At 40.7% G+C, this 140,555-nt stretch overlaps 15 protein-coding genes, 1 long non-coding RNA gene and 1 pseudogene across 36 annotated transcripts in view; 11 read left to right on the forward strand and 6 right to left on the reverse strand.

Annotated features, from left to right (window-relative positions):
• Positions 1–12,799: 12,799 nt before the first annotated feature.
• Positions 12,800–17,621, forward strand: LOC112455736 (mesotocin receptor-like). 2 transcript variants are annotated; one of them, XM_025017871.1, is made up of 6 exons: positions 12,800–14,298; positions 15,675–15,882; positions 16,206–16,300; positions 16,415–16,710; positions 17,070–17,255; positions 17,340–17,431. In XM_025017871.1, the coding sequence occupies exons 1-5, from the start codon at positions 14,015–14,017 to the stop codon at positions 17,231–17,233; spliced, it is 1,047 nt and encodes a 348-aa protein (XP_024873639.1). In that variant the 5' UTR covers positions 12,800–14,014; the 3' UTR covers positions 17,234–17,255; positions 17,340–17,431. The 2 variants fall into 2 exon arrangements, with proteins under 2 accessions (XP_024873639.1, XP_024873638.1); XM_025017870.1 differs by having other exon boundaries at positions 12,801–14,298; positions 17,070–17,210; positions 17,340–17,621.
• LOC112455738 lies at positions 16,186–18,287 on the reverse strand. The gene is made up of 3 exons (XR_003040890.1): positions 17,637–18,287; positions 16,467–16,593; positions 16,186–16,268 (listed from the first exon to the last, which is right to left on the reverse strand). It is a non-coding gene; the product is annotated as an uncharacterized LOC112455738 (long non-coding RNA).
• Positions 18,288–18,402: 115 nt separating this feature from the next.
• LOC112455737 lies at positions 18,403–24,586 on the forward strand. 2 transcript variants are annotated; one of them, XM_025017872.1, is made up of 4 exons: positions 18,403–18,795; positions 19,355–19,490; positions 19,687–19,914; positions 23,898–24,586. In XM_025017872.1, exons 1-4 carry the CDS (start codon positions 18,691–18,693, stop codon positions 24,317–24,319), a joined length of 891 nt encoding a protein of 296 aa, XP_024873640.1. In that variant the 5' UTR covers positions 18,403–18,690; the 3' UTR covers positions 24,320–24,586. The 2 variants fall into 2 exon arrangements, with proteins under 2 accessions (XP_024873640.1, XP_024873641.1); XM_025017873.1 differs by having other exon boundaries at positions 19,687–19,884.
• Positions 24,587–25,134: 548 nt separating this feature from the next.
• On the reverse strand, positions 25,135–27,251 carry LOC112455704 (RAB6A-GEF complex partner protein 2). Of its 2 annotated transcripts, none has more exons than XM_025017806.1 (6): positions 26,864–27,251; positions 26,674–26,795; positions 26,483–26,590; positions 26,210–26,359; positions 26,013–26,125; positions 25,135–25,915 (listed from the first exon to the last, which is right to left on the reverse strand). In XM_025017806.1, exons 1-6 carry the CDS (start codon positions 26,983–26,985, stop codon positions 25,370–25,372), a joined length of 1,161 nt encoding a protein of 386 aa, XP_024873574.1. In that variant the 5' UTR covers positions 26,986–27,251; the 3' UTR covers positions 25,135–25,369. The 2 variants fall into 2 exon arrangements, with proteins under 2 accessions (XP_024873574.1, XP_024873575.1); XM_025017807.1 differs by having other exon boundaries at positions 25,135–25,900; positions 26,864–27,249.
• Positions 27,252–27,712: 461 nt separating this feature from the next.
• Positions 27,713–29,374, forward strand: LOC112455706 (ER membrane protein complex subunit 7). The gene is made up of 4 exons (XM_025017808.1): positions 27,713–27,912; positions 28,010–28,268; positions 28,365–28,439; positions 28,641–29,374. Exons 1-4 carry the CDS (start codon positions 27,713–27,715, stop codon positions 28,767–28,769), a joined length of 663 nt encoding a protein of 220 aa, XP_024873576.1. The 3' UTR covers positions 28,770–29,374.
• A 222-nt stretch (positions 29,375–29,596) lies between these two features.
• LOC112455710 (DNA-binding protein D-ETS-6-like) lies at positions 29,597–37,716 on the forward strand. Its single transcript, XM_025017812.1, has 4 exons — positions 29,597–31,503; positions 31,576–31,836; positions 36,255–36,519; positions 36,723–37,716. Exons 1-4 carry the CDS (start codon positions 31,143–31,145, stop codon positions 37,033–37,035), a joined length of 1,200 nt encoding a protein of 399 aa, XP_024873580.1. The 5' UTR covers positions 29,597–31,142; the 3' UTR covers positions 37,036–37,716.
• A 486-nt stretch (positions 37,717–38,202) lies between these two features.
• Positions 38,203–39,694, forward strand: LOC112455708 (40S ribosomal protein S12). The gene is made up of 5 exons (XM_025017811.1): positions 38,203–38,272; positions 38,406–38,441; positions 38,799–38,933; positions 39,134–39,338; positions 39,587–39,694. The coding sequence occupies exons 2-5, from the start codon at positions 38,425–38,427 to the stop codon at positions 39,653–39,655; spliced, it is 426 nt and encodes a 141-aa protein (XP_024873579.1). The 5' UTR covers positions 38,203–38,272; positions 38,406–38,424; the 3' UTR covers positions 39,656–39,694.
• A 102-nt stretch (positions 39,695–39,796) lies between these two features.
• Positions 39,797–42,733, reverse strand: LOC112455703 (zinc finger MYND domain-containing protein 10). The gene is made up of 8 exons (XM_025017805.1): positions 42,001–42,733; positions 41,812–41,920; positions 41,250–41,542; positions 40,892–41,097; positions 40,639–40,808; positions 40,405–40,548; positions 40,097–40,329; positions 39,797–40,007 (listed from the first exon to the last, which is right to left on the reverse strand). The coding sequence occupies exons 1-8, from the start codon at positions 42,096–42,098 to the stop codon at positions 39,938–39,940; spliced, it is 1,323 nt and encodes a 440-aa protein (XP_024873573.1). The 5' UTR covers positions 42,099–42,733; the 3' UTR covers positions 39,797–39,937.
• LOC112455707 lies at positions 42,728–44,196 on the reverse strand. 2 transcript variants are annotated; one of them, XM_025017810.1, is made up of 3 exons: positions 44,120–44,196; positions 43,875–44,031; positions 42,728–43,768 (listed from the first exon to the last, which is right to left on the reverse strand). In XM_025017810.1, exons 2-3 carry the CDS (start codon positions 43,970–43,972, stop codon positions 43,444–43,446), a joined length of 423 nt encoding a protein of 140 aa, XP_024873578.1. In that variant the 5' UTR covers positions 43,973–44,031; positions 44,120–44,196; the 3' UTR covers positions 42,728–43,443. The 2 variants fall into 2 exon arrangements, with proteins under 2 accessions (XP_024873578.1, XP_024873577.1); XM_025017809.1 differs by lacking the exon at positions 44,120–44,196 and having other exon boundaries at positions 43,875–44,098.
• A 229-nt stretch (positions 44,197–44,425) lies between these two features.
• LOC112455702 (DET1 homolog) lies at positions 44,426–47,317 on the forward strand. The gene is made up of 8 exons (XM_025017804.1): positions 44,426–44,852; positions 45,020–45,157; positions 45,242–45,386; positions 45,590–45,698; positions 45,785–45,977; positions 46,072–46,355; positions 46,444–46,650; positions 46,744–47,317. Exons 1-8 carry the CDS (start codon positions 44,445–44,447, stop codon positions 46,925–46,927), a joined length of 1,668 nt encoding a protein of 555 aa, XP_024873572.1. The 5' UTR covers positions 44,426–44,444; the 3' UTR covers positions 46,928–47,317.
• Positions 47,318–48,782: 1,465 nt separating this feature from the next.
• LOC112455723 (transcriptional regulator ATRX-like) lies at positions 48,783–61,287 on the forward strand. Its single transcript, XM_025017850.1, has 11 exons — positions 48,783–48,866; positions 49,232–50,265; positions 50,477–52,459; positions 54,340–54,492; positions 54,812–54,895; positions 56,348–57,455; positions 57,598–58,094; positions 58,211–58,470; positions 58,610–58,996; positions 59,252–59,632; positions 59,914–61,287. The coding sequence occupies exons 2-11, from the start codon at positions 49,414–49,416 to the stop codon at positions 60,323–60,325; spliced, it is 6,117 nt and encodes a 2,038-aa protein (XP_024873618.1). The 5' UTR covers positions 48,783–48,866; positions 49,232–49,413; the 3' UTR covers positions 60,326–61,287.
• Positions 61,288–61,924: 637 nt separating this feature from the next.
• Positions 61,925–64,279, reverse strand: LOC112455776 (FIT family protein CG10671). Of its 2 annotated transcripts, none has more exons than XM_025017945.1 (2): positions 64,058–64,279; positions 61,925–63,900 (listed from the first exon to the last, which is right to left on the reverse strand). In XM_025017945.1, the coding sequence occupies exon 2, from the start codon at positions 63,565–63,567 to the stop codon at positions 62,353–62,355; it is 1,215 nt and encodes a 404-aa protein (XP_024873713.1). In that variant the 5' UTR covers positions 63,568–63,900; positions 64,058–64,279; the 3' UTR covers positions 61,925–62,352. The 2 variants fall into 2 exon arrangements, with proteins under 2 accessions (XP_024873713.1, XP_024873714.1); XM_025017946.1 differs by lacking the exon at positions 64,058–64,279 and having other exon boundaries at positions 61,925–62,434; positions 62,533–64,039.
• A 191-nt stretch (positions 64,280–64,470) lies between these two features.
• Positions 64,471–72,098, forward strand: LOC112455777 (CKLF-like MARVEL transmembrane domain-containing protein 4). Its single transcript, XM_025017948.1, has 5 exons — positions 64,471–64,767; positions 68,736–68,890; positions 69,406–69,579; positions 70,098–70,196; positions 70,464–72,098. The coding sequence occupies exons 2-5, from the start codon at positions 68,756–68,758 to the stop codon at positions 70,596–70,598; spliced, it is 543 nt and encodes a 180-aa protein (XP_024873716.1). The 5' UTR covers positions 64,471–64,767; positions 68,736–68,755; the 3' UTR covers positions 70,599–72,098.
• Positions 72,099–72,624: 526 nt separating this feature from the next.
• LOC112455775 lies at positions 72,625–79,316 on the reverse strand (annotated as a pseudogene).
• Positions 79,317–90,412: 11,096 nt separating this feature from the next.
• LOC112455774 (glycosylated lysosomal membrane protein A-like) lies at positions 90,413–95,374 on the forward strand. Its single transcript, XM_025017944.1, has 6 exons — positions 90,413–90,665; positions 92,280–92,537; positions 93,620–93,823; positions 94,043–94,273; positions 94,372–94,664; positions 94,765–95,374. Exons 1-6 carry the CDS (start codon positions 90,591–90,593, stop codon positions 94,934–94,936), a joined length of 1,233 nt encoding a protein of 410 aa, XP_024873712.1. The 5' UTR covers positions 90,413–90,590; the 3' UTR covers positions 94,937–95,374.
• A 17,663-nt stretch (positions 95,375–113,037) lies between these two features.
• On the forward strand, positions 113,038–113,562 carry LOC112455751 (uncharacterized serine-rich protein C1E8.05-like). The gene has a single exon (XM_025017889.1). The coding sequence runs from the start codon at positions 113,038–113,040 to the stop codon at positions 113,560–113,562; it is 525 nt and encodes a 174-aa protein (XP_024873657.1).
• The window catches only part of LOC112455771 (sodium channel protein para), a 42,301-nt gene continuing 15,227 nt past the window's right edge, over positions 113,482–140,555 (forward strand). Inside the window, exons 1-24 of one of the 16 annotated variants that reach the window (XM_025017927.1) lie at positions 113,482–113,574; positions 113,904–114,081; positions 116,618–116,650; positions 121,078–121,233; positions 121,808–122,013; positions 123,920–124,048; positions 125,650–125,741; positions 126,483–126,695; positions 127,040–127,100; positions 127,269–127,578; positions 127,756–128,055; positions 129,653–129,709; positions 130,577–131,029; positions 131,391–131,484; positions 131,569–131,637; positions 133,803–134,074; positions 134,177–134,350; positions 134,440–134,790; positions 134,958–135,192; positions 136,610–136,741; positions 137,121–137,253; positions 137,337–137,464; positions 137,553–137,821; positions 137,905–138,078. In XM_025017927.1, the coding sequence (XP_024873695.1) occupies positions 113,935–114,081; positions 116,618–116,650; positions 121,078–121,233; positions 121,808–122,013; positions 123,920–124,048; positions 125,650–125,741; positions 126,483–126,695; positions 127,040–127,100; positions 127,269–127,578; positions 127,756–128,055; positions 129,653–129,709; positions 130,577–131,029; positions 131,391–131,484; positions 131,569–131,637; positions 133,803–134,074; positions 134,177–134,350; positions 134,440–134,790; positions 134,958–135,192; positions 136,610–136,741; positions 137,121–137,253; positions 137,337–137,464; positions 137,553–137,821; positions 137,905–138,078 (4,188 nt within the window). In that variant the 5' untranslated portion in view covers positions 113,482–113,574; positions 113,904–113,934. Of the gene's footprint in view, positions 113,575–113,903; positions 114,082–116,617; positions 116,651–121,077; positions 121,234–121,807; positions 122,014–123,919; positions 124,049–125,649; positions 125,742–126,482; positions 126,696–127,039; positions 127,101–127,268; positions 127,579–127,755; positions 128,056–129,652; positions 129,710–130,576; positions 131,030–131,390; positions 131,485–131,568; positions 131,638–133,802; positions 134,075–134,176; positions 134,351–134,439; positions 134,791–134,957; positions 135,193–136,609; positions 136,742–137,120; positions 137,254–137,336; positions 137,465–137,552; positions 137,822–137,904; positions 138,079–138,809; positions 138,933–140,555 lie in introns of all 16 variants that reach the window. The other 15 variants (XM_025017929.1, XM_025017928.1, XM_025017930.1 and 12 more) reach the window with 15 other exon arrangements.

The following is a 140,555-nucleotide window of genomic DNA, read 5'->3' on the forward strand; positions in this document are numbered from 1 at the left end:
TGATTGCTCCGCCATTTCCACGAATATATTGCGGTCAAATTTACAAGCGCGCTTCTGCCCGTGTCGCTCGTTGCGGTGGCGAACGAGCGTGTAACGCACCCCCTCTTGTCGTTCATAATACCAGTGTATACGATTCCCGGTGATTCATTCACTACAATCCGTTGGAGCATCGCCTGAACGTTAATCGTGCTCAATTTAACCCCTTCGCGATACCGAGTCCTCGTGTCTCCCTTGTCGACGTATGCATGTACGTGTCAAATTTTAGTTAGGTATAAGCCATAGTTAATTTTTCTTTTTTGGTAGTCAATTATATTAGATCTACCATTTTGACTTCAGATTTTCAATCAGCGATTCTAAAAAATCTCACACTAAAGATCCAGCAAAATATATGTTTTTAAAAAATGTGTGCAATGAAGGGTTAAGCGGGATTTGATATTTGTATATGTTTAGTCGGATGTAAAAATAAGCTACATTCGGTTTAAATTAAAAATTAATCGGCCCGTAAAAATTAATACCGCAACTTTGTTTTATAATGGTTTGCAGAATGTTTGTGACACAGCTACATTTAAGCTTACAAAGTCTACCGTCTGTTGGCGAATTGAGAAAGTTGTTGGCGTCGAAAAAAGGGATTATTATTTTAGCCGGTTGAGAGATAATATTAACTTCTAGAACTTCTCTAGATGCGCAAACTTCTAGACATTGTTTCTAAAATTTCTTCTTTGTTTCACATATTATCCTCAATGTACAATTTCGCATGCCGTTACATTCGACATTTTTTTCACAATATATTAAAACCGAATTGCTCTAAGTACATTAAAGATCTATTTCAAAAACGATCTATTAAAATTAAAGTTTTTTTTTCTCGCGCGATTGCGATATTGCCGAGTCTTTGTCGCTATCGATTTCAGGTGCACCCGACAAGGCGATTAAAACTTTTTCAACGTCAGGGAGAAAATATTGACTCAATTACTGGGAAAGAGTTTCGCGCATGAAAATTTCCTTTGGGGGATAGCTATCGAGCAATTTCAACTACGTTACCGCGGATGCGCTCGCGGGTATTTATACAACGCAAAAATCTCAATAAGTTCCATAAAAAAAACCCGGAAATAAAGAGGTGAAAAATAATCATTGTTCGTAGTGACATTCGTTAGCTTCGCGATATCAAATTCTCATATATTTATACGACATAACAACCATCTCTAAAACGTATCAATCTCTAAAAATAATTACTTGAAAAATTACTGTTCTATGAAATTCTTGAAATTTTTTCCTTTATAATAAAATTTTTAACGTCAACTTTTTAAAAAGCCATAAGGGGAATGCGAGTCAAGCCTCTGCTATCGTTCGAAAATGCGAGGAAATTTTCACCCTCCGACAGAATCATGACGCGAAAGGCCGAGAAGGGTAATGGATGTATCTCGGGACGATCGGCAAGCATTGACACGCCGTTCACGTATAAGTAAACGACAGTTTCATTGGATTGCATCATCGTGGTTCTCGCGACTCTCGTGCGAAGACTCGAAAGCGCGGGCACACGGGGCTCTCATTAATCGTTCCATTCTTCCGGAGCTTCCGGCTTCCGTCGACGACGGTCGACGGCACGAATTTTCGAAACACGAGCGTAATTTATCGAGCACGTTGCGCGGCTCTCGCGCCTTTTTCGCGGCGCTTGTTAAGGACTTCGGGAAAGCTGAGATGTGGCTCTATTCCATTTTTCCTTACAGACGCTTAAGCGTACTTAGCGGGCGCCGCGGCAACTTAATTTTTCCGTCTCCCTCCCTCCCTCCCTCTCTTTCTTTCTCTTTGCCGGTACTTAAAAAATCTTACATAATGGAAGCTCTTAGGCGTTCTTAAGACCCGTAATGAGAGCGCCACACCTACTCGAAGTTCACAAGAGATTCATTCAAAGTCGGCCGCGGCCGCGTAATTAAATTTTAAAGAACGCCCGGCTTACACCGTAATGTGAGCTGCCACCGCGTTGGATAATGTAAATGGCGGGACAACGACGTAAAGTCGTCGTCTCGTGTGTAAACATGTATTAGACCCCTTACCACGTAGCCGGAACTTCAGTGAACAAACACGGCCATTGGACGGCCGAGTAAGTTCTTAATGAAGCTTAGGCTTGGGTGTTGGGCTCATTCTGCCCGCCGTACTGGCTTCTTAGTGCATTTACGCCACAACGAGCTGCAGACTCGCGTAATGGTCGCAGTCTCTATCTTGCTACTCGTGACCCAAAAATGTGTATACGGAATTGTTAATAGGCAACCACCACTATTACACGAGGGAACTTTCCGTCCGCAACTCTGCGGATGCTGCATATAAGTAGCAATAATGCAGTGCCGTTCAAAATACTGCGAGATTACCGACCGAAAGTTTCTCAAAAGAGCTTTAATCTTACAATAAAGTTATAGCGGACGATAATATATATACATTAAATTCAGATATATGTTTATGAGCAGAATAATTTGAATTTTTATTCCATTTTTCTTCTGTAAATTAATGCTCAAGTTTCAAGATTAGGCTCAAATCTTCAAGATTCTAAATTTGCTTGGCTACTACCTTTCATGATTCGTTTTTTGATTTAAAAAAAATACATTTATCTATGTTAAGTTCTACACGACAGCTATAAACTAGACTGCACTGATCGATTCGTGAAAAAGCTCACGATTCCTTGAAAAAATCTGAAATTATCTATGACGCAATTCATTTCCCATTCCGATGTGGAAAAGGCAAAGTGTACGCATTCCGTATGTGTTTTCCACCGAAGGTTTGTTCGACTGGCGGTTAGCAGGAAATTAAACGCTGACAACATTTTGTACGATAAAATTCCGCGGTCGGCCGCCGAGCGCTCGCATGCCGCTATATAATTAGCGATGTATCGCGTTCAGTAGTTCGAAATTACAAGTGGACGGACGGCCGGCCGGCCAGCCGTTCGGTTCTCGCCATTTCCATTTTCTAGCGGGCGAGTTATGTCGTCGCTCGCTAACCGCGTTTGTCGTTGTCTATACCGAGACCCGCCAGCTGTTTGTGTCGCCTCCGCGCAACGCCGCTACATCCATTAGTAACTTTATACTTAAATGCAACGAGGCGGCCGCGCCGCGACTACCATTGAGAGACGGTTCATCCCTTATTTGCGCCGGCCCTTATGTCACCTCCGCTACTACTTGCGGAACCCAGCCGCCTTTTCTTCATCTGCCTCTCGCGGGGTTAGCTCCCTTTTAGCGCGACTAAACTCGCGTGAACTTCAATTAACCCGGCGACTTCCGCGAGTTTTCTTGCATCTCGTAGAAATCTCGAATACACACGAAAAAAAAGATTTTTTTGAACGTGCCGTTTTCTCGTTGTGCGCTCTACTGATATGCGTTATAAAGACATAAAAAATTTTTCATTTTATAACAATGTATAAAAGTGTAGAAATCAATAAAATAGTTTTTTTTAAGTACTTTGTGATCAACTTTTGCTTATAGTAAGAGTGAATAATCGAGCAAAATGTTTAGCAAAACATTGTATCTAATAATAAAAGAAGAATAAGAAGAAATTTAAAACTTGTATTAAACTTTCCAAAACTTTCAAAAAATGTAGTCCTTTGTGACAAAAAATTATGTAATATAATTCGTATATTGTATTAATGTTATAAAATAAAGTACGTATAAAAATAGATTGTCCTTATTTAATATGATATTATAAATAGTGAGAGCCAATAATTTAGAATTCCATGAACCTAAATAGCTCAAATAGATTTTGAGTTATTTCTGAGTAGATAAAATATTACATCAGATATTTACATAATATTAAAGTCTGATATGAGTTTGGTATATAATCATAGACATATAGTGTCGAAGTGGTATAACTATTTCAAGGGTATTATAATTTCAATTGTCACACTTTTTATTAGTACAATGAATAATCTGGAGCTAATAACTCGCAGAATATCAGGGATAATTTAAAATTAATAATTTGATTAAGTGGCATAATTTTCACATGAAAATATCTATCAAAAATATTGACTAAAAGTATCGTTCTGGACGTAGCACGTCTCTAAAAATCTATAGATATAGATCTTGAAATTAAAATTATGTTTAAATTGAAGAAGAGTTTAATTAAATACACAATTAAATTAGCTAAATAAGTTTAAGCAATTGTAAAATTAATTCACTTTTACGATTATAAGTGATTCAAACTTCGACTAGTAAAATTTTTCTTAAATTAAGTAACGGATATTAGGATTAAATAAAATGCTATTATTCTTTCAATTAAAAAAACAGCACATTAAAAATAATAAGAATTATATAAAAAATATCAAAAGTTTAAAAATATTTTTATGTTATTGCCGACATTGTAGCATGTGACATCAATTTGTGAGTATAATAAATGCTTTCCATTTATCGTAAGCTATTGACGTGAGCTAATTCAAATAGACACAAGTGTCGCTAAAAGTCATTTAAATGAGAAGAGCATCCATTACGTTATAAAATTCTCATAAGTACATCTCTGTCAAAGCTGCGCGGATTTTTTCGGTTACGTAATAGTTTTCGACGGCGATGTAACGAGACAAAGGCGCAAAGGGAGTCCACGGTACAGAGAGAGATTATTAATCCCAATTGCAACAGAGCGCTTTCAGCAAATGGGATATCAAGTCACAATAAAGAGCTTAGTCATGCGTATTTTACATTTAGAGAAGCCGGGCGTGCAGCAAGCTTGAGGAAGAAGCTGGAGGAGGGTACACAAAAGAGCTAAATTATTTAACAAGATTTCAAGCCACGGTCGGAAGTTCCCTAGAAGTTCCCGTGTGTTTTGTTGCCCCATGCGGACTAAGCGTCCCGGGCTGCCTATTGCACGCTTAACAAGAGCAAGCCGTGCGCGCACACATATTTTTGTCTAGCTCGGGTAGAGAGTTTAATATAGTGATGTGTCTCTCTGGCTCCTGACTCGCGCGAGAAACGTTCGCGACAACGCGAGTTGTCGTTTTAAAGCATACACGTACAACACGTTGTCATCTTTGCGTTGCTCGCCTCGGCGTTGCGTAAACATTTGGAAAACTCGAGCTCAAGAAACTCCGGGAAATACCCTGACAAAGTATCTTGATTAACATTATTTCGCGTATATTTAGAATTCTCTTTCTCTCTCTTTCTCTCTCCCTCTCTCTCTCTCTGCGCTTTTTTATTAAGATCACGAATTAAACTACAAACAATTATACTGCTCTACGAGTAACTATATATTCAGAAGATTTAACCATCTTTAACGGCGCCTCGGTCATAATTATCTTCTTTATCAATGTAGCAAGATCTCATTAATAATATAAGTAATATAACTTGAGTAATAATTAATTCTATTGTTCTAATTAATGTTGATCTCATCCGTTTAATTTCTCCGAGAGAGAGAGAGAGAGAGAGTACTCCCGCTCGTGATAAACGCGAAAGAAATCGTAGCGCGATTTACAATTAATTTTCTTCGTTATCTGATTAAGACAGGCGCGAGAGAGAGAACTATTAGACCTTCGAAGACAGACAATTAAACCTCGGTTACTAAACCGGTTTTTGCCGAGTCCGACGCCGAGTCGTGCGAGTACGTCGTGGTCTGTCTAGAGAGCTTACCAAGCGCGAAATTACAGCGCTACGTTTTCTTCGTCCGCTTCTTGCGTGCTTCGCTCCCCGGCACACAGTCGCATCCTCTTTAATTTTCCTTCCGAGCTGCTTTACACCGGGGCGTGAAATTCACAGTAACTTTGGCCAATTTAGTTGCCTCGCGTGTGAGCACGAGATCCGTCATCAACCGGAACGCGAATGCGCGCCGCGCGCTATAAGCGTGCTTATTATTGAGCGGCGGTCTCTCTATTGAATCTCGGTTGAAATTATTAAAATACGTGAAGTTTAGCGGAGTTATCTAATTAGCCACGCTTCCGCCCCGTAGCTCCGTGCTCCGTGAAATCACGATAACGGTATTCGAGTTTATATTCGGCCGACGCATATGTCACGCTTCTGCTTCGTTATGCGCGAACAATACTTTCGTTAATCGCGAGAAATACTTTTAGCTCTTTCGCGATCAATTACCGCACAGATTTCATTGATGCCATAACGACGCAAAATAAAAACTTTTCCCTCTGTTTCTCTATGTGTATATATTCTGTTAACCGTAGTCCTATTAACTTAAGTTAAGTAAGAGTCTGAAATTAGAGCCCATGGGACAGGTAGGCGGGGAGCATCTTGCGGAAAAACTTCGTAACGGCGCAATGTTTACGCTTGATCATGGAACGTAAACGGGAAATGTGATTGCAAAAAAATATGATTGAAAACTGCCCGACAGATCTTTATAAAAAAGAAGGAAGAAAATTAAATAACTTTACTAAAATTTTTAATGACTAACTAATAATTTGTGACTAATATCAGAAGTAAGGTAAATTAAACACACATTATATACTCAAGATCGTGAGACATCTCTATAGATGGACAAAAATCGCTAATATAATTATGCCATTCAGGTTGTTAGTCAATCATCCAGTTTATGGACGCAATAATCCTAGCGCGTAATATATTCCCGTAGAAATATGTGCATTCAAAAGCCAGCCATGTAGCTATTCTGGCGATCAATAATCGAGACGGCGACACGAGAATACGCCTGCTTTATTATAATCTAACGATCATTTTATACGTAGCTGTCGTCACGGCGCGAAATTAATTCCAGTCTTCGTAATTAAAAGTTTTACGGGGGAAATCGCGTATTGAGTACGCGCGCACCAGGTTCAATGGGGAGAATACAGTCGAGAACGCGCCGGTAGATTCCGGGGGATTGCGGAGGAAAGTCTAGCCTTAATATTAAACTGCACACACAGCCACGTCGCGAGCCCTCCCTGGTCCGGTCTCTTCTTTTATCTGTCAATATTTGCCATCGTCCTTAGTTCCTCCACCGCCGTCACCTTTACTACGTTCGCGTACCTTTCTCGTATTTGCGATTAATTATGTCTTATAAAACGCCCGAGTCTCGAGCCACCTCGCACCACATGCACACACCACATGCACGCGAGAGGTAAAACGTTAAGAACGGGATAATCCGAGGACACGCGTGACTTTTACGCGGCGTAAGAAAATCCATGCGAGCAATTCGCTTCGCGATGAAACAAAAAAAAGGTCACAAGCATTGATCTTATAGATGAACGTGACAAGATGTCGAACTTGGTTTATTGGTTTCTAATTTAACGTCATTATGACGAGTCAAACGGCGCGAAACGAAAGACAGCACGATAACATCGTTATTTCGAGACATGTACCTATTGGATGTCAAACTTTGTTACATCGGACAGTGCTATAGATAATTCGGCGAGATCATTTAAGCGAGACAAACGCGACGTTTGATTTAACTTCCATCGTCAATAATATACTTCCAAACACGCTTGTCGATACGGACATCCGGCTGCTAATGATATTTACGTACAACAGACAGAAACTCCTTATAAATATGAAACTTTGCGTTTATCATGATTCACTTTCTGCAGCGTTTATACAGAAACTAATAAAACTTAAGCTTTTCAAAGCTACTGTCGTGGAATAACGCTCATTCAGAAAGACCGAAATATATATATATAGAGATATTTATTTTAATGTAAAAAGTTGCATAAAGGATAAGAAAAAACGAGAAATACTTAAATACCTTGCTTGCACCGGACTATTGTTCGCGAGCGAGTAATCGGTGTGATATGATGATTTTAAAAACAAACGCTTCTAATTTTAATTTACCGTACAATTTTGACACTGTCTTTACATAAAATTATTTACGCCGAGTTAAATAAATACGCGATGCAATACGAGCAATTCTGTATTATTACAAGAAATATCGAATATATATATATATAAATAGCGTTTTTTTTTATTGATCAATCAACGATCGTGACTGTATAAAAATACGAATAAATATCCTCCCGGTCACTTTAAATTGTTCAAATCTAAAAAATACAGTCAAACAATTCAAACTGTTTGTTTAAATAAGACAAAAAGAAACAGGCAAAAGCCATTTATTTTTTCATATTTTTATATATTATCTTTACTTAAACTTTTTTTTAATATCCCAACAATTAAATCGCTCAGTTTTCTATTCAATCGAACAGACGGACTGTCAGCTCCGTTCGAACTTGAAACTCGAAACGTTTCTGCTTCGAGTTCGACCAACACGGTTTATTCTCAAATCTTTTGTTTGCATCTTAATAGCAACGAGACAGACTATAAATTGCTCGAATTTACCCACGGTAAAGGAGATGTCTCGCATACAGCCGTCGCAAATCCTCGGCGAGAGAATAAAGCCGTGAGCGTCTCGCAAAATTCCGGCGTCCTTACGCGAGAAAAATTCCAATGAAGCCCGACGTCGAATTTATCAGACGCTTAACGTTGTAATCTATACGAGTTACTCCGCTTAGTTTTGGCCCCCTTACCTTCGGGTCCACCCTCTTTATCGGTGAGAGCGTACAGCCGAGCCGGGGGGAGGGGGGGAAGGGAGATACACCGGCCGGAGGAAGCATCGTGATTTTCAAGCATCTCTCGGGCGGCTACGTCGGGAATGAAATGAAAGGGGAAAGAGAAAGGTAAAATCCACGTCGACCTTTCTTGGCGGAGATCTTTCTTGATACGTCCCTCCTTAATCCTCATAAGATGTACGTGCGGCACATAGTAATTTACTTTATGAAGCTTTTCCAGCGCGCGGCGCTCGAGCTCATCACTTTCTCCCTTTATATCGACCGGCGGCGTGTGCGCGCCTCCCACCGACGCTCATAACCCGTAATAACCGTGAACGACGCCGAGGCGACGAGCGGCGTCGACAATAATAAACGTCTTTACTTGCTGCGCCGGCGAAAAGACGGGGCACCGATTCGCCCGGCCGTAGGCACGAGGGAAACGTAAAGATATCGCGCGAGCCTTCCCTCTTATACAGTCGATCGAGAGGCAGGGTAATGCGTCGACGATATAGTGGAGTAAGTTATATGAGAGTCAAACGGGCATCGATTACCTCCCGGAGTCAATTTTGCGCGACACCGGTCGAAAGCAGTGATGAGAATGAGGCCTCGGATTCTCGGCAACATGAGTGGCGAGATGGAGAGGGAGTAGGCTGACCCAGGCACGTGTGTGTGCTCAGTTTTATTCACATCAATTATAATAATATTTTCTAGGCAATGGATTTGTCAAAATTATATTTTTTACGTAAAGAAAGTGTATGTATGAGAAATGAGATATTATTATTAAAATTTATGAACAGTCTTTTTCTAACAATTATTAAACGCTATATCAGAATTTGTATTTAAAATGATAATTAATGTAGCTGTAAAGTGTTCTGTATTACTTAATCTCATGAAATATCTGAATATATTATTTATTCCTGCAGTTATTACAGAAAACAATTAAAACATTAAAGACTGAGAAATATATAAATATATCACAAATAAAATAATTATATTATAATCTATTGCCTCGAAATAGATAGGAGCCTAACTCTTTTATATCTCATTTCTCATACATACACTTTCTTTACGTAATATAATTTTTACAAATCTATTGCCTCGTTGAAATAAAATTAAAAAAAAATCACTCACCGGCCGATGCGCAACAGCGGAGTTGTAAGTTGTAAACTCTGCGTTGATCTGTAACATAAAAATATATTTACATTAAAGCAGCGTTCAAGAGTCAATAGTAAATAATTATCGCTCGTGAAAATTACGACCGTGCGAATAAGGGCCGTTCTACAATACGTCGCAAACGCACCGCGCAGAGCATTCGCGACGTATTGTAGAATGGCCTTAAGACAGAAGCGACGTTCGCGACATATATCTTTCGTCGCATATGCGGAAATCGAACTCCGATCAAAATTGCGCCGGAGTTAAACCGCGAAAGTGGCGGAATCCGCCACAGGACTGACGGGACAGCAAAATAAAACGAATACCATAATTATACTCACCCCACGGTCGCTCCGCCGTCGCCCGATGCCTCCCAGGCCCCCTCCTCCTCTCCACCGGTCCTTCTCCGATGTCACGTCTCCGTCGACGCACTCGCTCACTCGTTCCCTTGACTCGTTCACACACGAAAATATCGTCATTTACGATCGCGCGACACTTTCGACACTATGCACGGCACTCTCGGTATTAATCTCGCGACGCGGAGCGTACTTAATCACACGGCGACGGAAGAATTACGTCGGAGAAGCTACGAGAACCTTTCTATACGATCCGCTCGACGCCCGTCGACTCGCGATGTCCCGCAGGTAGACGCTAAGATGGCGGAGAGAATTTCGTAAATCGCGCGGCCAACTTCACTCGCCAGAAGCAACGCCAACGTCGCGGCGCAGCGTCGCTACGCTTGCTGCTTGTCGGGCGATTTTGGTTAACTGCAATCAAATCGTCGATTTATGAACAATATGAACACTGGGTCTGTTACCCACGATTGCCAAATATCGAGACACGATGAAATACGAATTAGTTAAACGTACGGCGTTAATAGAGACTGCGATCGTTAATTAATACGTCGTGGCGTCACGCGACTTACGGTCCGCTCCTTTATCCGTGCTCCCCGAAAGTCCGTGTACCGTGTGACGTCATTCCGAAGCGCGCGACACGACGCGAGTCAAGTTGGCGGTTGAGATTCGAAAAGCGTCTCGCTACGAGACCAATCATCCGAAAGTGACCGAAAGAATGTAATGGAGAGTATTATCGAATGCGATATACCTGCCGAGGTATATTATACGGATATACGATGTATATATATAATACGGATGCCGATCCGTATTAATTCCATGAAGCAAATTAAATAATTCGATGTATCACAATTCTTCGTAATCTAAACCGTCGTCGATTCGTGCACTACTCTGCGTTGCGATCCGAGGAGCAAGTGGTGCTGGGATGATTGCCGGGCCCCAGGGGCGCGTTCCGAAACATCACCCGAATGAAAATCCTGCACAGCATATGTTATGTGCACTAAAGATTTTTAGCACTTTGGGTGATGTTACTGAACGCAGCCTGCTCTGACATCATTATTGATTGGTCGAAAGAGATGCGCTGTGACGCATCGTAAGCAACGATGTTGAATCGTAGCGCCGCATCTCTCCGAGAGAGATCACATATAAAATATGGAAAAATATAGCGAAACACGGAAAATTTCTTTTAAAAAAAATTGATTACATTATTTCTTCTCTTTTTCTTTAATTAAAAGCGATTAAGGCGAAGATATGGAGTTAAATACAAGAAATTGAGGAGAAATACTAAACTGCCGATGTAAAAATACTGACTTACTTGATATCTACTTATATTTATCGCGAAATACGCTTCCGCGAAAATCTTGTAATAATGATCAAATTAAAGAGAAAAAACGAGTTAATATCTGAGCTTCAAACGCGTTATTGTTTGTAATTAACGTGTCAAGATCTTTCAGCTCACTCGTCTTTCGCGACCCGCCGGGGTCATATACGCCTATTTAAGTGGGCTGTTTAACCATTCAATGCCATACGGCGCATAATAAACTCGCGAGCCGAGTACACACCTTGATCAAACAAACGTCCGAAGCTGTCGCGATCACGCCCAGCTCGCTCGACATTGTCGCTCGATCATTAACCGACGCACATGAACGCATTTACATCGAGATTGCGTTTCACTAATTAATTATACAGCTACACAGCTATCCGGCCGCGAGTCAATCATCGAGTCATGCTCGCGCGGTTGTCTCTCACCGGACGGATTAAAAAGCGCTAACAAAAAGATGTTGTGTTTCTACGGCTGAAAGCAAAGCGTAACATTAATACCGATTTTTTCTTCTCGCGCAAAAAGTGTAAATTACTTTGACAAAAAAGACAAGCACATACATGCATATTTAAGTATGCGAACATGATACTCGATAATACCTAAAATTACCTTTTTTTTTTTAAGAATAGCATTGCGTATTATGTTTCTCTTAACTTGTGACATAACGATACAGTTTTTTTGGTGTTTCTTTAACTACAATCAATAGATTTTACTTAACAAGTTGAGTTGCGTTGCTCTTTTTCATTTCTCGTCAATATTTATAGCGTCGATTGACTCATAATATTCGTGCCTTCTAGCTTGGAATGAAATGCATGAATTTATAAATAATCTCAATTCGTAATCAGTCGATATAGAGATCCGCTTATTTTTGCCGCGAGTCAAAACGAATTACCAAGATTGTGCTTGTCGCTTCACGCGCCGAAGAATGACGCTTTTTGCGGGACGTTTCAGCGAAACCTTGGCGAAAGAATGCGATAAATAACTCGTCGTAAAAAAGTGCATCGTGCACTTTAATGTAGTTCGATACCGTCGTAAACAATGGCAGAGCGTCTTCGACGATACGGTGAGATTGCACCACGCACTTGACGGAGTATCGATGCCTCGTGGCTTCCGTACGATAATTATAATTAATCGATAGGAGAATCGTTAGCGGCAAATTTCTATGAACTGGACAGACAGGACAACATCATATTATCGTATAATTATCATAAGAACGTTTGCTTCAATTGAAATATATAATTATAACTCGACTTCCACGCGTCATGCAAGAAATAGATACATTCGAAGCGTATAAATCATCAAATGTTTACGTACTTCTGCAAGAGATACGATTATTTTTTAAAGAAAATTTACTTTCGAGTTGAACATAATTATGAACGATTATGAACATGAAAATATTTTTGTTCTACTGAATTGTATAAAGTAGAGTTACGCGCACATGTTTTGTGGTTTAAATTTCATTTAAAAAACAATAAAATGTCATATAGATGCGAAGATTGTCGATGAAATATTTCATCGAAAAATTTTGTTATTTATCAATCTTACATGCAAAAATTAATAAGAAGTTGCTAAATTCTCCAGAATATCTTCTATTTGTATAATTAGCACGGGATTCATGGTCTTCTTTGTAATGCTATTCCCTGTGATTAGTCTACAGAAATTATCATAATTAATGGAAAATAAAGCTGATCGTCTATGTCATATTATAATCACATTCCTGTAATCCATTTCACCCTCTGGCAAAGAATTCCATTTAAAGATCAGTCATGTTGACATAACCGATACGTTTAAGTGCGATATAGAAATAGAAGTAATGGACAATTATATTACAATCATCTTCATAATTATTAAGATCGTTTAGCATAACATCATGTTGACACAGTGATTTTAGGTAAAGTACCAATATACAACATCGAAGATTCTCATTTATTCAAATAACAGTTTGATGATAATCTCTCGCATTGCCTGAAATTATCGTGCTTATTTCGAAATGGAACGTCAATTTGGGTTGTCTCGCAGTATAATAATACGGTCAACGGTTGAGACGCTTTTTTTAGACCATCGGAATTGCGTTGAATATCCAACGAGGAACTTTCCATTGGTTGCCGGGCGATCAATTCAGCGAGTCGAAAAGAAAAGAAGCTCAATCATGTACACGCACGTGTAATCTACGTACGATTTTATATACCCTCATCACGTAACGCTGTTTTTCCTCGGATCCTTCCAGTCGGACTCGATCCTTCCACCGCGCCTTGGCCGATACGAGGCAAAGCGCGACGCGGTCGGGCCGAGAACGCAGTGTCGACGTTGCGCGAAACTCGCGTAGTTCGCGGGTATCAACGAGACTTATTTGCGCAGTTTTTGCGTAGAAACCGCGTCAATTACGAATTACGTCGGTGCCTCCCCGCGAATTTCGCTCCAACCGCGTTTTTTTCCTCCACGTGATTCCGATCGGTGCGTTTCGCGATGACACCTCCCAGAAGAGGCATTCCGCGTCGTCGCGTCGGAGAACGAGCGTTGTCACGCTACCGTTAATACCGGAAATACCGTATAAATATTCAATCGCACGAGTTTCACGTCGCGCGCTCGTAGCAGGCGTGGATTCGCACGGACGATCTCCGGAGTTTCTCTTTTCTTTTTCTTCCTCTCTTCTTTTTTTATTTTTTCTCTCCCTCGTCGGGCGAGTATCGGCTGAATGACGAGGCGGTGGGTCGGGAGAATCGCGCACGAGAGGAGTGCTTCGGAGATATGTCGCAGGATTTTAATTTCTCGTCGTTGACGTCGTCTTCGGAGTCGGCGGACGACGCGAGGGACGAGTACCTCGCCAGGTGGGAAATCGCGGTTCTGACCAGCATATTCCTCATCACCCTCCTCGGCAATGCCCTGGTCCTGCTGGCCCTTTACATCCGGCGGCGTTATCAGCGACGAAAGTTCACCAGGATGTACTTCTTCATCTTGCACCTGAGCGTGGCCGACCTGTTGACGGGTCTGCTCGACGTTCTGCCGCAGCTCGCCTGGGACATAACGTTCAGGTAAGCTGCATTGTCATTCCGGCTAACCTTGTGATTCTTTAATGAGCTTTCGTTTACCAATGCGTAAATTCGTGTCGAAGGCGATATGCAGGAAGTACACCGAGCGCGTTTGATTATCTGCAACAACATACGATGTCAACTATGATAGTACACTGGTACCACTTCTTTTATTCATCAGTTACTTTATATTTAGAAAAAACGCATTTAAAAAGATGGTACGGAAACTGTAAATATTAAAATAATATCTAGCTATGCAAAACAATGGTTATTTGATTACTCGAATCCAAGTGTTTGAATTATCTATATCACCTAAATCTGGACATTTAAAAAGTTGCTACGAGAAATTGGGCAGAAAACTAATCGCAGAATGTAATAAAATTTATCGAAATTATATAACTTTCACATATCTATTGTATGTACATTACATGGTAAAAATATTATAAATATAATACATATTAGAAATCTTTAGAAACAAGAAAATTAATTAAATACTTTTCGACTTTTTGAGAGAGAGAAAGGAATATTAATTGATTTATATACTTGAACGGTGAAGAGTTTCTTTTAACTGTAATGATATTTTTCGTTGTGGAGAACCACATATTTTAGAGCCAGTGTGAAAAAAACAAAAGTGGCAAAATAAATTTTAAAGTTGATATTTATAGCTCTTGATGAAAGAATACGTGATGTATACATGTATAATACATATAATGACTGAAATAAATCAGAAATCTTTTTTGAGTCAAGCTTAATCAATGATTGACGGCGTCGCGATTACCCATCGGCGAATAACCATCTTAAAGTTCTAAAATCAGAACGGACCTTAAAAAAAGCACCTTGTATTTTTCCCAGCATAATCGTGTATATTGACACTTTGATTGATGTTAGAAAATTATATTTATCCATCGAGATATGATGTATGATAGGATTAATCCAGACAGGAGTCTCTCTAACGTTTAGCTTTCACTGCCCAATATCATCTGCCATTTTAATCAAAATCTTACCGTAAATACTTTATTGTTTTCACACAAATATAAACTTGGCACGATTCCAATAATATTGAGAAGCAAATAACAGAGGTAAATCGATGTAATATACTATAAATATATGAGACAGTTTTTAGTTATCGAATAGGTATTTCCAACCCGATATTGGCCTGTTAATATTAGTTCTAAATATTGTAAAAAATATCATCTCAATCAAAGATCAAACCTAAACTTCTCTATCTACGCTTTATATTCGCATTTTTATCCATTTGACCTTTTTTATACACAACTTCGACGTATCTCTGACGTACAAATTTGTGTAAAGTTCTATCGCAGAAATCTGCTCTCATCTAGAGCGGCGCGATTAAACAAATTTGATGGTACGACCCTCAGATTTCAGGGTGGAGCGGTGCTCTGTAAACTGATCAAATTCGGACAGCCGTTCGGCCTGTATCTCAGTTCCTATATCCTGACGGTGATCGCGATGGACAGGTATTATGCCATCTGCCACCCCTTCAGTTACTGCCGCATCACATCTCGAAGATCGAAAATGATGGTGTACGGGGCGTGGGCGCTTGCCGCTACACTGTGCGTACCGCAGGTTCGTTGAAAATTTAATTCGTACCTCCGTGAGATGTATTCCGTTCACACGATCCACCTTGCCTCGCGCCCGAGAGTAAATCGGTTTACTTGAGATATTAATTTTTATCCTATGTAGACAGCGGGCGCAAATTCAATAGCGTCGACACGCTAATTTATGAGAATGCTTGTATGGAACTTGTCGTTTATAAATGCGTTATGCGCTTCACGAATTTCTTGACGTTTTTGATAAATGTATCTCGGGCCGGCGGCTGTCGGACAGTTGTAAATGTCGTTATCCTTGTTGCGGAAAATTATAGATTTCTTTTCGTTCAATAATTTTAGATTGTTATATTCTCGTACACGGAAATATCGCCCGGCGTTTGGGAGTGTTGGGCCACCTTTTACCTGAAATATGGCGAGAGAGCTTATATTACTTGGTAATATCCACTCATCCATATGGTTTACATTATATTTTAAAATATATATATTTTTTCGTAGCGTTTAATAATATCGATAGACTTAAGCGATGTGATGTCTGGATTTAATTATAGGTACAGTGTTACGCAGTTCCTATTACCCTTCATAGTGCTCGTATATACTTACACGAGAATATGCGTATCGATATGGACGAGCAGTAAAATGTCGGGTGTCGTTGATCTCAACAAAAGTAACAAGGCCAGTTTTTTTCAACGAAATCGAGATCCCCTTATCTCCAAGGCGATGATCAATACTGTAAAACAAATGATCATTGTAGTTAGTTTATACATCATCACCAATACCCCTTTTATCGGGTGTGAGCTATGGGCAACGTGGGACCCTAAAGCTTCCACTTCGTCATTTGTCACTGGTAAATATCTTATCAAATGCAGTAACAAATTGTAATAGTATAATTTAAAAATACTATTAATTAGAAAGTGATATTGGTCATTATATAATATTCAGCGATTCGAAAATTCCAATTAATATCTTTTTAATGAAATTACAATTAATTGATTGCACAATTCATAACGCTTATAACAATATTAATTTATTATTATATATTATTGGCTTAATTTATAAATTTATATTGTTATAGGCAAATGTGTAAATATATATATGCGAGAGTAGAAAACGAAATTTCCCAGTATTTATTTTTCGAATCTCTAGGGCATTAAATTATTTATTAATTCTTATCTCATTGTACTTTGTACGTGTTATAATTTGCAGGAGCTGCCTTCACTATTCTAAGTCTCTTAAACAGTCTCACGAGTTGCGTTAATCCTTGGATTTACTTTGCATTTAACAAGGAATTACGCTCGGCGTTGACAAGTTTTTTATACAGAAAGAAAGATTATTCGTTGACTTACGGTAATCATAATCTGTCAGTTTGAATCGCTCTACCACGAGTACCACGTGTGTATTTGTGTTACGACCGTCAAACATTTTCGCGTCGCGAGAAAGTATAAACGTTATATTTATATTGCCATTTTCTTTCAGATATAGATGCACGTCGGAACGCGTCGGATGTACCCTCTTCAACATCGTCGTTTATTTCTAGAATCTCGCGACTTGCGAGTTCAAAGATATTCGGGTAAAGTGGAAATAAAACAAAGTTTGCATTTTGAAAAGGACTGTTTTGAATATAAAGAATACACCGCGAATATAGTTGATGCATATATACATTCGCAGGCGTGTAAATGCGTTCAGTACGAACAATGTCGGAGCACATGCAATTTCTTTCTATATGACGACTTTTTAATAAAAATTATTTATGGACAACCTATTGAAAAATACCTGCGAACAAAGAACCTCGCTGTTTTACAGAAATATTTCCAGGGGATACAGCCAGCGATGTAGATATCCACGAAATGTAGATATCCACAGAAAGATTGTCACTACAAGAGTTTCGATCACTTGAAATTGAAAATATATACACATACAATATCTGACTTCGCGAATCCGTTTTACAAACCGAACGAAAGCACAGTGCAATTTCAAAATTTTTTTTCTCCTCGCATTCGTAATTCCCGTCGCATCTCTCCACCCACGTGTGCGTCATTCTTCACGATCTGTTATACTTGCACCGTTCCACCTCATTAGTATTTCCATCGACCGGGCGTCTATTATGTTCTGATGTTTGTACTCCCATTTTTATCCCGATCATCCCAGAGACTCTCATACGCATGCTAATATTATACACCAGGTGCGGACACCCATATCTAACGCCATTGCTACCTATTTAATTCCTTTTGGAGGTAGAAACATTTTTTTTATATATTTTTTTTATGCGAGCATTAATAAGTATGGTACGATTAACGAGTTCTCCAATTTCGATCGTTGCTCCAAAGTAACCAAATTCTATACAATAACGTATAATATAAATAATTTCATGCAAGAGCTACAGATAAACATTATTATGATATATACTCCAAAACTTCAAAAAATAAAGATTATTTGCTATATTTACAGAAAATTCAATTTTCGCGAATGTCCATGTTTTCTTGTATTGTCATATTAATAATGACTTTCTAGCTTTCCGTTTTACTTATATGACAATCAAGTACTTTATTAAAAATAGTATAATCGCGATACTTTGGGCAGGGCCCATATGAACTCCGATACATTCCTCTCTTTACCTGATTGCGACAAATTGAGAACCCCCGGCGCGGAACACCTGAATACTTAATAAACGGATAAAATTAACATTAATAACGACTGTCTGTGGCTGATCCACATCTTATCCGAGGACAAACCCAGCCGACTAGACCTTCTTGATAAACGCTTTCCGATACTTGGTCGGGAAGGACCAAGTCGTCAGTTTTTCACGACGTTTCTCTTCGGCACGTCGATGGGTGACATCAGGGTTAACGAAGACGTGCTATTTGTGCTCGATCGGGTGTCCGGGATGGAGCAGAATTCGGAAGAATATCGTGCCGAGCCGGCGAAGAACGAGGTAAAGGCAATCGAAGTGCGATGCGACACTATCGCGAAAAATGTAACTCCGCAATATCGCCCAATAATGCAACTGATAGCCCCGTCATCTTCTTATTTACTTATTTACTTTGCGCACGAATCCGGGCTCAAATACCGATGTAAACTTTTGTGACGGAAAATATTCTTTCGTACTGCGTATTTTGAATCAAAATTTTCTACATTTATGTATCTTGCATTTTGAGAAACGTGTCTTTTCTCGCAAAATAATATATATATTTTGCGAGAATCGCTTATATATGTTTCTTTATTTTTTCAGTCTTTTATAGCTTGTATTTTAATTTAAAATACACTGTTAAAACAACTTAACCAACAGTAATTTGTAATACCTATTAAACGATTATTTTACAACGCTGTATTCCTGAAAAACATTTTAGTGTCGCATTTATCTCGTGTCGCGATTACATCGATTTGTTTCGTACAATATACGAAGAGAAGGTCAGCGCATTAAGAAACTTAAAGTCTCAGCACAAAAATATAGGAGAAAAAGAATGAGAGAAAAAGGCGAATTTACATTCCAGTCCGAAAACGAGAGCAACGATGAAGATTACGCGCGTTCGCCGGTGTTACTGGATTTAGACGAGAACTCAAAGCAACAGCAACAAAAGGCAAGCTCGCCGAGTTCCGCATCAACGGTGAATCAAAGATTGGCGGCAGGTACGCATACGAGGTACTTGAGCTTGTACTTCAAAATACGAAGGAAGTTACTCATTCTTATTACGTATCAGCTAAACATATCCCCAAATATTATCAATGACATAATTGCTCGATTAGTTTCTGACACGTAAATAGTATAATTAATGGTAAGTGTGAAATCGTGTTATTAACTGTGCGTATATCACATTCCCATTAGACGAAACAACACGACCGCAGGCCATGAGAGACAGATGGCAAGAGACGAGCTTCGAGACGCGCGGCCAGCAGAATCCCGAGGGAGTGCTCGTGATTAGAGTACCGGAACCGGAAATAATTGGCAGCCATCCGCATCTCGAGATGCTCCACGAGACCAACATTAAGTCGGTGCACCGGGAGCCGTCGCAGACTGAGAAAGGTGCGGCAATGTCGAATTGCTCGTTGCCTGGTGAGATCACATCCACGATTGAACTAATCTACGTGCCTTAGGAATGCCGCGCGAATAGATTGGCGATCATATATATCTATCATAGATGATACCCTTAATACGTTCACGTTACCACATGCTAGAGTTCAAAATTTTCTCGCCACAGGCCATCCCCAATTAGTAAACTTTATTTGTTTTAGACACATGAAATTACAAAATTCTGGCTGTCATATATGTAGCGTTGAACGTTGAAGTAAATCGTAAAGCGAACGTGTTAAGACGCATTTGTGAGAAGATCGAGCTAAATGATCCATGAAAGTAAATCTCTTTCCAAGTACCAGTTTTATTATACAGTGAGAGAATTAACAGAGGGGGCTGCTTAATTGCCGGACGTTAACACCGCCGTTCCCAGTTAGACGCGCGTCCCTCCTGGCAGCTTTAGGCAAACGTGTGCACAGCTCCCGCTCCAGCAGCATGACCCGTAGATTTTTGTCACGTGTCCGCTGTATCTGTCGCACGAGAATCGAGGGATGATGCTGCTGCTGCTGCTGCTGATGCTGCTGCTTCTCGCGCGGCTTATTTTCCGTCACGGCGTCGTGCCGGCTTCCCTCGTCCCTGCGCGAGTACGACATGGTGCATGAATATCAATTCGGCCGGAACGTACGCACGTATTTCAAAAAAAAGGACAAGATATTTTCGCGTCACGGCTGCATTCGATTTTAGGCATCGCTGGCACATTTTTATATACCAATGCGTCGCGTAACGCGTTTGAAATTATTTGCAGACGTGCGTGCGTATCGCGTTACGTCGGACAATTTTACATAATGTAAAAAACGCGTGTACAAATCAGTCAGAAAAATAATGACTCTCGCACTTTTGTAATCAATTCTAAAGCTTGCAAATCGGGCGGAAGTCTCAAATGCATGCCGTGTATATAGCACTTCATTTTTGCATGAACTTGTAATAATGAATCATGCTCGATATCGAGCTTCAAATTAATTTTTCTTTGATCTTTTTCTTTCAACTGACAATTTTTCTCTACCTAATTTCTCTCCTCTAAATGTTTGAAGTTCAACACTTATATTTTGATTAATCAACCACCTTCGATGCTACTTCCCAGCTAGTAGAAGCTTATAAAATACGTCTACGCTCTTCAAAAAACACTTAAAAAATGCCTGAAAAATTATGTCGTCTTTTGATGTCTTTAAGACGTCTTTTAGAAACTTTCTACTAGCTGGGTTAACTTACAGTTGATATTTTAAAACTACAGAATTTCACTTTAGCTAAAATTTTGTTTTAAATTCTGACATTTCTAGAATTTTTAAACAACAAGTATACTCGCCAAACCGTCATATACCTATATACGTGATTCGCAATGTAGCCGTTGTCGACTCGCTTCAGCCGTATACCCCTATCGACGTCTCTTCTGCATCCGTTATGGCCTTTGCCGCCCCTTGAGACACGCTTGACACGCTTGCCAGGCTGCTTGCCGGTAGGTAAGACGTAGCCCGCCGGTCCCCTGGCGCCTATTCCGCCGCGTTTCCCCAGGATCTTGGCGAAAAACTGCAGAATTGTTTGGCCGCCGTCCCTCCACCAGCTACTACCGCACTTCTCTTCTTCTTCCTCCTCGATCTCGACGACGCGATCGCCGCAGCTCCGTTTCCGGTCGACGCTCTTGCAGCCGCGCTCCACCTGCCTTCGCAATTCTTGCGAATTGCACACGACCTTCTGCACGGTTTCCCGACGATCATCCTCGGCATGCGGAAATTCCGCAAATTTCTCAGAATCGTCCTGAACGATCGATGGAACATCTTCCTGCCGCGTTAGAGATGATGGATCGTTGAGAAGCCCGATAGTTTCGGTTTCTACGCAAATGTCCTGACGGCTCTCCTTATCTTCGGAATAGGGACATGTTATACATTTTATCAACTGTATAATTTATCTTGTACATCAGCTTATAAAATTAATATACAATGTCAATTCATAAATTTATGCTCATTTTTGAGTAAGTTTGAAAGGCAAGTAGATAAGATAAATTTTATTATTAATTTTCGAAACAAGTTTTTGTTTATAAAATTAATGATAAAAGTTTTTTCATTTATTGTAACCTATAGACAGCTTTTTTATTCACTAAATTAATAAAATATCGTAATAGCATATACTTGATTTGATCGATTTGATAATTATTCTTCTATTTGATGTTCGGATTTATTGAATGATCGCGAGAGAGATGCTTTATACCTTCTTACTTCTTACTTTGATCAACGCCTTCGAAGCCGCTGCACGTCACAAGCGCTATTTCGACCGAGCTCTGCTTCGATTCCAATGTCTTGCCGTGATATCGGATCTTTGTTCCAAGTCCAGTATTCGAGCTCATAGTCGAATCCTGAACCACGTGAAAATAATTCGTGTCCGCGCCTTGAGGCATCACACGTATCACCATCATCCTCTTACGCGTGTGCGGCAAAGGCAATCGAAAATACTGCGCGTCGTTCAGTCGCATTCCTTTCAGTAAAGAGCATTATTTTACAGCTGTTTTACATGCACTCTACATATCTTTTTACACGTTTTATCTTACATTTTTATTTTATTATTAGTCTGTGTATTTTACGCGAATCACGCAACATCTCTTGGACGTTAAAATACATAGAATAAATAAAATAAAATATAATTAGATTACTCTGTACTATTACACAGACTTTTTACGCGGAATTGTACATGTAGCTGCGGCTACGTAATATGCGCATATAATCCAAATGGAACGTCATGCTAACATTGATTTCCGCGAAATAAATTAATTCAGCACATCTCGATTAACGCTGTTTGAACATCTGACAATGAGAGATGAATAATACAATTCATTTTGCGTCAATTGTAATAAAACCGGTAATATCTATAAACAGTTATCTTGAGATAGATCGTGATCTTAATTACTTCCACATGATCTTAATTATTGCTTGATTTTTTTCGCAACGCACGCTGTAGGAGGATAAGCTTAGGTATAAATTACAAATAAATAAACAAGACTATACGAAATTAATAGATATACAAGCCACGAGAAGTTATAAGTTCATGTTACGAAAAAATATTTGCACAAAGATTCCTTTTATTTTTATATATATTTAATATATATAAATTATATTATAATTAACATATATTAAATTAGATATATATAATTTTAACTCTAACCTTTGCGACTAGCTTTGATGTTCGTCATTCTTAAATATTTCTCCCGACCCCGTTTCAAAATTTGCTTTTATTTAAAAGAGATTACTGGTAAAAATTTTTCTCAATTTTATTTTACAATTTGTTTCTTCTTTTGACATTTTTATAAGATAAATATCTAAATATTATATTCATTTTTATTAGACATATTGGCCCTTTTTTTGTTTTTGCAACAGGAATGTCTCGCGAATTACAAGATAGATGATTCCGTAAATAACTTCTCATACAATTTTATACAAAATGTTACAGTATTGTTTTATGTCTTAGTAATTCAGCACAAAACAAATAAACAAAAATTATTTTGTAGGAAAAAGATTATTCTCTTTTATATACCATACACAAATTAGGAAAAGAATGTGCCTTATTCGCAAAAAATATATAAATATCACAGCTAGCAGAAGCTTCTAAAAAATCGTCTTAAAAACGCTTAAAAGACATCTGAAAAATTATGTCTTTTAAATATCTTTGTGATGTCTTTAAGACGTTTTTTAAAACTTTCTGCTAGCTAGGATGACTAAAATCATCAAATTCCTTCGAAAGTCAAATTCCTTCGCCTTAAATGCGAAATTTTTACATGTAATATATCAGCATCTCTACATAAAGCTAAAGTGCTTTTCTAAAAAGTTCGATTTTAGCTTGTCCGTCCTGGAAAAACACCCGAACCGATTCGTTCCATCATTCGGGCAGGTCGTTGTCGCGCGACAATACACCGACAACGACGACGACGAGTGCGCGCGAGCAAGAACAGTCGTTAACCCCGACGTAATTAACGATTTCAGACTACAAGAAGTCTGCCTGCGATCGCGAACGGACCCGAATGCGCGACATGAACCGCGCATTTGAGCTGTTGCGGTCGAAGCTGCCGATATGCAAGCCGCCCGGCAAGAAGCTCTCCAAGATCGAGTCGCTGCGCCACGCCATCACGTACATCAGGCATCTGCAGAGCCTGCTGGAGCCGCAGTACAGCTATGTACCAAGCATGCCCGATCGTGCCAGCGGCTATTACGCGGCCCCATCGGGTCCGCCGACGTCTTTCGAGGTGCAACATCCGGCTGCAGCCCGATGGGAGTCCCTTTACTACCGATACGATTACCACGCGCCCTTCGCCACCCCATCGCCGCCGACTTTGATACCGCCTCTGCAGCCGAGATTGCCGGTTGATCAAGAGGACCGACAGTTCTCTTACAAAGCACGTCACTAGCTCATCGCTTCGAGAACGAGCCCTCGTAAAAAATTAATGAATTAAAAAAGTTGATAAAATTTATTTTGTAATATTATGGATTTCTAAGAACAAGACGTTAATTGTCTTTTAGAAGGCATAAACATTCATGGTCCAAAATACTTTTAGAAGGAATAAACATTCATGGTCCAAAATACAAAATGTTTACCTTCAACAAAGGAATTAGAATTGTTATTCTAAACTTAACAATTTTTGCCTCAGATTTGAATTGACTTCAAGAACATTATAACTATTTTTGAACTTTTATCAATCTTTTTTTAATTTATCAATTGTTTGCGGGGTTTATTTTTATTAACTGCGACTTTTTACGAACGAAGGAATTAGAATAGTTATTCTAAACTTGGCAATTTTTTTCTCAGATTTAAATCTATTGACTTCGAAAACATTTAGATATTAAGAATCATATAAATAACAAGCAGTAAACACTTAAATTTTCGAGAGAAAAATAGCAAAGATAAGATCGCAGGAAAATGTAAAAAAAGTACAGTTAAAAAGAATATTCTCATGAATCATGAAAAAGAAAAATTTATAGAGAATGTACATTATTTATAGAGATTAAGGTAGCCTGTTTATTTTTCTTCGTCGCTGTGTAATATATCATTTCTGCAAAGTCATTAGTCTCCGAAGAAACCATCATTCCGAATAGAAATAAATGCTATAAAGTCAAAGATGCTATTATAAAATTTATATATCATAGATACAAAAGTGCTCAAATTATTATAACATTTTTCTCCTTTATTACATATAATTATTTTTTATTTATATATACATAATTATATGAAAATATATCTTCCTCATATATAATAAATTATCATACAGAATACAAATTTTCTAAACCATCATGGAATAACAATAATCGCATACCTACCACATAAAAATCATGAAACGTAGAATATGTGACTGTAAGTTTAAGTTATTTTCTGTTGATTCCACCTGCACCAAAAGTACCGATACATCGCTTCTTTTATGTGCACTGATTAAATAACATGCATATATGCTACGTTATGATGCTTATATGACGGTGTTGTATTTCGTCTGTTGCGCCATGTTCGGCGGAGTAGTGGTTGGATGGATATGCAGTGGAAGATCCCAAATCATCGTTTCGACATCCAGAGTCGAAGGTCCGTGCCAGCTTATGGTGTTCTCACCGGGCATGTCCATCAATTTCGGCGTTGTGACAAACTCAAAATGTAATCGCCACTTGAGCGTTACCAAATCGGTAGTAAAATCCGGTGTGACATGCAAGGGTATCGGTAGCACCAGATGCGAATATTTGAGACCGAGACACATCTCGTGATGCTTGTTGTAGCTGATCAGGGTCGGCGTAGCGGTCTTCCCTCGCTTGTACTCCTCGGACACGTGTTCCTCTGACTGTAAAGACACAGACACCTGAACGCAGGATACAGTCGCGTTCGAAAAATCGAAGGTTCCGACAATGTCCTCGCCGAGTTTGTAGGAATTCTTGAAGAGGCAGAACCGCACCACGCGCCCACGGCCGTTCGTCACGTTGTAAAAGTTCGGACTGCGTCTGGCTGTTAAATTCTGAAACGTTGTAGACTACACAGTTATGTTAGCACTATATAAAATTTTTAAATCAACTTTAAGTACAAGTACTTCTTAAGATTACAGGATTACACAAAGAATAGCGTATAACCTGCAGCGTTTGTAGAGCGATATCTAGTGGAGTTTCCCTGTTCTGTGTTTCCATAAACGGATTGTTCGGACTCAGATCTACGCTATCGTTACATGCTGTTATTTCTGGCAATTCTGTAAAGCAATATATAAATTATACAGACTTTATGTACACAAAGGTATTATCATTTTTCTATCAAAAATCCTTTAAAATATTACCGCTTAAAGAAAGCACCCTGAACGGTACTCGCAGCAGTTTTATAACTGTATTCACTCTTTGTGTTCCAATTGTAATCTTATAAGAATATTTCACAGCCTGCCCTCTGTACGAAGGTGGAGCGTCACTTGGTATTGCCTCACGATAAATATCTGTTAACAAAAGAATTTAGTAAACTTAAAAGAACACAAAATATACAAGAAAAATTATTAAATAGAAATATTTAAAACACAATTCCAAATATTAAAATTTAATTAGAATAATAAAAAACTTACAGGTCTTACTTTCTCCAGGTGACAGTCTTAAGTCGCAACACAAGATCTTTGGCTTTGTATTCAGTACTACGTGTCCATTGTCTTGCTGCCATGGCGCAAAGGTAGTATCTGTAACAAAGTCGTAATAAATGTAGACACAATTAGTAAAAATAAAGCAGAAAGGATTAAAGGTGTTTCTTCTAAATTCGTACTTGCGTTAATTGCCACTGAACGAGCTGCAGTATTTATTTTCTCTGAAAGGACCATTTTGCTGTTGATTGTACACTGGCAATGGACCTGTGCACTCGCCCATGCGAGACTCTCGAATAAATCACTGTGGAAAAGCAATTGATGTTACGAACAATAAGTTCATTGCCTACAGCTAGCATTATCATTCTTTACCTGTGGCTTTGTGATATTTGATGATTTGGGTTCGGGGGATTGGTGAACGTGACCAAACATTCTATAATCTCCCCGGAAAAATATACAGGACCTCGAACGAGTTTTGCCGTGATTTCTATCATATTGGCTCTCTTTTAAATAGAGACATACGTACTTTTCCCAATCATGAGATGACAATCTTGTCATTGAGATTCAATCTTCTCGTAATCCATCACATTCATTCAATGGTCTGAGTATCTACATATTTAAATTAAATCGATATATGTCGTACCACTTTGTCAATTTATTCACAACTCGCTCCAATTTCATTTCTAAATTTATGGAGAAAATGTTTATAGATATTTCAATGATAACCTAACCCTACTGACTTCACTGGCGTCTCTTGGTACAGAACGTAGACGTTGAACTACGTAGCCATGTCCACGAATATTTCCAACGGGTAACACGCTATATCCTATCCACAGTCGGTTCGTATAGAAGTTTGCGTGACTATTAAAATTTAGGTAGCTCCGTAATATAATACTAATCTTATGATTTATTATTATTCTATTGTTTTATAAACATGTATGTACGCATAGGCCTGATAATATTTCAATTTAAAATGTAATTTTATTATCATTTGGGTTTGATTATCCATCAAGTGATAACTGTTATCATTGCAGAGAAAAACCTTTCTCTGATATATAAAGCACACTGGTGTTTTCTAGGATATACAGGTGTCATATGCATCGCAGTGTCCAGGTGGCTAGGTGCGCAAGGATTGATAAAGCGCATGACAATTCGGTCGCAGGTGGATAATGGTGGATAACACAGGCAAGAGAGGTTAATGATTGTTCGCTCGTATTCGTCATGAGGGGAATTCTGTGTTTGCTCGTCGTTCTCGCGAACCTATGCGAGCGATACGTAATAGCGGAGCATGAGGAAGACGCGTCCACGGATTTGTTTGTGATCGAGGGGAAGGTGTTCCCCTGGGACAACGCTGCTTCCACTGGGTGGCAGCTCATGACGCATGTGATGGCAAACGGAGGTGAACACTACGGCTTTCTGAGGTAATGTAGCTATGCGCATTCGGTGCGGTACGAACTTGGAACGAAATTCACGCGCACGGACGCGCTATATATGTTAAACGAGCATGTTTGATTTCAGGGAAGATGGCACGTTTATAATCTCGAACGTCCCGTCTGGGTCGTACATGGTCGAAGTGGTGAATCCGAATTACGTTTATGAGCCAGTCAGGGTCGAGATCAATTCTAAAGGGAAATTCCGAGCTCGAAAGGTCAATTTGATACAGACGTCGCAAGTGATTCAAGTACCTTACCCGTTGAAAATGAGGCCTCTAGCACCGTTCCGATATTTCCAAGTTAGAGAGCAGTGGCGGTTAACAGACTTCCTGTTCAATCCCATGGTAATAGAGCTTTGGACGAAGCGTTGACAATGCATGTGCTTTGATTTGCTCCCTTCCTTTGCTAAAGTCGTAATATTTCTTTTCCATTCTCCTCAGGTTTTAATGATGGTTCTGCCACTTATACTGATCATGATTCTGCCAAAAATTATGAATGATCCTGAAACTAGGAAGGTAAGAAGACCTAAAGACCGGCCAAAAATTATGAGTGATCCTAAAGACTAGGAGGGTTTTTTTTTTCTAATATCTATAAATAAATGAAAGATAATACTGTAAGATACACTCACATCGTCTAACATAAATTAGTATACGATTTACCACGTAGTTTATATATTCTAGTCCTTGACAAAGTCATAAACTAAATGCATTTTGTAGGAAATGGAGCAATTAAATAATCTCACTATCTATAATATGCCAGAAATGTCTGAAGTAATAACGTCTTTTCTTTCTGGAGGAGAAAAACAAAAATCAAAGGCTGTAAAAGCTGCTAAGAAAAGACAATAATGTATTAGTTTAGTTTTATTATCTGTAGATGATTATATGTATGTTTACTCTAGTCGTTAAAAATATATTAAGATACGACGACGAGAGGCGAGAAAAACGTTCCAATTCCTTGCATCGAGTATCGCGTAAGATTGCGATTGTTAATACGTTAAGCCTTTAAACTATGACTACTTGAAAGTGCTTGATATATTCCTACAGTTTCATAATTCACAAAAATAATTCGCATTTCTTATATATACATCAAATAAAGAAACGATAACAACGCCAGCAACTTTCTAACTTTTTATTCGTCTTTGCTTTATGTGGTCACTTTATACACAATTTCATAAATCAGTAGAGAATATGAATATAAGTAAAAAAAAAATCTGACCTAATATATGATGTAATGACACACATAATATGTAATAATGTGTACAATTTAATTGTACTTCGTGTCACAAAGACATTATTTTGTTACACTTTCTTGTGTCGGTCACTCTCTGTGATGTCTAGATTAATCCTGTCTTATGTAAGGTGTCCAGGCACAAGATACAATTTTCTAAATCGTAAAAAGGCATGTATCTATAATACCACAAATAAACAACAATTATGTATAAAATCTTGAACTATGGGCTTCCAAAGCGAATTATATCATCCATCTTATACTCCTTCACTCCCAATCCTCAAATTTTTCTCAATCAACTTCAATTAAAACCGACGCAAATATATAGGATGAGTGTCTGGATCAAACCGTCGACTATACAAATCCTAATGATATATATATATATATATATATATATATATATATATATATATATATATAAAATTTAATTTTATAATGTCCTATTCTTTTGTGATTGTCTGTTATTAATCGATTTTAATAATTATTTCGTACTCATCCTACAAAAAAATATCTAAAACGATGTAAGAAACTAGTAGACTTAAGATATTTCCAATTTAGCATTACGTTAAGAAATTGTAACAAATGATAACGATGGCTGCTCATAAAATGTTTAATAAAGCATCACCAATCAAAGATCCTTGTTCTTCTGAGAAAAGTTTCTACATATAGTTTAAAGAATCTCAAACATTGTATAAAATTTCTTTTAAAATTTTTATCTAACGTTCTCGAAAATATCGCTTTGTCCAATATCGACGGATGATTATAATGGTGTGCTTTCTTATCTATATACAAAATTATACAAGTGAGAAATTTTATAATTTTCCGTTTAAAATATCTTCCACAAGAACATTACGTGTAAAAAAATAAAATTATGTTTATATATCGTTTTAATATGTCACGTTAAAGTGACCAATGGATCTATTGTAAAACTCGGATTGTATATTGCATCATAGATAAGGAAGGACATAAAAATGTTCTCGGAAATGTTCAAGTCATAGCATGACAAAAAACCGGCTGGCACAGGATGCGACATTAAATATATATTTTCAAGTATGATTAACACGCAGATCTAGGTCTCATTCAGGTCGACAAAAAAATCTACGCACATCTGTAACTCGCACTGAAAGCAAAAAGCAAACGTGCGGAAATTCTACAGAGTTCTTTCCTAACAGAGGTAGAACAGGAAAACGGGGGATCTATAATTTATAACAATTTATAACAAAAAAGATCTTCGCGCAAACGTACAATAGACCTTAAAGCTTATTGCTTTAAGGAATATTTTCAGATATCGCGAGATAAACTCTGCATCCTCTCTGTAACGCAACAATTTGATAAATTAAAAAAAATAAAGAAAGTTAAATAATTCATACTTGATTAACGCCAGGAAGCGGGATCGCACCGTCCGTGGGAATTGACAAAAACGAAAAAAGGGACATGAGTAAAGATGAGCAATCACAGCATTCACAGCGGTGAAGCGTGATTCAGCGGTCGACGATGCACGGAGCCCGCTCGGAGCAACTTGGCCGAGCGAGAGCGGCTGAGTGTACCGCTCTTCTGGGAATCCATATTTCGCCAATCGAGTCTCTGGTTCGGCCGTAGTTCGCCTCCTCCCGCCCGACCGATTTCGTTTCATTCAGGTCGACAACGACTAGATCGAAGCATCGTCTTGCGACGTGATTACGCGATGTGTTGTACCACGGCGATTAAGTTTTTTTACGTTTCGAGAAAAATAATTGAACGATCGATCGTGCGATCAAATAATTACTTAAATATTCGTAGCCAAAATGTGTGGAAGAAGAAAGTTACGGTGAATCTATATATCATATATTTATAGTATTTAAAGTGATTAAGTGCAATGTGAAAATGAACACGAGCATCGATCAGTCGATTAAGGCGCTAATTCGAGCCTAATCTCGGCGAAGACATCTCGCCGGACTTACAAAATGTAATTTTGCTGGAAACCACGTTTCGACGCCGAAATTTAGGTGAGAATGCTCAACGTTACTCGATGCGAGATGGCGACGATAAATGATCGATTCACGAAGAAAAATCGTGAATTCCTTCGTCGACGTGTGGACATTTCTCAAGATTCGGACACCGTGCATCAGATACCATCTGAAATGACGGACTCTGAATCAAATTCGGGATCGAAATCGAAATCGAAGAGGGGTAGTGATAAGAAAATACAAGTGTCCACGAGCTGCAGACAAACTCGTGCGATGCATTCGCAGGTGCATGGAATACCCAATATTGAAACCGTGGAACACAAAATCGCGTCGGAAAACGACGAGAAAAACAACGATGAAGATCCCGATAATCGTCCCGAATCTGAGCAAATTATGTTGCCGTCCGGTAAATATCTAATCGGCGAACGATGTGTGAAAGTATGGGAAATCCCGATAATTTCGGATCCTCGTCTTTCAGATCCGTCCAAGTGGAACTCGAGTCACATAAATGAATGGCTTCTATGGTGCGGTCGGACATTCGCTATTAGATCAGGATCCATCGCAGCGATACTCCCGTCGACCGGCGAGGAATTGTTGCGATTAACGCTACAAGACTGGCAGGATATCGGCGGAACGGCAGGTAGTATCTTAGCGAAACATTTGGCTCATCTTCATCTACAAGCCACTGGCGTGCGTACTCCGGGTTTACTGCAAGAAAACGAAAATAATGAGAAAACTGGTGAGTCTAAGCTCAAAATCACTATTTTCTTATTACGGATACTATTAAAGATTATGATTAATAAGATTAATATGTCAGTAATTTGAACCCAGGTCCAAATTTACATTTAAATTTAAAAGATGTTCGAAATAAATTCAGGTTTTCTGAAAAATAAAAATTTGGCTCGTTGGGCTATTTGGGTCATCGGAATAGTCCTAATAATTAAAAAAAAAGTTACTTTGGATAGATAAAATTATTCATATTCCATTTCTGATTCGGATTTTGGATTCTTCTAATATCTGAATTTTGATATATCAATTACTTCATCTAAAAATGACAGGATATAGTTTAGTCTTTTAAAATTAAATAAGTCCTTAATAAATTTTACCAGAATATAGTTTTCAAGATCTGCCACTGTGTTATCTATTCCTCACTTACTTCTAGGTATAATGTACGCTTAAAACAGGTCGTAATAACATTTTTTCTCTTGGCGATAATAACATCTTCGCGTTTACGTATATTAATTGCAAACATAAATCCAAAGCGATTCACGCTATAAATCTAAATGGTAAAGCTTTTAGGAAAGCTTAATAGGCATTTGGTCTTGGACCTGTCACGATTGAATGGAGAGTGACCGGAAAAGGCTAACCGTTCCCCAAGGGCCGATTCTGGTCCAACTGGAGCTTATCTAAAGCTTTAACGATGGCGGCGATCTATTACAGATAAACGCGGTCCGGCAGGAAAGTAAATATCGGTATCGTCGAACGGATAGTTTCGCCCCAGACTTTCTTTCATCACCTCTGTCGCTCGCATGACCCGAGGGAAAAAAGCAACATATGTGCCGAAACGTCCGAACATTTTGTATAAAATCGAGGCGATTGAGTAAGAAAGCGATAACCCGAGGAATAAAAGAGAACAGCCTACCAAGATCGAGCCAAATTTCATTTCATACGAAAAGAGATTTCTACGAGGGTGGAGTGTGGTATTTAAACAAACATTTTATATAATCATGTTTAGCAGTAACAAGAGTAATACAATATAGACAGTATAATACATTATATTAGAATTGGTCTCGACTGCGTAGAGTCACAATAAAGCACGAGAAAACGAGGTGAAAAAAAGAACCGTAATTTCCCTTTGTCTATGCTCTATTCGTCCCTCTTTTTCGTATACGGAATACACTTTCGAGCACCATCTCCTCGGACGTAGAGGAAGAAAAGCGAAAAGTGAGAGGTACCGAACTGTGGCAGCGTAAGCCTCCGAGATATATCGTCCGTTTGAATAACGTTGCAGCTCTCTTTCTCTCTCTCTCTCTCTCTCTCCTTCCCTCCTTCTCTGCCTCCCTTTCTCTCTCGTTTTCAATGTGTGCGTCGGCCCATCTCGCCCCGGCAGCAGCCGTTTATTAAACGAATCAGTGTTATCGCGGTGAGAGAGTCCTCATGAATAAACCATCGAGTGTTTAGGGCAGCGGAAAGGTGGTGCCACGAGGGGTTACGAGCTTGCCGCGCGACCGCTTTTACCCCTCTTTCAGCTCTCCTCCGGGGGCAGGCTCTAACGGGCTCGGGGGTGGTAAGCTCGCCGCGGGGCGCGACTATATTGTTTTCGTGATGAGCGGCAAACGTTCTCTGGATCTTGAATGTATACGGGATAATTTTACGCGTCGCATCTCCGTCACACGTCGCTTAAACTTCTCGCCTTGTGTGTGCGGCATGCACTTTGTATCTAAGCATACATGCACACGTGTAAAATATGTGCATCCACGATATCCTCGAATGAATCCATTCGAGCCTGCCCTTCGAGCACTTTATGTCATCTTTAGCACAACAGTCGAATAGTAAAATAAAATTTTTCACATTCTCCCTTCCTCTCTTTTTTTCTTTTGCGTATCATAGTCGAGTTGGCGCATCTGTAATATATGAAAGCGTTGTATGTATATACGAATCTTTTTATATCGTTACAGTCCTTTGTTAAAATTCAAATTTCGCACCACGTTTCCGTATCTTTCTATTCTTGTCGATTAGTCTGAAATGCAACGTAATTCTTGGCAATGCACACCATTGTTCATTAATGTTACAGAGACTGGAAAATATAAATATTTTCTAAGTTGACTCAACTAGTATAGACAATAACAGATGCGATAATATTTAATATGAGAATCTCCATTAAAACTTCTTTTATAATTATAACATAAGCACCGACGTCTATAAAGAACAATCACTTCAACAGAGAGTTCTGTGCTAGATCATTTTCATAAAAATGTACAAAAGGACTTTAAAGTTTTTTTTTTGTGTTCTGTATCGGACGAAAGAGGGGCGAGCATATATTGTACACTTTTAGTTTACGTCTCCGTAAGTCAGATGAAATAATATAAAATAATAATACGAATGTACGTAATCTATTCAAAAATTTTCCAATTTTTTTACAATAGCGCGTCCACACAATTACCACGTCTTGCTATTGTGATTAATTATCATGCTACATCGAGAGAAATTTCTTTGGGAGGCACAAGTTTCTTCGTTTTAGTGCAAAACTCATAAATCAGTATTAATGCATTGACGCGTTATCGCGATGGAGGACTCCGGATGTTTCTCCACAAATATCTCGGACCTTTTTCTCCTGACATTCTTTCGTAGACGTTTCACACAACACCTCAAGATAATACTACCGATTCACTATTTGTTAATAAGCTGCTCGTGCGTGTGTGTGTGAAACTCAGTCATTTTAAAAATTGCAAAACACAGACAAGCTCATATACAAAAAAAGCTATACAGTACGATAACTAATCACAACAGAAAGACGCGATAAACGGGAGATTATTTATTAAGACCGCTGCTGTAATAGTCTGCGGTCCACTTGACGCTACAAATGCTTTGAAACGTTCTTCTTCTCCTTCTGTCTTCATTGGTAGAAAAGAGAAGAGGAATACTTCAAAGCATTTGTAGCGTCAAGTGGACCGCAGCCATAGACAGCACCGCTTATCGCATTTATCAGCGTGACATGTTGGCGATATATTATAAAAGTTCAGAAAATTTTTAAACAGACGACGTATATTCAAGTTTTTGCAGAAATGTGATCTAAAAAGAAACGATTGCTCCGAACAAGCGCTTGAGAGACCCATTTACGAGAGAAGAAATTTCGAATAAATTTATTTAACTTTGGCCGTCTCACTCGAGATCTCGAAAAGATACTTGAGTAAATTTCGAAAGAGAAAAAGAGACGACAACTATAGGTAAGTACTCTAAAGCGCAGTACGTCAGAAGAGGGGGTGTAAAGGTATTCCGTTCTTACCAAGACCAAGAGTGGGGTGCGCGAAGGGCTGAAATAACCAGGGGCAAAGGTCGCTCAGTCGCTCTCTGCCCACTGACTGGCGGGGTTTTATTCCAAATGCATTTACCTTTCGTTTGACGATTGATGTTGCATTGTGGCGTGCGTGGGTGTACTTGTCTGAGATGTGTAGAACGTCATCGATATCAGTGAAATGAATCTCAATTGATATTCCCTGATTTGTATCCATTATTTTGCGAGACAGTTGGTTCGCGATGAAGCTGTTCGTGCTACGTTCGCTCGTGTGACCGTCCGAGCCCCTGTAAAATTAGTTTCTATTATTATTCGGCCGACACGAGAAATCCATAACGATGCATGCTCTTTCTCTTTTCAAATCAAAAAGATGTAAAATCGCGATAAACATTAAGACTGCAAGATGATCGTCATGCTGAAAACGCAAGAAAACGAATCCTCAATGCGCGGAATAACTCTTCAGAGATGATAGGCTTGTCGTTTATCGGTTTCCGAAAGCGCACAGGATTAGGCTAAAATAGTTTAATTCGGCGCGTAATGTGGAGAATTCAGACGCATCCTTTACATCTTCAGCAGGACACCAGATTGCACCCTTCGGCCGCTGCGATTTTTTATAATGGTAAATTCAGAAAGACAAGAAATTAAATTTTTGAAAATACTGTCGCAAGCATATCATCCTCGTCGCTCTGTATTTACGGGTAACGTTGCAACGCGTTCAATGCAGAAAAAAAAATCATTTGCGCGTAACGAATACAATAGCTATTAAGACTGTAAAAAATAGAATATTATATATAATAAAACTTTAGTGTAGAGAAAGGATATTGGAATAATTGCTCGGGTTCTCAAATACTCTCGTAAGAAAAGATATTGAAATAATTGCTCGGGTTCTCATATACTCTCGTAAGAAAATCTAAACCGATAATCATCGTAAATCTTTCTCGGATCTTGTAAACATGACGGAATATTTACGTGGACAATACGGAAATACAGGATAAAAATCCGTGTCAGTCAGAACGAGAAGACAAGTGTACTGGGGAAAGCCGGCGATCCATCGTTCTGTCTCTCACGGTCTAAACGACTCGATCTCAAGAATGCCTCGAGAACGGGGTTTGGTGCATGCGTGTTCCGTTTTCTGCTCGCAGATAGGTTCAGCCTCCTACAACGGACTTGCTCGCTGATTGGATCAACGGCTGGAGCCAGTGCCTCGGGGGCGGTCGGAGGCGGACAGGTTCAGCTCTGGCAATTCCTGCTGGAACTGCTCTCGGATTCGTCTAACTCGTCCTGTATCGCGTGGGAGGGCTCGAACGGGGAATTCAAGCTCACCGATCCGGACGAGGTCGCGCGTCGTTGGGGCGAGCGCAAGAGCAAGCCTAACATGAATTACGACAAGCTGTCACGCGCGTTGAGGTAATGTCATAAACAGATATATGACACAATCGTACATATCATATCGTTCACCTGTCTTTCCTCTTCCACATATCTCATAGATCTCATCTTCACCAGATCTCTCTCAAGATTCTTGTAGATTCAAAAATTTTGACCGCTTTGAAACGTGCTTTTCCACATGCTACGCAGCGCTGTTAAGAGAAAGAACATTTGTTATTTCGCAGATATTACTACGACAAGAATATAATGACGAAAGTTCATGGTAAACGTTACGCTTACAAGTTCGATTTTCACGGTTTGAGAATGGCTTGTCAGTCGCAAGCCGGCATCATGTTGGAAGCATCAACGTCGTCGCGTGTAACAAATACGAGCTGTCATCCTCATCATCAGACTCATCGCTTATATCCAGTGGGATCTGCTCAGCACTCCGTATCGTCCTCATTACAAACGGAACCGTCGCCTTCCAATCAGCAGCAGCCGCCGCCACCACTGCCACCACCGCACTATTGGTCATATCGATATTCACCACCGAAATAACATTGTCTTCAATCATTGTTAGATATAAGATTATGTTGGCCGATGTCAACTTGAGTGGATGATAGCTCTTTTGATTCCTTCTCCTCTCTCTTTCATTCTTATCTTAGACATATTGCCACTATTTTTTCATATTTTGAACTCAGAAATGACTAGATATATTATATAAGATTTTTATTGCCTGAAAGACAATAGAAATCTTACAAAAATATTCACGATTGAGCAATGAACATAAATACCGTTATAATGAGATCAAAGATGACAAAAATATTAACCAGTAATGATTGACAGTGATATCAATGATTCGAATCTAATCATTTCTAGCTGAGGAATGTTAGAATAATACAGTTAATTTCGTCTCAGTTCTCATTGGCAATCGACACGTCGTAGGGATGAACTGTACATACATAATGACTATTGATGATAATAGTATACTAACGTGAAATATTTCAGACGTTTAAAGTGTGGCAATCATTGGGATTCCCTCCGTATTCTTTCACAATCATGCTCCGAGATGTGCAAACCTGTAAATATACATACACGAAGCAATACAGCACATTCTTATTTCCTCGTTATCACGACTACTACTCTTGTAGGATCTACTATATCTTAGTAGATTCTATACTAACTCGTTATTAACTATAATACTTTTATAGAATCGTATACTCGCAATGTATATTTTGTAAACACGACTTTCTATCTAATAAATATAATGTAGAAAATAAAAGTCTCTCACATTGTGTAAACCGATTAAAAATAAAGACGTCGAGGCATCGCTAGTTTGACTGCTCGTAGAAATGGTAAACAAAACGTATGTCATCTGGCCTGGCGCAAATCTTAATTCGACACTCCCTGCGATTATCTATCTGCAAATAATCACTTATGATTACGCAATCACGAGAAGGCATGCCGTAAGCAACGAAGCAATTCTAAACGGCGCTAAATTGTGATTAATAATACCGTTTTGGAGGATGCAATTCGGCTCGACGCGATCCGAAATATTCGTGTGTTTATCACCGTTGGCGCGAACACGTAACTCTAAAGACCGTCGATAGAAAGCGCGACACGCTTTCGACAGTTTCGACCAATCGTCGGTAACTTTACCATCTCGGGCCGGATGCCGTAGATGTCTCCACGTGCCAACATGTCGGCCAGTCGAAAACGCGCGTGGCGTCGCCCGTGGTAGCGCATGCTCAGATCCCCCGGTGCTCGATAACTCCTCTTCGCTCTGCCAGAAAAGGTAAACCGGACCACGCTGGATGCTAGCGATTAAAATCCATTCGTTACGTTACGATCGTCACGTATCTTGCCCGCGAAAACGCGGGAATGTGTTTCCTAGAGCGAGAATAATAACGTCTCATATTTATTTCCAGCTCTCCGGCTCGCTCAAACATGTCTGACGTGGAAAAGTGAGTATACTACGGTGCCTTCAGCTTCTCCATGCCTTCCCCGTTTGTTGCGCGACTAGATTTGGTAGATTAACGAAATCACGAGTGCACAAAGCTGCACGGACTCGCAGGAAATGTTTAGTAACAGGGAAAAAAGTTTCACGTGTAGTAAATGCACTTACATTGTATAATAATTGGGTAAACTTTCATTATTGAGAAATATCAATAGAAAAATTTTTCAAGCATGTAAAAAAATATATGCATGGTCTATGACAGTTAACAAATGGGGATAATAAAACAATATATGTATATTCATGTATTGATAAAACGAGCTTTGAATAATATTGTCACATTCAATATAAAATTATTTATTTATAGCGACGATGTGCCATCCGCGATGACAGCGGGTGGTAATATGGACGTTAATACTGCGCTGCAAGAAGTTCTAAAGAACTCTCTTATTCACGACGGCGTTGTGCATGGGCTCCATGAAGCTGCTAAAGCTTTAGACAAGTAAGTTACAGAAATATGAAGATCGATTATAATAGAATTATAATTAGATGTATGTATGGTGGGAAACAGGAGCTTTTTCCTTTGAAATGAATCTGATTGATACATCCTGTTGTCTGCACCTTTCTGCTCTAACACACAAGACAAATATGTCATAAATGTTAAAAACCAATCGTTTTAATGATGGGTCTTTTGTATTCCAGGAGGCAAGCCATGCTCTGCATCTTGGCAGATAATTGCGACGAACCGATGTACAAGAAATTGGTTCAAGCATTATGCAATGAACATCAAATTCCGCTGATAAAAGTAGACAATAACAAAAAGTTAGGTGAATGGGCTGGCTTGTGTAAAATTGATAGCGCAGGCAAAGCGCGCAAAGTTGTTGGCTGCTCGTGCGTCGTCATAAAGGTAGGCTATATTGGAACTTTAAAACTTTTTTGTTCTCCTTTCTCGTAAAATTTGTTGTAATTAACAGCATATTAAAGAGATAATTATAAAACATCGCACATATGATGATAATTGGGCTCCCTCTACTGAGTAGAACCCATAAAATAAACAGACCATGCTGTTATTATGCCTTGCTGATATAATTTTTGTTAACGTTTTCTTCTCTGTCATTGTTATTCCATTATTGAGTAAGCGTTCATTGCTTTTAGGATTTTGGTGAAGACACACCAGCTAAGGACGTTCTAATGGAATATCTTAAACAAAGCGCTGTACATTAACATCTTTTAATAAAATATTTGACATAAACTAAAATATGATACATTTGTTTCTGAAATTTCTTTCTTAGAATTTCCGTTAAGATATATATAAGTATAAATATTGCAACAATTTTTTCCCTAATAAATTTCAAAATGCGCAAAAATTGAGATTATCCTCACTGAAAAGTGTTGCAACCTTTATGTCCATGATTATAATATTACATAATTTAAAAGAGAACATATAAAGAGATATATTTTATATAGATGAATACATATATTCTTAGTAGTGAAGACTCTATGTTATCATTGTTTAGTTTCCGTTGTCATATTGCAAATATTCTTGTGATTTTCCCAATCTTTCACTTGACATTCTCTACAATAAAAAGAATTATCAACACTATGTTACTCTTGAATGCGTTTAACGTAACTTCTTAGTAAATCCTCAAAGTATTTCTCATATACCTGCTGCAATACCAAGCTTCCTTGCATCTGGAACATCGTTTCTTAGACGGTTCATGACATAACGAACACTTTTTCGCTTCTATACGATCTAACTTCTCCAAATCGTAGACGTCGCTTAAAATTTGCGCAGCATCTTTGATGTAACTCGTATCCGTTGTAAATAGGTATTTGGACTGATGCCTAGCCAATTTCTTCCACTTTTTATGATATTTTTCCAAAATAGTTGACTTTATCTATATTTAATGTATTTAATCTTGTATAATTGATAATCACACACACAACAAAAGAATAAGAAATAACGAATGTACCTGCGGTATAACTTCCACACGAACCGGGCAGGTTGAGTCTGAGGATGGCATCGCCGGCGATATGTTTAAGTAGGATAACCATCTCTTAAGTTCTATTAAAGGAGCGATTTGATCGAGTACATCTTCATGCAAATGTCTTTGCAACTAAGACATAGAATTAAAAATTCTACTTAAAATCGTAAATTATATTTATGATATAATTATCGACATGAGTATCGAGATGATAATTAGTACCTTTGATAGCTGGGACAACCTGTGCTCTGTGATTTCATAGTACGGAGAACATTTCGGATTAAGAAGTAATTCTCGCAAACCGAACCATACCTGTCCCTCTCTCTTATTCATTTTTCCAATTTCATTCGCCTTAATTTTCCTCCAGCTGGCTTCATACGTCATCGCCTCACCTGCACGAAGATTAATGACAACTCAGCTATTTATCGTCATATTTCGTTAGGACACGCTATAAACGGAAAATGGATGTTATTACCATCCTCATTTTGTTTCTTCCACGGTTGACTTTCTATCAGCTGCGCCAACAAGTACGGAATGTCGTGGATCGCCAGCATACGCGAAACTGCGCAAAGGGGTAAGCTATCCAAAATTTCAATTAGATAGTGAAGAATCGAGATACACCGCATCCCAATGTCGAACTCGAATGCCTTCTGCTTCTCCACTATTTCTTCCAAACAAGAACTGGCGGAAAGTATGCGTGATCAACAAATTCGGTATTCATAAAAATTTTTAATGTACACTGTAATATGTGCATAAATAATACAAATACGCATCTCTGCCAAGTTTATTTTACAATCTGCTGTATCTGCAGTTAAAACAGAATAATATCTTACTTGGCGTCTTTGATTTCAGATTTCTCATATATTTCTATGGTTTTTCCATCAAGGAGCGTCGTTACACGTTGAACGGTGTAATCGATGAGATCGATCACCATGTCGTCCACCGTTTGCGCACCTTCGCAATGAAATAATATATTTTCCAATAACGAAACCACGATAACTTCGTGATAAAGTACACTGTACAACATGAATGTATTTGTCGGCTCGTCATTGAGATCAATCAGAAGCGGAAACACCTTATGCTTCCATATGTCGATTTGTATAGCTTCGTAGACAAGAATAGGAATCTAAAAACAGCTCGATTCAAAGAACTGATATCGTAACAGAGATAATTGTGCTGAAATATAATTTCCCGTGATTTGCTTACATAGAAAGAACAATTATAATTATTCTTTCTACGTATTATAATTATATGTTATTAAGTATTATTAAATTTATAACTATTAAAAATTGTATTTCGGCACATTTATCTCTCTTTTCCTTCTGCTTGCGATGTATATATGCAAATATTGCTTCACTCGTTGTATTTTACAAATCGTTGCTCCTAATTATTTACTTTCTTTAACGAGATAAACCATTCCATGACGCTCTCCTCGCGCAGTCCAATTATCTCAAGCACACTCTGCTGGTTTAGCAACGCCAGTTTCTTATGGAACTCCAGCCAGCTGAAAGATACTCGTACGTTTTCACATTGATTTCTAAATTGTACCGAATGACAAGAAAATATGCGAAAGTGCGAATTTACTTTTTGGTACCGATGTTCTCCAAGTCTGAAACATTCAAGCTTTGCACGAAGGCCTCGATTTCCCACGGCGGTATTATGTATTCCATCTGATCTGCCATTCTTTCGGGAAGAGAGAACGGCTTTCTCGAATATCCCCGCGTTTAGATTTTTCAGAATAATTAACGTTCTCTCCGTTTACTAATATCTCGCGCGCAAAAAATAAGTAAGTCTTCTCACGCGTGCAAGAGTACGTTTGATCAATAAATCGTATCCATGTATTTTTATGCAGAAATTGTATATCTATTTTGTCTGCAACTTCGCGGCAGTGATGCGAAACACAAATAAGGTAAAAATGAGAAAAAGATATCCTGTCTCGAGCTAAGATCAAAAAGCGCGTAACATTATTTTGTTTTTATATTATATAAATACATAAATATTTACAACGTGTAATAATGTCTACTCGGAGGGGGGGGGGTCCTGTCCCCCGGGGTATTTCTCTGTAAATAAATAATATACGTGTAATTTTATTATTTCAATTTGTATCACAAATTTTATTTACGTGGTTTTTTATTGCTTTAACATTTTTTAAATTTCGTGCTACATTAGAGGCTAATATTTGATTAGCTGCTCCGTATTCGGTCGTCGTTAACAACCTCTGCGATAAACTCAAGTAGTTAGCTTATTTTAATAAAAAAAAAAAATTAAAGATATATAATAATATAACAAAACTAAAAAGTTGTTAAATACACATACACAATATATTCATTACATGTATTAAATCTTACATTTATTTGTATTTATTTTACCATTATTATAATTTTCTTAGGACCTACGATTCTCTCCTCATAACAAAACGCGCCGTAATGGAATGGACACGTAAAACTAATTGCGTTGTGAATTATTATCTTGTGTAAACCGAAATAATTACATACATTTTACTTCGCTGACGTTTGAAAATTTTTAACTTGTTTCTTTAACTAGCTCCTGTTGCAGAGCTTGCAGCTGATTCGCTAATAACAGTAATTCCTCGATTCGTTGAGAATCCTCGCTAACATCGTTGTTTTTGGGAGATGATGATTTTGACTCCTCTCCGGAACGCTGCAACTCCATTTCCAAGTGACTGACATTTCATCAGTGATTAGCCCTTTCAAGCTGGGCTTTCAAGAAGGAGTTGGGGGGGAAAAAAAATATAATTCCCTGGAGCAAACTATTACCGACAAAGAGATAGAGTTGCTTTGTCGGTAATAGTTTGCTCCAGGGAATTATATTTTGTCGTAGCTTCATGCAACTGCGATTCCAAACGAGATGTTGCTCGTTCCTGAGCGTAATGCGACGGCGACGGCTCCAAACGACGGCGCATCGCTTCGATTTGGAACACTTGCTCAGTTTAATTAACCTTCTTCACGAAAACTACGTCTGATCTGAGTTCTCTATGCGTGTCATATTGTGGCATTTGATTACTAATTAGAACGCATGTCTGCAGTTTCTTTCTTCGCATCTGAAGAAAATTTGCCAAAGTTTCAGTACATTCCTGACCATTGGATCATTGGTATCTATGTTGTCATCATCTTGTTCTTTCAAATCAGACACACTTTCTGAGACATCTGTACATCCTTCTTTCAAATTTGTTTTTCTATTGCTGCCTAACTCATCGTTACTTTGCTCCCGTGCACCATCCATCTCTTCATCTTCAGCATCTTCGTTGGAGCCTTCATTTCCCACATCTTTACTCATATTATCGTCCTCGTCACTGTATATATCTTTCCTCGAAATTTTTTTACCAGCATACCTGCGTTAACAATATGAATAAATTGTGACATTTTCAAGATTTTATTTACATACTAATTCTTTTATCTTTCACATGTGCAAATATAAAATACTATTATAAAATTTACCTCTTATCCACTTTTTCCAAGGCATCAACATTTTGTCTGCATATTTTAGATAGCCGAAATTCGTCGTCTGAGACATCGCTCTTGATGTACGGTTCCATTACTTTTGCTTTCGTATCTTCCTGCTCTTCATCTGAGCCGAAATCCGGTTTCGTTGTAACTAAAGCATTTATTTTGTCGTACCATTGAACTATAACCATTTCGTACTAGTCAAAAGTCAAGATATACCCGAGCAATGCCGAACATACCCGAAGCCGCCCGAAGGTAGTGGAATAATAAACATGGCGCGAGGCGCGAGCGCGAGTGCCGCGAGTCCGTCCGTCTGACCTCGAGACCGTGGTTCTGTCTCGGGGGTTAACCTGGTTTAACCTTCCTTCAGTTCCTTCAAACTTGCATGTCTCGACCCGGGACGACGTCGTCGGCAGTAAACGACGTTACGCTTGACAGGGACGATGCGTCGCACGTAGTATCGGCGTTTTTTCACCGCGACAGACGGACGCCGCGCTCGTGCAACATTATCGTCGCGCGATGAACTCGTAGCGGCTACGAGTCCGGAGTCGTAGGTCGCGTGGGATGGCGGTGCGGGAGAGCAAGATCGAGTCCGTGGCGGATCCCTGTCCCGTCAATCCCCGTAGGATCGGCCCGCAAAATGTGGTGCTGCGCCTCAGGCGTAGGGAGACGATGGGCTGCCCGTACCCGGGCACCCACGTACACTGCGCGAGGCAATTCTATCAGAATGTCTTTCCCAACTTCACCGTGATGAACGTGGAGAAACCGCCGTGTTTCCTGCGCAAGTTTAGCCCGGACGGGAGGTACTTGGTGGCGTTCAGCGCGGATCAGACGTCGCTCGAGGTGTACGAGTACCGCGGAGCGCCGGCCGCCGCGGACTTGTTGGCCGACTGCGAAGGCGAGTACATCGGCCACAAGAACGACGACTGTAGCTTTCACATACGAAGTAATATCTTCGCGCGATTTTTCAAGGTACTGGATACTAACCGACTCCGCGCGGCGTACGCCTTTACTTTGCGGATTGTAAAGTTTAAGGAAAAGAAAAGAGAAAGAGCGAGAAAGGGGGGTGGGAGGGGGAGAGAGAGAGTAAAATGGAAAACCGGTGAAATTGGTGTACCAGCTCTGAAACGTATTTGTAGGTGAAGTGGATTATAAATGTAGTAGAAAGCAACCAGCAATTGAACAGAGAATGCAGTCTATTCACCGATGACGCTCGATACGTAATCGTGGGCTCGGCCGCTCATATCCCTGAGGACTTGAGGCCCCACTTTTATCAGGTAGCAAAAGATTCCTAATTACTTTCACGTAGGATTAGTATTCCTTCTCGAAAAGTAGCTTGACCAAATGTTATTTCTTTTAAGATTTACTCCAACAACGAGGCACTGACACCAAATCCTAGATCGCCGCTTGAAGATTACAGCTTGCACCTAGTTGATTTAAGGGGCGGAAAGCTGTGCGATACTAGACATTTTAAAGTCGACAAAATTTATCTGTCGCATAATCAAGGTATACGAACGATAGTTGAATCACTACTTATCTGACCAAATGGGGTTTAGCGTTAGACGAATGTAACTTGCCAAAAAGAGCAAAGATTTTTAATTACTCAACTACTTTTGTTAAAACACATAGGAAATATTTTATTGCATTAATGGTCAGCTAAACGATTAACAACATACTGAGCTTAGGAATATATTTCTTTTTCTACACAGGTCTGTATTTATACAAAGATATTTTAGCAGTTTTGTCTGTACAGCATCAAACCATACATATTTTTCAAATCCTTGATGGGATGTTCATTAATGTAAGGACAATAGGAAGGTATATTGAACATAAAGTTTATCTTACTAAACGTTACAATTATTAACAACTTGAAGAATACAATACAAATGACGTATGTGTTACAGGTTTTGCATGGAAGATGACGCGTATTTAGTGACAAGTGCTTTTCCTGGGACTAATTGTCGGCCATTTAAGGATGTTGCAATAAATAGTCTGAAACACAGATTACTGGTATACTTGTACAAAAGAGCGGAATATATAAGCTATGTAACGAACGATCCTTATGAACTAAGGAGATTTTATCAATATTTCGATCAGGTATTTGAAGATATTTTTATTTTTTGTTACTTAAACTCTTTTACGATTGCTGATAGGTAATTTGCCAAGCAGCTAATTGAATAAAATGTTTCAGCTAAATTCACTACGAATGTGGAAGATGCAGCTGTTAGATACGAATCATATCTTGGTGAGGTACGCGAGCGAAGAAGTGGCGACGTTGCAAGCAAACGAACCAAACGCGCAGCCGGCTTTGTTAGTGGTTTACGACATGGTTATGGCAAAAATTTTGGCGGCTTACGATAACGCGTCGACTCAATTGTTAACCCAATTCGAAAACTTTAGCGACTTCTTCAGAAATGCCAGAATGAGCACGGATTGTCAGTACATGTGTTCGCCTTCTAATAACATATATGCCAGGTATGTGACATCTTGCATTTTGATATTAACACACACGTGCAATACATGTTCGAACAATTTAAAAATCAAGTACCCCTTGTTTTTCCAGATTGTTGCAGCAGAGATTCAAACAAACGATAATAAGCGCTAGATACGGAGGCGTTACCGAAGCCACGAAGAGGCTGCTCGCTCAGTTACCAATATGCGCGCAATCCTACTCGAGTTCTCCGTACTTAGATCTATCGTTATTTTGTTACGATGACAAATGGGTGTCCATGATGGAACGTCCCAAAGCGTGCGGGGAACATCCAATACGGTTGGCGACTCATTTTTACTCTGGCGACAAAAAATTATTTGAGAAAACCAATTTCTGCCTGTGTGTTATTGCTAGTTTCCTTTCTCTTTGCAGCTTCTATGCACGCGATTCGGGTCTCTTAAAATTCAGGATGTACGCCGGCATGCTGGGACGAACAGCACCAACGGTTGCGAGACGATTAGTCGCATTCACGTTCCACCCAACGGACCCATTCGCAATTTCGGTGCAACGTACTAATGCAGAATATATTGTCAGTTTTCATGTTAGGCACGTCTAGGTCTTCCCTTTCTCAATATATGTTTTACTAACGTACAAACGGATTTCTTACGACGTTTCGCAAGAATTGTTAAGATCGCTGCCGCTAAAGTACAAAACGGAGTTTACTTTTCGACTAAAACTATGTTACAGCGCGATCATGCAGAGTTAAATAGATTCAAAGACTATCACGACTATATATTAGTATATAAGAATGTGAGAAATGACGATGAAATGTAGTTTAATATACTTTTAATACAATTAAAAATCAAGAAGTGAGATTCTTAAAAAAAAATGCAAGACATCTGAGTTGTAGCATTACTATTGTAATTGCAGTGTCGCCCATGAAGGAAAATTTTAGTTTGTCCTTGTGTGAAATATGAGTTTCCGAAGAGAATTGCCATTCATTTCATACTCTTTTTTTGACTTTTTCTAATCCTTGTTTGAATTTCCGGCTCAATATAGAGCCAAAGTACCACGCTTTAAAGAGAAAACATCAAATAGGGTATAGATATGCCCTCGTAATACAAAAATATTTCTTTTAACCATATCCTCTTTAACCGAGGAATTCTCTCTTAAGCAAAGGTATATATATTTCTTTTTGATCCAGCTCTTTCCTTTATAATCAGGGATGCTTCTGCTTAAACAAGAAATTGTGGGATGAAGGCCGGATCAGGATTAAGGGGATGCTGGAGCCGTAGCCGAACTCGATCGGCGTCGGTAAAGAAGACCGGCGAACTATATCTGTCCTTGTATAGACAAAGATATAGACAAGGATAGCACGCTACATTGCACGCACACATACGCACGATGCACACCGACATTATACTTTTATATTACGCTTCCAAATCTTGATTTGGGGGGTTTATCGATGTTTTTCTTGTTGTGCAATTCGGGGAAACTTGTTTTCGCGTTCGTACCAATGGTATATCTCTTATATGAAATACATCTTGTGACGAGCTGACAGCTCGCCGCAATTCGAGACGCCATATTGGGATAAGAGTAGGATAAGGAAATCTGTACTTCCGTAATTTTTTCTCGTTTTCTATATAAAATCGGAGTTTCCCCGAATCATTAATGTATGTACTGCAATTCTGGAGAAGGATTTTTAATTCTGTCAAATTAATACGACGCTACGTGCCGACAAAAAATGCCGGTAAAACAGACGGCTCCAGCATCCCCTTAAACCCAGAACCGCGATTCTGTAACTCGTTATATATTGGCGGGAAAATCTTGATTATTTTATTATTATTATTTTAAGTTCTGATTAATAATTAGTAATATGAAAGATTCTGTAGCATTTTTCCATAAAGGGGCACCAATTTATAACGATCGTAACCAATCAGAACACGCGCCGAGAACGCTATGGCTGTCATCCATTGGGTGCATCAGAGGGTCGATTGTGTATCTTGCTTCTTGAAATAAAGTGAAAATTACAAAAGTGAACAGATTTACTAAATTTCAACAAATAATAAAATCGCAGATATTCTAATGAATTTCCTCACTTTTCTACTAACTTTTTGTGATATATGCAATTGACCCCCAGCTCTCGGTCTATTTCATTCGTAGTCTATGGCGATGTCTGCTAGCATTTTTTCACTACCGCTTACGCCATTGTCCGTCCACCATCTTGCAACACTATGCACCATGGGATACGTGGACAGTGTGGACACGCGAGACGCGAGAACAAGTTAAAACTGGACGTGTATCTGCCTACGCGGCGTACAATTGACCGATTTCCGATTCTCGTGATTATTCTCGTGTCCGATTTCGAAGTAATCGCGTCGCGCATATTACCACCGGCACCCGGAACGCCGGTGGCGAGAGTGGAACGCACGTTTCCAGTGTGATTTTTCAGAGTGGATCGCTCACCAGATCCCGACCCCGACCGTTCATCGCGGCTACATTGTGAAGATTCGGCGACGAGGAGCCCGTTTCCCCATAAGCAGCAGCGCAAAATCGTAAGGAGATATCTTTAAATGCTATCGTATTTCTGATTTAAACGACACTTTCTTCTGACGCGAATTCTGCTCTCTGTTTATCCATTTATCCTTTTCCGATCGGTAACGTCCTCTCGCTCGATGTCGTCTACATACAATTCGCGAGGATAATTTAACTCTTGGCATATTATAAGTACTCGGTCTTTATTTTCGAGCTTGTCTAACAAAGCAATCCTTATTATACATTTACGTTAATACTAAAATGTTTTAGTTACGTATATATTTAATCACATCTTTATATAATAAAACTATTTATAAAACACAGTCGTAAATACATAGCAAATAACTTACGTGTTATTCTTTAAACGATCCCTTCTTTTTTATAGGAACCTTCGCAAGGAGGAAAGCACAATCTCGGATACATAATCCTCATAAAAAGACATCACAGAATAATCCTTTCGTGAAATACACACTCCTATCTATATACGTGTGTATATTTCCATATGTGCATTCTTGTATATGTATGACAAGTCATACATATTACATATGCAGTAATAATTGCACCTGAATGAGCGGATATTTAGAAAATATGAAAGGCAGCAATAGCAAAGATGGTGCCTTGAGTCCAGAACATGACATAATTATAAATCTGACGTCGCCAACTGAAAACAAGTTCCTGCCATATTCATTTAAATTGCCCGGAGCGTCGATCAAACAGTATCCACGGAAAAATAGATTTCGATTTCAGTACAAAATGAAAAAGTTCTGCATTGTTGGTACTACCAATACGGATAATTCGCTACACTCGTCAAATTCAAGTTCGGACGATTCTTATGATATATACAAGTCAGATTCCAGATCGGCTAAGATAATGAGAGCACTTAGTTCGAATTCTAGCCGGGAGGACTTAGGAATAAGAAAATTATTGAACTTTGACTCGACTCCGAGTCCAAAGAACAGCAGTTACGAGAATTCCGTCAGTCCCATTAACGCTAATACATCGCCATCCACATTAAATTCAAGTTTGACCGATTCCATCGACAGTAATGTCCCGACTGCGGAATCTATCGACGAAAATCAGAATCAAACGCCTCAACATAATCGGAAACATATTAAGACATCGAGCAAGAGAACTGATGTAAAAGAAAATACGTTGTCAAGATCATCTCAAGTAATGAGGTTGCTTTCAAAGGATGGAAAGGAAAGAACTGACAAGGATGCAAATCACAGAATATCTTTACATCCCTTTTGCTCGTTAAATAGTGGATTGAACAGGCCCAGCCGTGTTATAACTGCAAGTACACCCAGGAATTTGTCTCAGGAATTTAACCAGGAAGTACTCGATAGGCCACATACACCTGAAAATATAATAAACATAATTCCGGAAAGTATAAGTGCCATCAAGAAGAGCCACAAGAAGGTATATACAATTATATTTCATTATTGCCTTATGCATTGCTGTTCTTATTTTTAAACTATCTCTTGCAAATCTTTATATGTTTTATGATTTTACACGGTCTCAACCTATTATCTTATTGAAATAGAATCAAACCAAGTAAAACCAGATACAAGTGTAGATATCTTTTATTCCTTCCAAATTTTATAAGAATCTATCTATTTTTCATTCACAGGAAAAATTGTATTGTCATGAAGAACAATCATCTACTCAACAAAAGGATGTTCCCGTAAAAAATGATGACTTACATTCAAGAACGACAGAATCTTCGGGAATAGATGTAAATGCTGAAACTAATGCCACTTCTGAAAGTGAATCTCAGAAGAAAAATAGAAATCCTAAGAGAACGCTTATTTACAATTTTGATGATGAACGTCTCGATATTGGATCAGATTTTGATTGCAGTATGCAGGAAGCGACGGGAACTGATTCATTGGAAAGCGGATTGGACCAAATACAAAGTGATGAAACGCAGGATATTGATTTCAACGATTGCGTGAGTCATGAAGAAAATATGCAAGTTAGTATACATCTCGCAGATGACGATGAAGAGAAAAAAGATCGTTCCAAAGAGAATGTTTGTAATGAAGAAGCAAGTCCGCTATCTTTGCAGGAAGAATCTTCAGGTATTTGTAATGTCAATGCGACGAGCGAAAATAGAATGGCATCTCCAGAATCTAATCCAATTATTTCTCAAGACGCTAGCAAAGTAGTTACACCCGAAAACCACGTAAACGTGTTGAAGCACGTGTTAACAGAATCGATTAAGAAGTCGCATAAGAAATTGAAACATGGAAATAGAAAAACATTGTTTAAAACGAAAGATCAAGAAATGGAATTACCGAAATCTGAAATGTCACTCGAGGATGCTTGTAATGATGATCAAGATAAAAGTCAAACGGCTAATGCGATTTGCGTCTCAAGTCCGCAGAATTTCGAATTTGATCGACCAAGCACACCTGAAAATGTAAATTCAAGTAGACTCTTACTGCTTGGTTTTAATTCGGTTAAAAAGTCACATAAAAAAGACAAACGTAGCAAAAGAACTTACAGTTTTGCTGAATGCCATCACGAATATCGTAAGAGAAGTAATGATTCATTACAAAGTAGTCGAGATGAAGAGGAAAATATTGACGGAATCTCACGCAGGAATGAGTCTCTTGGAGTAGAAGAATCTCCTAGCATGTCGCCCGAAAAAAAGAAGAAGCCAAGGAGTATGTCCCTGCTGAGTAGCACACCCAAGATGCCAAGCGCCTTTGTGTCTTTAGGATGTAAAAGTATAGATGACGAAGTTCAGATTTATACTCCTATTAAAAAACCACCAGTTTTGCTCACTGTCACGGATTACGTTCTCGCGGACGAGATGTCGCAGAAGAGAGATGAATCTGCGCAATCAACGTCGAACGAAATTGATTGTTCCAGATGCGTGACACCAGTCGCACGTTTCAAGGAATTGAGAAAAAACGAAGATCTTGCATCGAAACGCGATAATGCTACAGAATTTGAGACTGATGTAAGCGTTTTGAAAACAGCGGATACTGTCAATCTGAAAGACAAAAATGGTAGATCAACTCCAATAAATATGTCGACGGTGGAGCTACTTCATAACATAGATTCTATTAAAAAATCACATAAGAAAGATAAGCATAACCATAGCAGGAGACCAACTTCAAAGAAGAAACGATCGTACATCCAAGAGAGTAGACACGTCAGTTTCACAGATAGCGAGAAGATGTTGGAAGAACATACAGCTTTGTCTCTGAAGCATCATGTCGACACTCCTTGCGCCGAAAAGGAAATATGCAGTATTATGTGTGAAAAAGAGGGAGAGAAAGCTTGTAAAGAGACTGATTACGACGATCCTCAACCGTCCACAAGTCGAGGAGCAGATGATGTTCAAAGTGTAAAAAATACCACAGTATCCAAGTTTCTGAATACGACACCTCCAAATAGCTCGAACGCGATCAAGTTCATCAAACTGCAGCATAGGACTTCCATTAAAAGGTCCCACAAAAAGGAACGTGACATGAACGCACAAACCAAGTACATTTTTATGAGCCAGGAACCCGAGTCGGACGATGGATCGATATTCGACGAAGAGGATAGATTGAGTTTTATGACTATGAACGATAGTAATACTGAAATAACGACGATACAATAGATAAATAAGTTTTATTAGTTGATGATATTATCGCGATAAAAAAAACAAATATGATTCACAAGATGCCTTAGTAATACACGTAATATTTTAATAAGGATTTTCTCTGACGAGAATTGAAGTATATTATTTTTTTGATAAAATGTAACATGCTTCAATAATATTTTTGATAAATTTTTCAATTATCAGTATGAGATAACTTTAACAGTAAATTCCGAATTATAAACTTAGAAATTAAGATTTAGGATTATCTTCGCTTTTCTGCACAATTTAATTCGGGAGAAGTTTTTGTTTTTATCGCAAAGATTATTGAAATCTTCTTGAGATAGGGTGTTGGATGTTTCTTCAAGTAAAGCGAGTACTAATATTAATAAATATTGTCTGTATTTAAAATCGTGATCATGTTCTTTTGTATACTTTGCTTATAAGTTTAGAAAGCTACTGAACATGAGAGACGCTATTACGAAGTGTAGCTGATTATTTTAGAATTCTGTTCAAGCTAAATCAATCGAATGTACAAATAAGCGCGGTTTTTTGTGTTTTGAACAAAGGATTCGATTTGAGTCGCATTTAACGACTACAGCAAAAAAAAGTGCGACTATCTGATTTTAGGACATGGATTAGGACAGGAATATCTTCCAACAGTACATTCGAATTCATTGCGATTTCATGACTGACATACTAACAGTATTCGGAATATGTACAACTTTTTCTGTAATTCACACGAGACTTGTCTTCTCAATGTTAAACGTAAATTTAATATTCTCCAAGTTTATTAATTTCTAGACTGTTTTTTTAGATTATCTTTACGTATATAGATCTGTTACAATAATAGCTCTTGTAGATTTTATACCGCATTTTTGTTATATTTTCGTATATAATTTATATCATATAAGATATATATATAGATAACTTTTAGGAAAAATTGCAATAAGAAAAAGTGTTATCAACGGCACTAGCGGTTATTGAATATTACGCTTACATTCATCATTGATTTGACATTGGATATCAATTGTAATGGCTAGAGTAAGTTTACTTTATGTTATGTAATGTACTTTACGAGCTATTTAGTTCAGTCGATATGAAAATTTAAGTACTATATATTTAGGTATTACGAATTAAGTTTTCTTTACTTAAATAAAGACAATTAGTATATAAACGAATCTCCATACGTAATCCATCATCTTGTAATATTACATATAAGAAATTAAAAGCGAATTTTCTATCGGTTAATTTAACATGGATCTTTACTTATTCCAGTTTCCAGTTTGCCATATCAACTATACTTGTTGATTTTGTGACATCCATTTTAAAGTATTTTTCCTTTATTTAATCAACTACGAGTAAGAGAATATAGAGATCCGAAATGAGATAATCTGAAAGACCCCACATCTTTTGTAAAAAGTCTTGGCGAGAAACTCGAGACCTGTTCGTCGTCTGGCTTCATTTTATCTTCATCTTTTCCAAAGGATTCAGGTTGGATCCAAGTGCGTTTAACTATTTATTGGGTACTGATCATTCGACACAGGACTTCTTGAACTATTATAATCTTTAATTATCGTGGAAAAAGGGCTCACAGTACAGTGTTCGTAGGAAATCGACGAAAATCGGAATTGAACTTGAGATCTGTCAAAATAAGTTGGTCGCCCCTGAACGGAGCCATATAAATTGTACAATAGTCTATTTCAGTCTTATTTTTCTTCTTTCGCTCATGGCTTTATTTCAATCGAAGAAGAGGCAAGGAGGATTTATAATCTTCTTCAATCTGAGAAATCCTTTTCCTTTTTTACTTCGACACGTGCGGACACGTGCTCCGACATATGCTGCAACCTATTCGTAAGAACCGTAAACTAAACTTTCGCGTTCAATCGATAATACAGCTGACGAAGACGAGCGTTCCGTACAAAAACGTCAGTGCCAATGAGATGCCGACCACTCAACAACTGATTGGTCGATCCCATTCATGGACGAACGGGATAAACGCAAAATCGCGCCCATCTAGCGATCTCAAACTCACGGCCGTGAAACGGACGGTGCGTTTCCCTCTCGGCTCTCTCGCTCTCCCTCTCGACGTTTGTGCTTTGTTCTCTTCGCGACGACGGGGGTTGCTAATTCTGCGCGACGAAAGACCGAAAGAGCGGCCAGACTCCAGAGGCCAGAGGCCAGAGAGATCAGAGAGAGAGAGCGAGGGATCCGGAAACGTGTCTCCCGCACACGGACCGGGGTGCAGGGTTACGTGCGCGTGTGAGCCGAGCACCGTCCGTCGTGGAGGAGTCTCGCGAGCCTCGCCGAGTCGGCCGAGTCTCGTCGCGGCTGGCGCGAGAGAAAAACGTCAGCATCCGCGGGTGACGCCGGCCGCCTTTGGAGTCCTCGTTACGAGGTCTCGGAGTCACCGCCGAGGCCCCGCGCAGGCCTCGCAGTAAACGCGCGACCAAGGTAAGATCGCAACCGCCGACGTCCCGTCTCACACGGACAGGACGCGGATAAACGATAACCGTGCCGACCTGTGCCAGTCCCCCCTCTTCCCCCTCCCGTCTGGCTCCCCCGCGCAAACCCGCGAATGCTACCCCGTATACCCACTTGCACGCACGCATGCACGCATGTTCACGCCCACGCGTGTCCCTCGCGTCGCAGTCTGGATTGCAGTAATCGCGAACGTCGCCTTAACCTTCCGCTTTTATCCGCGCTGACGCGACGAAGCGAGGTACTGCACGTCGTCCCCGAAAGGAAAAGCTCCCAGACGGTACCCTGGCTGCGCCTTTTATCTCTCTCGTAAACAGAAATAAATAAACAAACTTGGACTTGATGAGGTATTAGATGGATCCTGTGTACGCTACACAAGATCTGTTTAATGTGGAACTAAATGTAAGAAGTCACTCCTTTGTTCGTTTGTTAATTACGTGTATCATTACTGCAATCGATACTGTGAATCCTTTGACGTTTTGTCACCACACATGTACACTACGAATTCTCTTTAGACTTCACCAGGAATTAATGCTCCTAAATAATTAATGCACCTAAATAAACGTCATCGGAATCGTCGCAATGGCAAAGTTTAATTCTGGCCGGAAGGTAAACGAGAAGAGAGCCTTGAGGTATGATTGCTTGGAGAGTACAGTCTTCTCTTTCCGAAGAGCTTGTATTAACAGAGGTCACCTATTACAATCTTGATTACATAATTGAATTACATTTTGCCAAAAAAACAATCATTAATGTGATTAGGATATGCCATCATTGAAGCTTCCTTCATGTTTTTGTCCGTTCATCTCACCCTTCCGGTCCTGTCCCATTTTCTTTCTCTCCCCCATAGGCCCAAGAAATATTCTTTCAGGTTGAAAGTTCGTTCGCTATAGTTTCGCTAGTGCAGTATTTAAAAAACGGTTCGTGGTTTATCAGTACTTTACTTAGTTTGTGTTGTGTTCAAGTTGAAAGTTTAAAACGACACTAAAAAGTTCCGCGCAAGAAAAGTCCGGCCAAAAACGGCACGTATTGCATATGTGAGCAAGCAAAGTTCAGTTTGAGTAATAAAGTATTAAAGAAAAAAAGTTTCGAATAAAAAAAAAGAGCGAGAAAGTCGAAAGTTGTGATATAAGAAAGTATGTTCGACACGATATGGATCGCGCGCGTTGTGCCATCAAGAGCGAATACTTCACAGACTCTGATTGACACAGGTAAGCTCTGTGATGCTACTGATGCAGATTATTCAGTGCTACATACGGTCGGTACGCCTTAAAAAAAATAAATAAATAAATAAAGGCTTAAGTTAACTTACCAAATAAGAGAGAGATTGGAATGGGTTACATTTAGAGATCTAATCAAGACATTCCCCCGTTCTCGTCCGTTTGAAATTGTCCGGCCGCCCTTTTAACGAGTCTCATTAATTTACAGGCTGAAATAGAATCCGACATGTCCGACTCTGGTACGGACAGTTCCTCGGAGGGATATGACGAAGGCAGGAATCGGCTTGCTTCGGCCAGAGATGAGGTAACATCGTCACACTACTCGCATCACTCCTCCGGATCGGAGCGACGAAAGTCCGCCGCGAGTTCTATCTTCTCCGGCGGGAAGTCTCCTCGATCGCCGTTATCAGGCGACGAGTCCAAGTCGCCACGATCCACCCCGTTATCGCCGAAATCGCAGCGATCCGGGATAATGTCTCCCAGTGAAGAAGGCTCCCCGAGGTCGATCCGTAGTTTGTCAAAGTCTCCACCGCTGTCACCCTTATCGCCTTATGGCCCGCCCAAATCGCCGGCATACAACCCAAACGACTCGTCCAACCACTCGGGAAATAACTCTCCCGCTTCACCCCCATCGTATCGCAGCTTGTCTCGATCGCCCGTACAGGACAATGGGTCGTGTCTCTCCCCTTCGAACGATTCCAAGTCTATGCGCTTCGGAGACACCGAGTCGAAGGCGTCTGACCTCGAAGCGGATACGCAAAGATCTGCTGACAATTCATTAAAGTCATACTCATACAAGAATAGCGAGTCCAGGCAAAGTTCGCCAAAGTCACCCAGATCGGGTCCGAGTTCCGTCAAGTCCTTAATATCGGCGAGCTCGCCGAAGTCGTTCAAATCCGGTCCGGCGTCTCCTATGGATGATCAAGAATCGGATAAACCCTCACCGGCGCATTCAGGCCCTCGGTCTCCCGAAGACGAAAAGAACGGGTCGTATAACGAATTGGACGGCGAGCAAATCTCGGATGGAGATATTGAAGACGAACCAGAGCCCATGTCTAAATCTAAACCTACACCTATGACTCATGGCGAGGATTTGTCGGACGTATCAGATCTTGAGAGTATGGACGGTGCTGAAGAGTCCGCTGAACAGAACGCAGAAACAAACAAGGCTCAAGAACAGGATGCCAAACAAGAAACCAATAATGACGAAGAAAGTACAGGAAAGGAAGACAAAATTGCACCAGTTGGGTTGACAGAGGAAAGTGAGCAACTAGATTTTGAAGCCGATGGTCAATGGAAAGATGAGCGTGACGAAGGTAAATATATTATAAATTTCAAGCTTCAAATCCATTTCTTTAATTGAAATTGCATAGATATCTGAACATTATAATATTCTATAAATGTTTCGTTCAATAAGATACTTCTATAAAATTGCATTTACTGTTGATAAAATTATAGGTGAAACTGAGGCGCCTATTGCGAAAGAGACTAAAGATAACACAGAGAAAGATAGCAAAGATAAAGATAAAGACAGGGATAAGGCGAAGTCGAAAGAATCTGGCGAGACGAACGATAAAGAAGAAGGGGAAGAAGGGGAGAAAGAAGAATCTGAATTGGAGGAAGGGGAGCTTAGCGATGGAGATGATGCACGACCGGAGGAGACTGAGCCGAGACCAGTGTGTCGTTTTTATAGTCGGGGCCAATGTACATGGGGCGTTAGCTGTAGATTTTTGCATCCAGGAGTAACAGACAAAGGTAACTACACCATGTTCGATATGGTGAGGCCTATGGCATATCCGCCACACGCCGCCGCGCCACACGAATATAGATCGCACATCGACAGACCGAGTATGCGAGCATCATTGCCCAGTTACGGTGCTCCTACACATGCACCTAAAGTCGAAGAGACGCCGACTGAATCTGCCTGGGAACGCGGTCTGCGACACGCCAAGGAAGTAAGTTACGCGCGAGATCTTGTGCATGGCACTATGCATGTCGTTTATAATATTTTATAAACATTCCAATCTAAAATCGAATTTCAAAGAAGATATTTTCCTACCTGATTACCTAGATGATGCGTAAAGCCAATAAACGCAAAGAATCGGACATGGATTTCGAAGAGAAGAAAATGAACCTGAGTTTAGGACAGGATGAATTAGATAGAGAGGCGGGATACTATGTGAGAGCCGCTAGTCCTGAGCCGCCGGTCGAAAGATGGCCGCAACGGGAGGTACCGCGCAGAGTATCATCATCTACCAGACTTACACCAGAAAGATATGTTGACGAGCCCGAAGGATATTATCCTCCATCCGCGTCAACCGACTATTACAGGTGAGAACGAAACGATCGTGTATGACCAAGCTCTAAAAAGATTTTATTTTTAGCTCTAAAAATTATTTTTATATTGTATATCAATCCTACAAAATGCTTCGCAATCAAACTGATTCTCACTTTTATTTTCAATAACCAGGCGAGTACACTACAAAGAGTCTCGGGACTACCGGGAACGTTTTGATTATCATGGTGCGATTCCTCGTGGTGCGCATTCGGTTTCTCCGCCACCGCATAGTCGCGATCGCGAGAGGGAACGAGATCGTGAGCGCGATAGAGAACGTGATTATTATGAAAAGTACGAGAAGAAGCATAAACGGCCATCGCGGGAAGTCATTGTAGAGCGTATTCCTCCGACGAAACCTTGGCGAGAGGAAGAGCCACCTCCTGCCGAAAGGAGTAGAGGCGACGAATGGGCAGATCCATGGATGCGACGCAAGTCCCCGAGCACCGTACGCCGCAATACATCGTCTCGTCGATCCCGGCGGCAGTCTTACTCTTCCGGCTCTTCATATTCTTCAACGAGGTATTACGCGTATTCGTATGCAATTCATTATTATGTTCTGTTATCTTTTAAAGAGCGCTCTATATATAGAAATTCTCGGAAGATCTGGAGACTTATTGAGAACAATACATTCAATAGTATTTCTCACGCAAAGAGAAAGAAAGTGAGAAAACGAAAATAACACATTAGTCAAGAATTGCGTGCATTTTTTTTACCTAAATGTTTACTGTGCTACTTTTTTATATATAAAAACGTACAAGAGTATCGTCTTTTTAGTTCTAGCCGTAGCTCCAGTCGTTCTAGCTACAGTTCTTACGACTCCCTATCCAGGTCTCGCTCACCCTCCCCGCCATCTAGAACCCGTTCTGCTGGCAAAAGCAAATCCACTGTTCTTACTTCACCACCTACAAATCCCCCGGCTGTCCCCGCAGCCACACCTCAACGAGGTGCTATGCTAATGAATCCTCCCGCTCCCTCTCCTCGCCCACCCAAAGGTTCTATCTCTCCTACGGGTACGTTGCATCGACGGGCCGGATTGAATCCACCTGCCCCAAGCCCGCTCTCATCTCATCGTCATCACGAAAAAGCCAGGGAGCAAAAGGCTGCTATGGCTGCGGCTGCTGTGGCTAAGATCATTAAAAGTCGCTCTAGATCTAGGTAAAAAAAAGATGTCTTTTAAATTACAAGTAGTTAAATCTTTAAAAATATGAATGTGAAAGATATAAATCTAAAAAATTCTCATTTTTTTGAGATCATACTAATTCTGACACACGCAATTCACTGCAAAGTTATCGTCAAAAACTTCTTTTGAGAATGTAACAAAATGAGTTATGACTTATAAATCAGCGAATCTAATCTTAGGAGATGTTCCTTGATTTATATTGCATTTATTAATGTTGTGTGAAGAAAAAGAAAAGAAAAAAATATATATATTTCAGGTCATCTCACAGTAGCTCAGGATCGGAGAGCAGTGGAAGTAGTAGCGACTCGAGCGAATCGAGTTACTCGTCGTCCTCGAGTGAGGCGCGTAGAAGAAAGGGTTCAACACCGCCGATAACGCGTAAAGACTCCAAAGGCATCGACGCTTTGAAGCTGAGCGGCGCGAAGCAGCAGATTAAGCTAACACTGAAACCCACGAGCAACACCACAGCGGTGAAAAAGATCGACCGTAGTGCACTTATGGCAGGTAAAAAGCGGAGTATCGAGTCACCGCCGTTAATCGACAACAAAGCGCAAGTGGCCGCGGCGGCGGCCAAAGCCGCCAAGAAGGCGAGCTCGCGACGCGAGGAATTATTAAAACAACTAAAGGCCGTGGAGGATGCGATTGCGCGTAAAAGATCGAAAGTTTAAAATCAATTCGATTGATGTCAGCGTGCGCTCTTTATGAACAGGGATCGAAAATGGTATATCAAATATCAATCTCATGTATAATGATAACCGGAAAAAAAGATTGATATGAATTCTGACATGACATATAACGTATATCAATATACAGATAATTTTCCGGTAAAATTAATAAATTAATTAAATTTGCAGCACTCATAGATATGTATTTTGCAAAAAAATTTATTATATATTAAATATCGGGATATATGTAAAGATCTTTCTCATACCTATTAATGAAAAACTAAACTTACCGAAATTACAGATTATTTTCATTTTTTGAAAGATAATACAATTGTAATTAGATATCGATATACAGTTACTAATTAAATCATTTCGTTTCGGTATTCGATCTCTGTTCGTGAATGTGGATAAATACGTATGTATTAAATGTTATCTAAGTACACTGTATAATTAGCTGCCATCACCATCACGAAATAACGAAATATGTGAGGCCTGTTAGATTGTGATGGTATATATAAGCAAAAATGTTCTCATTTTTACAATACAGGGTTAATTCCCATTATTTACGTTTTATTTCTTCACTAAACTTCTCTTTTTCTTAGGTAGACGCTTGAACATAATAATTGGTACTGTACAGTCTCGTCGCGATTTTGTTTAAGTAACACTCGAGTGATTATTTTTATGTAAAATGTAAAACATAAGAAATACATTACGCATATCGAGGAAGTATACAACTTGCATCTTATTGCACATGCATAATTAATTATATCCATGTTGGTTAACTGAATTCTCGTTAACACATGTGCGCATAATAAGTCTACAATCGCGATGAGTTACGATTTTTCTAAAAGCCGATTAGTGAGGTGATATTAACCGATGTAAATTATATCTCTGTACAAATATCTATTAACAAAAATGTCTACTTTTATTCTAATGTCAAAGTATTAAACATCGATTGTCAAAGATCTCTATGTTGCCAAATATGAGAATTATTCTGCTGTACTCGTAGGCAAAATCAACAATAGAAAATTAATTTTGTTACAAGTATAATAGGCAGTGCTGCTAAATTAATGTCATTTTTCACAAAGTAAGGACAAAATGACTTTGCTAATACAAGCTAATAATAATCAATTAGAGCTATCTGACGTTGTTACTTTTCATTAATGGACAAAGAAGTTTCGATCTGTAACAAAAGGATGAATTTATTACAACAAATATTGCAAATTATGTATTTATTTTGTTATCACCATATATTATTTTGTTATCACGTTTTTTCTCTGGAAAACAAATTGTTATTTTTCATGATACAATTCAGAATGTGGAGATTTTTATTATTGCCAAATTAGAAGCATTTAATAAAAATGATTATTGACCTGCTATTAGACAATCTTCCGTCTAACAATGCGAAAGAATAATTTCAATAAGAATATATACTCTCTTAAATGTAGCGATTGTACCACACGCAAGGGGAGAAAAATAGTTTTCATCACGAAAACTTATATATATTTTGTACTTTTCTTCCGTGTATAAATATAGCACGGTATATAGACGCTACGCTTATTCCATGCCGTAAACAACCTGTGAACTTAAGAAAAACGGACGCTTTGTTAACAACAGACTTTATTAAATATAAGTTACAAAACAAAATTCAGAAGAGTGTTACCGAAGACACTGACTTTAAACCCTAAACAAATAAAAATCTTTGTTCTTCTTAACAACAATCCAACAACCGAAAAAACAGACGCATATTCCTGTTTATTATTCTACAATTATAAATAACTTATCAAGGATATCCTAATGCACATGCGAGTGTGCATTTGAAATTCTTTGCTTACGTATAGGAAACCGAAGGAAGGCATCCTTCAGACGAAATTATATTTTATACTATTCTTACATTCAAATCGACCTTTGTACTCAGACATAAGGGAACCCTATATCCGGATACTTATTTAAATATCAATCGCCAAATGTTTAAGTACCAAGGGAACAAGAATCGTGAAAGCGATCAGTTCGTCGAGGGCGACGCGTTTTTACAACCTCGGAGCAGACATCGACATGTCGAGATCCACTTGTCTAGGCGACGGGTTTGGTTCCGCGGTCTCTTGCGTCGTTCTGAAAATAGGCATTCCCATGAACCTCGGCTGATTGGTGCCGTTCAACGTGCTGCGTCTCACCCTGGCGCTGATTCCTGGCACCGGATTCGTCTTTACCTCGTTGTACTTGAAGAGGCCGTCACCGGGTGCCGGGAGGCCGATCTTCGGCAGTTTGTACCACCAGTGATACGTGACGTACCACGTGACGACCGCGGCTACGCCACCCAAGAATTTCTCAATCATGATGTGATAGTAGAGCATCGTTGACACTAGCATAACGTCCCACAGCAGCTGCTGCACCGTCATCACCAGAAAGAGGCCACGTAGATACGGCGTGAGCGCTCGGTGCGCCTTCTTCAGGAACTCCAGGTCGTCGTCGGAGAGATTTCGCAGTGGACCGGTGCTGGTCTCATTCGGCACAGACCGTGTATGTTCTTCCCGCATTATCAAGTCCTTAATACCTTCCCATCCCAGCAAAGAGGAGCCTTCCTCAGCGAGGATCAGGCTCGAGTAGATCAAGATAAACGTGTGCCCGGATATGTCGAGGCCGCTCCAGAATCTACCCGACTGCAGGCACCTGGCCTTGGACTGCATCTGGATGTCGCGGGTGCCCAGACACCTGCCGTAATTAGTCTCGATGTAATTGAACAGCTTCGTCCAGACAAGCCAGGCGACAGTGGCGAGTACGATGCGGGCCAGATGCCTCAGCAGGATCGGCCGACGGCCGCAGCCGAGCGTGTGCGCCGTCAGGACGACCCAGGGCACGATCACGGACAGCAGCCAGCCCCAGCCCCACTTGACGAAGTACTGATTCAGGGCGTTGTCAGACCTGGAGAAGTAGGTGCGTGGCATCGCGACGAAGTCTGCGATCACGGAGACGATGAATATCGTGCCGCAGTAGATGGCCACCTTGAGCCGGGTGTCGAAGAGCAGCGACTTCTTGCACACGTGCAGCAGCATGGTGACCAGGATGAGGCCGATCGAGCTCGGCGCCGCGGTCGGTCGGGTACCACCGCGGTCCTCTTGCTGCGCGCCGCTCGGTCGGAAGTTCATCCGGCTGGTCAAACGCGGGCCACCGCCGCTGGTGTAACCGAACGCACCGGCGTTCCCGGAGGACGACGTGTGGATGCTACGTCGCTTACCTGTCGCCATCGTCGCGCTTCGAGTTCGGTTATCGACGCCCGACGTCACCTAGAATCATCGCACTGGGCTAACCTCTTGGATCAGAAACACGCGCACCACAGTGTTCCGTGGAGGTCTCCAGCGCGGGGTTGACTGTTACGAGGGTCTCTGATTTCTCCAGTTACCGCGGACTCGGGACAATCTGCTCCGTCATCCACTGGTTGACCCTCTCCCCACCTCGTTACTCCACATCACTATGTGTGCCATGGATATGTTCTTTGCTCCCAGCCCCAGCCAGATGATCCCTGCTATAGTTGTAGTGGAGTAGGATGCAGACCTTTGCACCGCTATACTTCCTGCTTCCTGCACTTATAAAACGAGATTGAGTATTAGACAATGAGGGGGAAAAGAGAGAGAAGCTTCTTCTTCTCTTCTTCTTTAATATAACGGATAATGGCTCCCGACCTCCACTAGGATCGATTCGGCCATGATTCAAAGAGAAAAGCTGAAAAGTACATACAAAAAGTTAAGAACGAGGTTCATGACGTTCGCCCATGTGGCTATGTGGTGACCGTAGGCGTGATATAAATAAATGTAGGCTCTATTTCAATTTATTTATTCGCTATTCGACCTTGTCAGCCGTTTTGAAGTAAGCTATATCTGCTATATCAGAATACCGTCTTATGTCGAAAACTTATACAGCGATAAGAGGCTTTATTTTTATAGCAGCACGATATCATAATTTTTGCGTTCAAAAAGCACATTTATAATTAAACGCATGACGTATGTGTAATTAAAGAGAAGAGAAAAGATGAACGAAGCTTCAGCCGCAAAGAACAAGCTTATGCGTATGTACGCGACATTAGTGCGTTTTGAAACTCATTCTCGAGCTCCCTGGTGTGTCCCTGGTACAGCCCACGAAACTGTCGCGTTTCCCTCTTGTCTTCGCGCACTTCGTGGACGGTTATCCCGACGGGAACGATCGGTCGGAACTCGGAGCGGAGGAAGAAGGGGGGGAAAAACACGCCGGGACGCGGAGCGGAGATTCGAGCGAACGATTGTGGATTGTGCCCGAGTTGTTTGCGGCTCTCCGTTGGAATCGCGTGTCGCCGAAAGAGGAGAAGGTGGAAGCGTAGCGTCGTCGCGACGACTCGCGAAAGGGATTAAGCGCGAAGTGGAGAAGAAGGTGGCGAAAGGAGAGCCGGAGAGGAGCAGTAACAGGTGGAACAGGTAACAACAAAAGTTCGTTGCTCGTGCGTCTGCGACGCGCGTTCGCGGCCGCCTTCGCGTCGCTCGCGGAAACGTTCGCGCTCGATTACGCTTACGCGCGGACCGTTCGCGGTTCTCGCCTTGTCGCCTCATTCCGACGATCGTGCAGCGATCGCGGAGTCGACGTTTATTCGCGAGGCGACGCGACGCGCGGCGCAGCCAGTCGATAGCCGTCGCTAATTCGACGCGTAGACGGCGTAGAGTAGACGGTCGTTCGGCCGTCCCCGGCTCCGACCTCCCCTCGCCCGTACGTGGGAGAGCGTCGCGGGGCGTAGCTCCCCGCGCGAGGCCGCGCGAGCGGTGATGATGAATGAGGGAGTCGAGGGAGATCGCGTTGACAGCTTTCCACGGCCGACTTGGAACGAGGACGGAAACTTCTCCGCGCGAATCCCGCGAGTGGAGTAGCTGACGTTTTACATTTGTTTACGAATTTGGTCGCTCGATCGCAATCGAGGAAGTTCGTGACGTATCGTCCAGTGATTAATATACAATATTATACAAGATACTTGAGATAATGTTAGATTAAGAGATAATTGTATTAACTGCGCGTCGATTCTCGAAGGCGATTCTCTTTCTCGTCCAGGGAGGTATACAGATCTTAGGGATTTAGGCCTGTAAGCAGCATCATTGCTGATGCCTCGCCACTTGAGATCCAATTCTTCACAATGATTTTGTTTCCACGTATAAGATTTCGTTTCATTTGCAATAAAATTATTATTGAATTTAAGATAAATCTCGAGTCTCTGCAGGTCTTAAGTGGTCCTTAGATTCCATCCAATCAACGAGGTGATGACTGTATAACATCTCGAGGTCGTACTTAAAACGATACTGAATGCCCACAGATTGGACTATGAACACTCTTAAGACATTAAGAAGTCATAAACGTCAATTCCGATAAGCCAAGATATAAAGTCGTTCGACGGTTCCGGGTTCCGGGAAAATTCTGATACACGGCTGTAAAGTCAAGCATTGGGGAAAGGAAAGGGAGCCAAATCTTTGATGGAAATCGATCCTCACGACGGGGCGTCCGATATGGCGTCGCGTCCGTCGAACCCCGCCACCGGGGTTCTCTATCGGCGTGGGTCGCGTCGTTAGATTCGTATCCCGCATCTCGTTGCGACAACAATGTCAGTCCTCCACCCACGCGCGTTGCATACATTCCATCCCCGCGACACCCACCGATATCTCCCTGCAACCGTGAGATAAGACGCGGTCTCACGCGCTTTTGATCCGCAGTTCTCGCCTGGAGTAAACTCCGGTCGGCCAAACTCCGGTTAATTTAATCTTCGACTAATCCTTCGTAATGCCACGCGACTTGGAAGTTACCCGTATACCTAAACTTTTTAAGTCTTGGTGATTTAATCAATTTTTCCATTTAATTCTTTTACTCTTGCTTGGATAATTTACTTACTTTACTTACTTGAGTAACTTTTTTTTACAGAGCAAAAGAAATCCGATTATGAAGGATTAACTCGTAGACGCGACGATTTTTTTTTACAGTTAGAAATTTTACCGCAAGCGATTCTGCCGGCTGAATCGATCATCGTTTCATCAAGCTGGATTGCCTGGATAAATCGCATTGTAATTTTATCCCGATGACGGAAGGCGGAAAGGAATTTACGTTATGTTCGTGACGCATGAATAACAATATAGCGGGATTCGTCGATGAAATGTGAAATAAGAGATTCATATAATGTGGAATATGAGCCATTAATAATTCAAAACCAAGTTTTAATCAGAAGCGAATTTTGGAAGATTTAATTTAATTGTGCGTCGCATGCCAAAGGACGTGATAATTTGCGATGAGTTTAACTTCTTAGGGGACCTCTGGGGTATTCAATAAATTCTTTCTTTTGAATTAATTCTGTATGCGCTGTGCCAAGTTACTAAAAAGATCGTCTTCTTATTATAAAGATATGAAAAGATATTAATGATGCAATAATATTTATCATATAATTTATAGATACTAACGGTAAGTCTCGGTGACTTTAGGGATCAGAGACGACAGGACGCATTGTGTACGCTCGATGAAGCGCGGTATTTGCCAAATTTATCAACGTTCTGACGTTTTCGCCCTGTCTTTCCCACCCGCGTCGTGGGAAGATTTTAACGACCACGTGCATGCACGGCCGCACCTCGGCCGCGTTGTCCCTCCGCCGTGAACTGTCACCGTCTATTTCCAGTCGGAATGACCTCACGCTGCGAGATTAAGTAATTCCCACGCGGCACGCGCCTCGAGTGACATAATAAAGAGACGCCGCGCCGCGGTCTCTAACCCGAATCCCCGAGCATCTTCGAGTCACTTCGAGATGCTCGCGATCTCTCGGGACGGCACGGCATCGCTTTCTCGGTTCGCTCGCAAGTACTCTTTTCAAAAGCCACTTAGATAAAATGAAAAGAATTGAGCGACGTCGCTCTTGGTTACGTCCTTCTAAGTTCTATATTATAAAATAAACGATTTTTGAGGGAAATTATTTCAGCAACGTCACGACTGGGGATCACCAGACGCGTCGATTATCCGTGTCGTTATCGTCGACGCAAACGCGTTTACGCCTTTTACGCCTGCACGATAGCCCTCGTAATCGATCCGCGTTTTCATTTTCTCCGTCCCTCGGCGTCGATCGCGGTGCATATCTCCGGCAACCAGCGTCCCCCTTTCCTCTCCCTTCCCGCGCGTGATTTCACATTAATTGAGCGTTAATTGTGGGAAGCGCGAAAGAATTACGTGTTCAGGTGCGTGTGTCCTTCGTGCATGCATCGAGTCGATCGATGCTTGACGTACCGCTGAAACTTTCAGATTTATGCAATTTTTAATAGCATTTTTCAAATTATTTATTGCATGAGCATTTCGAAAGGTAAAGTGATCAATAAAATAAGATGTAGAGGAAATTGTTAAAGGAATAAGCTAAATGTGCTCTGGTATTATTGTTAAAAAATATATATAAATTCTATTTAGCTTGAAAATTTTTTTTCTAATTAAAAATATAAATAAAATTGAGATAATACTCGTTTACTTTGGCTTTTAAAAGGCTTATTTAATAAAATAATATATAGTTATATAGTAAAATAATATATATTATTTTATTTGTGAGAATTTAATATTTGATATAGAAGACACGTGTAATGCAAAAGATTTCAGAGAATGTTTACGATGAAGGCCAAGCGATCGTCTTAGTTTGTCGAAAGTGGACTAGAAGAGTAATCTTTTCCAGTAAAGGAAATCGTGAATCAAAGAGATGCAAATACACAAAGGCACGCATTCGCGAGACGTCGTGCCACGGTGCGTTATAATTATAAATAGATGACAAGTTGTTTGGGCACAATCGATAACGCCGGTTACGATAGTAAATATCAGAGCGTGTGCTATTTTCTCCGACATCCGCGCGAGGAGCATCCCCGACGTGGAAGTTGCATAAAACACGTCCTTCGGATGTTTTTTTGCAGAAATAATTTTGCATCTCAAGTGGTCAGTTTAGAAAATATATCACTCACCGCACTCGCTCTTTTACCCTTCTCGGGTTCCCGGTATCAAATATCTTTAATTAAGGATCGATACGTTATTCACACCCCCCTCTCCCCCGTGGAGAGAGAGAGCCTACATTTATCCAATTTCCTGAAATAAAATCCTCGGGGAGAACAAGGCTCCGAGGAGGCGAGCGCTTTTTAAGCGCGTTGGCCTCGATACGCTTCGCGTTTGCAGATCTAGTGCGCGTGTTTGACAAACGCTACCGTCGGCGGATCTTTATTTTAAGGTCCATATTTTCCTCATCCCCCGCGTTCGTGCGGCTCGGTCGATGCTCGGTCGACCGTTCCACTTGAGACGCGCCCTTACGAAGAGTCACCGACGTCCTCGCGCGTATCGGATCAGCGTGACGGCGATTTGCAAGACCGGCGAGGTGTATCGTGTACTACGTATTATTGCGTTACAGTTTTAGAATAACCGGAGAAGATGGATCAAGGTTTCCCGGGGCAGCACACCACCACGACCACCGTGACGACTTCCACCACGACGACTCAGCCCAATGTGCGGTTCGATCCGTCATATGCGAGGACGTTGCCTGGTATATTAAAGATCGTGCAAGTGGTGAGTGCTGCGACCTACGTTTATTCGTCGCTTGTACAATCTTGTAGTAATTCTGTCAAACAATTCGCGAGAAATATTTCAATTGCTCGGTCCTAATGTTGTTAATAAAAGATTATGAGTCATAAGTTAATCATTAAAGTCCAACGTGAAAGATGCTAAATATAAATCTCTTAGAATTGAACATTTAAAGATAATGCTCACAGATAAAAATTTTAATTAGTCGAAAGATTATCAAGAACTAGAAAATCTATTAAAAACCAGCACGCTTGGCCCGTTAATTATACGCAGTGTAAATAATTTAATTATGTACAAAACGTACATGTTGTTTCTACCGTAAATTAAGATTACGACGGCCGGTGTAAAGTACCCAGGTTGCGTCACGGGCTATAATGGATTCTTAAATCTCTCACAACGGTTGCAAGAGCGAGGCTTTGTATTTGGGCACAATGCATGCTCGCTCAGCTGCGCAACAGAGAATTTTCATGAATGATAATCGCGCCGGGGTCTTCTTTCAGGTACTGAATCTCTTGGGATTTATATGCATAACGGTGTCGACTCACAGCAGCCACAGCCGGGGAGGATGGTTCAATACCGTGGCCATGGTCGGCTTCTGGTTCACGGGGATCCTGCTCGTTCTCTATCTGTTCCACATTGTGGAGAAGTTTTCCAGGATCCCTTGGCTTAAGATTGTAAGTCACTCGTCGTTCTCACAGCGCGCTGTTAATCGGCTGTCTCTTGATCGCAAGATTCTTTATCTCATTTGCGTAAAGGCGCGCTTAAAATAAACGCAAATAAGAACATAAGTAGGCAGTATAGAGAACAGGTTGTATTCGATAACACCGATGTAACACGAATACATGCGTGTAATAAGAGCAGGGAGTGAAAGCCCGCTAGAAAGTTTCTACGTGCGTATAGGAATGTAAAAATCGACCCGCCACTGCGGACTTTTATGCTTACGGGTGAACGATTGATCGCGACGTAACGAGGGCGGTCACCGTCGATGCTGTGCCGAAGATCGTTCATAATCAGGTTGACCTTTTAAGAATGTCGGGGTTACGTATGGTATTACGTAGGCATCTCATAATGTCGTGTAGTAACGTCTCGACAGATTGCGCGTTTTACGAACTTGACTGCGCCCGAACTCAGTTTTATCACCATTGAGAACGCTATCCATCTGTATGCTGTAACTTAATGCATGTAATTTCAGGAATTTATATTCTGCACGATATGGACCGTCTTCTACTTGCTGGCCGCTTCCCTCGCAGCCGACTACGCACGTTACACGGAGGCTTTCGGTGTTGCTGCGGTAGGAATTATTTTATGTATCTTTAGGATATTATTGTTATGTTCTGTCTCGGTCAACGTAAATGTCGAAAAACATTTGGCAGACATTTAAATTTTCTTATAGAAATTAAAAAAAAGACATAAATCGCCGCAAAATAATATTTTAAAAAGTGTAAATCTTATAGTTTGTTTTTAAAAACCTTTTTTGCTGTTTAGAACTTTTTTTATCAAAGTAGTAGGCAATTGGATCATGCTCTCTGTGATGTTTAATACTGAGATCTATCCGCAGTTCTTCGGGTTTTGCGCAATGGTGGTGTACGGCTACGACGCTTGGCTGAAGTTTAAAGCGGCGAAGAGCGGAGCGTTGGCGCAGGGCCAACACACGCCGAAACAAGTGTCCGCCGTCACTAGCCCGGCGTATTAGATATGCAGGAGAGAAGAGGGCCCACAGCGGAATGGACCACACCGGTCGATCGATTCGGACCGATCGATCGATCGACACATATCGTTACCTTTGTGCGGGGCCAGCTCTTTTTGTAATTCCGGCGCGTTTCTCTCGTACGTTTCTCTCATGTGAAACGTCAATGCGACACGCACGATGCGCGTGCGAGGCGCGTGCTCGTGCGTATGTACGCTCGTTTATCCACGCCCGCGCACGTACACTCGACTTTCTTTTCGTCTCTTTTTTTTTGTACTCTGTAACATGGCAATAATCTTACACCACGCCGTAGTATTAACTTACATTTTAATGAGAAGAAGAGGGCGACGCGGCCGCGTGCGCGTGTTATTCGCCGTCGAACAACGATTGTTAATATTTTGTAATAATATTTGCCGCGTCTTTACTTTCGATCAACTATTATTTATGCGATGATGTATGTGTACATATATATATCTATATACGCATAACAAGTCTGTAAACGTTGTTGAATCCGTATCTTAAATTATTGTTGGAACCGAGGCGACGCTTAAGCATCGTGGTGGTGGTGGTGGTAAACGACGATGCTCGGGTGCATTTTAGCGCGAGATCGAGTGCCGTTGCGCGCGCCGCGCGAGTGCTAGTTCTATTTTAATCTTCTAGGTTCTTGTTCGCAACCGGGCCGATCAATTTCATCTTCAGTGATGTTTTCTACATTTCTACTAACGAGACATTTCCAGTTTCGTGGATCTCTATTCAAAAATTTAAAAAATTGAAATTTTGGAGAAACAGTTGAAAGTATACTAGGTGTTTGAACTTTAGAGAGCGGTATTTCTATATAAAATGACCATCCAATGCGTTCGGCCGTTTGCAAGCAAGAACAAAGCATGCAAAATTAAGATGCTGAGAGAATTTTTCCTCGTTATTGTCGTATGTAGCTTCTATAGACCGTCGTTTAGATTTCTTAGATTGTTCGATATCGCTCTTTGCAAGCTCCTAACACAGAGGGAGGGATCAAGAGTGCAGCTATGACTGCGCGATTTGTACAGGGAGACACAAGAAGATAATGTAGCGTGATTACATATATATACACACACACACATAATAGACGCGTTACTTGGCTCGCGACGAACATATCTGCCGCATTTGTCATATCGGATCGCGTTACTCGGCATGCGTAATCTCGCAGAATGACGCTTACGAGATTTTCTCTATGTCACAAACGAGAATAACTTGTTACGATATATCGAAGAGTAGTAGACACTCTGTTGCGATTCGCGTAAACTGTATATATTTATTAGTTTGTTACCTTTATTCAGAATCTCGAACCTATACAGGTACAACATCGATATGTACACATCACGGTATACACTTATATCAATGTCTAGTTAAAAATCTGACGAGAGATCTGACGTGGATATTAGTATGCATAATAATGATCGGCGAAATAAAGTCTCAACGTCGGTAAATGTATTCAACGAAATAAATGATTGATTGTTGTTTCCTGGACGTGGAATTCGGTTTGCTAATGATCCCTTTTCAATGTGGGACGGATGCATTATGTCAAGATGTCTGTAAAATATTGCGGACATTTCACGAATAAGATCACGAGTTATCTTTGTAAATGAATTTTTAATTTCCGCTAAGGATAACTGTACCGTTATCTCGCGCGAAAGTTTTCGGTTGCTTCACTTATGTAATTCCGTTTACTTCTATCATCTTGACGAATATTGTACAACGAATATTGACGAATATTCATTTAGATTAAGCGAGTTTCTTATATAGCGTGGCGAGCTATATTATGGAGAATCGTCTCAAGCTCAATGCGCTTTTGGAGATACGGATCATTTTAAGCTGATGATATTATTAACATCTTGGTTTATTATTTTATTTATTAAGCCTAATTTACACTAAATAATCTTACATAAAATTACGCCTTATTTCTATCATTAATCTCTCGATATCTTAATTTATTTATTTAACTCTAGTTTAGTCTAAGAAACGTATGATTTTATGAGTTACAATTACGCATTAAACGCGACAAGAGCGATGGCGAATGTACGAAATGCGAGTCTCGATTTCCTTAATTTCTGTATTGGAACTGCGGCCGGCGCGCCTGCTTCTTGCCCATCGACGAGAGATCTATGGTCTTCCCGTCTGGGAGCACCAGCTTATTCTCCTGGTAATCCACAAAGCCGTCTTCCTCGTCCTCTCGTTGCTGCTCGTCGCACTTGATCCCGGTCTCGTACGTGTACTCGCGTCGGAGACCGTCCGGATCGATGTATCCGTATTTACCGCTCGTTATGCAATCCTGCCCGATTGTCTCTTCCTTGTACGATCCGTCATCGTTTTCGAAGCCCCATGTGATAGAACCATCCGCATTGTCGTGCCGGTATCGCCTGATAATCTACAGAATATTGTTTGTTATGTCGTCAGTTGGAAGATTTTTTTCAAGAAAGAATTTTGATGTAGATTTTCCTATACCGATATCTATGGCATATTACGAACTCGGTATGTTAAAACTACTTTAGAAGATCTATAATTTGCGTCAGATTCCAGAATAGAATTCTATAATTTTTATATGACGTGTTGCATTCTGATTCTTCATTTTTTGTACACAGCGTATAACATAAGAATAATAGAATTCTGTTCGGTATTCTGATTGATCTTCCGAGGTGGTCTTAAGACTCGTTTATAATGAGCACGCGAAAAACATCGGGCGTGTCACTTCACAAATTCGACTGGAGTGTTGCGTAACGGGCGCGAACAGGTTTCCTCTGACCGCGTTTATGAGTTATGCGACGTTATCTTGGGATAAAAAGGAGCACGACGGCCAGACGATTCCGGCTTTCACCTTTCGATTTCAAAACTCTATCAATCTTTTCGTAGTTTCGAATTGTACCAGCCTCGTTCGCGTAATTCGCGATTCATATTACGTACTTATTCCTATCAATATAAAATTATTTAATTAATTTCAGGGTAAAAGAGCTTATCTTACAATTAGTTGAAGCTAATCAAGAAAATAGAAATTTATTTGCGATCTTACGGGATATATTCGATAGTGGGCCTACCTGCGCTACCGGCTTCTTGCCGCGGATTTCGTAAGCCTGGGATGGTTTCACCGGCTTGGGTGGCTTGATCGGTTGCTGGAACGTGATATCGTCGATGATCTGCTTCCTCGGGGCTTTCGTGGGCTTCTGCGTTGGGCGATACTGAATAGGAGGAGGCGGCGGCGGGGGTGTCGGGCGATATTGAATGGGCGGTGGCGGCGGAGGTGTCGCGGGACTCACTCTGACGCTCGCCGGCGTCACCGTATGGAGTGGACGGTATACCTGCGGTCCTGAAGCCACCGGAATTACCCGCGGTGGATTCGGCACCGCACGCGGCACCTCCTCACTCAAATCCTCCTCGCTGTCCTGGCTCCTGGCCTCCTGGCTCTGGTCGCGCGAGTCCTCGTCCTCTCGGGTGGAATCGCGCGACAGGTTTTCCTCATCCTCGGGTTCCTCGTTCACCGGCTTCACGTGATGCGCGAACGAAGGCGCGGATACCGGCAAATTCGGCCGAAGGGGACGGAACGTCCCGGGCGCGTCGTCTCCGAGGCCTCCCCGGGGTCTGCAATTTTAGCGACGTTAGCGGTTTCTTCAATTAACGAATAATAACATGTGGCTATGCACTACAGAGAAACGTTTACGTCTAGTTCTCGGAAGTACTTCATCATTTTCAAGTACCTAGCTACGTAGCTGTCAGATCATATCAGACACACTTTTTAATGACGTGGTAGTTTACTTTTTCGCTGCAGAAAATGCAGAAGGTGAAACACATGAAAATGCCAAGAATATTTTATTCCTTACCAGTTACAACGTTACACATGCATTTACATATTTGCTTGAGCCCGCTCACGTGGAACGGTATTCGAACTTTCTCGTTTTAATTTGCAAGCCTGATCAGAAGCGGTAGATTTGTACGTCAGTATTGCGTAATCCGGCTATTCTTAAATACGGTAATTTCGCACTTCCTACTTGTAATGTGAGCACGAGTAACGTTGCACGAAACTTGGATCCGTTAGACTAATTAACAACGGCATATGTAGGTTCATTCTGTACCTCTCGAACAGATACGCGCGTCGCCCGGAACTGGTTTTCCTGCCTTTCCAATAGCTCGGATAGTTTGCTCGAGTAGTCAGATTACGCGATTAACTTTTAGTACGCGATTTATTTATATTCGTCGTTAAATTTTCCAACAAGGTCATATTCTAATCGGATATATCGTCGAAAAAAGGCAAAAGATCTTCAGAAATTTTGCGAGCTCATATACGTCATGGATTATATCCACATTTTCGAAAAACAAAGGAAAAGAACTTTGTCAAAATTAACTTATTAAATCATGCCTGAAAACTTTATTTTCTTATTAAATTCTCCCGAGTTCTACACAATCAACTATCCCACGTTCGGATCAATTAAGTATTAAGTGTATGATTGATCGAGATATTATTTTAAGGAGAACGGTCGACTTATATGTCACGAATATCGACGTGTTCCTTAAGAAGAGACAAATGTAAGAAAAGAATCTTGTCAAAATTAATTCATTAAAGCAAACCTGAAAATCTTAACTATTAAATTCTCTCGCACTCTACGTAATTAATCATCTCTGTATGATTAATGATCGGGGCATTACTTGAAGGAGATCGGTCGACGAAATCGTTGATTGGGGAATGCCGCCGCCGGTCCGGTACCGCCCGGTCGGGGTGGTAATCTCTGATAGCGAGTCGCTCGTATCGGAATCGGTGCCCCCCTCGGTCCATCCTGGATCTGTGCCGTGCAGAGCGCGGCGACGCACGCCAAGAACTGGAAAGGAGGATTCCTTAAATTATACAATTTCATTTCTCGATTGCAAGTTTCCGGCCGTGCTCCAGAACTGCCGTGGAGTAATGGATAATTAAGGGTAGACGTTGGCGCACATTTTCATCGTCTAGAATTCTGTGGTTTAAAGACTTTAAAGTATCTAAATCGTGGCCGGCGGACCTACCTGTTTTTGTACGGCTCGCGTAATTATTATTATTATATTTAGAGTTCGCCAATAAATAATTTGTGAAAGATCGTTTTTTTCTCTTGTTATATATCTACTATGTAATATTTTCAATATTTTGCCTTTTCGCACGCAAAGCTTAAAATATTTAATCAAATATAAAATGTTTAGTAAAATATAATCTGGCGCTCAAATAAAAAACTGCTAATTCCTGATTTAATTATAGACATACCGCGCTGTTCCGAGAACCATCGTGATATTCGCCGAAAAAGGAATATTATGATGAGCGATAATTGCTCGTACTTCCGTATTGAGGTTTTCGACGTCATTTTCTCGGAGGAGACGCGATAATGAACTACTATCTATAAGAGTCGTGCTCTTGAAATCGCATACTAATCATCCGCTCGTGTCTCGTTTCTCGATTTCTCCAAAGAAAAATAACGAGGTATACCGGGCACCGATAGCGGTCGTTAAATCTCTTTCCGAGTTTTCACCGATAATTCCGTCGGAGCACGAGCGTTTTCATGCAGCTACCTGAGCTATACCGATACGACGCTAATAAGAACGATCATTATTGAAATAAAAACAAAAAGTTTCGTACGATATCGAGATATTGGAATCAATGAACGGCAACGCCGAGCGGTGTAACGCGTTACGCGAAACCAGATCGCGCGGCATTATTCCGGTTTGCCCTCCGCGTTACGAGTTACGAGCACCGGCGGTGCCGGTTGCTCGCGTACGCAAAATTGGCCTCGTCGAGAGAAAAGAGAAAGTGATTCGATTCGGCCTTAAGTCGCAGGTACTGTACGCAGGCATCCCGTGCATAAATAACACGCGTGTTTAGTTTAATGTATGGCATGACATTTAAGCGACGACCGCGTCAACCGGCTCGCCGAGTTGACGGAAAGTGCGAAAAATAGACGGACGTTACGCGCGTTGCGTTGAAAATTAGAAACAGCAATGGAAATTCAAATAACTGTCTATCGGCTGTTTCACTTTCATCGTTATTCTCATCGCAGAATCGAATTAACTCCGCACTTGCCATGTATAGACATGCGTGAAGCGAAAGAAAACATTAAATAATAATTTTCATTTTTCTTGTTGTGATATGACATAACAAGATAGGAGAAATCATTCTTAATATTTTTTACATAACTTATAATTTCTTGCTAAAACTTCTTGTAGACTTTGAGCACACATCTGTGATATGCTCTAGTTCTATTTTATTATTAAACGAAATAAATTTGTTAAAGTTTATCATACGTTTTTTATAATTCTCTTTAGAAGATATAGAATTCACTTTAATTAGATTAGATTATTAGTTAAAATTCACTTATAATTTTATATGCCTTATAATTTATTATATATGTGTGTATTCTGATAAAAAATACCAAATATCTTCCGTATTACACGATATTACAAGTAAAATTCTATCCTGAATTCTAATATAGATGCGGTAAATCGTTTAAGTCAGGTTTACAGGGGAGATAAAGTTATAAACAGAATTTCACGAGCTTAAGCTTAATCGTTAACGTTAATTCAATCAACATCTATATAGAAACGAATGACCGAGCGTATCCGCCGTATCGGCCAGAAATGATGCATTAAGCAGATTTTAACAACGTGTGCGGTGCGACCACGTTGGAATGCACGGACAGCGAGACGCGAGAGGCGGGCCGAGCCAAGTCGAGTCGGCGAATTCGTTTTTTACGCCGGTTCCGAGTTGGGGCACGCGCGCACCGACTCGTTTACGCGGAATACCTACGGCGAAATAATCTGTCCGCGACTTTCCTCGCCGGGCGCTTTCACTCGCGCTCGCCCAAGTCGTTGACGATTTTCGGCCTTCGTAATGCCGATCAAAGTGCGCGAACTCCCGGTCCGGCCCACGAAAGACAGGTGAAGGATTGAGTCGCGCGAGCGAAATCCGACAATGGGAAACACCAGAGTCGATGAACACCCTTCGTCTCACGCAAAACACCTTTTTCATCTACGTATCAGTTTTGCGCGATAAATTTTTTAATGACCCACACAAGCGAACGATCAAAGCGATCGATACAATTGCTTAAAAGTTCCTGATTACTTCTCAAATATAGAAAATTAAGGTGTTAACAAATTAGTTTCTGTTTCACAAGATTCCTTTTTAAATATCTTTATTTTTTTTTTAATTTTAACTATAATATGTTTGTTTTTTAATTTTGAAATAGCGTTCAATAAATACGCATAATAAATCAAAATTTATCTGTTTCTCCCTGAATTTCTCTCTCCCATTTAAAGAAATGACAAGTTAAAACGTATTCTAATAATGTCGAACATTCGCGTTTTGCGTGTAAATTGAGCAACAGTCCCTCTCTCCTTCGTCAATTATTTATTTTGCTTAAAAAGTGCACGTAAATTATCAGTCCGAGTTCTGCGTACTTGACATACTCGTGGTGCCAGTATTTAAATATCCGTCGCACAGCCTGGCACCACTCACACCGCTGAAATCTCACCGTGCCACTTGAGGGTTAAAAGATGAAAGTGATCAGAACAGGTGGGGTCACGCGCGAAAGAAAGCGAGTATAATATCGAGTACGATGCGAACAAAAACAAAACGCGAGGAAAAAATAACCGCTGCGGGAAAAGAAATTGTTTACTCCTTTTAAAGGCGAACAACCTGTTGTTTTTAATTATTTTATATAATACATGCCGTATCTAAAGATAAAACTGTCGAACGTTATGTAATTTATTTCGTGTCGTGGTTCGAAAAGGAGAATCAACAGGTGTTAAATATGACACGTTTGTAATAAAATACCATGTTACGTAATGAAATATTTGATAGATGTATTATGTAAGATTTGATTGCATGAAGTAATATAATATATCGCTAGTAATATAAATATGTAAGTGACTATATGAGTTATGCAGTTAACAAGATGCTTTTAAAAACATTACTGCTTAAACGTAATGCTATGTTATATTAGAAATTATAAAGAATAGTCTAACAATAAGAAAAAAACATAAGAAATAGATATGAAAAAGCAACTCTTGTAAACCACGTAAAAAATAAATTATAAAAAATAAGAATTAATAAGAATTTATTTTGTGAATAAATCAATCAATGTTTAAAAAATTTTTCGACTTATAACCCATAAATATTGTTAAATAATTAAATTCTTGGATTAAATTAGAATACAGTAAATATCTTTCTATTTCACTTGATTACAACCCCACATTTTATTCTGTGGAAAGATTAACAAGATCTGATCTTATACGAGAAATATGGTGCCAAAGAGGAAAGGGATAATATGTCGAAAATAATTAGACTGATTGTGAGAGACCGAGAAAGAGGGACATTCAAACATTCGCAAAGCTAATTCTGCTTTTGAAGATCAGAAATTCAAGCTCGTGGAATAGACTTCTTCACGATCTATAATCAACAAGTTATTTTCGCGGGGTGGTAGCGGCAATCGGGATAAGGGACGCGCGCGGTTGGAGAACACTTTGACGCCTCGCTAAGTACTCACGATCACCGCGACGCGCATGGCCGGGGTTCTTGTTGTTGTCCCTTGTTGTCGCAACGATGGGCACGCTGGGTGTGGTGCCGTGGCGCGTTTGTGCCTCACACTACCGCGAACGACTCCCCGTCTCCGCGTTCTTATACTTATATCCCCGTTTAAATTCCTATGGTACGGCCGGCGGGCAGCATGCAGGCCAACTTTCCATCCAGCCGTCCAGGAATTGTGTTCCGCGCTCGCGCCCGCGAACGGGCGCGAAACGATCCGCCACCGCGACGATGCCGACGGTACCGCGATCACGCCGTCACCCCGCCGCTCGTCGGCTCCGCGAGATCGCGGAGAAGACGCTCCTCTTGCCCGCGAGGATCGTTGATCCGAGCCGATGGCAGATCTCAACGTGCTCTAATTCACAACGTGAATTATTATTATTATTACTCGAATAAGATTGCCGCTTGCGAACTTGAATTCCCCTCGAACTCACCCTTTCCGCTCTTCCCCACGCTTAATCCTGCATTGCTCAAATAAAGGAAATGAGGATTAATGTAAGATCTCTCTTATTCGCGTGTCGCAAGCGTACTGCTAGTTGTTGGTAATTTATGATGACATTTGGGTTCCCCATCTTATGTGCGCCATAAATGAATCGGAAGGTATATCTATGTAAAATTTACATAGATATACCTTCTTGAATAATAATTGATGGATCATTGATGGTAACACCTATCTAATAGACGTAACGGTTTCTGACTGGCAAGAGGCTCACACAAATGAATGGATCGGTAATGACTACTGAAATCTCACGACTAGCGCGCACAACATCATCAATCTTGCCGCCAACTGCCGCTTATTACTGTGAATTTGACATAGATGCGTTTAAATCAGTGAATTTTCTCTGTCGCCAGAAGTCAAGGCAGAGATTAATGGGAGATCTTGCGACACGTAGAAATGACGATCGCTAATTGAGGTGATGCGCAACTGAAGGGATCCCTGGTCCATCGTTGCGTGCAGAAAATTTCCACACTCGAATCAGTGTTGGATAGGTATTAGATGTATAATATTGGCTTTCGTTTCTTCCGCGAGGATCTGTCACGAGGATTCACACAAATGTTATTTCGAATTGAGATCTCGCGCGCGTCGCGGATAAAACGATTTGGGAGATTGTCATAGCACGAGCTGAATAATTTGTCGTAACAGACGTTGATGGCTAGTCAGCTGTCACGTAAAACTCATATATGGATGTGAAGGAAGGTAATAATGATTATGCAATATCCTGTCAATTTTATGCCCCGCGCGAGAGTGCCATTATAGTATATCGTTTTTTTCTAATAAACGGAACTGGTTTCTGTATATGCAATAAACATTTATCGCAGCTAAAAGATTGAAATTGGTAATAATATCATTCTATCTTGTATTCTCTCTTTACATCTAAAGAATTCTAATACTCTTTATATTCCTTCCCTATGTTTACAATTAGCTTTGCCAATAATTAATTAATGGTACAAAGTAGACTCGGTGAAAACTGATATCGCAGATAAATAGATATGAATTATAATAAAAGAAACCGATTTTTGTTTAGAATGAACATCTATCGTAATTATAAAATATTGAAATGTCGATAGTCAATATTATCTGAAAAAATATTTTTTGTGTCTATTTCTTATATTTGTGATTGAAATTGATGATAGCTAATTGATACAAAGTAAAATCGACAAAAATTAATGTCAGATAAATCAATACAATTGATGTGATTTTTTTTATCTTCTGTATTATAAAACTATGACATAATTGAATTTGTTGTAACTTAATTGTCAAATCTTGACATTAAAAGGGCTATTATTTTATTTCGTAGATTACCTCAAGCGAATATTTTTCAAATAATTTTTTTCGTCGAGATTTATCGTTACCGGGAGGCGATCGGTGGATGAAGAGCATGACTAGAACTTTTTGTGACTTTGTATTCTTCAGCAGAAGTTGCTAGAAACTCGTCCTGCACTCTCTTTCGCAGGGGTGTAGTCGAATCAGGATGCACCTGGTACCAAGTCGGTATTACGTTTTCAGATTTGACGTATATCTCGCATTTTCTTAATTCGAATGCAATCTTAATTTGCTGCGTTTTCATAGACCACATAATTTCACAGAGTCACAAAAAAGATAAGAATACAGCACGTAAATAAAAACGATAAACCTTAAAACCTAGCAAAATAATTCTGTCTAATTAATAATATTTACACGTTTAATTATGTTCTTTAATTGAGCGATTAAATAAAATTTCGAAAAATATATACGTTTTATTCTTCAAGTGCGCTCGCTGATCTTTATAAAGTCCGCACTTTAGACGATCTGTAATTTCGACTGAAATTCAGCTAGATTTCTATTTATAACTTTATATGCCATGCAATGCAAAAAACAAAGAATTAAAATACATACATACCAAAATGTGCGGCATATAAAATTATTAATAGAACTCTATCCTAATATCTGACGCGAATTGTATATCGTCGTGGGCTTAAAAATTGCAATCTTGAAAATATTCAGTTATTATACTTCTACATTGTGGGTTTTTTTATAAACAATAATTGTACATATTTTTAATAGCGTGAGATCTTGAAAAAATTTCTAGATTAAATAACTGCAAATCCCGCAATTTGTAAACTTCCATTCGATATTGGCAAATAATTTTCGAGAAATAAGAAAAACCTAGCTCTCCTCTCGATACACAAATAATTTTTCTTATTTTCTCTACATTTGGGAGTGGGACGAAAATATTGGTCGCCGTCAAACGAACAGAGAAATGGTACACGCGGCAAAGAGCCACTCGGCCGCTTTGTACGGTGTCGCGACGTCGCGGTCGCGAGTGCAACCGTCACAATAGCAACCTGGTGGCAGCTTTTTCGGGAATACACCCCTGCGCTCCTCCACCGCTCGGTGACGACGAAAGGAGCGAGGCGTGCTGCTTTTAAAGCAGCTCGCGTTTACGGCGCGCCCGGCGAGCCTCGAAGGCTCGCGCGTCCAAGGTCAGTGCCGGGGCCGACGAAGCCGGCCGGCTGGCTGGTCGGTCGGCCGATCGGCCGATCGGCTCTCCATCTCCGTGCCGATCCGTATCCTCGCGGCTGGCAACCGCGATGGTAAGGCGCACGTACTATGCGCTTATCATCCCGCCGGTGCAAGAATGCAACTCACTCGCGCTCGCTCGCTCGTTTGTTCGCTTTAGCAAGATTCGCGGTGCGCGCATTATTCGCGCGACAAAGAAATCACAAAGCGAGCGGGTCGAAGTTTTCTCATCCCGCTTCCCTCTCGTCAACCATTGACGACGCGTAAATCGATGGATTTTGTATAGCCAACATTTTGCATATCGTATCTGTGCGCTCGGTTTATCTTTCCTTCACGGCTCTTCTACGATGTCGAGACTCGACTGCTCGTAGCTCATTAAAGTTCGTATCGTCGCGCCCATCCTTCATCGGGATTCATCAAAATGTCAGGGCGGTATGTCGAGATTACAGCTTGCGATACGTTAGACTCGAGGGACATTGTTGGAGATTAACGTGGACCGAACGTGAATGTTTTACGATATGGAATTTCTTCGTTCCCTCAAATTAGGTTTTTTTAAATTAAAGATAAACTGATAAATAAAACTGATTTAGAAGACAGAATGCTGAAAGCAAAAAATACTCTACAAATCTCTATCGAAGACAGATTGCAGGGAAAGATTTTACGATTTTACTTAACACCAGGCTTTTGCACAATCTCCGGTTTAATGCAATTTCGACTCATTCCGTTTTTTTCCTCGCCACTACGCACCGTGAAACCGCAGAGAGTTTTTGCTTTGGAGTACTCTCGCGTCTCCGCCACAAATATCGTATCTATATAGATGAGAGAATGCGGTGCAAAGAAATGGCTAGTGCTTTAAGTTAAAGTGCCTTTGAGTCACGTTTAAATTTCGCGACGATATAAAGATGTTGCACTGACAGTTCTGCTGGTAAAAGAGTAGCACAAGCTTTATTAACAACATTTATCAAACTACTACTCGAAGATTAAAGAGATACTTCAGTCAGAAAACCAACAAGATGACATTATGCGTATCTTCAATCGTATATCTCATAAGAAAAAAAATTGTAGAATGTCTATGTATAAAATAAAAATCGCGGTGTTGCATCCGCAGTCATCACGAAATATCTCCAGCGAGACTGCATCCCTGTATCCACTGTATCCATGCGAGCGCAGCCTATGCCCCCTTCGTGAAAAGCGGCGGAGTCTCGCGGCTAGGAATTCCGCGAGGGCCCCCTTTGCGGCCGAAGGCAGGCAGGCAGATATGGGCGGACAAGCGGGCAAGGAGGCGCAGGCAGGCAGGGAGGCAGGCAGAGCGAGCAGGTAGGTAGGTAGGTAGGTTGGTAGGTAGGTGGGTAGGTAGTGCACCGGAGCAGAGGCATTCTCGCGGGAGGAGAAGTCGAGCCGAGTCAGCGGTGGCAGTGGCGACGGCGGCGACGTCGACGACGACGATAACGACGACGACGAGGGCAACGGCGACGGTGGCAAGCAAAGCTCAGACAGATCACGCTCGTTGAGTTGTCGGTGGACACGAAACCCCCTCCCCCCCTGCAGAACCGGTTCTCCGCGTTCGTCCTCTCCCCCTCGCCCTGTCCATCCCGCGGATCCCTTTTTTCTACGTGTCACGGTCGTCGTCGTCGCACTGGCGTCGCCCGTTCCTGCACCACCGTCGCGAGAGCACCGTCATCGATACACGCGCCGGTACCCTCGCGCGCCTTTTATGATTAATTGTCTGTGATTCCTGCCGGCGCGGCGCGGGATAACCGGCAGAAGCGTAGTGACGAGGAGAGAAGCCGTAGATGGCGACGGAACGCCCGTCGGAGTGTGCCTGCTTCGGGGATTCGGGGAACTCGACGCTCGACGTCGCGGCCGGTCGCGGTCGAGGCCGCGAGTGCAGCGAACGCGCCGTAGTGCCTCACCTGTCTTCATCATCGTCATCGTCGTCGGAACGGTTTCACGGTTTCGCTATCGCGTCCGACGCTTCCGCGACGGTCTCGGCCGAGTGACATTGAGTGCACACGGGTAGCCTCGACTTCTAGGTATCGTAGCTTGGAAAATGATAGAGTCCGACGCCTAAGTCAGGGTTTCCCGAGACCCGAGGGCGGCGCCGAGCCGCCGTCGCTTCTCGGAACTCGGCGTCCCGAGAGGGGAACGAACAGGTGATGTATAGAAAAGTCGGGGCGCAGTAGTAATAAGTTTCTCGCTGTGCGTTCGCCGGAAGCTATACGGTTGCCAAGGAAGGATATCGTCGGATTAAATCGCGCGCCGAATTGGTCAATTTAGTGCCGAGAAGAATGGGCGCGTTTCTTTTGCATGTGAAACGTTGATTTAGATCAAACATATTTGCGAGCTTTCTCCCGACTCTCTCGATTCAACGATCATACTAACGATTTTATATTTGCAATCGCGTTTTTTAATAAACGTTGCCGATAGTGCTCGTAGCGCTCGCTCAGCGTTTTAACATTCAAGGTGGCGTCCGGCGAAACTCACATTCGCGTCACGCCTCATGAGCTCGGTAATGTAAGAATGATAAACTAAATTAATAATTGGTATCGCTCGGCGGTATCGCATCAATCAATTTGCCGAGTGGCTTGATGACGTTCCACCTGTCGCCGGTGCATCGTCGTCGCCTTCTTATCGTTATGCACATCGCGCGACAACGGTAAGGGGACGCGGTGGTGCGTGTCCTGCAATTTCACAGGAATGACATCGTCGAGTCGCCGGCGTCAAGTCCGCTGCTCCCTCCGCGACACTCTCGCAGAAGTTAACGTGGTGTTTTCACTCCTGGGCTCGGACATACTTAAACTTTCTGTAACTATGGGAATTACCCGTACAATCTATATTTCTTAAGTCTCAATGATTTCAATAATGATGAATTGTGTAATTTTCTTTTGTGACAGAAAAAAATCCGGTTATAGAGGATTAATTTAAATTCGCAATAAATTTGCACGCGTCACTCGCTGACATTTGTTCTCTCTCTCTCTTTCTCACTCTGACGACGATACACGATATGCATACGCGATACATTGTAAAAATGGTTTTGCAGAACAACGAATCGCTACGATCGTCGCTAATCTAAAACTCGCTCCTGCTTGTATCGGGAGGACGAAATCAAATTCTATCGAAGGGATCAAATGAAAAAATAATTGGGACTTGGGACTTTTGTACGTCTTCGTCGCGGAAGATTTTCGCAGAGTCTTCATCTGACGTTTTCATTATTGAAATCATGCTGTGTTTCTTTGCTACTTTTCGCGAGGAATCTCACGTTCTTTTCTTCGCGAGAGATTTAAGCGGGGAGCACACACTTCTGCACAACGCATAATGCGTAAGCATAAGAAAATTTATTGGTCTATTTATGCACATGTGCATGGACCAATCAATTTTCTTATGCTTACGCATTATGCGTTGTGCAGAAGTGTGTGTCCGGGCCCTTACGCTACCCTCCATTTCGCGGACGATTCGCGAATCCAATCGTCCCTTTTCGCGGCGCGGCGCTCGGCAGCCGGTCGAACGTTTAGCCGGCCGGTGCGGCGGGTGATCGTGCCGATTCCTCTCATTGGCCGAGAACCGGCGGGTACTGCTTGCCCGCAACAAGACTCTTTGTTCCGTTTTTCGTTCGTCCCGACGAGCGACCGCGACGCGACGGGACGAGACGAACAGCGCGGCGGCGGCGACAGCGACGAGCGGCGCGGAACCGGAGCCGGAGCAGCGCGCCGCGAATTTGCAACGGCGAGTGCAGTCGTAGGTCTTTCGGTCGTCGCGCCGGGTGCAATTATCGCGCCGGGCTCGCCTTCGAATCCGATCGTCCGATGCCTCGGCGTGCCGATGTGCGTGCTTGCGTGCGTGCGTGCCGGTTGCTATACTCTACTCGGTATTGTATCGCGCACCGTGACGGATTCCGGGAGTCTACATTTGAGGGATCGTTGCTAATCCGCTCTAAAGGGCCGCGCTGTTTGATAGCGTAGACCGATCTATCGGCCTTCGTAATAACGCCCTTCGGTGCAATTATTAAGGGCAACGAGTATCGTCCCATGTCCAGGCAAGATCGAGTGTCCTTCCTCTCGCCGCCAGCAGTAAAACGAGAGACTAACAGCTACAATTAGTAGTCGCTGTCGCAAGGTATAACGTTGATCAGGCCGGCAATTAGGCAGGTATGTTTAGCGCTAAATGTGCGATGTGAACAGGAGTCGCCTCTCTTGTTCCTTCTCGGTAAAGCTATAGTTCAGATTTCAAGCGCGATGAAAAGAAGTTGGACGAAGAGTGTCGGAGTACATTAGATGCAATGCGAGGGATCGAATCATACATTCATATTTTACTTCTAGTTTAAGTGATGTCAAAATTGTGAAAATATGGTTGAAAATTTTAGAAGTTTTTAAAATAAAAAAAATTTCTGATATTTTATACGTATATCTCCGAGATAGTATACGCTAAATTACTAATCGTTCAATAATTTAGACTTTGTTGCACTCGCTCCCCTAAGTTGATCAAAGTGAATACTTATATACAATGTAGTTAAACGAGCCTTCGAGAATAAAGAATGAAAGACGGACATTTGGTAACCTACGTCTAGAATTAAGTCGACAAAGTTAGGCAGACGATATATAGCAATCAACATGTTTACTTCCAACGACAGAGAAAGAGATTAAGATTTACAAAAGGATTAAAAGTTACTCGTCAATAAGAATTTATACGGAATTATGTAAAATCGCACGATTTCATCTTCTTATGGTGTTTCTAGTCGTCTTAACGCGCCCTTGACTTACGCACTTGACTCACGCTTCAAAGGTAGATCGAAGGGATTCCATTCATATTAATATCTTTCGAAAAATCTTTGTTGGACGCGAGTTGTGCGAATCGCAGGGAGCGCAGGTGAGAGCGGCGAAACCTGTTTCCGATCGTGCCACCCGGTATATGCGAGACGGTTCTATTCTCCCGCGGATCTCGACTTCCTGCGACGACCTTCAGCGCCGTATCACGAAGTCGGCGAAGAACGTGCGTTCGAGAGCCGCGCCGCCCGCGCCGGTGCGGCTTTTATACTTCGCCTTGTCTCGCCTCGCCTTCGCGGCCGATCTCGGAAAAATCGGGCCCAGACTTCGCCCGGGCGAAGGGGGCGGTCGTCGGGCGACTCCCGATAGACGCGAAGGGGAGTGCCCAGACTGACCTTGACCTTGAACGTACTCGCTATTGTGGCCCTTCTCGCTGCCGAGACACGTCGCGCGGGTCCTCCCGGTTGCCTCCGCAGACCCCCTAACGACGGGAGAAACCTCCCTCGATTCGCTAATTAGTAATTACGGCAAATTAGTTGGCTCGGATCAAAATTTCGTAATCAGATTCGTCAGGTGGCGCGTTAACTCTTTCCTTTCTTCGTTACATACATCGCCAAGCCATCGCGCCAACCGCGCGCGAGAGACCTCATCGTGGTCTCTACCGATTCGATTAATTATATCTCTCCTCCCGATGTAATTACTTCCCGTAATTAAATCCTACCGAACCGACGCGCGACGTCCGTGCGCAACGCTCTGTGCGGTGCGCGGTGCGTGCGCGCGAACGCCTCTATTAGAATTTCTCCCACGGCGTTTCCTCAACTTTTCGAAGCGTAAGTATGCCGTTGCCAAGTGCATGCACGACATGCACATTCATCTTCGATGCGCCAACAACTTGGCTGTTTTCTCGAGTATCACTTTTCCTCCATATAAATTTGACATCTCCCTTATTTCTTTTTCTCCCTTTTCACGCGGAAATAAAACAAGACAATGAAATTAAATCCGCGCGCATTTATCGGATAGAAGGTTCATCTCGCAGGGAAAATCATACCTTCCGCGCGGCTTCCGCCGCTCGTCAGCTCCGCGGCTCTCGAGGCGCGCTCGAAAAAGTCGTCCGTATCGAAAAGGAAATCGGCTTCGAGACCGGCCGAGGGAATGAGGGAATGGAACCCCTCGGCGCGCTAGACGGACGCACGTACGTTCGCCTCGTCTCGCCTCACCTCGCCGCGCCGCGCCGCGCCTTGCCTCGCGCGCGGACACCGCTTCGGTCAAGGTCGCAGTCTGCGCGCTTAACGTTCTTTTTGCACGTTCTCTTTCCCCGCCTGTACCCGGTGTCCCAAGTGGAACCGATCGGCGTCGGTCCTTTTCGCGGATCCGTCGTCGTCGCGCCGATAGAAGGGAGAAGGGCCGGGATCGTCGGCGCGCGCGCGCGCGCGAGACGACGCGAGCTCGACGCCGCGAATTACGCTTACGCTTACGTTTCATTTTGCTTCGTTTCGCGACTTGCGCGGAGATCTGCCGTCGCGCGGAAAAACGCCTTTCTCCTCGCGTTAATTCCAAGGAAGCTTTCCGGATGTATTTCTGTCGTCTCACGCGGTTTTTCTTTTATGCCAGCTTTTTCATACGTCGCGTCTTACTTACTGTCAGGAAGTAATATCTGCGATTAGGCCTCTATAGCTCTAATTATCTCGTTGGAATTATAATTTCACATAGTAAAGCTTGCCGGTTTGAAACGGAGCGGTAGCTACATGAGCGATATTGTTAGATCGTGAATGTTTGCGATCGTTGATTAATATTAATACGATATATCGCGGTAAAAATTTGTCGAAGATCTCGCGGACTAAGATTGAGGTATATATCTTTTGACACAAAGAGCCTCGCGAGTCTGCGAGTCTCGCGACGAGCGACTTCCGACACCGCCAAGGCGTAACGTCGTATTGTACATACCGCGGCGCGGCGGCGATATGAGAAATGAGAATTTTTTCACAGGTACAATGAATTTTAATACGCGTCTCAAGGCCTGCACCGACGAAGGCACTTTGTATAGGTACATAAAGCGGGATTGTATACGAGACTATACGCGGCGGGATAATGTGCCGAGGCTTGGTAACTCCACCACCGTTGGCGGAATTCGACGGCCAATGGGGTACGAGTTTCCTTCTCTCGGCGCGAAAGGCAGCTCATATTACATATTTACAATGCGCGCCGAACGTTAAAAATCCTCCCAAGAGCGGCGTGTGTCGTTATCGCGTGCGCGAGAGTCCGCGCGCGGAGGACGTAAGGTAGGTAAGTATTGGCCATCGAGTGAGTATGATCCTTGAGTACGCCGTACGCGGCGAATTTTTCGATGCCGCGACTCGCGTACTCGCCGAGAGACGCGTGAGGTAAGGATACCCGGCGACGAAACCGCTGGTTAACAGCAATAACGTGTGCATCGATCAATGGAAAGGTAAGTCATGGTAATGATTAATCGATTAATGCATCGTCATACAGGAAATAAAAGAAATGATATATATATAAATCGACAAGCAGATCAAGTGTCCGTTACCAAATTGATGTAACGAAGCCGGTCTAATATTTGAATTCATTACGCAAATTTCACGCAGCGTGCACACGAGTCGATCCTGAAAATTCCTGGTTTCGTAATGACAAGTCCTAAATCGCGAATCTATTTTTTGTTCTCGAAAAAAAGAAACTATTACCAAACCGCAATTTTACCTTTCGACATGACTCCTTTCGTTTGCGGATATATTTTTTTCTTATAATTATGTTCATATTTTAAAGTTAAATTCTTGGTTTTATAACGCCAAACTTGGTGAATAAATTTATTATTTGTCTAGAGAAAAGAAAAATAAATTACTGTCATGCCGTTTTCTATTTCTCGATACCTACTCCTGTTATCTATAAACATGTTTTAATTCTATTCATAATTTAAAAGAATTAAATTATAAATTCTACATTCTATAATGTCAAATTTAATGGTTCAATTTATCTTTATCTCTAAAAAAATTATTATTATTCCATCTCTTAATATTCCTTTCCCTTATAAATATGTTCATAATTACGTTCGTAATTTAAAATAGTCTGTGAGAATTATTCATCTTATAAATTATCAAACTTCATAAATTCATTCTTTATTTCGAAAAAAAATATTGTATCACAGTTCTAATTCTCGACACTCTTTTTACTATACTATCTACAAATAATATGAAGCAAATGTATCTTTAAAGAAACTTAATTTAGTTTGCGACAAATACGAAGAAAACCATGTGTAATAAAATTAGATACTATCTCAATATACAACTTTTAACTTTTTAAACACAAGGAGAGGTGTTTTTTTTTTTACATATGATTATACGGATTTTGTAGGGGCTTCGATCCCGCCTTTGACATATTTTATTTATGTGCCGATTTGACCGATCGAGCAAGCGATGATTTACCCTTCGCACCTGATCTTCGCCTGATTCTCCTCGCAACCACGAAGGCGCTGGCTTCAGTGGCTTCCCGCTTGCCGCTCGCGAAGCCGCGTGTTCCCACACTTCCCACGCGATCGTCACGATCGCGTTGCTATCATATCAGTTTGCGAACGGCGTCAGCGTTGACAAGCGTGAGCCGCGAGCGTTTTGTGTGTATATCGTTGTCGTACCGCGTACGCGACTAAGTACGCGACGACAGGCATGGCCAGCGCCTCGACGTTCTGTCTCCTGCTCGTCGTCGCACTGGCGGACTCGGCTTCTTCCACGCGGCGCACAGTGAGTACAGTAGCTCGGTCTCTGCTCGATCTCGATTCTCGAATTCGTTTGCTGGATGCTGCGATTGACTGGCCGCGCGTCGCGCGTGATCGCCGCCACAACGCGTCGTCGTCCGCGGGACGCGGGACAGCGTCGCGCCGTCAAAGCGAACGCGAATCGCGTGCGCGTGATTCATCGCGTGACTTTGAACCTCCGGACGACGTTTACATGGATCGCGTAACGGACAAAGGATCGCCGATCGTCAATATTCGGGACCCGGGGAGGGCGTGTTGCGTGGTGTTGCGCCCACGAGGTTGCCCCCTCCTCCCTCCCGCAACTCTTCCCGCGTCAAGCTCCGAGCGCGTTTCGAAAGAAATCTCGCGACGGAGACTTATCGCGATACATTTCTTTCGTCGCTAAACAGGTGGATTTATTGATAAATTGGCTACGCGCTCGCGTACTAACGCGATCGGCTGATCGGATAAATGCATCGACGCGGCCTAGATTGCTCGCGATCGAAGGACACGGTCGATCGTGAGTCGCGCGATCGGCGCGTCAACGCGTCAAACGTCAAATCGTTCCGCGAGCGTTCGGAATGATTAATCGCGCGGATGTGGATCAGCGCAATATTTTTCACTGTCAGCTTGAGTTTTAAATTTCCTCGGTTGTCATGAGCATGCATGAGTAATAATACGACGCTTTGACGCATTAAATTCAGTCCGAAGCGACTCATTAATCTAATAATAAAATAAAATAATCAAAAAGTTAATATGAAAGTTAAGGTCTTAAGGTGATATAATAAGTAATTATAAATTAACATCAATTAATAATGGAACACCTTGTTTATCTTGTATTTTATTTTTACCTCTCGGTATTTTATTTTTTCATCAAAAGATCGTACATGATAATTATCTTATCGATACATACCATATGTGACGTTAAAAGAGACCGAGTTCGTTAATTGTAAACACCGACGTAAATCATTAATGTTTTAAGGCTTAAGGCATTCGGAGGAATGTTCAATGCGATCCGTGCTTTGCACACAGGTCTAGTATTTTAAATTTTTAATCAACTGGGACTATCGATCCTAGGCGTGAATTAGTAAATAAGCGTAGAAGCAAACTGTGTGAACCTAGATATAATGCGTTTGAAAATAGGACAAAGAAATCTATTCGCGTTTATTCTACCTCTTTCTTTATCGATGCGACGTGTTAGGAATATAACTCGCAAATATTAAAAAATGAAATTTCTTCATAATTATTTAAGCGTGATGCGGGAAAATTCCGCGGATTTTCCTTTCAACGGAGTCACGGAGAGAGTATTGCGACGGAATAGCCGAGGGTATCGCGCATACTTTCGCGAGCTCTTTTTCAGAATGAACAAGAGAAAAACGTAACTTTCGTCACTTCACGGTTCGCAGATACGGCAGATACGAGATATACGAGCCCGCACGCCGCGCGTTAGCGTAACGGTGCAACGCCGTTTTGTGCGATAATAATCGCACGGGGGACTCTCTCGTAGGAACGGCAAGGCCGCCGGTCGCACAATCCGGCACTGATCTAGGCCATCCGTCCGTTAATACGACGTCGTTTAATCTACAACGTTGCATAAAACGCCCGCTTTATCCTGCCTTAGCTGCGGTCGTGGGTGAACCCGGGCTGCGACGAGCAGTGCCGCGAGCGAAACGTGACGACGCTCTACCTGAGAGCCGATGGCCCGAACGACACGTTGCATTACCTGTGGGATTTCGTCGGGACCCCGTCCGTGCTGTTGGCGCTCACGCCGCCGTCCGCCTGGCTCAACATCACCTGGGATGATTATCTCGCCAGAAGGGGGAACTCGCTCAGCTTCTCGGAGAAGCCCGCCTACTCTTTCGGGATAATAATAAACAAGGTAACCCTCCCGAAGGTCCTTTTAACGGCTAAGTCAATCGTGAGTTATTTGTTTAAGATTTGTTAAACGAACAGTCGACCAAATCTTACTTATTTTGTCGATGGGACAAATAAAACGTATCAAAAGGCGAATAGAATTAAGACAATTATCTTTCGTCGCTAAGTTTTGATCGAAATTACTAATTATGTTATCTTTCGAGATTCGTGTTAAATAAATTATCATATAGGCGAGTGGTCGATTTTAATTTTGCTGAGAGATGCACGAGTCGAATGTAACAAAAATGTAAAAATGCAACAACATAGATATAAGAATATAAAAATAATGCCTTAAAAATGTTACGATACTTAAAATACATTACTCTGATTATCACTCTGATTTACTTCCGCCAAACGTGGACGTAAATCCGAGCGAGTGACACAAATTCACTCGTCACATTCCCTTGCCCAGTGTGAAGGATACATCCGCGGTTTCTTAATTAAATCTTCGCACTCGACAATGTCTTCATTTCGTAGAGCCTCTCTTCAAGCCGAGTGTTCAAGCCTCTCTTCTCCCCGAGATGAGAATGCGCATCACATATCTTCGTCACAATTTCGCCGTGTTCAAGCATATCTCAGCAAAATAATATTTCATGTAAACTAATAATTTATATTCTTGCGTCATCAGAATAAATTTCTCATTCAATAAACACTATGCAACATTCGCGGGATTAATCCTTTGTAAAGCGCGTAATTGACGATTGACGGTTAGTTCGTCTTGTTCGGTTGAATTAATGGTCACGTACAAAGCTATGGAATTGTTCGCAGCAATGGACAAACAGATTTCCGCGCCACATATCGATCGACTGCATCTGACAGGAATTTCGGGCACGACACGTCAGTGTCGACGAGATTGCGGTTTAATTCAGTTAATTTTATTGCGCGCTAATGTGCAATTACGCGGGAGAAATTGCGATTTGTATTGATGTAGGTTTAATCGCGCAGCTGTATACCGTCGGGCGACCCGATTTCGTCATCTGTTATGATTTCTCAGCGTTTGCATGCCTATATCGCGTTGAATAATATCAAGTACATTACGTGTTACAGATTATCGAATTCAACGACGTAAATGACACGGCACTGATTAATACTGCCGACGTCACTAATACGAACGTTTTACGCACCGAGTATTTCAACTGGCGGCGCGTGTCCCTATCGCAAAAGAGCGAATTCGTCTACCTGGATATGGAGGGTAACTCTTATCACGATACAGCTAAGAATATCAGCAGATACGGGAGTATAAAGCTTTCGGTAAAGTATTTTGCAGCATTGAAGAGAAAGTATCGGTAGTACGTAGCGACGCATGCGAAAATAATCTCAACGGCTCGGTTAAGCGAGAACTAGCTTCATCTTGAGCCTGAACATCACTGAGCACACACACATATATTATATATATCTGGCTTCTTTAGTCCCCCTGTTGTACCCCGTTTGTATCTAACACGTTTTAAATCTCTCTCGTTCGCTTGTCAGCTCCGAGGATTCTGCACCATCGACCACTCGGATATGGTGCCGCACATGTTGCACACGGAGAACTCTACGCAAGTGGACATCATCCTCGACCACATTGAGACCAACCGAACCTTTTCCAACAGCAGGTTCGCTATTGAATTGCTCGCGGTTGGCGGTGGCGATCCCGAGATACCGTTGTTCGTTGATCCGAAAAAGAGTCTGGACGACGAGCACACTCCGGGCATATTCGAGGTAACAATCGCAGCCATTTATTGCTTCCGGCAATCTCTCTGCTTTCATATTTTGATTGATAATATCATCTTAACCTTTCGTCTCATGGTTTTCTTTAGGTTGTTGAAGTTAGAACGCCTCCCTACAGAGAAGTGATGGATGCGTTAAACGCCGGCTCGTATTTACAATGGCGGCCGGTGTCGTACAACAGCGCATCGCGCGACGTAACCAGTTCCACGGAGACGATGCAATATCCACCGAAACAAGTGTTCAATCATACGAGCGCCATTAAAAATTCGATGCTCTATTGTTACTATGGAGAAACTGTGGACGATCTTCTACTGCAGAAGTTAGTAGTTTCTTTGGGCTCGAAAGGAGACGGTTTCTACAAGAGGACGAGCTATTTGACGTGGTGAGTCGTCAGTTACCGAATCTTATTTTGAAAATTTCATGACGAATCATAGAATCTAATTCCCTAATGTCTTTAATTAACTAAATGTTACGTTTTGCAGGACTTTCATGATCGGATACGGCACACCACCCGAGGAGAGGTTCTCTTATCTAGTCATTATGATTATTTCAATCGGCATTGGCCTTCCTTTGCTCATTATGATCATCACTGGCCTGTATCTCTGTATTCGCAGAATGCCGAAACAGCATGGCAATGTTTATTTAAGTCGATGAGCTCGTCGCTCGTGTGCCATGTGGTTTCTTCGTATGTCGCGTGTACGTTTAGGTGCATCGCAACTACACAACCTATTCTTCACAAAGAGATATTCCTATATTTATATACAACACATATATTTTTACACGAACAACTATTAGCTCGGATCTGATAGTGTGATAAGCGTGAGTGATAATTCGTTCTCTCATAACGTATTTAACGCTTAGCGCTTTAGCATATAGTCCTCTAGTTCTGTTTTAATGTTTTATGAGGATATGTTGTTTGTTGACACTAAATAAAAAAATAAATAAATAAAAGCAATCACACTTTTCTCTAAATATGTTATGAGAGAACGACATGTTAATTTGTGCAACGAATGATTGAACTTTTCTAGGCAATTTACAATTGAACGCTGATTGTATGCACGATTTACGAAATATACTCTACGATAAGTTGTACTACGTTTTGTATAGTTTTCTTCATGATATTCGTTCCCTGTACTATGATGATATATCTCGCTATATTTTCTGTGTATTCACATATTTTTACATTTTCGCAAATATATGAAAACTATGCATTTATCTTCATTCAGATTTTAATTTTTAATATTAATTCATCATCTTTCCATTATTCTCTCACTTCTCATTAATCTTTTATTTTTATATGTGTCAATACATGCTCCGTGTTTAAGCTTATATCTTACATTTTACTTGTAAAATCGAGAATAGACTTGAGGGCGAAGCGATTTCGCTGTATTTCAAGTAGTTGGGAAAACTAATCGCGTACAAACGAGAATTCGATGCGTTCGCGTCGGACCAACGAAGATGCGCGGCGCGGCGTGTCCGCAACGCGGTGATAAACCTCGCGGACGAGCTTACCGAAGCTCGCGGGTATAGTCGTAGATGGTGCGGGTGAATGTTTTCAGGCAGTGGTAGTAAAAGAGTGGCGCGGTATGGTACCGCGTTTCCCTCCGTCGCGGAACGGCAAAGGGTGGCGCGGGGCCACGTCCACGACACCGAGGTGGAGGGGTACGTTTTCATTGATCCACCCCGTGCTACGGAAGCGCACCACGCAAGCACTTACGAGCCCTGAACGGAGCATTGATCTCGCCCCGTGCCGTCTCGGTGCCCTCGGTGGTACCGTCGTTTCGCCACCCTTTTGGGAAAGGCTTGCGTTCTCGAAAGGAAAGGAAAAAAGAAAGAAAAGAAAGAGGGTGCTGTACCCGCACGCTCGCGACGATTCCGTTCGCGGCGGTAGCGACCGGTGGTGGTCGCAAGTCGCAACGTCACCTCGGTCACCCGCCAGCCAGTCGGAGCCAGTTCGAATCGTCCTCGGGGGGATTGTCGCGCCGTCGGTCTCGACTCTCGGCGCGGGCTTGGAATCTCGGCTTTACAGGGCGCAAGGTGGTCGACGGAGTGGCGGGGGATTGGTAGCAGATCGCGAATGAGGTATATAGCGGGCGTGGAGCGGGGTGCGGGTGCCCCGTGACTAGTTTCCGCGGAGGGCGCGGAGTCCGCTGCGCGGAAGACTGGCGCGTGGCGATGCAGTAACGGTAACGGTTCGCGTCGACTCGACTGATCGCGACAGTCGGCACCGAGGAGAAGTCGCTTTCGCGGCACGAAGTACGCACAGCGTAGAGGAAACCCGGGGGTACGAAGTACCGCGCGAGAGAGTTCGAGGGGTGAACTCGTCGAGAGCGAAGGTCTCGGGCCTGGCGTTGTCAGAGAGCGACCCTTCGTGCCGGCCGCGGCCGCGTTGCTCCGAGGGTGAGACGTCGAACGTCGGACACGCCGAGGAGGTGCAGGGACAACTCCAGCGGTGACGGTGCGAGGCAGAGGGTGAAGGAGGGTCGAAAGAGAGAGACGGAGAAAAATAGAAGGGGAGGAAAGAGTGGGCGAGAGTGAGCGGTGGTGGTAGGTGGTAGTTGGTGGTGGTGGTGGTGGTAAAGGTAACGAAGGAGGACATAGCTTCGAGAGAGAAGGAAACACGGCCATCGAGGGAGAGTTGAAACGAGGGGGATAAAGAGAACGATCGTTCGTGCGCGCGCGCGTGCGTTTGGCCGCGTCCGATTTCGCGTGTGTTAGCGCGCGTGTGCTTGTGCCGCGTGTCCGTGAGGCGTATGCACGCGCGTGCGCGCGCGCGCACGCGTGGAGCGTGTGTGTGTGTGTGTTGCGCGTGTACGTGTATGTGCACGAACGTGCGGCGGTGAGAATCTAGTGAAGAACAAAGGGAGTGGAAAAGAAAGAGCCGTCGCGCGCGGTTCCACGGCTTAGGACCGGAGCTAAGGGTGGCGCAGCGCGAGAGAACGGCGGCGCGAAAAGTGATAGCGGACGTAGTGCGAACGGACCCGTGTGTGCTAAGGAGAGTAGCCCCGCGTCAACACGGGCGACGCGGCGGCCGGACACGGACGCGTCGACGGTCGACGGGCCTGTCCCCCGAGGAAGGGACCGTCGCGCGCAACGCGATCAATTTTCGTTGCGGCGCGCGGGCGGCTTAGACCGTAGGACGGACGCGAGACGAAATGACGAGGAAACCGAGGTACCGATAACCGGCCGGATAATGTTGTCGCAGAGCAAGTTTTACGCTCTCTTCATCCACTACACGTTCGTGTAGCGCGACACGGGGCGGGTCCTTGCCGCTGCGGTGAAGAATAGAGGAGAAGAAGGAAGAAGCAGAAGAAGAAGAATACGAGAAGGAATAAGTGTTGACAGTGAAGGAGGATAGAAACGAAGACGAAGGAAGAGAGAAGGGAAATCACTTGAAGAGCGCCTCGTATCGCGGTCCGCCATCGTCACCCGAGGGCCGAAGGAAAAAGAGGGAAAAGAAATTCGTAGCGTAACAGAAGAGGAAAGAACGGAGAGGGATCGTACACGCGCGTACACACGGCGGCACGCGTCTACGCGCGCAGGTGGAGGGACATCGCGCGCGAGGCAGAATTTTTAGCGTCATCACACACACGTCTCGTCGGTCGTTCTTCTTCTGCATCGTTGGTGTGAAAGTGTAATCTTAGTGTGTCGCCTTACGGTGCTCGGTTTGCGCTACCTTTACATCTCGAGCAAGGCCCGCGGAGGTATCCCAGAACCCGCCCCCGCCCCCGCGCCCTCCCTCTTTCTCCGCTCGACGTCGCAGTGCCTCTCTTCTCTCCATATCGCTACGTTGCGCTTCTCTTTTACGTTCGCAGCGGTGACTATCTACGCTGGAGAGTGTTCGACCTCCTCAACCGTAAGTGTCAACTCGAGTGTACATGTGTGTTGTCTCCATTCTCCATCTAAACAACAACAGGAGCGTCCGAAAGTCGTCTTGTTCTTTCTTAAACATCTCCCGAACGTCTCTCGTTCATCTTTCAGTTTCGGAGTTATTTAAGTTAGTTCGCCTCCACGTAACTCGGTCTACGAATCGTCAAAGTGACTCGTGCTATCTCATTCCGTTTGCCAAAGTTCGCGGAGTATCGAGCAAAATTTGAGGATATCGCATTTGTCGAATCCTATTCAATTAAAAAAGTTTGTTACAGATAACGTGAGAAAGTCTGATCTGTTCATATGTTTTTCCACTTGAGTATCCTACCGTTTGGAAACGTGCTGCTTTCCTTCAATCAGATCGTGCGAGTTGTCCATCTCGAGACGAATACTTAATGTGAGACTAATTTGTGATATCTGATATCAAGAAATACGTTGAAATACGTGGCAAGCTTTCGGAAAACGGATTTCGGAATTTTATGAAGAAATTTTTATAAAAATACAAAACGGCATTTTTCCGTTTTGCTCAATTATCGTGGCGACTGTTTTGTCCTATTGTTCAGAAACCAAATGACTTATATCATGTAATACGAGTTATCGATAATGTTCAAAGTCTAAGAATATCTAATGAGACGTCTAGTATCAGCGACGTTACACACGATGGACTGTTTGACATTCCGTAGGACCACGGGCGTAGCTACCGTAAATATAGCACAAGTAAGCAAGCTATAGAGGCATACGGGGGCGTACATTATAATGATACATATTAATGAGATAATCGTTGACACGTAATGTGGGAGTAATGATATATCCATAATACATTTAAAGGAGCGCAAATCCACGAGTTTGGCATTCGATGTCAGTAAGAATATAGGCGAATCTATTAGTGGCCTCTGGTTGGAGAAGAGAAATTGTCTAGAATAGAATTTCCAAGCAATGTTAAATCTCCGTCAATCACGCAATCTGGCTATTTAATCTTGTCAGCAACAATGGGGCTGTTGTTTTTTTTAGCTTAGCTATTTATATCGACGTTAAACATTGGATTTTAGTACTTAGACATCCGACAAAAAATGTTGAGGAACAGTAAATTTACATCTAAACGAAAGAAAGTGCCATTTCTAAAAAAAAAATACGACGTGATACTCGCCCTATTATTTTTTCATATGAAAAGTCTATCTACCTTCTTTAAACGTGGTGGTAAAAATATGTTACGTATTAACGTTGCGTAACGTTATAGCGAAAAGTTTTGGATCTGACTATAAGAGTCCCTACGATGATCGAAGTGAAGCGTGTCAGCCGTGAGTAGACGCTATGTCTGACCAGTCGTTGATTCGACCACTTCCACTGGCGCGTGCGACGCGGCGCTCGCGACGCTCCATGCAGCTCGAGGGCCTGCGTCGGCTGCGTCGACCCGCGATGCGCGTCGCCGTTTACATCGGTAACCAGGTCTCTCGATACGACGCGCGATAGGACTGGCAATCGAATCGCCAAGGTGGGTGCCACACAGGCCCCGCGTATATCGTCGCGTATACGCGTAGCGTGACGCGCGGCCCTGTCGTGGCTGCCATTCCCGATATATCGATCGACGCTGTCGCGGTCAGGGATCGGCCCGACGAGCTTGCGGGTGACGGTGATCGGCACGAGGACTATGTCCGACGCTAGGATGTACAAGAAGATCCTAAGCTCGTGCCATCGCTCTCTGACGCTCTCGAAACGATGTCGGTCAATAACGCGCGCGCGCTCAAATCTTCTTTTTGGCTAAACTATATAATCCGTCCGCAATAAAAGTGACAGGTATAAGCGATTTGTTTTGTTTAAAGACAAACTCTTTTTATGGTTCGTATATAAAACGAAACAAATATGTACTTTAGCTTTGGTGATAGAGATAGAGAAAGAAAAAAGACCAGCATATAAAAAAAGCATTTTAAAAAATCGTAATAATTTATTTTTAGAGACGTACTTATATATAGTATATTTTTTATAAATTCATATTCAGAAAATTTTTGATCATTTCAGCGAAAAAATATTTTTCAATAATAAGTGAAACAGAGAATCGATGTGACATACCTACAATCAATATTTTTACCAATAAATATCTAGAAATTTGAAAGTTTTTAGCAAAAATGCTTTTTTATAAACAAGTCATAGTATGTCTAATTTATTATGTTCGGAAAATATTAGACTTGTAGTATTTAATAAAATGAATAATATACTTATATTGAACCTGAATGCTGTAAGATTGCTTATCTGACCAGTACATCTCGGGAACCATTACGTCCCGAGTGAATAATGATATATGAACGATCAACGATTTCTGATTAGATATTGATTTCCGGCATAGGATTCTTGATAACAATTGGCATCGAAATTAAAATCTATTCTATCTATGTGTGTAATCTAAATGACCGGATAAAGTCAACGCCAGAAAATGAAAATAGAGACGTAAAAGAAATATCTTAGATTTCTATATGGATTAATGTTCAAACACAAGGTCCTAGGTCCTAGGTCCTAGTGCCGTGGGTCCTGCGCTACTCGACGATATCTCGAAAATTTTGATTAGCGACGCGGAACATATCGCTGTGCACGGTTAATGAGAGCAAACAAGGCCGGTTAATGTCGTTTCGATCGCCGCAATCGATCGCGTCGCGATTACGGCAATGATTGTGACATGTCTGCTAGCTGGTGACCTTCCTCCGCGCGAAAATTGTCGGTCAATACGAGCTGCACGATCCGCTTAAGAGCCGCGCGATGGTATCGATCACCGCGCCGTGCACGACGACGCCTCGGAGGACTTTCTCCCGCGAGGAAGCGTGCTACTTGCGTTGTGCTGTAACGATATATATTATACATTCTCTCTACGAGCAACAGACCACAACCGCCCATCACTTTCGCTCCCGTGTCGCTCACGCGCGAGTGACGCGAGTTTTTATTATCTCGCGCGATCGCCCGTTTCCTGCCGGGCGTCTCGAAGCAGGAAAAAAGGCACATCGGCACGTGTTAAGCGATTTGCGTTCCGATACCCGTGCGGTTTTTCGCTCCAAGGGCATCTTTAACTATCCGCTTAAAGTGCATTAAAAAGAGGATTTTTTTTTAATTAAGCGTGGAATTAGTTTGTACGAGGATGATAAAATATTACGATGAATAACGTTCTCCTGTCGCACAAGAAAAAAAATCTATTTTTAAATACATTAAGACAACTCGTTATCGAAGTATGCGGTGCGATAAATTTGGAACATTTTGTGAAATGTGCGATTTTTCTCCTCGAAGTAAGCTACAGTTTGATTAAAACGGGTTTAACTCGTATGAATCGGTTAATAACGGTATCGCAATGATGGTGCCTTTATCTCACAGCATACTTGAACTTATAGCAGCTCGATCCGCTGCGTAATCGTGCGTGAGCAGACGTAACTTACGTCATCGCCCATTGAAGGCGACACAGAGGCGCGAGCGCGCGTCAACTCTCGGCTCCTTTGTGTGATACGGCACGGATATTCCTATCGACGTACACCTCCATACACGCAGCCACACACACACACACGGGGGCGAACACCAGGCGGATTCCTCGATTCCGCGCATACTCGCGTGCCGTCTCGCATTCCGCGCGTATAAATGTACGAAATAGGCGAGACGTGAGAATAATTGATACGGCGGCCGCGAGATAGTTCCTCGAGATCCCTTAAAGTTTGATAAATCATCCCTCGGCATAAATAAACGATCGATAGGGCATAATGTCAAGGGTCGCGTCATATGCTCCGCGCGATCGCCGATCCGTGCTAAAATAGGACTTGGTTCCGCGTTAAGAGCGACACGCTTCGAGAAAAAGGGGAGCACCGGGATAACTCGCCCTGGCTACCCGCTCTCCTTTTAACGCGCCGAACGCGACGTGGGAAGTGTGCTCGACGAGAATGAGTCCGCATGTAACGTCTTGCGCGATTATATAAAACTGTTCGCTGACATTTTATCAGCTGATATTATTTTTGTTTTCTTTTTTTACCTCCTCTGCTATTTATTTTCATTTTGAAAAAAAAGCGCGAAAGGAACGATTGATTTCCATATGCTCCAATCTCTTGCTTGCAGCAATCTTTAATTAAATGTATTACTTTCTGAATATAATTATATAAAGAATTCAGAAAGCAGATTTGAGATTCTCTCTCTCTCTCTCTCTCTCTCTTTCTTCTCTCTTCTTTCTCTCTTCTCTCTTGATAATTTATTAACCGTAATTATAGAAATATTACATTCGAATTATTAAGAAAAACTATATTTTCTGTTAAATATGACAAACCGAGGGTGATTCGCGTGCGCGAAAGCTTGCCCTTTCGTTCGGGATAAAAACTCGCCTAATTTCTGCATGTGATGACAACAGTAGACAGTAGACAGTCTTTCAAAAGTGCGCGCGCGCAGAAAAAAGGGTGCAGCAGCAGCGGGAGGATTAGGAGGGAAGAGGGGCAGGTTTTACGGGGCGAACGAACGCAACAGGTGCGCTACGCTTCCCTTCATCCGCGTCGTCCTCGAGTACAAGTGCACTCAGACGAGTACAAGCGCACCCGGGAATGGACTCTCGCCGATTTCGCGAACGTCAATAATCCTTTATCCCTACCCTAGGGGTCATTTCGTTCTGACCGATTTGAAACGGTCGGTGCCTTATCATGTCCTTCTATCCCATTAGCGATGAACTATTTATAAGGGATACAATGCATGTCGAGATGTGTTAGATATATCCTCACCTCTGCGCCCGCCGTTCAATGAATGATGTAAATCGTTTCTGCAGACAAGTCATTCCCGTTCGAATACATAAGCGATATTATTATTATATGTAATCAAACTTGATATATTAAATTTTTTTGTTACAAATGTAACGATTTAACGCAGATCATGGACTAAATTGAATATTTTTTACTTGGGAAGAACGGGAGATTTTATCCATATGAAAATTTTATTTTAGGAATCAGACGATAAAACAGATATAATCTCTACATTATGATATTAATACAATTTGATATACTCCGAACGCGTGTAATAATCGCGTTTAATCCCTTTTTATGTGTGAAATAATCGGCTTTAGTGGGTCAAAGAAAAAGATAGAGATAGAAATAGATAGACTGAAAGAGCGAGAGAAAGAGAGAGAAAGAAAAGAAAAAGAAGTGAAGAAAAAGAAATAGGTTACGAAATACTAACATAATGCATTATGCAGACTGCTTTCTAAACCGTGAAATTCCTCGTTATCTACCATTATTCTGCACTCAGCACGAGTCTATTGTATCAATCATTTAGAGAGTTTAAAGTGCCGCCATTTGTCAGTGTAACCGAAGATTTATCTCCGGTCAAGACCGCGTTATCAGATAAATCAGATTTTCATTTGTAACAAAAAATCTGCAGCTATGACTCGCATTTATTATAATCCCGCATCACGATATCATTCATGATAATGTAACAACAAAAAAGATGTATCAATGAAACTTACGAGTTGGGTAACATTAATATTACATCGATCTCTCTTCGATATCGGAGCAATATTTATATATAAAAATAGAATTAGTCCCCAGTTTTTGTCCAAGTTAAAGCGCAAAGGGTTAATCTTTTCACTCGTTCATTAACAGAAAATTCTAATTACTTTAGCTTTCAGCTTTATGTTAGCAACATTCTCCTCGTGACCAACATTTTCCTGTTTCAACTGTATCCCAAGTATCCTCATTAATTAATTAACTTCATTCTGTTTTCTCTAGCTGGGAAGATTACAGATGACATGTTCTGTCGCGTAATTAAAAACGAAACGACGAAATGCAGATTTCATGCGTGAGAGGGTGAGAAGGTTGAATAAGACGCGGGGTGGTAATCTCCCGCGGGAGGGAGTGGATTCTTGGAAGCGCAATGCCGAGCCGAACCGTCAAGAAAGTCAAGCGGGCAGGCAAGCGGGCAATCGATCGATTGCCCTCGCACGAACGCATGGCCCTGTTTCGTGCTATACTTCGCGTCGCGGTATACTTCGTCTTTTGTGGGTCGCGCCAGTGCAGAACATCGCGAATGCAACGAATATCCACATGTACGGACGTCGTTTCCACTTCGCTCGTGCGATACAACACACAACGACCGAGTCTACTGCATTTCGAGATATATCCTCATAACAGATTACGTAGAGATTTTCATATCTCGCGTGCCTACGCGACCGCAGGAAATATTTTCCTTCCTTTTCTTCGTACTTTTGTGCCCCATCTTCCCTCTCGTTTCGCGGAGCCTTAAATAGAAATAAATAACGCTAATACCAACACCATTTCGTACGAAAGAATATTTGATATATTGCATTTAATGCGCCGCGGACTTTTGTTTGTTTGTCTGACCATAAATAGCCATCACTACTTGGCGACCGTAATTGCTTGACGTGAATACTTTGTTTGCCGCGATCGAAAATATTTTTCTAAAGTATCAAATGTTATTTTTCATCACTATTGCAAATATATATAATAAAGTTATTTAAACTGTATATAAAATTAGACAAATCTATAATCTGCGTATATTTATATATAATTGATTTAAATCTTTTATAAAACTTATCATGTGTTTTGATACATGATAATGTTTTATTAATTTATTTTGGCATTTATTTCATCATATTCTTAATAATGAAAGCGTTTGTAATTGGAATTGATTTATGAGACTTATAATTGAACTATTTGTATAACAACTGCTCTATAACCTTTATATATTTATTAAAGAATGCAAATATAAGTATGTTCTTTGAATGCAATTGTTTTGCATTGTCTTCTGATGAATTAAACGTTTCGTCGAAATCGTGTGAGTCATTTAGACGGACAACTCATCTAGACGATCTAAGTAACGCCGGGCACACCCAGTCAACATTATCACTGTCGCCACGTCAAGCACGTCGGGGCGAAGCAATTTTCCTTCACTGTCGTTCTCTCGTCCCGGCTCGATCGGCTAGCTCTGTAACCATCTTCTTAGCTACATATAAGACAGTTACAGGATCTCGACATTTCACGCATGTAATTAAATCATTATTTTATGGAATTATATAGGAATTTATAGTCCCAGTTATTAAAAATATTATAAGGAGATTAATTTTTTAATACGCGACTTGTAAGTCTAAACGTCTAACAAATGCCTTATCTTTACTAAACGAAATTGAAAATAGCACGATGACTCGTCTCTTATTCAAGATATTCGTCGCGCAATTACTTTCATAGTTGAAACCTGCGGCAACGAAAGTTCTCCAAGCTTCGCATTTACGTAATTGAATAACTGATCTTAACAGAGCGCTTCGCTTTCCGTGTCAAATTTTTTATTCGACGGAAACTGTGAGCCGCTCTTCAGCGGAATAAATTACGTAATAAATATGAAACCTCGGAAACTTGTGTCGTTGCTCACGTTATTTGTATCGTATCGCAAAATTCTACGCTACATTTACGCGAAACGTCATCGGTTTACTGTCGTACGTTGTAGATATTTCAATTTGGGCGACTTTAACAGCTACAACTCAGTAGCGAACCTCAAAACACGGTAATAAATCTTAAAAACAACGATCATTCCTTATCTCCAATCCGACATGCCATAAACTTCTTTTATTCGCGCGGTTGTTATATTTCAATATTTATCTCTTTCTCACGCCAAAGAATATCGAAGTCGAAGAACTGCAGAAGGATATTATCGAGTAAATTACTTGTCGATAAAATCCACTGAATATGTAATATTCGAAAGAGTTTAAAACATCTCGTGGGCGAATGGTTGACCAAGAGATTAGCGAGTGTTACTATAAAATGGGTACGCTAATCGATATAATTTAATACAATTGATAACTTATTACAATAAATTTAATAATTTAATAGCTTCCTATTCCCATTGATACCTCAGCAATGTTCCGATTTATCCGTAAATCTAAATGCGCGTGGGCTAATTCGTGAACAAACGAACAATGCTCTCGGCGTGTGAAAAATTGAGGACGCAAAGAGTGTGCGCGTTTTTTAACAGCAACCGGGGAATTTCCGCTCGCGAAGCGATTGATGTTCGGATATCCGGGCAGCAAATGGACTTGCCTATTTTAGCGCATGCATCACCCGCGTCCAATTTTACCCCTTTGGAATCCACGATTTCCATGCCGATTGCGAGTCGACGACGAAAATTGCATAACGCATGCATGTACAACTCCTACGACATTTGCATTTTTTTTTATTTCCCCCCTAGCGCTTTTTCCGATTGCGCTGTCCTGGCATTGGCGGTGGCGGAATAAAACTCGGTGCGGCGACGACGACGACGGTAGCGTCAGCGGTCGTCGTCATGACAACGTTTTTCCGCAACGTACCCGGCCTGGTTCGTGACGTCACGCGACGTCGGCGTCGGCGTCGGCGTCGGCGTTGCCCCACCAGCCGGCCAGCTAGCCGCCGTCGCCAGCAACTGGAAGGGTTTTCCTCCACTCCAGGGGGGGTTTCCGGTGGCGCTACCGTGTAGGATTCACGAATATGGCGTTGCGATTACGCAGAATTCCAGACTTAAGTTGGCTGGATGATTCATGTATCATGTTCGCCCACCAGCGAGCATCTCTGAAACGTCTGGTACCGAGAAAACATCCAATCATTGGGAATCGACAATTTTGTGGAATTCGTTTCACATTATAGAATTATCTTCCTCCCCATTATATTTTTTGTATGTTTTTTTTTACATACATAAGACTGGTGGCACCCTCCAATATCTGAATTGTTGAGATTTTCAAGAGGGATGACTGACTAGGGAATTGTTGAAAGAAACGCGTCCTCCCTTATTTTATATACATGACTTTAAAAGATTGATGAAAATATTTTGATAATATTATTCCGCGCGTGAAACTTTGTGGCATCACGAATTTTCGAAGTTTTGAACTTCTTTTTAAAGCTATATAAGCTATATATATTCGTATAAACATCGCAATTCGAAACTTTTCAATATAATTTGTCAAAAGTTTGTTCTCTCGATGCAATAAATCGAGTACTTTGGTAGTTCCTTTTTAAAGAGAAAGCTTAGTGTAGGATACAAACAACTTGCATGGGACAGTTATTTATTGTATCCTTAGCAGAAGACGACACATCTTTCGATGTAGTTTAAAACAAATCGCGAGAATGCAAAGATATTGAATGCCGAGAAAAATCTTAAATTTAAACCATGCAAGATTGTCACTATTACTGTACTTAATTCGTGAGTATCACGTATGTCAATGGATATGCAGATTTTCGATAATAAAAATTTGTTACGATGTATATATCAGGATGAATCAAAATTCGCAGAAAATGTTACACAAAGATGTACCATAATTGCGAAAACATCGAAATTTAAGATAAATCAATGTTCGAGATATCTTCGCTGTCAGGTCAAGTGCGTCAACCCAGGCTTTTCGAATTGCAAGTTAATGCAATCGATATACATTCTCTGTATAAGAAGAATACATTCTCTGAATACTTAACCCTAGAATCCATGAGAGGGGTCGATTTCGACCCCAGGCAAACTTTAAAAAAAGAGGTTTTTGCTGATTTTCTGCATTTTTCGGTCTTTAAATGGCTTTTTTCATTAACTAAACTTGAGTAAAATTAAATTTACCGTATACCATTCTCTTCGTTATTAAAAAACGAAGAAATTCATGTAGGTTTAAAGGCCCTTTATTTCTGTAGGACCGGTTTTACGATCAAATAGTGGGGTCGATATTGCCTCCAGTCATGGATTAGAAGGTCAAAAAAATGATACATGGATTCTAGGGTTAATAGCCTGGGTTACTAACAATAAGAAGAGGAGAAACATGTATTTCTGTGTTACATTTTTTAGATTTTTTATAGATTCTGTGTTATATTTGATAGATTTTCTAAATATTTTTTTCCAGCCGCTTTTTTCTGATATCACATACCGAAATTTACAATCAGTGGTACATATCATAATGCTGTACGATGCGATAATTGCGCGTATATTAATTTACTGAAAATATGCCAAAGCCCGCGAGATTGTTATTAGAAGAAACGTCAAGGCTGATTGGATCGCTGATAACTGACTCATCTGCGCCGAACCGTCTCATTTCCGCATGCATGACAGAATTGAAATGGATCGCGCATCGTTTTGTATACGACCGACGACGCCGCGGATGTATGCACTATGGTTATTTATTGATCCGCAATCCAGGCAAACGACGCACTGAAAAACTGTTTTGGTATAATGCTCTCGCATTCCGTTTGGTATTAATCCATTTATGATCATAAATAGGATTCTGTAAACTCCCAACTACCCAACAATTGCGATCACATCAAATTTAGACGAGTTATTTTATAAATATAATCTTGGATTTAATATAAATCACGAACCGGTGTTACATTTTTATTTTTCAGCGGACAATTTTTAATTTGCATGAACTAAGGTAAATGTACCAGTGGTCGCACACTTAAGCCACAATTCAGATTGTGATACAAATTTAGCCCATTTAGACGCATGCTTGGTACAAATGACTTGAACCATCTTGAAGCTTAGGGTTTCTAGTTTCTAAAACACATGCAATGTTTATTTTAATATTCAGTCATTTATTATTTATGCCGCGAAAATGATAAAAAGGTCAAATGTACCAGTGTCCGCACAGCCTTTACTCGGTATGTCCCACCCAGTGTCCGCACAATACGATATTTAGGCTGCGGTTCACTTGATGCTACAAATGCTTCGAAGCATTCCTCCTTCAATGAAGAAAGAAGGAGAAGAAAAACGCTTCAAAGCATTTGTGGCGTCAAGTGGACCGCAGCCTTAAACCAAAATATATTCAGCCGTAACATAACCTCTCCATGTAAACAGCAAACAATTTTTCTGATACTGGTTGCACAGATTCAGCATGCACATTAGATTTATTGCAGATATATTATCAACAATGAGTACTTACTTATCAATCGGTTTTCCACACGATATTTTGTTTTCTTTTAATCGAAACACCAGAATTAATTCCGTAGTAACAACTTTGCATCGATCGAGAAACAGCGTGCTACGCGATGTGCGGTTACTGGGACTAGCAAACTTCGCAGGGTTGTACCAGTATCCGAACAGCCGTAACGTGCGAGACCGAATAAACAATTTAAAATAAATGGTAATCCGTGCAGAATCATACTTCAAATTTGTTTGTTATTACAATAACGTATTGTAGATCCCTACACAATTTTTAAATTTGCAATATTCTTCACGAAATGCTTAATAAATTGAAAACATTAAAGTCGTGTGCGGCGACTGGGACGTGTGCGGCCACTGGTACGTTTACCTTACTATATTAAAGTGTTTCTCACTCGACATCCTCTTCATCTTCCTATATTAAAATTCTTGATTAAATATTCCCTTCTATTCCATATTCCATATTCCATATTCCGCACTGATTATATTCTAACTTTTACAGTTAATATTTTATATTAATTCTTGAATTTCATATTTTTCCTAAATCTTATAATTTTTTCTGATCATATTTAAAGCTCTTTCCGCTATGATATATACGCGTTTTTTTTACATTTCAAAATAAAGTTGCAAAGAGTTGACAATTTTTGCAGAAGCGTTACCTCGAATAAATTGAGAAGCCAATTGGTTACAAACGTAAAACGAAGTAAAGAGTACATTTGCGCTTTGATTAGTAAATGCGAAGGGTCAGAAAGGGAATCGGGAAACAGTAATTTCTTTCAGAAATATTACTCGTTAAGCTCGGTGTAGCCGCCCGTTTCAGTTACCGCGTATAATTTCTCGATGAAGGCCGATTTGTCGCAGATATAGTTGACCTCGTTTCTTCTTGCTTCGCACGCTGGCAGAGCGCCGCTTTTTATTGCATTTCTATATCCGTGAAATACAACCTCCGTTCAAGCGTACATTCGATTCATATCGGGGAAATTGGCTAATTATTTCGCGGCTTCTATATAATATCACTTAATGAATAATTAGAAAAATCTCTCGCCATTATCCCGTAATATATTCCAAAAGGCCATAAGTCAAGTTAATATCAAAATAACATTAATCCGATCTCCTCTCGATCAAACATAAGTGTATGATATTCCGATATTGAAATATGTACAATTTCGAAGCTTCAGTATAATAATTACAAAATTGCGCTTTCAAATTTATATTAGTAAAGCAGCAATAATTCATTCTCTTTTCCTAGAACTAACAGAGGAAGATTTAATTTTAAGCGTGTGTTTGTGCAGCATTTTTATCTTTTTCGATCTTTTGTGTTTTTGTAATATTATAAAATAATAGCTACGATCTAGACATGAGCAAATGGAGAAGTTGGGCGCTGTTATGGTTTTGAACATTTCGTGGAATTTTATAATGAGCGAGTAAAATCACATACTTTTTGAACACGACTCCGTGAATTTCACATTACGATCTAAAGCAGCCATATGATAAAGGAGAAAACATGCGTTAAATGATTCGAGACACGCGATTTGCGCGTTGGCCATCTCGTGAAGTTGTAAACCATCGATTTCCTTCGTAAACGGGAAAACCACAAGACAATTATATAATACAAAGTGCGATATAATGTACTTAGATTAAAAGTAACATAATTGCTCTTGTTCCTACATATATGTTATATGAACGTTTAATTAGTAACGAGAATATCGGAATGAAAGTCGTGCTATGCGACCTGTCATTCTCATCTATCTGTCATTTTCTTTTTTTGTCGTAGAAACAAGGTATAACTTGTTCCATTTCTGCAATTTATTCTGTGTAGGAACACGATATCATTAGCCGAGATAGTCAAATGTGACGCTAATTTAACGAGACAAATAGAAAATACTTTTTGATTTATATTCACTCTCGCAATTAGTACGATAATTGGATTAACAAGGATGTTAGAATCTTATGTCCGTTGCAAAACTTTGCTATTAAATCTTTCCGACAAGATTTACAGAAGCAAATTAATAGTACGCGTTTATTTTACTTGAAAATTATAATGTACGAATAAAAATCGTACGAATCAGTTGTACACAGATTTATAACCATTTAATTAACTTATCTGCTTTCGATGATCAGTTACATAATATCCATTGCTATACATGTTTCTGTACTACCGCTTATATCGGTCATTTACAATACAAGGGTTGGTATTATGCACTTAAATAGGACGGACTATACAAATATTGAAAATACTGCCTTGCAACAAAAATGTTCTACATAGTAAGTAAGAAATATAGTAGTGGAGATTGGTATATCGTATAAGTCTCGTGAAAGAATGAATTTAAGCAACTCATGATTTTATGAATAATCACGATTTCTTGTTAATAAAGAAAAACTCGTTATTCAAAAAATTTGTTATACTCAAACAGCTACACAAGAAAGATAATATTTGCATCACAAATACTCCCAATAAACTGCATTCTTCTAGCAGTCTCTTGAAATCTATATATAATAATATAAGCTCACCAAAAATTTGGATTTCGTCCTTAATAAATAAAGACAGCGAAACAATAAAGAAAAATAGAATGACGGCTATACGACGTAACCATCGCGACTTATGGCGTATAAATCCTCACGATTTTCCCGAGTTGTCTGAACACGTGGATCTGCTCGCGAGACCTTACGCGGTCTTTCCTTTCTGACAAATAAAAGCTTTGAAAGCGCCGAGAGAGTCAATAGAAAGAATAGCACATAAATAACTATAAATATCGGTGAGAACTTCCGCGTGTCGTACTCGGACGTTCGACGTGGTACCGGCCGACCCTATGCATGTGCGTGTTCCACTGGCGAGAACAACAGCCCTTCACTCTTACTTTTCCTACGTTGCGTATCGCCGGGCTGGGCGCTCGGTGCCGCGCCGCCACCGCCGATGCATAAGCGCATGTGACCGAGTTTCGGCGGAATATGATCGACCGCGCGAAACTCGGTCAAAGACCACCGACACCTTTCCGCGACTCCGCCTGTATAGGGGTGCCGGCACGATTCGCGCGAAATTCCCTCCCCGTCGCGCGAGCGCGCGGACGTCCGCAAACGCGATCGTTTATCACTTATCACTGCACGTGTTCATCTTTGGCGATTCGCATCCCAATCGCAAAAATCACTTTAAAGAGATTGCTTCATGTTTCTCCTTACCGACTTAAGGAAGATTAAGCTTCTGCGGTAGAAACACGATCCTTTACGCCATTAGCGCGAAGAAGGGTCTTATTCGTAAATGTAGAGATCAAGTGTCGACTTAATTGGTATTATAAATAAGACCTTGTGTTACATTGTAATACAACACTCACATCGCATTGCGATATGTTTTACAATAGAAATATTTTGTATCCAATTATAGTTTTATGAAATATTTTTATACAAGTTTAAATATTTTACACAAATTTATGCAGATCTCGTTGCTTGTACGAAGTGTGTTATATCAATTCCAAATTTTTTATGTGTGACGTTAATTAGAGGATTCAGCGCACTCATCTGGCTTCTCTGTTTTTGTTGCAGATAAAAATCGACCGACTCGAAGACTAGACTATGTTATTTCGGATAACGGATTGATCGCACCCGTCGCTTCATTTACACGTGAGTATGCATTTTCCGAAAGGGTGGTAGCCTATTTGCAGGAGTAGCTCGTTCATTCGGTGACGTTATTCACTAATGACTTCCACGAGGCCTCGTGATATTCCGAGAAATACTAATTGAAATATCAGAAAGAAATACTAATCATGTTTCTATAATGAAGACTTACGTCAGGTTGGACATATGACCTTAAAATCGTTTCTTTCACGTTGAACTTTCATAATTCGTACCAAAATGTCAAAAAATAAGCCATTAACATCACGGTATAATATCATTTCACGAAACCAACTGGTTATTCGTTACACTTGTGCTCTCCTGATAACATCAGAATTACGATATCTTCGGTTTTATCGCAACGCAGCGCTTGTTCGACTCCTCTTAGGTCGGACATGAAAAATCTTGGTTCGCGTTGGACGGTCCCCGACATAGCACGCACTGCCGCAGCGCGTTCGTCATTTCTCGTCGCCATTTCGTTGGAACGAGATTCAGGTAGCAGCAGCAGCAGCAGCAGTATCAGCAAGAGCAGCATCCGCAACAGGATCCGCAACAAAACTAGAAGTAGCGGTAGCACCAGCGACTGCAACGGCGTTAGTAGCAGCAGCAGTAGCGGCATCAGCAGCAGCAGTACTCGCGTGACGGCGATCGACAAGAAGAGGGAGAGCAAAAGCAGCGGCAGATCGGCAACCGACGTGCTGCACGGAGCGCCCTTATCCGTCCGACCGTACGTAACGGCGTCGTGTGACCGCATCGTCGGCACGACGCGCCCGGAATCGACGACGCCCAGGAACCGGCTGGTAGCCGGCAAGTCGCGCCGCTTTCAGCACCGGACCCGTCGTCCCCGTCAGCCGCAGCAGCAACTTTACTACCCCCCCGCGTCGTGGGACACGCGCACACTACACTTCAGGAACTGTTAGCACCGATCAAAAGTGAGTCCGGTTTACCAATAGATCACATTCCATTTTTCATCTTCGTCTTGTTTCGTACAGTTACTCCACTCTTACTTTATTTTCTTCGTAATTATTCAACAGCTTCGTGGATCTCACGGTGTTGTCCATCGTTCAATAATCTACACTATCTACAGAGTGGATAATCGAGCTTTGAATGCTCAGAATTACTTTAGACATAACGATTTCGATTTACCTATGTTGGTTTATATTATTGTTTATTCTTCTTTCCTCGTTTTCTCTCATCCGTTCTTATGTTATCTAGCGTAATGTGTGATAGTTTCTTCACTAATCGCGACTCGCATTCGCAGGAAGGTGGCTCAGCTGTGCGCAGCCTAGACAATGTCCGAAGATTCTGACTCTCTATCAGAGGAAGAAAGAAGTTTGTTCCGTCCGTTCACGCGGGAATCCCTGGCAGCGATCGAGGCTCGCATCGCCGAGGAAGAGGCCAGGCAGAAGGAGCTTCAGCAGAGAAGAGCGGAAGGCGAGGTATGAACGCGACCGTATGCGCTCGTCGCACGATCGCGTACTTCTAATTTTCTTCGCGCATTAACTACATCGACACATAATTCGTCATATGCGTATACTTCGTAGGATACCCCTTAAGTAGCGCCAAATAAATTACGTGGTCGTTCCATGACGATCGCGTTCAGGCATTCCGAGATCCTTCCGAATTATTTCACGGAAGTCTCGAAGAAATATTATTTGAACTCTAAAAAGATGTTAGCGGATAATTCCAAAGATATGCTTTGCGTAAATGTTCGTTGTACATATGCTTATTGTTCTCCAAACTTGCTATTTCGAGTCTGTTGTTATCCGTTGTATAATTTTTCAGTTAGTCATATACTGATTAACGTTAGCGGGTACATTTATCTGACGCTGCTAACTTTCCCGCCAAGCTCGATTGTGCGATCGATTAATTTTCTTGTATAATTACTGTCCTTTTTGTACATATTCATGTGTACATACCTATTCATACGAGACGAGCAATGTAACAATAAAAATTTAAAAGTCTTCACAAAAAAGATGTAATATTAGTTTAATTTGAAAATCCTATTGCACAACAAATTATCTTAGAGCTTTCGAAAAATTCATTTCTTAACTGATAGCTATTGCGCCCACAGGCACTTGTGTAAATGCGCTAAGAGTTTCGCATTAAATGCTGCTCATACTTAAGATTGTGTTACGTTCATTCTTATAAAAGATCTTCACTAAAATTTCTTCTTATAAAACATTTCAGCGAAAAAAGCATTTTTAATTAATGAAGTAAGTACGCAGTCAAACAAAACAAGTAGAGAATAAACAGAATATGAAACGAATAAAATACGCTTTCGAAAATATCAAGAGTAATAAAACAGTACCGCACTTTTTAAATGCACTTGATATAAAATTCAATTTATTTGAATAAACAAACAACGAGATTTAAGGTATACATCAATATTAACAAAATTTTAGATTGCAGTATTCAATTTGAATATTTTTGTTCTGTGAGAGATATTATGTTCTTTGATATATTCCATTTTTTTATTGATTGATCTTAAGTATGAGTTGCCTTATCGTTAACTTTCCTATGCCCAGCTGTAGCGCCGTATGCGAAATCTGTTCTTTCCCATTCTTCTCTTACATATGACAAATTGCAACAGATTCATCTGTTTCCCTCATCCATTCGATTGTCCCGTTGATTGTTCGCTTGATCTATCGTAGTGAGGATGTAACTATCTCTCTACTGACGACTATTTAAACTCATTTTTTTGTTTATATATATAATATATATATGCATACATACATACATACATATATCTGTCGTCGAGTACTGTGTGTGTGTGTTACGAAAGATATGTCACGTACGAAGCTCGATGTCTGCAGTGCCACTCATCTCTCTGTGCCTACTTATACATAGATACTTACATAAATATTATATAAATATATATACATATATACATTATTTATGTGCGTGAATGTATCGTGGCCACCTCCACTCTCTCTTCTCGTCGCACTCGCGTTAATGAATAACGCGCGAGTGCCACGCGATGGGAGATGATTATCACGGAGAAGTGTATTAATGTTAAATCCCCAACGAATGAGTCCCTTACATCCTTATAATTAGCGATCCTAATTTGCCCCACGGCTATAACAGCAACGCCGATAAAAGGAGCGGATTTATTTATTAACCTTCCTCCTCCACGGCGTCTATCGTTCAACATTGATCGCCCTGTTTGAAAATTACTTTCCCAAGAGGAGCAAATCCTCTCCTTTTATTGCCTCCTTGTATTATACTCTAGCGATGAAAGGTCAAGGAGAGAACGAGAGAGAGAAGCGAGATCAAGACTGGATTATCATCGATTCCGTCTCTCTCTCTCTTTCTGTAATAAATCTTCAAAATCTAAGAATATATCAACTTTCTATTTTTGCATTTTTTTTTAATATATTGCAAAGAGTTTGTGAATTAACTAGCATATTTAGACAGATAAATTATTGCATTCCCCTATTAATTGTAGCAGAAACTACCTTATAATCAAACGTTTGAAGAATATACAAAGTTTTAAAGTTCACATACTAGCAAAATTTCCCAAAGTATCTTAATAGTTGACAATGACACGGGCTATAATTCTCTGTGAAAAGTATCTCCGAATTCCCAGACGAACCGTGTTTTTCTAACAGTTAATCCAGTCCTGATCAAACTTCATGTGCTTGGAAACCCTCTTTTCGGCTTGTCTAATCCTATGTATTTCCTTTCGTGTATCTATGTCGTGATGTAACATTGTGTTTCTTCTCCCTTCCTTGCCATCTATCCCTTTAATCTCTTTCTCTCGATGTCTCTTTCTGTTTTTCTTTTCTGAACTCGCTCGATCCAGTTGTTACTTTCCCGAAAGCTACGGACTGATCCCATCTTATCTTGCTCACCCCCTTGTTACCGCATATTGGCATATTGTTTTTTTTTTCTACTCTGTTCATTCACCGATTCTCCCCCGTATTCTCTGTATCTCTGTGTGTAACGACTGTTTCTCCATTTCTCCAATTTCAGGGAGGTTATGGACGGAAGAAAAAGAAAAAAGAAGTAAGACGTTACGTCACGCTAAGTAATACCACTCTGTCTATCTCACATCCGACTCTTCTACCTTACTAACATATACACGTGCACATGTACACGTCATATATATGCCACATACATATATATATATACAGCACACACACATGCACATCGTGAACATGAACACGTGCGCAAACAGACACGCACACGACCTCACGATTTTTCCTCACTCGGCAGCATTTGGCCGATCGATCGACTAGACACGCGTCACTCACTCACTGTCCAACGCCACACATACGATACAATACTTGCTTGCATTTTGTTTGCAGGGATTGAAAACAAGAATAATGAACTTTTCAGTTCCCCGCGAATGTCGAGGAAAAATCGATATTTTCGGTAATAGTCGCGAACGATTCCACACCTTCGTAGCATATTTGAAGCTGCATTTACATATATTGAAAATTTACACAGATTTTACTTATGTTAATTATTAATTTACAAATTATTTTATAATCTTATTGGTCCCTTTTGATTTATTTGTTCATTAATTTTTGATATTCAAGTATTTTCCCTCATAACATTTCCTGAGGGCAAATACTTAAATATCAAAGATTAATGAGCAAATGGAACAAAAGGGACTAATAAAATTAAAATAATATTACTTAATCATTTATTATTGTTACCTTTGAACTATAAAATAAAACAATAGTATATTTTTTTAAATGCTATCTTCCGCGAATTTTTCTGGCGCAATATCTTTTCTGATATCTTAAATTGGTCGTAACAATCTCGGGAACTTTTACGATTTTTAAATCTGATTCTTTTTCGAACATTAATTGATTAAAGAAGAATTTGTATTCATTGGATTAGATGGTCGCAGTTATAAAGGTTTCAATCCCTAGTTTTCTGCGTGCCACGGTGTATATTGATTCCCGAGCGTCATCATCCCAAATCGATATATCGACCAGATACCAAAGATGTGCAAGTTTAATCCGCGAGGCATTGAATTCGAAACGTTTTGATTAATTAATTTGGGGACTATTCTTAGCGGGAACAGGCGCGATTCGCCTCCGTGATATCTCAATGTCGAGTATCTTTCTTATCGCGATCGCGAATATCCCCTCTTCTGGATATTGCATCGTGGCCAAGAACATGATGAAGTCTCACGATTTGCACACGCGCACACACGCACACACACACACATCATACACACGCAAACACGCACACAATACAAAGCAGCGTGCTTTTGTATGCAAGCCCCTTGGTTGTTTGCAAATACACGAATATACGTTCCTTGGCAAGTGTCTTGACGTCTTACAATCGAGAGCGAGCTATGCTTACGCTTTAACGCGCGGCTTTCCCTCGAAATATTTGTTGCTTCCAGAATCTCTGTGCTTTGAAAGCGCTTTATAACACGCTCGTAGGAGAGAGAGCTTGGGATCAACTGTAACGGGACGACATAATTGCGCGATGTTTCGAACTCTCGAGTGCAGTAAACGCCGAGAGAGATGAGTAATTCTATATATACATCTCACGCAAATGTACCAAAATTCTTTTGCTTTTGACAAGCGAATCAACATTTTATTAAAACTGTCACAATTAATCCCAGACTCGATTGCGCAATGATTCAAGGGATACACGTTAAAGATGCATTAAACCTGATAGGATCTGATATCAAAGACCGCTTCTAGCGCACCTAACTCGTGCATATTTGCGTTCAAGTAATAAATTAAAATACGTAATTTCTGACGAGATATATGAGCGCGGTCTTAAAAAGTTTCGCTACCAAGAGACGCCTACGAAGTGGCAATACGGAGATGCGCAGTATAACGTACGACATAAATATTTCGAGCGGAGGTCGCGGTCGCCTGGTGACGCTTACACAGATCGTATTGCCATACGTGCAACGCTTACGCTGACTTTCTTAAAAAATCCTGTTTTTTTTTTTTTCTTGATGAACCAGCGCGCATTGTCTCAGCTGCCTTTAAAGCAAAGTGCGCGAGTCGCGCACAGCCACGCGGTGTGCATTCTCTGGAATCGTATTGATTTATAGTTGGTCGCGATAATAAGAAGTTCCATAAGGAGAAAACTTTGCCATTCTGCGGCGGATCGGCAGACAGCTCGGAACATCTTAATCTCCGTCGGCGCCTTCATGGCGTGTTTGTTATTCCCGATTCCCGACGAAAGTCAAGTTCGAGCGCGAGAACGGGAACTCGATTTCCTGCGTTTCTCGCGCACTACGCTTGTATGCTTCTCCTAGCCTCGTGGTCAAATCCGATAATGTACGGGGTCAGACTCCGGCTCGAGTTTCCCTCGAGATTCGACCACGAGTTTCGAAACTTTCGGCACGCACGAGCACGAGTTTAGAGCTTTCGCGCGCAGGGCTCGGCAGACACTTGGCTTGCGCAACTTGCAATTAGACCTAGTCATCTAGACATGGATTTTAGCCTTTTATTTAGGTATAGGACACTTACCTAAATTTCTGACACGTAATTCTAAAAGGTACCGCAATTGAGATGCATCACACCGCATCCTGAGATCGATTGAACGGATCTCATATCCGTCATCTGCGGGATTTTGTCGCATTTTACGGCTTTTGCGAAGTGAACATGTCGGCGACGGATCGTTTAGTGGTTAAGGTCTTAAACTCACCGCGCATAAATTTACATAAGTGCATAAACATAGAATACGTACGAACGCTCCGGGGTCCATGGGGAGAGATATACCGAGCGCTTTATTTCGGTTGAGACATTTATTTGCCATGCATATACGCTTTTATATCAATTTTTGCGCGACTGTGCCCTGAATAGATGAAGACTGGTTACTGTGTTCCGCTACGGCGGAGATCGGATAGAGACTAGAATAGAGCTATTGTGTCTAGAGTCTAGAGCGTTAGGCAAACTAGTATCAGTCGAGTCGGCATAGAGAAAAAAATAGGAATAGTATCTCTAATTAAGACTTGTCAGAGATTCGAGCCGTAGGAGGGGCCAAAGTCGAGCAGATCGCGTGGACCTTCTTCAGGTTCGTATGTTCACGACCCGTTTTTAGCACCAATCAAATTTGCAGCGTGAATACATCAGTATTCTACTGGCTTCGCCTTTCACACTGCCGTGATCTTATTGTGGCAAGCTATTAGCTAAAGTACAATAATTAACGTAATGATAATTTTCCGAGTTTTATCAGCGATCACGGGACTCAGTAAGTTTGCTTCGGATATCTGGCCATTCTGAGAATAACGAGATTTTCCACTCGTTCGGAATATGTGATATAGTCGCACGCAATACGCTTACTATACCGTTTTCACTAAATCACACGGTTGAGATTTTGTTTTGTGATGCACAGGCAAAGGACGATGCGGTACAACGCATTGAGCTCATCTAAAAGCGGGTTATGAATAACTGGTGCACTTAGAAAAGTACACGGATGAATATTTCCAAAGAAGCGATTTGTTCAAATATTTATACGACGGCACTGAATATTTCACGTTCGCGTTCTACATACGCTGCCATATGGTTTCCGTCCTTCTATACGGTCAAGTTTATATTTCTAGCCGTGCTACAAGCCGTGCTCGTAAATATATATTTTAAAGGCACATTTTCATGAAAAAATCTTGCATCAAATATTTTACAATATAAAAGAACACTAAGATATTAATTACAAAAGATTGCGCTTGAGTTAACAAAATTAGTATTTGACAATGATTAGTATTAAATAATTAATATTTATATATAAAAATATATAGACATAATGGTATTAAAATTTATTTATATAATACTGGAGAAAAGCTTCATCATCATATTCGTAATATGCATTTCTGTTATATCTCGATTTTTTCTTTACATTATATACGACATTCTTGTGTCATGAATAATGAAGAATTACTCTGAAATATTTGAAAATTAATTTTGTATTAGATTCTGTATTACGCGATAAGTCATCGTTGAATATAGAAATGCAACTGTACATATAGCCAAACCTATTGTCCGTTTAATTTACGGTCGAAGAAATCGCGGTATTTTGGAAATATTTATATCATCGATTGCTCGATTATTTTTACTTTTCATGCTCGAATATGAAATGTGATATATGCGATGGCCCAATTTGATTTTCTGTACGCGGTTTTAATGTGAAAATAATGAAACGCATTAAAAAGAATTTTGATAGAATTTCAAGTATGATAAGCGGGCGAGATCAGTTTTTTTTTCTCGTATATCGGCATCATATATCCTTGACATATTCGCTTCGATAAAAGGAATGTTTCAATCACTCAAATAATTCTGTTCTCTCGATAGAATTTGAATTACAATGACATATCTTTTACATTTTAATTACTTGCGATAATATTTCTCTGCGAAGATTCTAACATAATTTTTGCTTAGGCAAAGTGCCGCGGCGTAACGATATGGCGAAAAAATGCGCGTGTAGAAATAATCTTACGAGCATCTCGTTCACAGGTACGGTATGATGACGAGGACGAGGACGAAGGTCCTCAGCCGGATCCAATGTTTGAGCAGGGAGCGTCGATCCCGGTCCGAATGCACAACGATTTTCCAGCCGAGTTGGCCTCCACACCTCTCGAGGATATTGATAGCTTCTACCACAATCAAAGGGTACCAGACATTGATGCACTAATTAGCTTTAACTCTCTTTTAGAGAAAACTGAGTTTTCGCGAGATGCGGAACATTAGAGTGGGTTCTAACGAGCGGCCGCTCACTATGATTGCATCTGACGTAGCTATTTTGAAACTTTAGCTTTCAAGTTCGTAATTGCTTTGTGTAACTATTTTACGGTTATAATGGTGCGTTAAAAGCCGTACATCTATATCGAGATCTTTTATAATTTAAGTCTACAAGCGCGTAGAAGTCGGAAGTTGAAAAACTCATGTTAAAATAAATTAAAAAATATATTTTTTGCGAGTCGATTAATTATCTTATATGATTGATCGTACATTATTATTATGTTCAGAAAATCTCTTTATTTATAGTTAAACCGAGACAATTATTATTTAATACGAGATCTCATTGAAAGCTATATTTTTAATTAATGTCTCTACTTTTAAAACGCATTAAATCCGCAACACTTTAACACTAATAACGATTTTCATAAACGATTATCCATCTATTTCTGGACTTTTACTCGTAATATCTGACCGAATGAATTTTGTGATATGTGTCTGTTCGTAGACCTTCGTCGTCATTAGCAAGGGAAAGGATATATTCAGATTCTCAGCGACGGACGCGATGTGGATGCTCGACCCGTTCAATCCTATACGGCGGGTGGCCATATATATATTGGTCCACCCGCTCTTTTCCCTCTTCATCATCACTACAATATTGGTTAACTGTATACTCATGATCATGACCGCCACGCCCGCCATCGAGTCCACCGAGTGAGTATATCTCTCGCAGTTTTTTATTTGCGAATCGTGACTTTATCGCGCGACGATGATGGATGAGCGAGTACTTGTAACAAGCGGAAAGCCAAACTTTTTCGCTCTTATCAGAAATAAAACTATTGAAGAGACTCTAATTAAAAGTTTTAAACACTGGCCTAAATCTGCAAAGCACACATCTGGACAAAATTAAATTCCCATTTTCAATTGATAGTAAATATGATAAAGTATAAATTTACATAACTCTGCGAAAAATAATGACCATTTTTTAGAAAAACATTTTAAATCTAAATTCTTAAAAAATTCTTTAGAATCTTAGATAAAGACTCTTTTAAGTCTTTAGATTTTAAAATATTCTTTTGAAAATGATTCTACGATTATTCCTTGCAAAATTATATAAAATTGTATTTTTTCTATCACTGATTTGAAATGATTTTAATTTTGAGGAGTGTATTTGCTTACATATTAAAAATTAATATCACATTGACGTTGTCAACCCCATTTAATATTTACAACAAAATACGCTAGTGATTATTATGCAATTATTTAAATATCGTTTAATATTATTCATCTCAATGGTGATATTGAATTATCCGTCTAATTAGATTTTATTTATCTATTTTCTTGATTAGTTGTCGAATATCAGTTTTCGAAGTATTCAATACTTCGAAAGAAAAAAAAAATTAGTTCAACAAATAAATTTCATTGTCGCATTTTGCAAATGCAAACGATACGTAAGAAAAACGAACAAAAATGTTTTTACTTTCTACGATATATAAGGATTCTGCGATGACTGGGGTGATACACACTTAAAAGCTTGTCATTAAATAATTGTAATTTTATATAGCTTAGTCTATACCGACATGTGCCTAAGCTGGAGATGCGTTTATCGTCGTCGGTTATTTATTTTTGAGTTTCAAAATTCAACTCGTCTTTTTCACAGCCACGTTTAGCTGTTTCGATATTTATTTAACTAGAAAAAATCTCATCGAAGGCTTACGGCGTGATCACCTGTGTTGTATAGATACTTGAAAAAATGTTCTACATGTTCTACGTGTTATAGCTCTAATATATGAGTAGAGACTGTGATAAATTGTATTCCGTTGGTAAGTTTTGTATTAGTCTCTTTAGAGAAAGCACACTAGGCGACGGGTAACAAATCGCGCGAACGATTCAACATGCAGTGTACTGCAAATTTGCGGATATCATTGTCGGGAATGTCTCAAAATTTGACAGAACAATACGTAAACTTTTTAAGATAAACTTTTTAGTGATAAATAACTATTATATGTCAGCATTAATGTTATAAAAATAAATGAAGAATTGGAAACCTGACTTTTATTATTTTATTTTTTTATATTTTCATATTTCTTGTGTTTAATTGAAATATTACGGTTAAGTGTGATAAACTATTTTTTTTTATTGATTATTTCTCGCGTGAGCAATTCGTTCGCGTGTACCGTGCCTGATATGCGAGTATAGTAGTTAATCTATACAATGAAATATAGATGCCAATAGATTATTTGCAGGGATTAAATAGATGTCAGAAATTAACGCCGAGTTTAGATGCGATTAGTCTCGCTGGCAAAAGTGATCATGTTAATTAATGTGTAATTTCATCACTAGCATGTTCCTGACAATGAGTTTACTGATAGATTAGTTCTATTGCCGTAAGATTTACACAATGTAAATATGTAATAGTAAATATATGTTTGTAATAATTAGGAATAGAAAATAATTACGAGATGTACGGTGGAAATATTTTAACGAGTTGTAGTATTATGGCTATGATCACATTTTTGCGCGAGAATACCGTTCACATGCGATTTTAAGCGTGTTAGGTGATAGAGAGAATCACATGAGGCGCATTTAAACAGCTGAGTGGTGTGTTTGTTGTTTTCAGAGTGATATTTACGGGCATCTACACATTTGAGTCCGCCGTTAAGGTGATGGCGAGGGGTTTCATTCTGCAGCCTTTTACCTATCTTAGAGATGCATGGAATTGGCTCGACTTCGTAGTTATAGCTTTAGCGTGAGTAGTTAAAACTTATTCTTCTTAAAGAGAGAAAGGCAAGAAGAAAGAAAAATTAAGAGGAAAATAAAAAAAAACGGAGTATACGGTAGAGTATGGTGGACAAAAGGATCGTCGCCATTTTATCGATAAAAAGTCGTGGAGATTTTGTGGATAGTAATGGAAGTGCCCAAGTATCGCTCTTATCTTTTTATAAATTATACATCGTGCTAATTACTTCGACCTCGTAAAAAGGAACGTTATTATGAAGACTAGAATTTATCGGACCCTTATTTCCTTCGGACTTGAAATAATTTATGGCATATACGATGACTTTTACAGAAACTATTTATAAGTTATTTTAACAATGTCGAATTAAATGAATCAATTGGCTCTTAACAGAATAGAAAAAGAAGTGGATTACTAAATCATGTTACGACGACAAATACGGTAATCAAAATCGCAATTTTTGAATTGGCAATTTTAGATCGGAAGTGTATACTGAAGAGTTATTCACGAAACGTTAATTAGTATCAAGTTAGATCTTTCCAGGTTATGACAGTAGACTTCTCCGCTAGATCCGTTGAGTACGCTAACGTAAGACTTTCGTAGCATCGATTATATACTTATATATCTATATATATATACATATATATTCGATCTTCGTTCATTACGCCTCACAATCCACGCAGACACGAACGCGCATACACGCATACACGTTCTGAGGTGTACTTATATATATATTTTAGGTACTTAAATTAGTTCATCTAGATAGGGATAGTATTATTTCTTGTCTCTTTTAGTGATCTTAAACAAGGAGTTCTTAATTGCCATTCGTAATACGTTGATTAGACATTAGTACTCTTACGTCGAGTCGTCGAGTCAGTTGACTAATTGTTGTAGTTTAGTACATATCTATATACATACATTCTTACTTCAGTAATTGTTCATAGATGATCGATACGTGTATACGTTTCACTCGATAAACGAGTACTCAACTGCGGCTCGTAACACAGCCGAGATCGCGTGCCACGAGATTCAGCACAATCTTTCATAATATTTGAGATATCGTCATTATTTTTTTCAAAATATCTAGTTTTTTTCATTTTGATGACAAACTTAGAAAACAAGAATCAGACCGATTTTATTCTACTTCGATGAGTCGAAAGTACTTGTCGGAGCAAACTCTTGAAATTTTTTTAATGCGGTACTATATTTTTCAAGTGAGAGAACAAGAATTTGAAAGATCGTTTTTTTGCAAAAATAATGAATAATATAATATTATTTAAATTAAATATACATAGCAGTGCTAAAAATAATTAATCGTATTTTCAAAAGAGAAAAAAAATATTGACGGTAATAAATAAGCTTGGGAGATACGTTGGAAAAACAATCTCGAAACCCGTGGCAAGTTATACGCGGCATGTTACATTGAATCGTGCATGCAGTAATAGCTACCTTACGGTACACATTACAGTTCGTGCAGATTTTTTGGTAGGAAATAGGAAAAGTAGCGAGTAACCGTTTGCGTAACTACGTAACCCCCGCCCCGATTTTCTCTAACTTGTTTTATCTTTTTGTTTGTATCACTGTAATGTGTGTGATGTTCGGGTGTATTACAGTTATGTGACGATGGGCATAGATCTAGGCAACCTTGCCGCTCTCAGGACATTTCGAGTCCTCCGAGCCTTGAAGACTGTCGCTATTGTACCAGGTATGCTTAGAATATAGAAATGGTCGTAGACGCAAATACATAGTGGTTCTAGACAACACTTGCGCGATCGCTGTGTACGTCTTCCGTATCTCATCACACATCTACAACAGTTCCATTTTACTGCAGCTTGTATCGCCCTTCGCATCATCGTTCCATTTGTCACCCGGTATTCTTACAGTATACGTCCGCCCGATATTTATCCCGACAAATTCGATTCATTTTACATTAGTTTGCTTTCTCCCCATTTTCCCTTAATTTCGCTCTTCCCACCGATTCCGCGAAACGAACTATCGAACTCGATGCACGAAACTGCTTTGAAAGTGGATGGAGACAGAGAAAATTTGATCGTATATCGTATCAAGCGATTTATCGTAAAAAATATGCTTTTGATGGCCTTCATGTATTTCATTTTTCATCTTGTAAGCTGTAGGTTGTGCATTGAACGGGTCTCTCGTCTGAATATAATATTAGACAAATTTCTGTGTCGCTATCCATAAAATCGTGTGCGTCGTGATGCTCTTCTCCAGTAAAAATTTAATTTTAAGTTTAAAATTATATTTTCTTTTTTTTTTATCGAGTTTTCTGAAAAAGATGTTCATTTCCCATTTTATCCATATGCCTGCCTCGATTAAACTGCCTTTTCTCGCACGACAAGTCAATCGGTATTTCTCCAGGTTGCCGCCGCTATTACTGTATATTTTCACGCTACGAATCTACTGTTATTCTGTTCTCGTTGTCTAGGTCTGAAAACCATTGTCGGCGCTGTGATAGAATCCGTGAAGAACCTGCGCGATGTGATAATCCTGACGATGTTCTCCCTCTCCGTCTTTGCGCTGATGGGTCTTCAGATTTACATGGGGGTCCTCACGCAAAAATGTATAAAGAACTTTCCTGAGGACGGCTCCTGGGGTAATCTCACCCACGAGAGTTGGATTCGATTCAATAATAACGAAAGTAAGTCGCGGTTCTTCGTAAAATTAAATTTAAAATAAAAACACAAGTCTAAAGCTTGTAAAAATAGGAATCTGAATATTATTTGCAATAAAAGAATAAAATCTTTGTGACGTTGGTCTCTCAAGCGTTTTTATGATTGACGATATCAAAATATGATTAGCAATCTATTATAGACTAATTCAACTATTTCAATATAATACCTCTTTAAACAAATGCAATAAATAAGCTGCGTTTATTATTTGTACTAAATGGTTGTTTTACAAAGATAAGTCTTCTTTAAAATTAATTTTCGATAATCGATTATTAAATCGCATATCTGATTATTAAATCGTTTCCTTATACAGGTAATTGGTACATGGACGAGGCTAAAAATATACCCTTATGTGGAAATTCATCGGGGGCGGGGTAAGTTTATAATTCGCTTTTATTTATAATAATACTGTTAGCTAAACGAATTTAAGATTAATATATCCATTAAGAAAGAACCAACGTTAGTGGAAAGAGTTCTTCCGGAAATATATTTGCGATACCGATGCAAAGAGCACGTGAAAAAATAATATTCTCCGAATACAGGCAGTGCCTTCCTGGATACACGTGTTTACAAGGATTTGGTACTAATCCGAATTACGGTTACACGAGTTTCGACACTTTCGGTTGGGCATTGCTCTCTGCCTTTCGTCTCATGACTCAGGATTATTGGGAGAATTTGTATCAACTGGTGCTAAGATCGGCCGGACCGTGGCACATGCTCTTCTTCATCGTGATCATCTTCCTTGGATCCTTCTATCTTGTCAACTTGATCCTCGCTATTGTCGCGATGTCGTACGACGAGTTGCAGAAAAAAGCGGAAGAGGAGGAGGCTGCCGAAGAAGAAGCTATGAGGGTAAATGATACTGGAATCGATTTTAGAAGAAAAATGTTGAGATACCAATTGAAGCTTTTCATCGACCGAGGATGAAGAGTCTTTTTTGAGAAATAAATTCATTATTTCGCAAAATTAGGCCCAAGATTCGTGAATTGTTAAATTAGAAGAATTGACACGATCGATTAATGTTAATAGGAAGCCGAGGAAGCTGCAATAGCGAAGGAGAATAAGCTCGCGGCGAGGGCTGCAGCGCACGAAGCGCGCGAAGCAGCGGCGGCCGCCGCCGCCACGGAAGCTGCAAATCAGATCGTCAAATCCCCGTCGGAGTTCTCGTGTCACAGCTACGAGCTATTCGTCGGCCAGGAGAAGGGCAACGACGACAACAATAAGGAGAAGATGAGCATACGTTCGATCGAGTCCGCCGGCGATCAGAGGCACATCAAGCAGATCAACAACAACCACAGCGCTGCCAATAAAGTGCGGAAAGTCAGCGCCGTAAGTATCCGGCTGGATAATGTACGATATATATATACATATCGACCTTTTTACGCGTCGTAATCTATCGTGGCCCTTGTGATCAACCTCACGATCTCCCCCCCTCCTCCGACCTCGCTCCTACGAGAGCAACTTATGCGAGGCTATTCAATCCGACTCGACTCGTCGATAGTCTGCGATTGAAATCGCGAATATCGGAATATCGGCTGCTTCAGTTCGAAATCACCGCTTTCCGGAACATAGGACTCGAATGATGATGCATTATATTTATTAGCCCGGTTGATGGAGAGACTTTTTAGGTCAGTAGGGCAAACTCGGTGAATGGCGAATACAAATCTAGGCAATTAGGCGAACTTGGTAATAATTTATTACTGTTGGTACGCAGATATCCAATAGATAAAATCGAAAGCAAAATACATTCAACAGGATTGTATATCCCTCCTAATTATAATCCTAACGTATCTTGATTATTTTTTTAATCATATGTTTTGAACACATAAAGAAAGAAAAAAAATCGCGACGAGTCGAGCCTTCCTATAACATCCGCCGCTCTGTAGCATGCTTGGCATATATAGGATGTCCCAAAAAAGTTTACCAATTTGGGAGTTGTAATTTGAAGAAATTTTTTTATCTAGATCTTTATCAAATGTACAAGAAACATTAAATTCTTGTATCCACGTAATTACTCTCCATAATTTAATGATTGAATTTACACTACTGCTACATTAATCGAATTTTGACGAAAAGAAACTGTTAATTCTCGGTTAATTCAATCAACGCTCTGCTATTCATATAAATCTTTTTTGGGACTCGCTGCGTATCTCGATTGCTCGTATTATGATGTCATAACCCTTTTGGATAGGTTGCTTTACGCATAGAGCCTGTCACTCTCCCGTTAATCATTCGCCCTAGTTATATCGTACAGTTTCAATGTGTCGAATATCGCTGCCTCGATCCTGCGTTTGCGGGTAGTAACGCGCGGGACACTGAATTTCAGCCGTATAACGACACGGCGCATACTGAACATACGTTTCAATTCTATTTTACCGAGCCATGCATGCAGAGAAGTATATACTTAGTATATACGATTAATAGTTAACGGAGATACGAAATATATCGGCTAATTGCCTAATATCGATGCTCGAAAACGCTATTTACCTGACACGAAAATTTCAACGGACTAATTTTTCTATTTATTTCTCTTTATTTCTCTTTATCTAACAAACAAGCAAGTCTCAAATTAAAAGGTAACGTGAAAAATTGACTGTTTTCAAGTATGCTAATATGCATCACTCTAATTGACGCAATTCGATCGCGGACGTAACCGCCGATCTTCGTGTCTCTACACATGTACTAGACCTTTACTAGAATCGATAATTTCTCCACTCACACACTACGACAAAAATATTCTTTTACATAGCCGTATTTTTCTTTCTTCTCTCTCTTTCGCCACCTCTCCATCTACAATTGTGTTATGTGTGCTTCTGCAAGTGTTATGTGATACTCCATACCTATTTCGAGTGCCTCGTTGGTGTACACATTAGATCACGTTACGAGCCGTTTGGTAGGAGATATCTTTTCTTGTTTTTTTCTTAAGGTCCCTCGCGCCGCTAATGGCCAGTTTACTTATGCCTACCAGGAAAGCCTGCGGAAGGTACGTGTGTCACGACGTGTGTCTGTCAGCACCGACCGTACGTACACTAAATAGCACCATAGGACCCGATCAAACGATCTCACCATCTTCGAGACGCCATTCATCAATATCTCGCGCGTTACGACTCGCAGCTTTCAGGCGATGTCTTGTGAATCGCGCATGTTATCACGCGCCCGTTCATCCTCACGGATTTCCATTCCTGAGTCGAGACAAGCGCGGATCATCACCGATGATCGATCGTGTCGCGTCTTTTATGTAATAATGATCCACCGCGAGCAATCATCGAGACAAGTCTCGTTGAGCGATCAATCTTTTCTCTTTTAATTAATTACGAAGAACAATCAATGTCGCGCGTAGCATTGGAAGAATTAATTCACGGTTTACTTAGAAAGACAACTAGATAGGCAGCTCAATACATATATATATATACTACCGGTCAATCATCGTGTTCGGTCAATTTCGTAACTGATTAGTTAAAGTAGGGAAGCGGGATTGTGTTCGAAGAGTTACCTGTTGTATAATCATCTAAATTTAAATAAATAAATCTTTTAAATTTCTAAATATCGCTTTTGCATTCAGCCAATAAGACCATGGTCGAAAATCTATTATTCTATTTCAAACAATGCCAGCTGAAATCTTCACGTATCACAGCTCGTGACTCTTCGATCCGTTAAGCGTTGTGATAGGTCGCGATCAATTTCGCGAGAAATGTCACAATCGTCCTAAGGGAATCACATCGTCGAGGACAGAGAAGGATGTCTTTCCGGCTGGCCCTCGCCTCGGTTGCCAAAAAAGAGGGCCGAGAACGGAGAGGGAGAGAGAGAGAGAGAGAGAAAAAAGCGGTGGTCCGCTTTGTTGTAATTTCAGGCGAGCCTGAGCCTACCCGGCTCACCGTTCAATCTACGCCGCAGCAGCCGTGGCAGCCACCAATTCACGATACGCAATGGTCGTGGCCGATGCTTCGTACCGCCGGGCGGTGACCGGAAGCCCCTCGTGCTGTCGACGTACTTGGACGCCCAGGAACACCTGCCCTACGCCGACGACTCGAACGCGGTCACACCGATGTCCGAGGAGAACGGTACGATCGTGGTGCCGGTGTACTACGCAAATCTCGGCTCGCGTCACTCGTCCTACACTTCGCACGCCTCGCGGCTCTCCTACACATCCCATGGTGATCTGGCCTTCCCCGGTATCCGCGGCATTGACAGCATCGGCAAGCAGATCACCAAGCAAGAGCAGATTCTCAGGAATAGAAACAACAAACAGACTACGCCGGCCAATGGCCATCTTACGGACACCAATCAGAAAACTTATCATTTCGTAAGTGATTTTTAAATTTGAGAAACTCGCAAGTATGATAATCATACAAAATAGAGGGAGAGATTTGTTCGGGGAAATAGACGACCTAATTGAAGATAGAATATTTCGGAGTTTGCTAAATTACAGAAACGTTCAATCTTTGCTTCGTAGAAAATATGTCTATATTATTTATAATTGTATAGTTGCAGAATATATTCTTATCAGTTTCAATCCTTATTGCAGACTAATAGTATCGATCTTAGTAATATTTTACGTAAAAATGCCGCAGTTATCAATGTACAAAGATTTGATGCCTTACATCAGATTCGAACGCACGGCGCATAACGTAGCCATCCAGGTGTTTACAATTTCAAATTTTCAGGAAACTTCCGAGGAAGATCCCATGGGCAAGACCAAGCAACAAGACAATCCGTTTATCGAACCGTCTCAACAGCACACCGTGGTCGACATGAAGGGTGAGATTGCGAACTAGTTAGCGAATATAGCTCCAGGCTCTCCCGAGCAATCAAACTTACTTCGATCTTATCATTCTTGCGCAGATGTAATGGTGCTGAACAACATAATCGAGCAAGCCGCCGGTCGCCAGAGCCAGACGCCGGAACAAGGAGGTAATATCGCGTCCCTTTCCGCATCTTTCATCAAGTTTCCTCAAGTTTCTCTCTTCTGTTCATCCCTATCGCAAATGTATATATCTTGTTTATCGTGTGAGCATCCTGCCGTTCGATGTACACTGTGGTTTTAAAATCTCTCGTCATACTACTCCCTTGCGTTGATATACTGTTTTGCTGGACATTTCTGGGCCGCGCGCCTTGTACATAGTAGAACGAATAAATTTCATTTTTGATTTTTATCCCAGCTGGCGCAGCTAAGATCATGCTCGTGTTCCTCATACATACTTTTGTTTACGATTGAGCATGGCGTGTAAATTGATGCGGTTCGCTACATACGATGGATCGATACACGTCTCAGCGATTGCTAAACGGAGAACAAGCATTTAAATGGCGAATAATATAAAAAGGATATTGTCTCTCTGAGCAGCGTGATGCGACGAGAAAAAAAGACACGATTGCGGCCCGCGGGCCCTTGAGGGCGGTGAAAGCATTTTTTGGGGAAACAGAGTTTGCTCGTTTCCTGCGATGTGACACAGATTACCACTTTCGCCGCAGCTGCACGATCCTGGTCGCTTCATGCTTCAATTTTTTTTCAGATTATCTCAATCGTCGATAAATCATAAATAATGCTCGGTAATTTTCATTTCATTTAATATATTATATTATTTTAACACTTAAATTAATATTTTACATTATATATATATTTATAAAAATATTCAATATTAATTTTATATTTTATTTAGTTTATTTCCTCCTTCCTTCTGTCATTCTTTTTCTTTATGAATTGAAAGAAATTGTAACAAAATTTATTTTTTTAATAATTTTAAACATTCTTTTATTCTCATCGATGATTGAGAAATCTTATTTATCTTTAGTTTTCGATTTAAAACTGCAGCGATTTTGGTTAAACTCAATATTTTTGCACCTGCATCACCACCGCGTTGAAGGGCACTATCGTGTTTGTCTCGGGTGCACAATACGGCAATATCAGCATATTTTGAAAATAGAAACGAGTATTTTCATCGACGCGTTATTAGTCTTTGCAAAAGATATTTGATCACTTGTGATGTAGTTTCGAATTTTTGCACGTAAAGTTGTAAATTACTTTTGCTACATCGCTACGTCTGTAAATTTCGTTGACGTATAAGCATCCGCGTAGAAACAGAGACTATTTTCCTAAAGACCGCATATAACACCACCGCTTTGTTTGAAAAATGTACAGCCGTGCGTGATATTGTTTGTTAATTGCATTTCGTTGTAAAATATTTGAGTTCAGAAAAATTTCGCGTAATTACGTTGACGTTTGGTCGTCATTAATTGCTTATATTACACACTTAATTCTTTCGCTGCAGAAGCATACCTTTTAAAAACTTAAGCAAAACTTATATCTTCTAACCAACAAGTTTAATAAAATTGTTCTTGTATAATAATTTTTTACTCCCGATTTTAAGAAAACAACACATAACGAGCTTTTAACAGCTATTATTATAATATTTTAATAGCTAAGATTATAAGCTTTTAGCTTATAATCTTTCATATGGCGAAAGTATTAAAATAAAATTACCTCATTTTTTGTGTGTGTATAAAACGTAATAATTGTAACAATGTTGAGTTCGCGCGCATGCTGTAATGTAGTTATATTATGTCGCATTGCACATTATTCGCGCCGCTAATGCACGATATTTGTTTAAAATTTATCATTTTTCAGTTTTATATTAGCGACTTGCGTGAATTTGCATATCGTACGAAATATATCAATTATAATTTATTAAATTGTATTAAGTTGTACAGTATCAATTTTCAGAAATAAAATATTCCGCAATTTTTTTTTTAATTTGCAGAACAGCATAGCGATGTTAATGTAACGATGTCAGTATTTACAAAAAAAAAATAAATAAATAAAGAAAGAAAACATTAAAAGATATTTTACTTTCATGCAGATATTTTGCAACTATAGTATTAAATATTAAGTACGTTTATTCAGATTTACGCGATTCATTATTCCGTATGTGCATATGTCATTTTTAATTTCTCGCCACGCCTTCTGCTTGTCTGCCTGCCTGTAAATATAATCTGTGATCTCGAAGTATGAGCCTGACCAAAGAAAAACCTCTTTCCCCAAAAAGAGTGGTGCCAGACAAAATTACTAACGCGCGTTACAGTTTCGACCTATTACTTTCCGACAGACGACGATGAAGAACCTACGTTCAAGGACAAGTTATTGGCCGGAATGTTTCGTTGTATCGACATCTTTTGCGTCTGGGATTGCTGCTGGCTTTGGCTCGAGTTTCAAAAGTACGTGTCCCTGTTGGTCTTTGATCCGTTCGTAGAGCTCTTTATCACACTCTGCATCGTCGTCAATACGCTCTTCATGGCATTGGATCACCACGACATGGACAAAGATATGGAAAGAATACTCAAGTCTGGCAATTACGTGAGTATTGCCATACACGCAAATACAATATTGTTATAGAAAAATATATATACACACGTCTAATAATTTACGATTGTGCTGATGATCCAATTCAAATTCTAGTTCTTCACGGCGACGTTCGGTATCGAAGCGACTCTGAAGCTGGTAGCGATGAGCCCAAAATATTATTTTCAAGAGGGCTGGAATATTTTCGATTTTATCATCGTCGCTCTTTCACTTTTGGAGTTGGGTCTCGAAGGTGTACAAGGCCTGTCAGTATTACGATCATTCAGATTGGTGAGTGTCACTCTTTTATTGCGTTATTCGATAAGCAATTATTTTAAGAGTAATCGTACGAGTTATATCGAAAATATGATCTCTTTCAGTTGAGAGTGTTCAAGCTGGCTAAATCGTGGCCTACGTTGAATCTGCTGATCTCCATCATGGGCAGAACGGTGGGCGCATTGGGTAATCTAACGTTCGTGTTGATCATCATCATCTTCATTTTCGCCGTGATGGGTATGCAGCTCTTCGGCAAGAATTACACCGATCACGTCGACTACTTCCCGGACGGTGATCTACCCAGATGGAACTTCACTGACTTCATGCACTCCTTTATGATCGTTTTCCGAGTATTGTGCGGAGAGTGGATCGAGTCTATGTGGGACTGCATGCTGGTCGGCGACGTCTCCTGTATACCATTCTTCTTAGCTACTGTCGTCATCGGTAACTTGGTCGTAAGTAGAAAAAAGGTGGAACGGCTTTTTCAATAAATTTTGCTTAAGTTTTCAAGTTGATATTATCTTTATTATTTTATACGTTGAAAGCAATTGCAAAACACCGCAAATTTGTATTAAATTATTCCGTTTGCCAAGATTAATCGTGTTATGTTTCCACGAAATAGGTCCTGAATCTCTTCTTAGCTCTGTTGCTCAGCAATTTCGGCTCATCGAATCTATCGGCCCCGACTGCGGACAACGACACGAACAAGATCGCGGAGGCGATCGACCGAATAGCGCGTTTCATTAAGTGGATCAAGCGAAATATCCTTGCTTTTGCTAAGTTGATGCGAGCCAAACTCACCAATCAGATATCCGATCAGGCGCCAGGTGAGGGACCGTCCAACAGTTGGAAAGAAGGTTTATATCCAATCAGATCGCTTGCTGTGTGCGCTGTGTAGTTCGTGGCACTGTCTTTCAGTTTTTGCTTTACACTTCTTTCACACGTTTTGCTGGTGCCAGTCGGCGACCGTAAATAACAGTAAATAGATTATTACGCGTAATGACGAGCTATGAATTACAACGACGAACAGAGCGGACGACAGATCTGATATTTCGTATCTTTTGTTGTTCAAAATTACTTTTAAACAGCATTTGTTTATTTTTACATCGTTTTAAACTATTTCATTGATTTATCGTTTATCTAACAAGATTTGCTATCAATTCTAAAACTCGTAAACTATATATACGTCGACTGGTACATTCGATTTATTATGCAGACTCGATAAATTTTACTTAGTTCGCTATTATGCTCTATCAAAATCGTCGTACTGCATTATAATGTAATTTCATTTATAATTTAATACGAATAATAAACGCTCTTTTCCTAATTAATTACAATTAGCTCAGATTCGAATTTTCACATTTTTGATTCAGTAAAATTATTTCGAAAATAAGGCAGAACTGAATAGTTCGATGTATTTAATGCACGGTGGGATTAAGCGCAAATTAAGTTTTGTTTCGCTGATTAGCTGCCTGGCAGTTATACGTTGCTATGCATTTTACTTTGGGAACGCATTTTACTACGTAACTTCGATGGTGATGAAGTTCGTCCAAGATGCGAATTTGCCACTAAGCAAAATAGACACATACATGTACATAAGAAACCGCATGATGCGTGCTGCATTTCTGCTCATAGCAAACCGTTGTAAATTTTCCCGATTAAAATTCTTCGGTTAATTAATTTTTCGTTCGATTTAGTATAAAAATGGAAGCATACAAATTGTAGTTTTTTAAATACACACATATACATACATATTCTCCACAAAATCTTTTTAACAAATGTTGAATTATGCAAGCAATTTTTAAATATCTTTCACGTATCCTTAAAACTTGCTATATTCAGGTGATAATAGAGCAATTTGGATGTTTATTCCAATGAGTTTAGCTGTTTCACAACCACCATTAGTAAAATTAATATCAAGTGTGTGTCTATGCAGCAAGTATCATGCACAAAGCATCTACATTGTAAATCGTTGACACCGTGTCTCGAACCGGATCGGGTCACTGGTGATATCACTGGACATAAATGACACCATATACGATTGCATGCAAACAACATGATCATGTTACTAATTTGATCTGATTCCTCAATTCGACGTGTTGGGAATTGCGACGGAAAACAATCGCGCACGTGTGTGTATGAGATGGGCCTGTATATACAGCGAACAGATTTTTATCTGTACAGCATTTCGTATAATTTCCAGCGCGTTCCGATTTGTTTTCCGATACGAATTTCCTAATAAGGGCGGGTTAGAGATTTTATATGATTGTGCAGATGGGATTGATCGCGATGAGGACCTAGATCTTGCAGATGGAGAATTGGACGCATACAGAGACAAGAAGAGCGCCAAAGAGCTTAATCAGCTTGAAGTTGCCATTGGCGATGGGATGGAATTTACCATTCATGGTAAGCGTATCGGAAACAACAAAAGTACAATTCTTTGTCCATAATTATAATAATAATAATAATAATAACCCGTATTGTACAGTTAGCGTCTTTAGCTGAAAGAGGTATAGCACAATGTGCCAAATTACATATTTGGCACATTGACACATGAAACCGCAATAAAAAAATATTTATTTACAATCATTTTTTAAAAACTGTTGCAAAAGATTGTAAATTTTCTTTACAATAATTAATTAAAAGATAAAAAGTAAATTATAAAAATGTAAGAATCTTATTCAATTTTTTTGTTAAAGATTTTGAGATATGTATGTTTCATTATTAATTACACTTCGAAAAATAATACTGAATAGTGATTAATATATCGAATTTGATTCCAAAGGAGATCTGAAGAACAAACTGAAGAGGGGCAAGCTGTGCATGAACAATACGAAGGTTATCGCGAATTCAATAAACCACCACGATTATAGATTGGACAACGATTATATTAATCAGAACGAAGACGACACTATCAGGTCGGTTAGGCTTTTTATAAAATGCTCACCTATTTCAGGTAATATCATTAAGAGCGTACCTTACTCGAATATCCTTTTAACAGTAACAAATCGTATGGTAGTCACAAAAATCGCGCATTTAAGGACGAAAGTCATAAAGGCAGCATGGATTCGTTATCGAACGGCGAAGAGAAGAAAGATGCGAGCAAAGAAGATTTGGAACAGGAGGAAGGTAGGACTGACAGTAATAGCGATCGCAGATTAGAGAGACTTTTATTATCGAACGTTTCAAGTTAATTAGTGGAACTACTTCTATCCAGAACTAGAAGACGAGTGTGAAGAGGGGGAAGAAGGGGATATACCAGAGGTCGACATAATAATCGCGGATGAGGATCCTCTTCAATCGGATTACCCGGCCGATTGCTGTCCAGAAAATTGCTACAAAAAGTTTCCATTTTTGGCCGGCGACGACGACGCTCCGTTTTGGCAAGGCTGGGCAAACCTGAGATTCAAGACCTTCCGGCTGATCGAGAACAAATATTTCGAGACTGCCGTCATCACTATGATCCTTCTAAGTAGCTTGGCCTTGGTAAGATTGTTAATTAATCTTTTTATATACCCAAAATATATGTCGAGGAAGTGATCGAACGAGCGAAATCGGATGGCTTACAGGCTTTGGAGGACGTTCATCTTCAATATCGACCTGTTCTGCAAGACGTATTGTATTACATGGACCGAATATTTACTGTGATCTTCTTTCTCGAGATGTTGATCAAGTGGCTGGCTCTAGGATTTAAGAAGTATTTCACGAACGCCTGGTGCTGGCTCGATTTTATCATCGTCATGGTAAGTCACATATTTCTTTCTGTCTTTCCAATATTTCAATCCGATTATTAGAAATGTTTGATTTAGTACAACGTGTGCAATTGAGCGCTGCAAAAGATAATAACTCTGTCTGACATTACAATGATGATTTGAGCGTATGAAATAAAAATGAAATAAAAGTTCGATTGCACACTTGACAAGTAATTCACGAGAGGATCTTGTCGTTCTCAAATGACTTTGTACGTGGATCAATTACTCGTCGTATTGTTTTCGCGTCGTTTGTAAATTTACGTCGCTTCGAAGAATCGTAACACACGTCCGCGTCGTAGCAGTCGGTAACCGGTGGCACGTCACCTGATCTTGAAAATAAACCGAAGTCATCAACACGAATTTGCAGAAAAGCGTGTCCATCCGTGTTTCGATAACGGGAATTAAGATACTCATGGATAAAGATTAAGTATATATGATGATATACAATTTAATATTCTGTAGATAAAATCAGAGTCGATGCACGGATGACTTTTTTCCGAAGACTATACGCGTAAAGGGAAGATCTCTCTCGTTCTTACATTTTATCTCTCCCCGCTTTCTTTTTCTTTCTCCTCTTTCAATCCTTGAACAACTAATGCCGACGTGCGAAGCAATGTGGGAGCCGAGCGTCCGGTGGATTTCTCTTAAACGATCGTCATTAAGTATTATTGTAAGAACTGACGCATATTATGTCCCGTCTGATAAATATTTGATGAAACTAGCTATCACTGATCAACTTGGGCGCTATCTGGGCTGGCGCAGCTGACATCCCGGCCTTCCGTTCCATGAGAACACTGAGGGCCTTGAGGCCTTTACGAGCAGTCTCACGGTGGGAGGGCATGAGAGTAAGTCATCGGTCGACGAGGACTTAAGCGAACAATAATGCAAAGAAAGCCTGTGATTCGGCCTGTTATCGCAACGACGTTTGATGGATCGTACGGAGCTAACGGATCGATCACGTTATCATGACAGCACGTTTAATTTGTCCGCCGCGCGGACCTCCGATTGACGAGGGACTGCCGGTCATGCATGGATTGTTCCTTTCTCTCTGTCTCTCTTTCTTCCTTTTAAAGTAGTGACAATGTCGTGATCGGGAACGAATCGAGACGTGTCGAAGTCGTTTTACAGAATCCAAGATTTAAGCGTTGACTCGTGCGCCGATAGCGATATTAATAAGAAAAATTATTTATTCCTGCTGATGCCAGATATTTCTGTATTTCTTGTATACACATGTATCAACTTCTCTTTACAAAAACCGACTTTTATCAAACATATTTGTTTATATTTTTGTAATTTTCTAAAAGTTATTATTTTTAAAACATTTCTTTTCTCTCCAATCTGCTAAAAATTCTCGCATAAAAGCAACTAGAAAAGAAGTAATTCCGTTTATTAATATTGAATGCGGAGTCAAAGCGAAAATCAGCGATTCGTTAAAACAAGCTGGATCTATTTCGGTTCGATCCCAATCGACTGTGGATTCAACGATTTAGATAGAGTACGATATCGATCCGTTGGACGCGGTACGAAGCTTCGGCTTTTGAAATATCCGTTGTGGTAAATGGGAACGAGATGAAAAACGAATCTTAAGAGGCTAAGCGTGAAGAACAGCTACGGCGAGGGTAGCTTGTATTACGGTGTATTATGGTGTACTATGGTGTGCTTATACCGATGTGCAGAGATACACTGGCGTCTCTACTTGGTGTCTGCACTGATACCTGGAGTCATTGTCGTATATTACTAGCTAAAGTCGCCTATGTACGCCTTTTTTAACAATCTTTTGATACCATGATCGTTGTGCAAAGTACCGAATATCTATACATGATATATATATACATATATATTATATAAATATGCTTTTTGTGTAGTGTAAAAACTTCCTCGTACGTACGTATGTGTGTGTGTGGGTGTGCGCGCGTGTGATGTTACGTGCATCTACACGCGCAATATGTAATATGTTTATCAAGATCTTTCTTAGAGCGTCGCGACGTCTCATCACGAATATATTTTTCCTTTCGTTGACAAATAATTGAGACGTGAGCTAATTTCCTCGTCTTAATTGATATAATCTTGATTATGGTATGACGTATATCTTTCGCGCATAAATTAAATTAAATTGGGACTCGTGTGATGCGTCGCGATCGCAAGTATGACAAACCTTTTCGTCTGTTTCAGGATGCAGCCGATAGTACTTGCTCGTATAACGATAATCCCTACCGAGCTGTTTGTCGTTCTATCTATCTCTGTTTCTGATTGCGTGTGTGTGTGTCTATATATGACTACATATGTATCGTAGTCTCTCCACGTACACATGTAAAAATATATATGCACATACACACAGTTATGTATATCTCCTGATTATTGTTAATTGCTATGTGTCGTACCTGGAATCTATTGCCTCTATCTCCCTTGTTTATATAATTGTCGTATTAATGTAATGTGTCTTCTACTCTGTAAGTACCGTTACCGAA

The sequence above is a fragment of the Temnothorax curvispinosus genome, unplaced genomic scaffold (assembly GCF_003070985.1).
Source record: "Temnothorax curvispinosus isolate PA1 unplaced genomic scaffold, ASM307098v1 QBEX01006326.1, whole genome shotgun sequence".
In the NCBI taxonomy this organism is placed as follows: Eukaryota; Metazoa; Arthropoda; class Insecta; order Hymenoptera; family Formicidae; genus Temnothorax; species Temnothorax curvispinosus.

Excerpts from the sequence above, each read along its gene's own strand:
- LOC112455704 (XM_025017806.1), bottom strand. The coding sequence starts at position 26,985 with ATGATAGAAATCACGGCAAAACTCGTTCGAGGTCCTGTATATTTTTCC. Across the intron at positions 26,796-26,863 it reads CAAATATCACAAAGCCACAG|TGATTTATTCGAGAGTCTCG; the intron begins GTAAAGAATGAT and ends GCTTTTCCACAG. Across the intron at positions 26,126-26,209 it reads CAGGGTGCTTTCTTTAAGCG|AATTGCCAGAAATAACAGCA; the intron begins GTAATATTTTAA and ends ATTGCTTTACAG.
- LOC112455710 (XM_025017812.1), top strand. The coding sequence starts at position 31,143 with ATGCTCAACGTTACTCGATGCGAGATGGCGACGATAAATGATCGATTC. Across the intron at positions 31,504-31,575 it reads GCAAATTATGTTGCCGTCCG|ATCCGTCCAAGTGGAACTCG; the intron begins GTAAATATCTAA and ends CTCGTCTTTCAG. Across the intron at positions 36,520-36,722 it reads AAGCTGTCACGCGCGTTGAG|ATATTACTACGACAAGAATA; the intron begins GTAATGTCATAA and ends GTTATTTCGCAG.
- LOC112455703 (XM_025017805.1), bottom strand. The coding sequence starts at position 42,098 with ATGGCAGATCAGATGGAATACATAATACCGCCGTGGGAAATCGAGGCC. Across the intron at positions 40,549-40,638 it reads GGTTGTCCCAGCTATCAAAG|TTGCAAAGACATTTGCATGA; the intron begins GTACTAATTATC and ends TCTATGTCTTAG. Across the intron at positions 40,330-40,404 it reads GTGTGGAAGTTATACCGCAG|ATAAAGTCAACTATTTTGGA; the intron begins GTACATTCGTTA and ends CATTAAATATAG.
- LOC112455751 (XM_025017889.1), top strand. The coding sequence starts at position 113,038 with ATGAAAAATCTTGGTTCGCGTTGGACGGTCCCCGACATAGCACGCACT.
- LOC112455706 (XM_025017808.1), top strand. The coding sequence starts at position 27,713 with ATGAGGGGAATTCTGTGTTTGCTCGTCGTTCTCGCGAACCTATGCGAG. Across the intron at positions 28,269-28,364 it reads ACTTCCTGTTCAATCCCATG|GTTTTAATGATGGTTCTGCC; the intron begins GTAATAGAGCTT and ends CATTCTCCTCAG. Across the intron at positions 28,440-28,640 it reads ATGATCCTGAAACTAGGAAG|GAAATGGAGCAATTAAATAA; the intron begins GTAAGAAGACCT and ends TGCATTTTGTAG.
- LOC112455774 (XM_025017944.1), top strand. The coding sequence starts at position 90,591 with ATGGCCAGCGCCTCGACGTTCTGTCTCCTGCTCGTCGTCGCACTGGCG. Across the intron at positions 92,538-93,619 it reads TCGGGATAATAATAAACAAG|ATTATCGAATTCAACGACGT; the intron begins GTAACCCTCCCG and ends TACGTGTTACAG. Across the intron at positions 93,824-94,042 it reads ACGGGAGTATAAAGCTTTCG|CTCCGAGGATTCTGCACCAT; the intron begins GTAAAGTATTTT and ends TTCGCTTGTCAG.
- LOC112455707 (XM_025017809.1), bottom strand. The coding sequence starts at position 44,071 with ATGGTTATAGTTCAATGGTACGACAAAATAAATGCTTTAGTTACAACG. Across the intron at positions 43,769-43,874 it reads TTGGAAAAAGTGGATAAGAG|GTATGCTGGTAAAAAAATTT; the intron begins GTAAATTTTATA and ends TTGTTAACGCAG.
- LOC112455708 (XM_025017811.1), top strand. Across the intron at positions 38,934-39,133 it reads GCTGCTAAAGCTTTAGACAA|GAGGCAAGCCATGCTCTGCA; the intron begins GTAAGTTACAGA and ends TTTGTATTCCAG. Across the intron at positions 39,339-39,586 it reads GCTCGTGCGTCGTCATAAAG|GATTTTGGTGAAGACACACC; the intron begins GTAGGCTATATT and ends CATTGCTTTTAG.
- LOC112455723 (XM_025017850.1), top strand. The coding sequence starts at position 49,414 with ATGAGCGGATATTTAGAAAATATGAAAGGCAGCAATAGCAAAGATGGT. Across the intron at positions 50,266-50,476 it reads TCAAGAAGAGCCACAAGAAG|GAAAAATTGTATTGTCATGA; the intron begins GTATATACAATT and ends TTTCATTCACAG. Across the intron at positions 58,471-58,609 it reads GCGTCAACCGACTATTACAG|GCGAGTACACTACAAAGAGT; the intron begins GTGAGAACGAAA and ends TTCAATAACCAG.
- LOC112455776 (XM_025017945.1), bottom strand. The coding sequence starts at position 63,567 with ATGGCGACAGGTAAGCGACGTAGCATCCACACGTCGTCCTCCGGGAAC.
- LOC112455777 (XM_025017948.1), top strand. The coding sequence starts at position 68,756 with ATGGATCAAGGTTTCCCGGGGCAGCACACCACCACGACCACCGTGACG. Across the intron at positions 69,580-70,097 it reads GGATCCCTTGGCTTAAGATT|GAATTTATATTCTGCACGAT; the intron begins GTAAGTCACTCG and ends ATGTAATTTCAG. Across the intron at positions 70,197-70,463 it reads AGGCTTTCGGTGTTGCTGCG|TTCTTCGGGTTTTGCGCAAT; the intron begins GTAGGAATTATT and ends ATCTATCCGCAG.
- LOC112455737 (XM_025017872.1), top strand. The coding sequence starts at position 18,691 with ATGGGTGACATCAGGGTTAACGAAGACGTGCTATTTGTGCTCGATCGG. Across the intron at positions 18,796-19,354 it reads CCGAGCCGGCGAAGAACGAG|TCCGAAAACGAGAGCAACGA; the intron begins GTAAAGGCAATC and ends TTTACATTCCAG. Across the intron at positions 19,491-19,686 it reads GAATCAAAGATTGGCGGCAG|ACGAAACAACACGACCGCAG; the intron begins GTACGCATACGA and ends CATTCCCATTAG.
- LOC112455736 (XM_025017870.1), top strand. The coding sequence starts at position 14,015 with ATGTCGCAGGATTTTAATTTCTCGTCGTTGACGTCGTCTTCGGAGTCG. Across the intron at positions 16,301-16,414 it reads GAGAGAGCTTATATTACTTG|GTACAGTGTTACGCAGTTCC; the intron begins GTAATATCCACT and ends ATTTAATTATAG. Across the intron at positions 16,711-17,069 it reads CACTTCGTCATTTGTCACTG|GAGCTGCCTTCACTATTCTA; the intron begins GTAAATATCTTA and ends TATAATTTGCAG.
- LOC112455702 (XM_025017804.1), top strand. The coding sequence starts at position 44,445 with ATGGCGGTGCGGGAGAGCAAGATCGAGTCCGTGGCGGATCCCTGTCCC. Across the intron at positions 45,387-45,589 it reads TTATCTGTCGCATAATCAAG|GTCTGTATTTATACAAAGAT; the intron begins GTATACGAACGA and ends TTTTCTACACAG. Across the intron at positions 45,978-46,071 it reads TTTATCAATATTTCGATCAG|CTAAATTCACTACGAATGTG; the intron begins GTATTTGAAGAT and ends AAAATGTTTCAG.